We start from the raw sequence: 144,179 nt of genomic DNA, 5'->3' as shown, positions 1-144,179 counted from the left end.
CCCTCGAAGTGGCCGGAATCGAGAGAATAACCCTTGAAAGACGCCAATATTAGACAATTTAATCGTCTATTCTCATGGCTAAGTTTCCACACCGAGAGTGGTACAAACAGAAAAAAGGATGACATGAGCAAGGGCTCATGCGATCATATGTCTGGGTAGTGACTAAGAACCAACTATCGCGAAATTGTAAGAACATTAGCGATTTGATGTGCTCGCGTATTCGTATTTATACTAAGGGTTGTAGACAGGGTGTATAGAGGTACAGAGACCTCCCTGTTAACACGCGAGGTGCGAGACATCACATTCCATATTATATTCCTCTATCTATTACATTGTTTTACACAGAATACATACAATGATCGTGCATATGTGTGTACGATCACCTAGCTCATATAGCAGTTAACACATTACCGTAACTTCCAGTAGGTATGCGGGTGTAAAATATGTGTACTAAGGTACACATAGCTAGTGTACGTATTTCAAGACATCGTCTAAGAAAGAATGATACGAATCACTAGCAGAGTGTGTAGGGCAATCCTTCCCATATCAAACTCTGTTCATTTGAGGCTTTTCCGCTTTTCCCCTCATTTTATTAATTATAATATTTTAAAAGTATTATTTTTTGAATTAAATCCATTTCTGGGTACAATATTACTTATTAAAAATATCTACCTACATAATTTCTCAATGAATATTTTCAAATCTTGGAAAATCTGAAGAGAAAATTCAACGCAATTTCCATCGGTAACAGAACTTTCAATAATTCATTTAAAAGTACCATCTCAACAGCATCTCCAGTTTTTCAACTGTTTTAGAATCAATTGAAAATATATTATATTCAATAAACGGATTCGTACATTAAACCAACCTACTCGAATTCCTTTATAGGTAAGTTGAATTAATTCGTTCGAATGCGAAATTTTTTGATACTTACGTTAATTCTTAAACGTAAATTATTAAGGTAGATACAACTTATCAAAACTACCTTGGTAATTATGTAAATGAATATCATACCTACCCCTTCTTATAACTCGCCTATTTTTTCACAACGTATAACTCAAAACAGGCGGATCAAACGACCCACGGATCCTATTCAAATCCCTCCACAATGTTTCAAATTATTGGAAAATTCACCTTCGCCAGCGTATAGCACTTTTCAACGATAACTTTACAATGAATTTCCATAGGTAGCCTCTATTCCATACATCCACGTGCACTGTGCAGTCACATCGAATATTATAATCTGACAAACGTGAGGTAGGTATTTGTAACTATAAAACAACCACACTGTAAAATAATTTTTTTCACATTTTCTGCAATCTAACCCTACCTTGAAAAAAAAACCACCATCGAAAACGCTGACACGACACGTGAATCGTTACAGAGTATTTTGAATTGTAGCCGAAGGCGAAGGTGAACGCAAAGGCAAAGGGGCATAATATATAGGGTAGTAAAGTCGACGCTTACGTATTTGCTTAATGATGCGAAAAATTTTGGCAATGCATCGAATAAGACGTGTGTGCGTAGGTATATATACCTACAATATCATCTCGCGAACAACACAACGTTCAAACGATGAAAAAAAACGAGGGCGAGAAAAAGCTCGTCTCGTATAAATTGAGATTTTTTTTTCAACCAGCGACTCGCGAATATACGAGTAGGTATCTCGGATATGCGATGAACGAATCATTCAAAGATGAATACCATTTTTCGGCAACGTGTATTGAAAAATTGACCTGTATAACTCGCTCTCCCCCGGGTAAGTAGAGGGGTGGGAGGGGAGGCATTTTGGAAAATTGAACGCAAAGGTAGAGGGAGACAGAGGGGTGAAATTGAATTTTATAAAAATCGAGATTTCAATTACATTGTTTCCGGTTAATAATGATAATAAATTACGAGTCACTCTATCAACTTCGTCTAAAATTGCATTCATAAATTACGCAAGGTAATTTTTTGTAGCAATAACCGTCCGGATAAATGACATTCGCCGAAGCGAACGCGTAACGCTATTCTTCGACGACGATAGCTTGTTAAAGAATTTAATAAGTTAGCATACCTACCTACCTACATAACACGAACGAACGTATAGTAGAAGAAAATTCAAACGAGTTGAACGAGCGGAGAGGAAAATAAAAAAAAAACAAAATTCAAAGGCTTTTTTGAACAATGACGCGTATGGCGCGCATCGCCACGACCGAGTTTTACTAATACGTTTACGTATCACTATTACTCGTACTCGTATAAGTCGTCGTACAATGTACGAGTACTTTGAAATTTATCGCTCAAGTTGGCCTTTTACTTACGAGGGAATATTTCATCGATGTGAAATTTGCATTAAAGGTAGAGTAATTTTGTTGAACGAGTTACCATGAGCTTGGAAGGGGGGGGGGAGATAGTCATGAGTGATGCCCTTTATTACTCGATAGTGGATAATTTCGATGAAATTATACCTACATATTCAATTTGGCAACATTTTGGAAAAATTCAATTTTTCCATAATTGTATTCGCGATTTGAAGCTTTCACGTTAATTTTCTTTGCAAGTTCGCACAAAAACACAAGCATTATGACCGTGAAACCATCATTTTTATAGGTAGGTATTCGCTGATTGCAAGAGGGTTTTTGTTTTCACACTTACTGAGCTTCGAACAAAGAGTACGGCGGGTTAAGACGGGCAAATTGACCTTATAGCTGGGTGGAAATCGATCCCCCCACTAAAACTCCAGTTACCGAATTTACAAATCGCTATATCAACCCTAACCCCTACAAATGGGGTAAAATTAACATTTCTGTCGAATATTTTCATGTATTAGCTGTGCAAGAGAAAACCATCATCATTAGGTAAAGGAGGAGCTGCAATAAGGCCATTTTTGAGCCCGAATAGTTATCAACTGAACCACTCGCTTAAAATGTTGTAATAAATGCCTTAAATACGAATCCATGGTTACTTAAGCCAAAATGACCATTTTTTCGGGTTCCAGGGGTTCCCAAAGTTGTGAATAAAAAAAAACAACTTTTAGGAACCACTGAGTATTTTTTTCAAAAACTTTTTTAGCCTAAAATATCTGTTTGACCCAGGGGCAGAAGTGGGGAGGGGGTTAATTTTTCGAACATTTTGGAACCACCTTTTTGAACCTACCCCTTTGAACCCTGCTAAAAACTTTTTACAGTTTATTAGTATCTGAAAGATCTCCATCTTACCAAATTATGAGCTCAATATTTTCCGCTGATAATTACTCGAAAATCCAATTTTCCAATTATTCGTAATTTCGTTATTTGGGAACCCCTGGAAAACTAGGAACCTGCGATTTGCGCCAAACGTAACGTTTTAAGGTATATATTCGACGTAGATGAAAAAGTTTGATTAAGCTCCCTCTATATTCGTAATTTTTAACCCCTACTTTAGGCACCCCTAAAAAAGGCGTTTATGCATATTTTTTCAAATAAATTAAAGAATTTACATGTGAAACACACCAGCAAGAGCTCGATGATTTTTCATTTAATTTTTCGTTGGGTCAAATTGCGAGATTTTACTGTTCGAAAAAACGTTGAAATCACGTTTGCTCGATTTCAACCAAACAAAATTTAGGCAAATACATATTCGCTGATTGCAAGATGGTTATAGTTGTCACACTTACTAAGCAGATTCGAGCAAAGAAAATGGTGAGTTAAGAAAGACAAGTTGGCTTTGGCTGGGTAGAAATTGATCCTTACCAGAACTCTAATTACCGAATTTCCAAATCCCTGTATCAACCTTAACCCTTCCAAAAGTGGTCAAAATAATGTTTCTGTCGAAAATGGTCGTGTTTGGCAGTTCTCAACCATACTTTTTCAGACTTGGAGTGATTAAACGCGCGTTTTTTGGTTTTCAGTGGTACTTTTAGTAAATTCCTTTTGAGATCAATCACAAAAAAAATATACCTATTTTTTCAGGATTTTTCCTGCACGTGGAAGACCTTCAAAAGTGCCAAAAAAAGCAGGATTAGCAGGACAGAGGACCCTCAAAATGTTACCACCATCTCACAGAATCCTTCTACTCCTGTTTTTTTTTCACTGATTCTGATAATTGAATCCGAGTTCTACATGTTTATTCAATTCCTCAAAAAAAAAAAAAAAAAAAACTATCTGACAAGAAAAAAACTGGAGGTTTCCTGGTTGGGGGGGGGGGGCGTTGTGAATGAAAATTTATCGACCGGTATGAGAAAAAAATACCAATGTTACCGAATAAAATAACGAATTTTCAAGATGAAATACAAATAAAAGAGGAAACGAAAATATTCTGAATTGGTCCCAGCGAAGCAAGGGCAAAAGCTTTCAAAAATTCGGATTTCTAGAGGTAGAAAACAATGCTTTAAAAATTAGTTTATCTCTTTCGATCTAAAATTTCATATTCAGAATATGATCAGTTTTTGAAAATTTTAATTTTGAAGATAAAAAGCAAACAGATCCAACACAATTTTTTCAGGTGAAAATGCGTTTTTTGGCTTGGTTTAAAATTTGAATAATATATTTTTTAAATAGATCAATTTGAAAAAAAACACAGGAGCCCAAACGAAGCGGGGACGAAATCTTTCAAAAATTCGTATTTTGAGAGATGAAAAATAGGTACGTTTTTTATTTATTTTTTCTTCAAGATGAGTGTATTTTTTCGACTCCAAAATTTTAGAATTTGAATATTAAGTAACTAAAAATTAAATTATGAAAAATAAAGAAAATCAAACAGGCTCGAGCGATGTGAGGGCTAAAGCTTGAGAAGATTCATCTTTAGAGAGAGTGAAAATAGTAGGTATATTTTTGGCTTAAACATGGGGCCCTGGGAGGCCTCTTAGTGTCTCGAGGCCTCTAACAATCTACAGCTTCAATATCATATGCCATTCCACCCACTGCCAATGTCAGTCATCTCAGTCTAATGAGAGTCTCCGGGTTTCACATTTTTTTCCCTTTTCAACAGTGCCAGAAGATCGGAGCCTCATGGGACCTACTAGTACTGGGTTTTTCTCCAATACCAATACCAGAATCCCCTCGAAAACTTCGTTATTCTTTGCGAAGTTGAATATCAATATTCGACTTCGATAAAAATATACCAATAATAAAAAATATCATAATATAGGTGAGCAAGTGTTAGGCTACAGTAAGGCGCTATTTTCCTTTCAATTTAACATCAATGAGTCAGGTAGGTACTTAAAATCGTGAAAAAAAATCGGCGAATTTTAATTAAATCCAGTAGAAACTTCACGCTGAATCGAAAATTACTCGGAAAAAATTCTACTAATAGATAAAAAAAGGAGTTGAAAGTTTCCTTTTTGTCGTCCTCTAATAATTTTGACACATTTTCATTGGACAAAAACTAACAAAGAAAAAAAGCAAAAAAATAAGACAGTTCGAGCATATAACGGGGAGATTTTGGAACTTTTCGGCAGGAACGTCGGGAGGGGGCAGTTTGCCCTGGGTCCACGCTTTCCGGAGGGTCCAGCAAAAGAAGGGCATGTGATCAAAGGAACCCTTGTTTTTTTACATATCAAAACACAAATTTTCGAAGACTTTTGCCCTCGATTCGTTCAGATTTATTCTCTTCACTTTTCCAAAATTAGCATACCTAAAAATTATCCTTTTGAAGCCTTTCCAAACAAAATTTTCAAAAACTTTCGCCCTTGCTTCGCTCGAGCAAATTAGTGTCGTTTGTTTTAAAATTTTAAAAAAAATCACATTTGGGCCCCCAAACATTCAAAACAGAAAATGAAAATTTTTACAAGTCATAAGAATATGATATCAATAGGGAAGAAGAATATATGCTCCAAAAAACTGAAAATATGCGCATATTTTATGCGCTAATTTTGTCGAAAATATGCCAAAAAATTCCCTAAAAAGTCAAAATATGCCAAAATATTCCCATCATTTTCTGCACAATATGGGTATCATTTTACAGGGAAAAACAAACCGAATTCAATGGTAACCTCGATAATTTGATTAAGTGAAAATTCAAGGAGGTATTTGCAAGGAAAGGATAAAAAATTCAAAGTTTTATAAGAAAAAAATAAAAATTTGTGTTCAAAAAATTTTGTTTTCAAAAAGTTTTGTTTTCAAAAAATTACAAAAAAAGCAAATTTCGAAGATTTTTGAAAATATTCCCTAAAAATAGGGAAAAACTGAGAAAATTGGCTAAATATGCTGAGATATGCGCTAAAACAGGTGAAAATATGCTAAATTGACCATTTTTAGTCGAAATATGCTAAAATATGCAAAATAACATTGGCTCAATCGACTTGAAATCTCTTGATTCGCAAAGATCTGTTTGATATTCCCTACATAATGGCACAGAAAAAAATATGCTAAAGAATATGTTCTTCTTCCCTAGATATCAATCGGCAAAATTGGTATCTGGGGAAATTTTCAGTCGAGCACCCTCCTCCCCTTCTTAAAAATACTTTGCATCATTGAGATCATATGGGCCTACATGTAACACAATTTTTTCAAATTTTCAGGAAATTTGAGGGACTAAATTGGGGGGGAGGGTGTTTGGAAACGTAAAATAAAATGAAATCGGCTGTTAGGTATAATGCACGAGTACTTTGAAATTTATCGCTCAATTTGGCCTTTTTCTTACGAGGGAATATTTCATCGATGTGAAATTTGCATTAAACGTAGCGTAATTTCGTTGAACGAGTTACCATGAGCATGGAAGCAAGAAGGATGGTGATGAGTGATGTTTTTTATTACTCGATAGTGGATAATTTTGATGAAATTATACCTACTGAATTTGGCAACATTTTAGGAAAAATTCAATTTTTCCATTTAGGCATGCACTCTATTTACAGCGGCACGCGGGCCGGCAGTTCAAAACTTTCATGTTAATTTTCTTTGCTGATTGCAAGAGGGTTTTTGGTTTTACGTTTACTGCAGTTTCGAGTAAAGAACATATAGTGAGTTAAGAAGGGCAAATAGCCGGTCACTGGGAGGAATTTGATCCTTACGAAACTTCTAGTAACTGAATTTTCAAATCTCTATATCGACTCTAACCACTCCAAATTGGCTAAAATACGGACCGCATTGAAAAACCAATCATGTAGGTAATTCGCTGATTGCTAAAGGGTTTTTGTTTTCACTTTTATTAGTTTCGAGCAAAGCACATGGTGAGTTAAGAAAGGCAAATTGGTCTTAGCTGGGTGGAAATTGATCCTTACCAAAACTCAAGTTATCGAATTTTCAAATCACTACATCAACCCTAACCCTTCCAAAAAAAGATGAAATCAACATTTCTGTCGAATATCCCCAAGTACCAAATATGAATACGAACAAGGAAGAAACCATCATCATCATTTAGGTAATTAGCTGATTGCAAAATAGTTTTTGTTTTCACTTTTATTACAAATAGTTTTGAGCAGAGAGCATGATGGTGAGTTAAGGGCAAATCGGCCTTGGTTGGGTGTAAATTGATCCTCACCGAAATTCCAATCATCGAATTTTCAGATCGCCACATCAACCCTAACGCCTTCAAGAGGACAAAAATTAACATTTTTGTCGAATATTTCGTGTTTGGCAGTCTTTAACCCAACTTTCTTAGATTTGTAGCAATGCTGGATACGACCAAGGGTCATACATGAACATTTTTTGAAATTTTTCATACTAATCTTCTTGATGAAACACGCGGTCTTAGTTTTTCAATGGTACGTAATTTTTGTAACACATTCTCCAGAGGTGCAAAGACAAACCTTCAGAAGTGCAAAAAAAACAACAGATTTTTCGCAATTTTTCGAGTCGTCAACCATTAATTTGAATTTCGACCAAATTCTTCAATTTTTTCACGTAGGTACATATATGGAATCACTGACTGACAACCTCATTCTCAGGCGTTCAATAATGTACGTCATATTACAACTGCAGTAATACGTATTGAAAATCTTCATTTTTTTCAAGTTGTAAAGAGAGGGTGGGGTTAATTTTTCCAAATTGGAAAACAATCACGTCTACACAAAAAAAAAAAAAAAAAAAAACGAGAATGTCTTGGTAAAAATCACGATTTCTAATTTTGCTGAAATTCAAAACGTTTAACAAAATTTCAAAATGTAAAATCTGGGTTTTCAAACACTTTTTACGATTTTTCTTTTTTTTTTGAAAGGGGGGCCAAATCTAAACCCTTTTCTTCATGGGTGTAATAATCCAGAAATTATAAACACACCCCCCCCCCCAAAAAAAAAAATTGGCCTTTTTTATGTGTTTGGAGATTTTAACATTTTTTCGGAGGAAAGAAGGGGTCAAAATGGTTGGGTGGAAATTGATCCTTACCAAAAACTCAGTTAGGCACCGAATTTTCAAATCGCTACGTCAACCCTAACTCTCAAACTCTAATGGCGATGCAAAACTTTCACGTAAATTTTCTTTGCTGATTGCAAGAGGGGTTTTGTTTTTACGTTTACTGTAGTTTCTAGTAAAGAACACAGTGAGTTAAGAAGGGCAAATTGACCTTATAGCTGGTCACTGGGAGAAAATTGATCCTTACGAAAACTCTAGTAACCGAATTTTCAAATCGCTATATCAACCCTAACACCTCCAAATGGGCTAAAATATATTGTGTCGTACAAGAAAAAGCCATTATTTAGGTAATTTGCAGAAAATGGTGAGTAATAAGAAAGGCAAATTGGCCTTAACTGGGTGGAAATTGATCCTTACCAAAACTCCAGTTATCGAATTTTCAAATCGCCACATTAACCCTAACCCTTCCAAAAAAGGTGAAATCAACATCCCATTAATGGCGGATCAAGGTCAAGAAGCCATCTCATCAATTAGGTAATTGGCTGATTGCAAGATGGTTTTTGTTTTCACTTTAATTAGTTTTAAGCAGAGAGCATGGTGAGTTAAGTAGGGCAAATCAGCCTTGGTTTGGTGTAAATTGATCTTCACCGAAACTCCAGTCATCGAATTTTCAGATCGCCACATCAACCCTAACGCCTCCAAAAGCAGGCATGAAAATCACTATTAAATTTTTTTAGTGATTTAAATGACTGAAAAATAGCAAAAAAGTGACCAAAATTTTGAGAAATGAGAACAAAGTATATAATTATTATGTTGGTCGGGGAGCCCGAATAAGAATCTATTGCACCCTCCCCCGGTAGATCCTCCAGGACAACTTTTTTCTTGAAGGGGGAGTCCTAAGGAACATTTCTAGCCCTTATTGTCCTAAAAAAAAAAGTGGCCCTATACTTACAAAATGGCGGCCATTTTGATTGGCAGGTCAGCCAAAATCGCATTTTTTAAACCGAACAAAAGTAGATCGAAAGAGCAGACAAAAATTCATCACTTGTCGAAATTTCAAGTGCTAAAGTGCCGTTTTCGATTTTTGGTGAATTTTCAAAAATTAAATTTTGTCCAAAATGTGAGAAAAAAATCAAAATTTTACCAAATGGAGATGGAAAGCCGAACTTTATTCTGTAAACTAATTTCAATACGCTACGAAGTCGACTGCTGGCGGGTTTAAAGTGGTTTTGGAGGCTCCAGCGACTCTTTGAAAGTCCAAAAATTAGCTGGAAGTTTCAAAACCATTTGAAACCGCAATGCAGTTGACTTCATATCGTATTGAAATTAGATTGCGAAGTAAATTTTAGTTTGCTAACTCCATCTGATAAAATCGTTGTAGAAATTTCAAGTTTCAAAAATCTGGTGACTCCAGTAATTTTTAAAAAGTCGCTAGAGGCTCCAAAAACGACTTGAAATTCAATTGAAGTCGACTTCGTAGCGTATTGAAAAAGTTCGCAAAATGAACTTCGGCTTCCATCTCCATTTGATGAAATTTTTGGAAATTTCGAGTTTCAAAAATCTACTGGAGGCTCCAGTAATTTTCAAAAAGGCGCTGGAGGCTCCAAAACCACTTTAAACCCACCAGCAATCGACTTCGTATAGCGTATTGAAATTAGTTTACAGCATAAAGTTCGGCTTTCCATATCAATTTAATGACATTTTGGGAAATTTCGAGTTTCAAAAATCATACCGGAGGCTCCAGTAATTTTCAAAAATTCGCTGGGGGCTCCAAAACGACTTGAAATCCACCTGCAATCGACATCATGGCGTACCGAAATTAGTTTGCGGAATAAATTTCGGCTTTCCATCTCCATAATTTTGACGAAATTTTGGGAAATTTCGATTTTCAAAAATCTACTGGAAGCTCCAGTAATTTTCAAAAAGTCGCTGTTTTTTTTCAAGTTGTAAAGAGGTGGTGGGGTTATTTTTTCCAAATTGGAAAACAATCGCGTCTAAAAAAAAAACAAAAAAAAACGAGTTTGCTTGGCAAAAATCGATGATTTATAATTTTGCTGAAATTCAAAATGTCTTCCAAAACGTAAAATTTGAGTTTTCATCAATTTTTACGATTACAGGGTGGCCAATCTTGAGGCCAATTGTCCTAGTTGGGAGAGAGGTCGTAGAGCTAAAAAGAAGCGTAAAAAGGGCACTGAGTCGTGCTGTAAAGGAGTCGATGCTGCTAGCATTGAGAAAATAGTTACTTCTACTTTGGTTAAGGTAGGAATTATTGATCCAAAAGGACAAGCTAGGTCTTCGCAGTGGTCTCAGCCTACAATGTCACAACAAGTCCCCCCACAGAGTACTGCCCAGAGATCTCAGGTTTCTGGTTACTACAACACTCAAGGACCACGGTCTAATCCTTATGCTGATACTTCCTATGGGTCCATCCAACCCACGTCTTATGCAGGAGCTGCAACCATCATTTAGGCAATTCCCTGATTGCAAGAGGGTTTTTGTTTTCACACTTACTAGTTTGGAGCAAAGAAAAGGTGAGTTAAGAAAAGCAAATTGACTTTGGCTGGGTGGAAATTGATCCTTACCAAAAACTCCAGTTAGGCACCGAATTTTCAAATCGCTACGTCAACCCTAACCCTTCCAAAAGTGGTCAAAATTGTAATTTCAATCTCATCTTCTTGATGAAACTCGCGTATTTTGGTTTTCAGTAGTACATCTGGTAAATTCCTTTTGAGGTCGATCACAAAAAAAAAAATATGCATTGTATGTCATCTATAGACTGATATCATATTATATTTTTTCAGGATTTTTCCTGCATGTAAAAGACCTTCAAAAATACAAAAAAAAAAACTAGATTTTTTCACTATTTTTTAAATCATTAACCATCAACCCGAATTTGGATCAAATTCTTCTATTTTTTTCACCAATCTACTTCTATTACACCTAATTTTCATTTGAAACTTTTTTTTTAGGAATCACTGACTTGAATACATTCTTATAAATTCTTCTAAGGTGTCCGATAATGTAAACGTCATATTATGACTTCAGCAACATTGAAAATTTTCGTGTTTTTTTTTCAACTTGTTAAGAGGAGGTGGGATGAATTTTTCCAAATTGGAAAACAATCACATCTAAAAAAAATGAATAGAGTGGAAAAAATCCGACGATTTGTAACCCAGATTGTGACAGAAAAAACCATCATCATTTTAGTTAGGTAACTCGCTGATTGCAAGAGGGTTTTTGTTTTCACAGTTATTAGTTTCGAGCAAAGAACATGGTCAGTTAAGAAGGGCAAACTGGCCTTGGCTGGGTGGAAATTGATCAAGGGGTGAAATTAATCAACCTGAAGTTGGATCAAATTCTACAATTTTTTTCACGTATTTAATTCTACATATGTACATTGTACGTATTAAACCTGATTTTCAGTTGAAAAATTCAACGTGCAGTTTTTTAAGGAATGACTGAATGAATACCTTCTCCTAAGGTGCCCGACAATGTACTTACGTCCTATTACGACTTTAGCAACATTTAAAATCTTTGGTTTTTTTTTAATCAACTTATTTGTTAAGAGGAGGTGGGGTCAATCACGTATAAAAAATTGTTTATGGACACTTTACGATTCTTTTGTTGGTGGTAGGACTAGGGGGGGGGAGGTTGTACCAAATAAAGTAGCACGAATGAAGCCTTATTTAGGTAAGTATACGTATTCGCTGGTTGCAAGAGGGTTTTTGTTTTCACACTATGCAAATTGATACATCAAAAATTAGGTACAGTATGTACTTTAAAATGTGAAGCGAGGCGTAAGATTTTTGGAAAACTTTCATTTTAGAAAGAGGAGCTTTTCATATTTTTTTACGAGTTTTTTCCGAAAAAAAAAATATAATAACTTCTGTTCTTTATAAATGACTTGTAACGAAATTTTTTTGAAAATTGTTGCATTTTTCTGTCTAGAAAACACTAAATCTATACTATAAAGCTGCAAGAAAAATAAATACCCAAAAAATACCCAAAAAATTCCCAGCCCGATCTATGGCACCTAGAGAGCTAATTTTTTTTTTAATCGACAGCTTAACTTCTCCAGAATATAGGGAAAATACGCGAGGGCAAAATTTTTGGAATTAAAGGGCCCAAATTTTGAGTTGAAATGGGCTGTTTTTGCCATTTTTTCAATTATTCTCAAATTTATCAAGAACGAAAAAAGCTAGAAAGGCGGTTAATATCTCATTTTAAAGAGCATTAAATCCTGAACATTTCCCTCGATTACATTACCCCTCTGGGGTTTTTAGTTTTTGAGCTATTTTGAATCCAAATTTGAATTAAATTTGAATTAAATTATCTCGAAAACTAAATATGCTAGATGGGTACTAGGAACAAGGGAAATGATTGAAATCTCATGCTCTGTAAAATGGTGAAAACAGATTGGCAAAAAGTTGCTCAGATCGTGCGATTTTGATCGTTTTTTATGGCATCTTAAAACAAAAAACCGTTGAGACGATGCGTGTACTTATACACCCACACAAGCATACACACAACCACCAACGTAAATGTACCGGATAACGCGATGCCATGTCGTTGTTATTCCAGACGGGATCACGCGACATGCGCGCGCATAAAAATCTCCCACTCCTTCAACAACGGAATTCATACAATGCGAGGATTATGATTATGATTTTTTCAAATCAAAATCGAATCGATGAAGCGTGAAATTGTCAACAGATATTATTGTTATTGTTAATGTTAATCCGTCTGTCTTCGTGCTTTGTTTTTGCATCTATCATCTATCATTTTTTTATAAGGTAATTCAAATCGTCTGTCTGACTGTCCATTTTAAGTACTTACCTAAAATTTTTAAAAATTGTTGCTTGAAAAATTAAAATTCATTAAAAGTATTGGAGGTTGAAAAAAATTGTTCAGAGTGCTGAAAGTCGTTGAAAGTGGTGTAAAATGAATGAAATGATTCCACAATGGCGTTTCAAACCCCAAGTTCTTGAGGAAAGGTACTTGGGGGCAAACCTCTTCTGAGAGTGAGTGAAGGGGGGTTTGGGGGCGCAGCCCCCAAAAGCGAGTTCCGAGGGCGAAGCCCGAGGAACGAATATGGGGGTTGGGCCGCGAAGCGGCCAGGGGGCGTAGCCCCCTAGTATTTCTATACTTTCACAAAATTTCTCTATCAGTCTGTTGGAAATCACAATTTTTCACCAGTCTGCTATAAAACACAAAGCATTAATAGCAGGACAAATGCAGGTCTAGCAACACATCAGCAAAAAGCAGGATTAGTAGGACATAGGGCTCTCAAAATTTTATCCTCATCTCTCAGAATCCTTCTACTCCTGTTTTTTTTTCCACCGATTCAAATGCTTGAATGAGAGTTTTACATGTTTGTTCAATTCTTCAAAAAATGAATCAATCTGAGAAGGAAAAACTGGAGGTTTTATGGTGGGGGGGGCATTGTGACTGAAAACTTATAGAACTTATAGACTGATATGAGAAAAAAATACCAATGTTATCGAATAAAATAACGAGTTTTCAAGATGAAATACGAGTACAAATAAAAGAGGAAACGAAAATTATTCTGAATTGGTCCAAGCGAAGCAAGGGCAAAAGTTTTCAAAACTTCGGGTTTCGAGAGATAGAAAACAATGCTTTAAAAATTAGTTTATTTCTTTCGATCCCAAATTTCATAATCTGAATGATCATGTTTTTGAAAATTTTGATTTTGAAAATGAAAAGCAAACAGATCCGACAATTTTTTTCAGGGTAACTTAAAAATGCGTTTTTGGCTTGGTTTAAATAATATATTTTTTAAAAAGATCAATTTGAAAAAAAAACACAGGAGCCCAAACGAAGCGAGGACGAAACCTTTCAAAAATTCGTATTTTGAGAGATGAAAAATAGCTGTTTTTTTTTTTTTTAAATATGAGTGTATTTTTTTCGACTCCAAAGTCTTAGAATTTAAGTATTAAGTAGGTACCTAACTAAAAATTTCAATTTAAAAAAAAATCAAAAAATCAAACAGGCTCGAGAGCAATGTGAGGGCCAAAGCTTGAGAAAATTCAAGTTCAGAAGGAATGAAAAATACGTATTAGGTAGGTATATTTTTGGCTTAAACATGAGTCCCTGGGGGCGTCTAAGTGTCTCGAGGCCTGTAACGATCGACATTCAGCATCATAGGCAATTCCACCACTGTCAATGTCAGTCATCTCAGAAGAGAGTCTCCGGGGTTTACATTTTTTTCCTCTTCAACAGGGTCAGAAGATCGGAGCCTCATGGGACCTACTGGTTTTTTCTCCAATACCAATACCAGAATCAACGAAGATAGAAGAGACCTGTAGACCACAAATAGGTGAGCAAGTGTTATCTACTGCAGTAATAAGGCGCTATTTTTCTTATAATTTTTTTTTATTATTTGTTGACACCATCGAGTCAATTAGGTAGGTACTCAGAATCGTGAAAAAAGTAGAAACTTTCACATTGAATCGAAAATTACTCGGAAAAAATTCTGGTAAAAAAAAGAGTTGAAATTTTCCTTTTTGTCGTCCTCTAATAATATTGAAGAAAATACACATTTTCATTGGACAAAAACTAACAAAGAAAAAAAGCAAAAAAATAAGACAGTTCGAGCATATACTGGGAGATTTTGGAACTATTCGGCAGGACCGTCGAGAGGGGGCAGTTTCCCCCGGGTCCACGATTTCCGGAGGGCCCAGCAAAAGAAGGGCTCTGTGATGAAAGAAAACCTTGTTGTTTTTCTACTTATCAAAACACAAATTTTCGAAGACATTTGACCTCGTTCCGTTCGGGTTTATTCTCTTCAATTTTCCAAAATTGGAATTCCCAAAAATCATCTTATTTTAGACCTCTCGTAACAAAATTTTCAAAAACTTTCGCCTTTGCTTCGCTCCAGCCAATTTTTTTCTTGTTTTAAAATGAAAAAAATCACATTTGGGTCTCCATACAAAATTCAAAACAGAAAATGAAAATTTTTACCAGTCATACGAATATGATATCAATTGGCAAAATTGGTATCCTTTCCCCACATCGTTAGGAAAATTTTCAGTCGAGCACCCTCCTTCCCTTCTCAAAAACACTTTGCATCGTTGAGATCATATGGGCTCACATGTAACACAATTTTTTCAAATTTTCAGGAAAGAGGGCCTAAATCGGGGGGAGGGGTTTGGAAACGTAAAATAAAACTAAATAAGCTGATACTCGTAGGTATTTAGGTAGTGGGTACAATGTACGAGTACTTTGAAATTTATCGCTCAAGTTGGCCTTTTTCTTACGAGGGAATATTTCATCGATGTGAAATTTGTATTTAAATAACGTAGAGTTATTTCGTTGAAAGAGTTACTATGAGCATTGAAAGGGGGAAAGATGGTCATGGGTGAAGTCCTTAATTACTCGGTAGGTAGTAGAAAATTTCGATGAAATTATACCTACTCAATTTGGCAACATTTTTGTAAAAATTCAATTTCAACACAATGCTATTATCAACCATATTCAAAACTTTTACGTTAATTTTCTTTACTGATTGCAAGAGGGTTTTTGTTTTTACGTTTACTATAAGAATAGTTTCGAGTAAAGAACATAGTGAGTTAAGAACGGCAAATTGACCTTATAGCTGATCACTGGGAGGAAATTGATCCTTACGAAAACTCTAGTAACCGAATTTTCAAATCACTATACCTACGCATCGTCATAACCGCTCCAAAATCATCATTCAGGTAATTCGCTGATAGCAAGAGGGTCTTTGTTTTCACACTCATTAGTTCCGAGCAAAGAACATGGTGAGTTAAGAAGGACAAATTGACCTTAGCTGGGTGGAAATTAATCCTTACCACAACTCCAGTTACCAAATTTACAAATCCCTCCATCAACCCAGACCCTTCCAGAAGGGCTCAAAATAATATTTCTGTCGAAAATGGTCGTGTTTGGTAGTTTTCAACCGAACTTTTTTAGTCACTTGTAGCAATACTGGATACCACCAAGGGTCATCCGTGAAAATTTTTAAAAATTTTTCAAACTCATCTCGATGAAACGCGCGTTTTTTGGTATTCAATGGTACTTTTGGTAAATTCCATTTGAAGTCGATCACAAAAAAATAGATATGCATTGCTTCTCATCTATAGATTTACACCATATTATAGGTACCTATTTTTTCAGAATTTTTCCTGCATGTAAAAGACCTTCAAAAATGCAAAACAAAAAACAACCAGATGTTTTCACTATTTTTTAAATCATTAACCATCAACCCGAATTTGGATCAAATTCTTCTGTTTTTTCACGTATCTATAGTACATACACTACTACACCTACATTTCATTTGAAAAATTGAACGTACGGTTTTTTTTTAGGAATCACTGACTAGAATACAGTCATTCTTCTCAGGTGCCCGACAATGTAGGCAATATTATACCACTTCAGTAACATTGAAAATCTTTGTTTTTTTCAACTTGTTAAGAGGAGGTGGGGCAAATTTTTTGGTACGAAAAAATGTGATATAAAGCCTCATTTAGGTAAGTATTCGCTGATTGCAAGAGGGTTTTTGCTTTCCCACCTTGTTATAGCTTCGAGCAAAACGCATATACCGGGCTACGAAGGGCAAATTGACCTTATGGCTGGGTGGAAATTGATCCCCTTACTAAAACTCCAGTTACCGAATTTTCAGATTGCTACAGGGTGGCCAGAAATATCGGGTAGGTACCCCTAAAAAAGTTTTCTAACTAAATACTTTGGTTGGTCACAGTGAATGATAATAATGATAACACATCATTGGTTGTTGGACTGGAGAGATAACATTCCACCAATCATATGCATCTATTTCACGTTGCCAACCTATATTTTTAATGAAAAACTTTCTTAGGGGTACCCGATATTTCTGGCCACCCTGTACGTCAGCGCTAAAACCCCTCCAAATGGGGAGAGGGGACGGTGAAATTAATATTTCTGTCAAATATTTTTGCGTTTGTCAGTTCTCAACCGAACTGTTTCGAACTTCCAGCGATGCCAGACACCAGTAAGAGTCACCTTGAAATTTTTTTGAAATAATTTTTCATGCTGGTGCAAGACTTTCAGAAGTGCAAAAGAAATTCACGATTTTTCAAGTGGTCTACCATTAACCTTACTTAAATCGAACTATATTTTTCAATTTTTTTCACACGTACCTAATTAATTTTCATTTGAAAAATTAAACGTGCAGTTTTAGGAATCACTGACTCCATCTTCTGAAGTTCCCGGAAATGTACGTCATATTAAAATTTCATCAACGTTGAAAACCTTGGATTTTTTCAACTTGTTAAGAGGGGAGGGAGAGTGTGATATACTACTATGCCGTACGTGGTATGTTTAGGGCGCGCCCACATGGTAACACTGCATGTGTCTAGGGCAACACTGCGTTGTATTCTCGTCAGCTAGCCGTATGAGCCAAGCGACGAGAATACAGAACGTTAGTAGCTTGTCCGGGTCGACACGGGTAGGTTATTCATCGGCTAATCGGTTAATACAGTCATTTAGTATATAAGTTTTACTCGCGCGTGTTAAGTGATTATGTTAATTTCTTCATTTAGTTATAGTTTAGTGTTTACTTATTATTAAGGTCGATGCACTGAGATTAGGTTCGAGGTGAGTAGGCGAGAAGGATTGGTGATCTACTCGTCGCCATCACGGTTAGAATATGTTATTGGAACGTTATCGGGAATCTCCGTTGAGAGATACCTTATTGCCACCCCCTCACCAATGTGTGAATGAAACCTCATCGATGAGTGAATGATTAGTCTTAAGAAATGCGTCATGTTAACCTATACTAGTACATCGTTGTATGTAATTGTGTAGCTCATGTAAAGTGTTGTTAATATCACGCACATTATAATATTTCATCATGTCTTTCGTGTTGTTATTTGTGGTGTGTGTGAACATCTGTTAAGAGTGTAAATGCAACCTTTCCTACCCACGCCGTAGCCGAGCATATGAGGTATTCTGGTAAGTATTTAGAAGAAATGCTTTAAGGGATATTTCTAGGAAACAACACAATAGCAATTATTGGTACCTTCCGATCATGCTTTAAGTCATTTTACCCTCTTACAAGAGTAATTTTTCCAAATTGGAAAACAATCAAGTCTACGAAAAAAATGAGCAGCTTGGAAAAAAATCGACAATTTCTAATTTTGTTGAAGAAATTCAAAATGTTCAAAATATAAACTCAGGACTTCAACAGGATTTCTAACAAGACGGTTTCAAACACATTTTTGGAACTTTTTTTGGAGGGGGGCGAGCAGGGGGAAATTTCAATATTTTACACGTCAATTCTTCAATTCATCGCTTTTTCAATGTGTTCGGACATTCCAAGATTTTTTCGGAGGAAAGAGGGCGTCGAAATACCCTTTCCATTTCAATTTTTCACTGGCGAGGTATTCGGCCAACACTTCGTGACTTTTTAAAAGGAAAGAGGGGTCAACATTTTACACATGAATTTTTCATTTTCCCATTGTTATGGGGTATTCCAATAATTTTTTTGGTGCGGGGAAGAAGGGTGATAATATTTTTACAATCTCGATTGTCCTAAAAAATAAAAATAATATACCTTACATCAAAAATAAAAAGTGAAGCGTAAATTGAGAATTCAAAGTCTGATTTTAAAAAAGCAGGACATTTCGATAAAAAGCTTTAAAATCAGTACAACTGCAGGTCTATAACAGGGCACATCAGCAAAAAGCAGGATTAGCAGGATATGGAACCCTCAAAATTTTACCCCATCTCTCATTGTCAGATCCATTTACTCCTGTTTGTTTCTCTGGTTCAGATACTACTTGAATGAGAGTTGTACATTTTTATTAAATTTCGCGAAAAATAGGTAGATCAGTCTGACAAGAACAAAACTGGAGGGTTTTTGTGGGTGGGGGGAGGTGGTGGTGACGACTGAAAATTTGCCGACTGATATGAGAAAAAAATACCAATTCTGTCAAATAAAATGGTGAGTTTTCAAGATGAAATACAGGCATATAAAAGATGAAATAACAATTCTGCCAATATATTGATGTACATCTCATTAAGACGTAATGGTTCATAAAAAATTGTCATTTTCCTACTTGAATTTATGGAAATGTATCAAGTTTACGTTTTTGGCTTGATTAAAACTTGAATATATATTTTTTTAAAGTTCAATTGAAGAAAAAAAACACAAAAGCTCAAACGAAACGAGGGCAAAATCGTTCCAAAAATTCGTATTTTGAGAGATGAAGAATATTGTTCTTTTTTCATGGTAAGTCTATTTTTTCGACTCTAAAATTTTAGAATTTAAATATTAAGCAACTAAAAATGTCAATTTTAAAAAATAAAGATAAGCAAACCCATACAAAAAGAAATTAAGAATGAAAAATTCAAACAAACTCTTACCCTACCAACGAAGGACCATGTTTGGAGAGAGCGAAAATAGTATTATTTTCGACTTAAACATGGGGCCCTGAGAGCCTCAAGTATCTCGAGGCCTCTAACGATCGACAGTCAATATCATACGCTATTCCACCACTGCCAATGTCAGTAATCTCAGAAGAGAGTCTCCGGGGTTCACATTTTTTCTTCTTTTCAACAGGGTCGAAAGATCGGAGCCTCATTGAATCTACTGTTTTTTTTTCAATACCAATACCAGAATCCCCTCGAAAACTTCGTTATTCTTTACGAAGTTGATTATCGATACCTGACTTCAATAAAAATACAAGATTATAAAAAAGTAAACAGAGAAAACAATAGGTGAGCAAGTGTTAATTACTGCAGTAAGGCGCTATTTTTCTTCTAATTTTTTTTCCTTCACACTATTGAGTCAAGTAGGTACTTAGAATCGTGAAAAAACCGACAGATTTTGATCAACTCCAGTAGAAACTGGCGCTATTTTTTTTCTATTTTTTTTTTTTTTTTTTTTTTTACACTATTGAGTCAAGTAGGTACTTGGAATCGTGAAAAAACCGACAGATTTTGATCAAATCTAGTAGAAACTTTCACATTGAATCGAAAATTACTCGGAAAAAATTCTAGTAAAAAAAAGAGTTAAAATTTTCCTTTTTTCGTCCTCTAATAATTTTGAACATAAGACACATTTTCATTGGACAAAACCTAACAAAAATAAAAAGCAAAAAAATAAGACTGTTCGAGCATAACGGGAGACTTTGGAACTATTCGGCAGGACCGCGTCGAGAGGGGGCAGTTTTCCCCGAGTCCACAATTTCTGGAGGGCCCAGCCAAAGAAGGCCCTGTGATGAGAGAAAACGTTGTTATTTCACTTCTCTGAACACATTTTCAAAAGATCTTGCTCTCATCTTACTCTGGCTTATTTCCTATAATGTTTTCAAGACTGAAATTTCTAAAATGCACTCTTTCTAGACCTCTCGAAATAAAATTTTCAAAACCTTTCGGCCTTGCTTCGTTCGGGCCAATTAGTTTCTGATTTTGAAATTTAAAAAATCACATTTGGGCCTCCGAAAATTCAAAACAGAAAAAGGAAATTACTACAAGTCATAAGTACAAAATATATCATATCAATCGGAGAAATTGGTATTTTTTCCCACATCAGTCGGCAAATTTTCAGTAGAACACCCTCCCCCTCCCACCCCTTTTCATAAACCTCGACATTATTGAAATCCTACACGTAACACAATTTTTTTTCAATTTTCAGGAAATTTGAGGGACTCATGGGGTGCTTTGGAAACGTAAAATGAAACAAAATGAGCTGATATGTATGAAACGATACCTCACACGATATTTCATCTTTTTTTTTTCACATTTCGACCAAAATTTTGGGTCTCATAAAAATATATTACACTACCAAAATCTTCGTGATTTTTTTCCAAATTTTTAAATTACAGCTTCAAAATTTGCAAGATTTTCAGAACACTGAGGTACCTATCAAAAAAAAACAACATACCATTCGATATATCACTCGACTTATAACGATTTTTCAAAATTTTAACCCCCTTTTTGGAGCACAGAGGGGATTTGAGGAGTTGAATCCAGAAAATAAGTTGGTATTCGTATTCAGCGACCTCGAAAACATACCATTCGATATATTGCATGTCCAGATTCATTTTTCAAAAATATGATTCAGTTGTGTGTTACTTGAAAAACCAAGCATTCCCCACCAACCCCTTGGGAGGGCTGAAGACCAATCAATGGTGGCGTGATTAATAGTTGGGTGAGTAGACTTTGTAAAAAAAATTGGAGCGAAAACGAATGATATTAAGTGGTAACTTTGATCAATTTATTGGACTGACTTTTTTTCAAACACCTACTCTTTCCACCCCTTTTTTCAGACACCCCTCTTGAGGGGTGGGTATCGAGCCTAGTACCAAATTGTCGAGAATTTGAAGGGGAACATTTTTAGTCATGGCAGTTTTTCTTGTAAATCTAATATTTTCGGAGCAAATCGCAAAAAACGTAAATCGGAACCGGTTTTAGCCCTCTAAAAAAATTAGCTCCAGGGTTAGGAGGTTCGGTTTTTTTTTGGTAGTTCACAGGGTTCAACTGAACACATTCCCGAAGAAAAAATTTATGTGCCAATTTTTTCCTTTTTGCCCTCGCTTTTTTACGTTATTTTCCTGCTCTACTACGTTTACTCGATGATTCTCAAAAAGCCAACGTTCCGACAACCCAATGGAACTTAAAAAACAAGCCATCAGCTATTCGCTGATTGCAAGATAGTTTTTGCATTTGCTTTCACCATATTGGTTGATGGTTGCAATGGTTGCTAAGATTGCTTTTACATAAAAATTAGAACGTTCACTGAATGAAATCATTCGTAAACGAATAAAAAAAAATATTTAAAATTAAATTCCAAATCAGTCCCAAATAACGATTTAAAACTAAATTTTGATTTTGATTTTTTTTCCATATCAAAAACTCTCATAAACTCAACAAATACTTCAAATTTTTGAAATTTTTTCGCCCTTGCTTTGCTCGACCCAATTTGTTTTTTGTTTTGAAATAGAATATTCACAATTTGAGCCTCCAAAAATCAAAAACAGGAAATGAAAATTTTTCAAGTCAAATGAATATGATATCAATCGGAAAAATTGGTATCTTTCAGTCGAACATCGTCCCCCTCCCCCTCTCAAAACCCTCTACGTCGATTTGTCCCCAAAAATGAGACCAAATTATTTTTGAACCAAGCCTGCATTGGCTCTTGACATTCCTGACTACTTCTAATAATGTCTGGCGTGAAAACAGTGGGGAAAAAATGCAGATTTGCTATTTAAAAATTTGCTTGGAAATCATCACCAAGAGGTTACTCTCGACAACGCACCGAATCGACGACTGGCTGGCTCATTTATGCCTAAAAATCCTGAAGAAAGCTCGAAAAATCTAGAGCCTACGGTTACTTCTTCAGAAACCCAGCCTATCGTGGCTGGATTCGATTCGAGCGCAGATTCAGACACTGGCGCCAACAATGCTCAGACAAGTGATCGAAAAAAAACCTCTTCATCGTCGGGCAAACAAGACGAGTACGCGGTAGCCGGTACTCCGTTGATCGATCAAAAGACCATGGATCAGTACATCCAAGCTAGACTGGCCAGTGCTTCGGCCAAATTAGACAAAAACGATCCTCACACGAATATCTCATGGATACCGAGCTTCGTTAAGAGCTTAGCCAAGTCACGATCCACCAACGACGACGATGTCGATGACGACACCAGCAATAGCGAGTCGGACGAAGACTCTTCTCGGCCAGATTCGGATTTAAGTGCTGAAAGCTCGAACGCCGCAGAATCTGTAGACGAACCGGTGCTACCTCTTCAACCTCCAATCACACGAGCAGCTATGCAATTCCATCCGATATTCCCTCAAACGATGGATATACCAGCGCCTTTGAACCAATGGCATTTATACAATCAGCAGAAATCGTACAACGCTCCGATGCAAGGAGCTGCTCCACCACCAGCTCTTCGATGTCCAGGAACCGACCAGGGGCCCGATTTGCCCAGCATTCAAGCGGTCAAGAAACCCAAACGGCGTAAATCATCGGGTAAAGGAAAAACGTCGAGGAAGAAACCATCGAAGGAGAAAAAAGAAGAAGAGTTCGAAAGACCTATAGCACCTCCGGCGCTTCGAGAACTGCCAACGACCGCTGCTCCTCGAACTAACTTCAATCAGGCTCCGAAGAATACCGGTACTTGCCAGCCTAATTACTGTCCACCTTGCGCTCAGGCTCCGAATCTGCCCCCTTGCCCACCCACGATGACTGTGCCTTCGTGTTCGCAACCTCTAAGCGCCTGTATACCTCCAGCTTCGGCGATGCCGGCCGGAATGAGCCAGGGTATGGGGGGCGGAGGCAACGGATGCGCCGCAGCCGTCTCCGATCCGTGTAATCCGTGTATCAGCGGCGGCTACAGAATGAATAACTTCCAAGGAGGCAGCTGCCCCGAACTGTATCCGCCCCAGTCTGATATCTGCCGACCTTCGAACGGCTATCCTCAGCAAGGAGGGCAACAGCAGTGTTGCCCTCAACAACAACAACAGCAACCAATGAGCTGCGTCGAGTTATGCGAAAAGAGCGTCTGCTACTGCGAGAAATGCGAAAACCCTGATCCGAACGTACCGCCTCAGTACAACATGCAGCAATGGACTTGCAAATACCTTCGTCCGATTGAAAATGGCGGATATAGAAACGGCGGTGGACAAGGCTTCGACGGAGGCGGTTTTCAAATGCCCCAAGGAGGTCCTTCAGGCGGTATACCGAGCATGCCAGGATGCAATGGAAACTCTACAGCAGGCGCCGGACCAATGGGAATGGCAGGTCCGAGCACTATGGGACCTCCGGGCAGTACAATGGGACCATACGGTAGCACCATGGGTCCGCAAGGCAGCACAATGGGGCCAGGAGGAATGCCTCCAGGCAGCATGGGCCCAGCAACGTCGATGGGGTTCAACCCGATGTGTAATCCGGGCTGTAATTCGAGCTACGGTCAACAACAATACCAGCAGCAGCCAACCGGTGGTCGTGGATGTCCACCCCCTGGAGGATTCGGTTCCGGCTGCCCTCCTCCTGGAAACCCGCCTCATCCGCCTCGATGCCCAGTCCCATGTGCTCCACGCTGCCCTCCTAGAACCTGTTACCAAAAAACGTTCACCGACTGGGGTGAAAATGATCCGAGAGACGCGCTCATGAGTCGAATCACTGTCTACCCTCAGCAGCAGCAGCAGCAGCAGCAGCAGACACAGTCTCATTCCAGAACACCGACTCCGAATCATACACCAATGAGTCAGCTGCGATCAGTGGCAATGAATCCTCATCGTTACAATGGAAACTTTAATCCGAACGCTCATCACTCTAATATGGTCGCCTACCATCCGGAACTGTTCCAGGTGACTGGTGCTATCAGCGCTCCGGCAGCTCCCAGATTCGACGAGAGCATCGTGCCCCAATCTCCTCGATACGCTAATGCCATCCGAACACCGCAAGTTAGGACTAATAATGCCCAGGCGTACAAAAGACCTCGAAGTATCTACAACAACGTCAAAGAACCGGTCGCCAATGCGGATATGGCCGAGCCTGATTTACTCAGCACCAGAGCCAGCCAACTCAGGTATCATTATTCGCAGCAGAGACGTACTGCAGATACGCCTCGAGTAGCGGCATCCAAAAAGACGGAAATTTACAACGGAGATATCGACTGGAAAAGTGAACCGAAACTGCATTCGAGTGAAACGGTCGCCTCTAAATTGCGAAGGCAGCATAATCGTAATAAGTTGAGAGAAATTAACGATGGGTAATTCAATTCTGCGTCACGTTGAGCATCACCTATCTAAAGTGTTACAATTATTATTTTTAATTCGTCTGTATCCTTGATTTTCCTGAACATTGTTTTTCGATTAAATAAAATCTGCATTGTAAACCATTAATCAGAAAGTATTCCAAAGTCGTTAAGTTTTGTAGATTTTTAGTCTCAATAAAGGCATTTATTTACCAGAAAAAAAAAATGTTTTTTTACTTCTCGAAATACAAAATTTCGAGAGCTTTTGCCCTAAATTTGATTGGGTCTTTTTGCTTATGTTTTTTAAAACTGAAATTTCTACAAAAAATCAGTCAAATTTTTAAATTTTCAAGTCAAAAAGTCCAATTCTTCCCATAAAAAAAAAAAACATTGTTCTCTCAATCTCCACCATCAAAATGAAAATTTTCAAAAGCTTTTGCCCTCGCTATTCCTGGCTCAATTTGTTTGATTATTATATTTTTATTTACAAACTGAAAATGAAAATTTTTTATAAGTCATAATAGGCTATGAATGTAACCTAATTACCCACATAGATGTATCAAATTTTTAGTCTTATTAAAGGGATTAAATTGCCGACTTTTTTTGAACTTGAAGCACATTTTTGGGTCAGACCTGTTCGTTTTTTTGTTGTTTTTTTTTTCAAAATCAAACTTTCTAAAAATCTATTATTTATTCAAATTCAAGAAAATAGATGAATAAACTTCTCACATTCAAAGTAACTAAGTGAAAAAAAATTGCAGTTGAAGAGATATGATTGGCCAATGAGTTCACGCATACTTTTCGAGTTTTTTCAGGAATAGTTTCACCTTTGTTCGATCTCCTATTCTCTAAGTATGTTAAAAATTGAAGATTTGATGATTTTTTAAAATGCTTAGCAAATCGGAAATATTTGGTGTCGAAATGAAAGCTCTTGATGACGTCATCGTCGTGACGTCATAAAAACTTTGAAGCTCAATTGTAGCTTTTTGAGGCAAAATTTTGAAAATCGAATGTCCAGTGGCTGATCTACACCATAACGGGAGTCTAGGGTCAAAATTTCAGACGTTTTTATCCAGCCGTTTAGCCGTGATGCTGTGACAAAGAATTTCAAACTTCGCTTTATACTATACTAGAGAAGATAATAAGGGTGTGGAGATTTTAGAATTATGGAGTCGAGTAAGTTATTGAGTTACATCTTATCCAATGGCTTAGGAAAGAACTCGTTGATTTGGTTTCTTATTCTTTCAATATTTTTTCATTTTTTCTGGAGCAAGTACATGCAGATAAACACTGGACAAAATGAATTCCACTTTCTTCATCCCCCTCCCCTTTCGAAGAAGCTGGATGAAAAGTGATATTTCAAAAGGAATACAAATTGGTCTGAGTGAAGCTAGGAAGAATTCTCTCAATATTTTTTCATTTTTTTCCGAGAAAGTACAGATGAAAACTGCACAAAATGGATTCCACTTTCTGCCCCCTCCCATTTCGAAGAAGCTGAATGAAAAGTACCTTTTGATTGAGTTTCCCATTACATATTTCAATATTTCTCCATTTTTTCTGGAGCAAGTAAGTACAGATATTAGAAACTGGACAAAATGAATTCGTGTTATTCCACGTCAGCTCGGTCAAGAAGTAGTGAAGGGAGGGGGGGGGGGGTCGGCGAATTTTTGAAATTTCTCCTGTGGAAAGACCCTCTGAAGGGATGATCAATGGCGCAAATCGTAGCCCTCTGGCCCATTTTTAAAGGCAACCAGGGGGTGTCAAAGTTTTCAGTGAACCTAAAATATCATCCATTTCAGCAGCTGATTACTCGATAACCGTGATACCTACCAAAATAAAAATTGGGATGCCATTATGTCGCGAAGTACATTTAAAAAAATTGGAAATTTTTGAAAAAATACGATTTTTTGATTTGAAACATGAAAAATAGTTTCGATTGGTGAAGTTGACCCATTTGACCCCTATTTTTACGTACCTATCCGTTGAAAAATGTTGAAAAAATTCTTTCACTCGATGAAATAAACTCATCACAAAAAAATCAAAATTCGAAAAAAAATCAATTTTCAATTCCAAACATCAAAAAAAGTTTGGATTTATTCAGTTGTCTTATTATGACCCCTTTCTGGCGTATTTCATGAAAAAATTGATAAAATCACACGCATAGCAAAAAAATTAAAAATTCGTTTATTTTTTGAATTTTATCGAATGTTGATTTTTTTGTGATGAGTTCATTTCATCGAGTAAAAGGGGTTTTTCAACTTCTCCAACAGATATGCAAAAATAAGAGTCAAATGGGTAAACTAACTTTACCTGTCAAAACTTTTTTTCATGTTTTAAATCAAAAAATCGTATTTTTTCGCAAACTTTCAATTTTTTAAAATCGACTTTACGAAAATGTCATCCGAATTTTTAAATATGTTGTTCAGCATGAAATGTTATCCATAATATATTTTTTTCTGAATTTTTGAGAGTCGGAACGATATGAAAACTACGTTTTGAAACTTTTCGAGCTAATTTTTCGTACGAAAAAAAGTGGCAACACTGATTTCTAAGATATCATCAGAAAGCCTTTCAAAACCCCTAACTATTGGAAAAAGTTCCATTTTGGTAGGTATCGTGGTTATCGATTAATCCACTGCTGAAATGGATGATATTTCAAGTTCCATGAAAACTTTGACACCCCCTAGCAGCCTTTAAAAAAGGACTAGAGGGCTGCGATTTGCGCCATAGGGCATCCCTTCAAAAGGTCTTTCCACAGGAAAATTTTCAAAAAAATCGCCGACCCCCCCTTACCTTTTCTTGGTCGAATTGACATGGAATCACCTATTTGCGATTCAAAACTTTGGGAGCCTGTATCTCACACTATGACATCATGGTATATTTGCTGATTGCAAGAGATTTTTTGTTTTCACACTTACTGGTTTCGAGAAAAGAACACGATGAGTTAAGAAGGGCAAATTGGCCTTGGCTGGATGTAAATTGGTCCTTAAGAAAAATCCAGTCACCGAAGTTTCAAATCGCTACGTCAACTTCAATCCTTCCAAATGGGGTGAAACTGACATTTCTGAATATTTCCATACATGCACCGTGAGTGAAAAAACATTATCATTTAAGTAATTCGCTGATTGTAAAAAGGTTTTTGTTTTCACACTTATTAGTTTCGAGCAAAGAACATGGTCAGTTAAGAACCTGGGCAAATTCACCTTACCCGGGTGGAAATTGATCCTTACCAAAACTTCACCTTTCGAAGAAGCTGGATGAAAAGTGGCACTTTGAAAGGAAAGCAAATTGGTACGAGTGAAGCTAGAAAAAAAGTTGGTCATAAATGTCATAATTTTTAGGAGTGCGTTTATTTTTCTGACCTTGATTCGAACTTTAGAACTTTGAACCGTAAGAATCTTCGAATTCAATTAGGTACCAAAAACAAAATAAACAAAAAAACTAAACAACAATCTTTGAAAACTGATTTTGAAATTTTCAAAAATTTTCAAAACCTGATGGTTGAATTTCAAGTATATTTTCATAATCCTATTTCGAATTTTAGAAAACGATTTTCCAATAAAATTTTTGAAAATTTTGAAATTCGTGGTCTATTTTTGTCTTTATTATTTCAAAATCGGATTTCCAAAATGGAAATTTCAAATCTAGTTTTTCAGAATTTGAAAAAAATAGACGATGAAAAAAAATTTTTTGATTTGTTTCAACACTGTCTGTGCCAAATTTGAAATTTTTTAGACCACGATTTTCAAATTTTCACCAATGGAAATAAAAACTACAATATGCAAAATAAATTCCAAATAGAAAAATGAAATATGAATTTCAAAATTTTCATTTTGAAAACCTGAGTGATTAGGAAATGCATTTTTTCAAAGTTGCTTTTAAATATAAAAAACCAATAAACAATATTTACTTTGACCAATTTGAATAAAATAACACAATTTTAACTATTTTTACAGTCGTTGTAAAGATATGCTGATTTTAAAATTTTGGAAAGACATTCAAAATTTCAATACATAATACTTTTAAACAAAATATTGAAATTGTTCATAGAAATTTTCAGAAGTATGTCAAAACTACAGAAAATTAAACTATAAAGCTAATAAAACAATAAAAAAGCCATCAGCTATTCGCTGATTGCAGGATAATTTTTGCATTTGCTTTCACCATATTGGCTGATTGATGGTTGCATTAGTTGCTAAAAATACATATCAATTTGAAGCATGAAGCTGATTTTTCATTTCTTGAACTTTTTTCATAATTTATGAAGTATAATGTAGGTACCTAGACCTACTAGTTATGTATATTTAGTAAAATGAAGTCGAACAAACTCGTAAATTAGAACATTCATGATTCAACTAAATAGAATCATTCGTACAAGTATAAAAAAAAAATTAAAAATTGAACTCCAAAGCAGCCCCAAAGTTGGTTCTGATAAACAGTAATTGCTGATTGCCTCTATGTCGAAATACTGTTTGTTGATTGGCTACATATGAGCAGGCTCACAGAAAGTTCAACTTTGAACTTTTGAAATACTTGGCGAATACTTTAAAAGCCACTCTCAAATTACCTTTAAAAATCTACAAACAATTTTTTTCGAATTGCAGCGGCTCTCTTTCTTTGCAATTCTATCCCAAAATTGGGTATCAAGACGAGCAACTTTGAATGCTCGGAAAAACACAACTTTACTTCATCTGTTTCAAGGGTGGGTGATGAGGGTCAACGATAGCGATGTTCACACTTTCCAAATGTGAAGAAGTGAAGAGCGAATAAGAATTTCTTCAGCAGATTCGGAGGACCTAAATCAAATATTGGGTTCATTTGACATGAACTGACCCCAAAAAATGAACTCACTCCAATTTTTCTCACCAAACCAGAGAAAGCAACTACAATAATTAATATTACCGACGAGTTCAGTGTACAAAATTTGTAGGTATTTTTTCTTCTTCAATGGATATCGAAGCATAAATAATATGTTTTGGAATAAAACGAACCGAAGAATTCCCAAAACTTGGAAATTTTACAGCAAGAGCCACGTGAAAATCAATCAACGATTTTCTGTTTGCTTCATATACATACTTACAATCATGGTGGAATATATGTTTGACAAAATGACGACTGAAAAAAAGAGATCGAACGACGATGGAATCAAATTTTTCTATTCGATTTTGTGTTTGTAAGTAATTTTTCCCTTTTTTGTGTGTTTTATAGAACCTAATTGGAAAGTACCAAATGAAAAAAAACCATAACTACCATTTTGCATTTTTCGGCTTAAAAATGCATTAACTATAAAGGATACATTTCAGGATTTTTGGATGCATATTAATAGCCCACGAAATTAAATTTTGGAATTCCATAGACGACTGAAAATCTGAAAAGACGTAGCGAAATCGCGTTTGCAAGGTGAAAATTAAATTCGGATGAAGTTGAATGTTTTCCAAACTTGCTAAATACCTGATCAAAAAACTGCATCAAAAAAATGTTTCAATTTTAAATCATTGAAATGGAAATTTGGAAGCCAGAGTCTCACGTAACTAAATCAATCGAAAATAAAATCACTGATTTCGGAAAAATCTTCAGGAAAAGTTCTTCTCGCAAGGATTTTGGTTTCGTTTTCCTAAGCAATTTTTTGGAGGAATTCTAATCGTGTTTCATTAATCATTACATGACGAGGCTCGGAATCAATTTTTTTATAGAAAAAGGCAACATCAGTAACCACAAAAGTTAGAAAAAGTGATCAAAAAGTAACTAAAAAAAAGTAATTAGACGTGAGCAAAACAATTCAAGGTTTACAAACAATTCACAACATTCCATTGAAAAATGTAAAAAAGGGATTTTTCGTCAATTATAGGTATATACTTACTGCCAAAAAAATTATACCTTTTTTCAAATTCTTGTAAGAAAAAATCAACTATTTCAAAACTTTTTGGCAATTTGTAATTTTTCTGAATAATGTGAACATTTTTTTGAAATTGACAAAAAATCGAAATTTCTAACCCACTTTCTGAAAAAAAAATGAAATTTTTTAGAATCTTTTTTAAAAAGTAACAATTTGTACCACCAAGTTTAGCTCACGGCTGTCTGAAGAAAAAAAAAAGATCCATCAGCTGTTCGCTGATTGCAAGAGAGTTGTTGCATTAGGTGACGAAAATCGATGATTCTCCTTCAACATCATTAGTTATTTTTTACCGATAAGAATCACTAAAATAAGAGATATACTTATTCAAATGGTAACAAAATTTGTCAAGAGTGGGGAAATTAAATCGAGGGTATGTTTGAAGAGTTATACTAGCCCATGAAATGAAATTTTGAAATTCCACAGACGACTGGCAATCGGAAATGACGAAGTGAAATCGCGTTTGGAAGATGAAAATTAAATTCGGATGAATTTGCCAAAAAGTACTTAGAGTAATCAAAAAAATGCAAAAAAAAGCAAAAAAAAAAACTTCAAAATAAACAAGCCATCAGCTATTTGCTAATTGCAAGATAGTTTTTGCATTTGCTTTCACCATATTGGGCAGCTACCAATCAGGGCGAAGGAGGAATCAAATTTTAAAAAATTAGTTCATATTCATATTCAGCGCTCCCATAAACTCAATATGTACCTACTCTATGTATTATGCAATTTTTCAATTTTCAAAAAATACGAGCAGCCAATGAAGAGGTTGGAGCGAAATTTCGAGGCCTTGAACCCCTCTCCTTACTCTAAGAGAATTGCATGACAAAAAAGGCATAATATAGAGTTTTAAATTATCATGAAAATGTACGCTTCTTAGATTATTTTTCAAATTCTTGAATCGTGACTTCAAAAATGTGGCAAACTTTTAACTACTGAGCAGGCTCACAAAAAGTTCAACATTGAACTTTTGAAATACTTGGCGAAAATTTCAAAACTCACTCTCAATAAATTACCTTTAAAAATCTACAAACAATTTTTTTCGAATTGCAGCAGCTCTCTTTCTTTGCAATTCTATCCCAAAGTTGGGTACTTATCAAGACGAGCAACTTTAAATGCTCGGAAAAACACAACTTTACTTCATCTGTTTCAAGGGAGGGTGATGAGGGTCAACGATAGCGATGTTCACACTTTCCAAATGTGAAGAAGTGAAGAGCGAATAAGAATTTCTTCAGCAGATTCGGAGGACCTAAATCAAATATTGGGTTCATTTGACATGGACTGACCCCAAAATATGAACTCACTCCAATTTTTTCCCCCAAACTAGAGAAAGCAACTATTACGTAATATTACCGACGAGTTCAGTGTACAAAATTTGTAAGTATTCTTTCTTCCTCAAATGGATATCGATGCATAAATAATATGTTTTGGAACAAAACGAACCGCCACGTGTTTGAACTCAAATTTGTTTTATTCGATTATTGTGTTTGTAAGTAATTTTTCCCTTTTTTTTTTGTGTTTTATAGAACCTAATTGGAAAGTACTTAATGGAAAAAAACCATACCATTTTGTATTTTCCGGATTAAAAATGCACTGAAAATGATATACTTGTTTCAGGCTTTTCGGATACATAACATTAGCCCACGAAATTAAATTTTGAAATTCCATAGACGACTGAAAATCTGAAAAGACGTAGCGAAATCGCGTTTGCAAGGTGAAAATTAACTTCGGATGAAGTTGAATGTTTTCCAAACTTGCTAAATACCTGATCAAAAAACTGCATCAAATAAAATTTTCAATTTTAAATCATGGAAATGGAAATTTTGAAGCCAGCGTCTCACGTAACTAAATCAATCAAAAATAAAATCACTGATTTCGGAAAAATCTTCAGGAAAAATTCTTCTCGCAAGGATTTTGACTTCGTTTTCCTAAGCAATTTTTTGGAGGAATTCTAATCGTGTTTCATTATATGACGAGGCTCGGAGTCAAGTTTTTTTATAGAAAAAGGCAACATCAGTAACCGCAAAAGTTAGAAAAAGTGATCAAAAAGTAACTAAAAAAAAGTAATTAGACGTGAGCAAAACAATTCAAGGTTTACAAAAAATTCACAACATTCCATTGAAAAAAATGTAAAAAAGGGATTTTTCGTCAATTACATATACTTACTGCCAAAAAATTATACCTTTTTCAAATTCTTGTAAGAAAAAATCAACTATTTCAAAACTTTTTGGCAATTTGTGATTTTCCTAAATGTGAACATTTTTTTTTTTTGAAATCTTTTTAAAAAAGTAACAATTTGTGCCACCAAATTCAACACGCCACTGTCGGAAGAAAAAAAAGGGTCTATCAGCTATTCGCTGATTGCAAGAGAGTTGTTGCATTAGGTGACGAAAATCGATGATTCTCCTTCAATATCATTAGTTATTTTTTACCGATAAGAATCACTAAAATAAGTGATATACTTATTCAAAATATGTTAACAAAATTTGTCAAGAGTGGGGAAATTAAATCGAGGGTATGTTTGAAGAGCTATACTAGCCCATGAAATTAAATTTTGAAATTCCACAGACGACTGGCAATCGGAAATGACGAAGTGAAATCGCGTTTGGAAGATGAAAATTAAATTCGGATGAATTTGCCAAAAAGTAGGTACCTAGAGTAATGAAAAAAATGCAAAAAAAAAGCAAAAAAAACTTACAAAGTTGCATTGAAAAATAATTAATTTTGAACCATGGGAATTTTTCAAACTAGCGTCTCATTTTGAAGAGTAACTAAATCAACCGAAAATAAAATCACTGATTTTGGAAAAATCCTTCAGGAAGTTCGGAGTCAATTTTTTTCAAAAAAAGAGCAACATAAGTATAACTACAAAAGTTTGAAAACGTGATCAAAAAGTACCTAACTAACAAAAATTATTAGACGTGAGCAAAGCATTTCAATATTCACAAAATTTTCAGAACATTCCAAATTACATACTTACTGCCTGAAAATTTTTTTTTCAAATTCTCATGCGAAAAAATCAACTGCATACATATGTCAAAACTTCTCAGCTATAAAAAATTTTTTATTCGCCTAAAAGTGAACATTTTCTGAAATCTTTGACCTAGAAGCGAAATTTCTAAGCCATTTTCAGAAAATGTTGAGATTTTTTAGAACTTTCTGAAAAAAAGTAACAGCTGTTTATCCGTGGGAGGCTTACCAATAGGCTTACCCATGCAGAAAAAAAAAAATCATTAGATATTTGCTGATTGCAAGAAAGTTTCAGCATCAACTTTGTTGCTTATTGATTGCTTTAATGGTTCACGCTTTAAAATTTTTCATTAAACAACTTTTGATGACATAACCAACATGATCTCGGATTTTTGAAAACAAAGTAAGATGAATGGAAAATCTCAACACTCAAGATCACCTTACTAATATCCAAGTTTATGTGAAACCATTTCTGAAAAACAACCTTAGATAGTAGGAAAAACAATACCTTTAAAGTAGTTTTTTACCACTAAGATCAATATAGCTAATTCATTTTGTGCAGGATTTTCAAAAACAACGTAAACTTGATGAAAAATCATAACTATTGAAGTCATCTTAGCAATACTTCGTTCATTTGAAGCAATAAGAAGTCATCAGCTATTCGCTGATTGCAAGAGGGTTTTTGCATCAACTCGTTGCTTATTATCGATTGCTTTCATAATGGTTCACGCTTTAAAATTTTTCGTTAAACAACTTTTGATGGCATAACCAACATGATCTCGGATTTTCAAAAACAACGTAAGCTAAATGGAAAATTGTAATGCTCAAGGTCATTTTACTAATACTCAAGTTTATCTGAAACAGTTTTTGAAAAACAACCTTAGATAGAACGCGAATCAATACACTTGAGGTGATTTTTTTTTCATTGTTACATTCATTTCGCGCAGGAATTTCAAAAACAACATAAGCAAAATGGAAAATCTCAACTCCTAAGGTCATTTTACTAATATTCGAGTCTACACATATTTGAATGTTTTGGAAAAACAACGTTAGCTAGTGGGAAAATCAATACCCTTAAGGTGGTTTTTCATCATCAATATATTAATTTTCAGCATGATTTTCAAAAACAATGTAATCTAAAAGCAAAATCATAACGCTCAAGGTCATTTTACTAATATTCAAGTTCATCTGAAACTGTTTTTTGAAAAACAACGTTAGATAGTGGGAAAATCAATACCCTTAAGGTGAATTTTCACCATCAATATATTCATTTTGTGCAGTATTTTTGAAAACCAGCTAAGATGAATGCAAAATCTCAACTCTTAAGGTCATTTTACCAATATTCAAGTTTATTTGAAACAGTTTTTCAAAAACAACGTTAGATATTAGAAGAATCAATACCCTCAAGGAAGTTTCAATATCCATATGTTCATTTTGTGCAGGATTTCCAAAAAATGACGTTAGCTAAATGTAAAATAATAATTTTCAACTGTGAAAAATTATTTTCTGGGGCCCAAAAGTCCATTCTAGACAAAAAAAAAAAAGTATTCTCCTGAAGCAAGCACCATACATTCAGTATGAATGTATCTCCCATTAACAACACCATGGGTATTTCAGATGCTTTTCTCTGTAGGTGTAGGAGGCTGATATTTTCAGTATGGGAAGGTCGGCCTTCAGGCTTGTGGTGGGGATGGCGTGGGAGTAGGGGCATGGGTGCGGTGAGAGTTGCTTGTGAGCCTCTCTTGTTTTAGTTTTTATATTTTTTCACTCTTGATGGATCACGTTTATAAATGTTCATCTATAATATATTTTCTATTTGTTTTTTGGTTTTTTTTTCCTCCATTGTATTTTCCCCCTACAGTTTCAGAAATTTGTTTCCCCCCCCCCCCCAGCTATAAGCGGCATTACCTGTAATTGGCTTTCAGCTGTTGGAGAGACATGATCCCTGCATCAGAAGTGTACAAAATTGTAAGTATTTTTTCTTCTTCAAATGGATGTAATGTAGATGTAACATGTAAATAACAATGTTTTATTGGTATAAAACAAACAAGAGAATTCCCAAAACTTATAATACTTCGAAGATGTACTTAATATATAAAAAATTTAGTTGAATGGGAAAACAAAAAAAAAGTCCTTGCGCGAGCGCGGGAGTCAGAATTTTCTCACGAAAACACCGTGGAAAAACCCCGAGCGTCGGCGTAGCGGATTTTGAAAATTTTTATGTGAGAGCAAAACTCAAAACTGGCAGCTAAAAATTTTAATGGTGTGGTACTTGGGCCAAGGGCTACTTTTGAAACCGGTTTTCATCCAAATCCGTGGGGGATACTTCATGAGGTTCCCTGGCAGGCTTATTCAACTTCGAACTTTTGAAACGCATATTTGGCGAGTAGGTACTTTTAAAATCACTATGGATTACCTTTAAAAAGCTACAAACATTTCCAAATTGTAACAGCTAGGTCTCTCTCAGCAATTCTACACCAGAGTTTGCTATTAAGATGAGAAATATTGAATGCCAGGAAAAGCACAACTTCATATCACCTGTCACGGCAGAGGGTTAGGGTCAACGCCAGAGATGTTCCCACTTTCCATTTTCCCGCAAACCGATTAGAACACCTGAAGATGGCAGACTGCATAATAATCCCTAGGCCTATGAATTTAGTGTACGCGAAATGAATTCAGTGTACGCGAGTACAAAATTGCAAGTAGTTTTTCTTCTTCAAATGGATGTCGCTTGTCGACGTACGTATAAATAATTATGTTTAGGAATAAAACGAACAGAAGAAATTCCCAAAACTTGGAAATTTTACAGCAAGGGTTACATGAAAAAAATTATCAATTCTGAACTATGGAAATTTTTTAAACCTGCGCTTCATTTTGAAGAATTTCACAACTAAATCAAACAAAAATATTACTGATTTTGAAAAAATCCTTCTGAAAACTTTTTAGCTATACAAAAGGCTTCCGCAATTTTTTATTTGTCTAAAAGTGAACATTTTCTGAAATTTTTGACCAAGAGGCGAAATTTCAAACAACTTATCGGAAGAAAAAGGTAAAAAGGTCATCAACTATTCGCTGATTGCAAGAGAGTTTTTGCATCAACTTTGTTGCTTATTGACTGCTTTAATGGTTCACGCTTTAAAATTTTTCGTTAAACAACTTTTGATGGCATAACCAACATGATCGTCCCACCTCAACTTAAAAATTCGATTTTTTTTTGATTTTTCAGTTCCACTTCTTGTTGATAGGATAATAAATAAAAAGCATTTCACTCTTGGGCAATTTTTGGAAAAAAGTGAAACCTAAAAATTGACCCATACCAAGTACCAGTGGTTTTGAGATTTCTACCACACAGAATAATAAAAAAGTATTGGACAGAACCATTTTTCAAATACCTCATGATTTCAGTTGGGGGGGGGGGGTCGAGTTGCTACCTTTAAAAAGCTATAAACATTTCCATCTATTATAGGTATTTACTATTTAGGTACAAGACCAGCAATTTGAATAAAATAACTCAGTTTTGATTGTTTTTTACAATTCTTGCAACTGCTGATTTCAAAATATTGAAAATTTGACTTCCAAAATTTCCATACATAAAACTTTTAAACAAAATATTGAAATTTGTTAATAGAAATTTTCAAAAGGATGTTAAAATTATATAATATTACTCAACCGCTAATAAACGAATAGAAAATAAATAAGCCATCATGCTATTCGCTGATTGCAGGATAGTTTTTGCATTTGCTTTCACCACATTGGCTGATTGATGGTTGCATTAGTTGCTAAGTTTGCTTTTAAATACATACGTATCAACTTGAAGTATGAAGCTGATCTTTCATTTCTTGACCTTTTGATATAATTTATGAAGTATAATGAAGGTATCTAGGACCTACTAGTTATGTACAATGTACATTTATTAAAATGAAGTCGAACAAACTCGTAAATTAGAACATTCGCTCATGATTCAACTAAATAGAATCATTCGTACAAGTATAAAAAAAAAATTGAAAATTGAACTCCAAAGCAGCCCCAAAAGTTTGTTCTGATAAACAGTAATTGCTGATTGCCTCTATGTCGAAATACTGTTTGTTGATTGGCCACATATGAGCAGGCTCACAGAAAGTTCAACTTTGAACTTTTGAACTACTTGACGAATAATTCAAAAACCACTCTCAAAATTACTTTTAAAAATCTACAAACAATTTTTTCCAAATCGCAGCAGCTCTCTTTCTTTGCAATTCTATCCAAAAGTTGGGTATCAAGACGAGCAACTTTAAATGCTCGGAAAAACACATCTTTACTTCACCTGTTTCATGGGAGGGTGAGGGTCAACGATAGCGATGTTCACACTTTCCAAATGTGAAGAAATGAAGAGCGTATAACAATTTCTTCAGCAGATTCGGAGGACCTAAATCAAATATTGGGTTCATTTGACATGGAATGACCCCAAAAAATGAACTCACTCCAATTTTTCTCACCAAACCAGAGAAAGCAACTACAATAATTAATATTACCGACGAGTTCAGTGTACAAAATTTGTAGGTATTTTTTCTTCTTCAATGGATATCGAAGCATAAATAATATGTTTTGGAATAAAACGAACCGAAGAATTCCCAAAACATGGAAATTTTACAGCAAGAGCCATGTGAAAATCAATCAACCATTTTCTGTTTGCTTCATATACATACTTACATACTATCATGGTGGAATATATGTTTGACAAAATGACGACTGAAAAAAACGGATGACGGACGGTGGAATCAAATTTTTTTATTCGATTATTGTGTTTGTAAGTAATTTTTCCCTTTTTTGTGTGTTTTATAGAACCTAATTGGAGAGTACCTAATGAAAAAAAAACCATAACTACCATTTTGCATTTTTCGGCTTAAAAATGCATTAAGTATAAAGGATACATTTCAGGATTTTTGGATGCATATTAATAGCCCATGAAATGAAATTTTGAAATTCCATAGACGACAGAAAATCTGAAAAGACGTAGCGAAATCGCGTTTGCAAGGTGAAAATTAAATTCGGATGAAGTTGAATGTTTTCCAAACTTGCTAAATATCTGATCAAAAAACTGCATCAAAAAATTTTTTCAATTTTAAATCATTGAAATGGAAATTTTGAAGCCAGCGTCTCACGTAACTAAATCAATCGAAAATAAAATTACTGATTTTGGAAAAATCTTCAGGAAAAGTTCTCGCAAGGATTTTGGCGTCGTTTTCCAGAAAAAAAAATCATCAGATATTCGCTGATTGCAAGAAAGTTTCAGCATCAACTTTGTTGCTTATTGATTGCTTTAATGGTTCACGCTTTAAAATTTTTTGTTAAACAACTTTTGATGGCATAACCAACATGATCTCGGATTTTTGAAAACAAAGTAAAAGATGAATGGAAAATCTCAACACTTGAGATCACTTTACTAATATTCAAGTTTATCTGAAACCATTTTGAAAAACAACCTTAGATAGTAGGAAAATCAATACCCTTAAAGTAGTTTTTCACCATTAAGATCAATATAATTCATTTTGGGGAGGATTTTTAAAAAAATCGTAAACTTGATGAAAAATCATAACTATATTGAAGTCGTTATAGCAATACTTCGTTCATTTGAAGCAAAAAAAGTCCTGATTGCAAGAGAGTTTTTGCATCAACTTGTTGCTTATTGATTGCTTTAATGGTTCACGCTTTAAAATTTTTTGTTTAACTACTTTTGATGGAATAACCAACATGATCTCGGATTTTCAAAAACAACGTGAGCTAAGCGGAAAATCATAACGCTCGAGGTCATTTTACTAATACTTCAGTTTATCTGAAACAGTTTTTGAAAAACAACCTTACATAGTAGGAAAATCAATACCCTAAAGGTGGTTCTTCATCATTCATTTTGCGCAGGAATTTCAAAAACAACGTAAGCTAAATGGAAAATTATAACTCCTTAACTCATTTTACTAATATTTTAAGTTTATTAGAATGTTTTGAGAAAACAACGTAAGCTAGTAGGAAAATCAATACCCTTAAAGTATTGTTTTTCACCATCAAGATCAATAATATATTCCTTTTTAGCAGGATTTTCAGAAACAACGTAAACTTGATGAAAAATCATAACTATTGAAGTCATTTTACCAATAGTTTATGTATATTTACTTTGACCAATTTCAATAAAATAACTCGATGTCAATTTTGATTGTTTTTACAGTTTCTTGCAAATATGCTGATTTGAAAATTTTGGAAATTTGACATTCAAAATTTCAATACATAATACTTTTAAACAAAATATTGAAATTGTTCATAGAAATTTTCAAAAGTATGTTATAATTATATACTCGTATGTACGATTAATCAAACACTATGCCAATAGAAACAAAATAAACAAGCCATCAGCTATTCGCTGATTGCAAGATAGTTTTTACAGTTGCTTTCACCATATTGGGCAGCTACCCATCAGGGCGAAGGAGGAATCAAATTTTAAAAATTGAGTTCATATTCATATTCAGCACTCCCAAAAACTCAATACCTACCTACTCTATGTATCATGCAATTTTTCAATTTTCCAAAAATACGAGCAGTCAATGAAGAGGTTGGAGCAAAATTTCGAGGCCTTGAACCCCCCTCCTACTCTAAGAGAATTGCATCACAAAAAAGGCATAATACATAGTTTAAAATTTATCATGAAAATGTACGCTTCCTAGATAATTTCTCAAATTCTTGAATCGTGACTCCAAAAATTTGGCAAACTTTCTACTACTGAGCAGGCTCGCAGAAAGTTCAACCTTGAACTTTTGAAATACATGGCGAATATTTTTAAAAACCACTCCCAAATTACCTTTAAAAATCTGCGAACAGTTTTTTCCGAATTGCAGCAGCTCTCTTTCTTTGCAATTCTATCCCAAAGTTGAGTACGAGTATCAAGACGAGCAACTTAAAATGCTTGGAAAAACACAACTTAAGTACTCCAAACGATAGCGATGTTCACACTTTCCAAATTTGAAGATGTGAAAAGCGTATGACAATTTCTACAGCAGATTCGGAGGACCTAAATCAAATATTGGGTTTATTTAACATGGAATGACCCCAAAAAATGAACTCACTCCAATCCCCTCCCCCAAACGAGTAAATCATTACAGAAAGCACCCCCTCAATTACCTACGAATTCAGTGTATAAAATTTGTAAGTATTTTTTCTTCTTCAAATGGATATCGATGTATAAATAATAATGTTTTGGAATAAAACGAACCGAAGAATTTCCAAAACTTGGAAATTTTACAAAAAGGGCCACGTGAAAATCAATCAACGATTTTCTGGTTGCTTCATACACATTATCATGGTAGAAACTATACTTATTTGACATAATGACGACTAAAAAAAAAACATAAGATGGACGAATGATTTCTGACGTCGAATTTTTTTTATTTGATTATTGTGTTTGTAAGTAATTTTTTCCTTTTTTTTTTTTTTTTTTTTTGGTGTTTTATAGAACCTAATTGAAAAGGACCTAATGGAGAAAAAAAACCATACCATTTCGCATTTTTTGGTTTAAGAATGCATTAAAATGATATATTTTAGGCTTTTCGGAAGCATATCAATAGCCCATGAAATGACATACCTATTGAAATTCCACAGACGATTGAAAATCTGAAACGACATAGTGAAATCGCGTTTGGAAGGTGAAAATTAAATTCGGATGAAGTTGAATGTTTTCCACACTTGCTATATACCTAATCAAAAAATTGCATTAAAAATTTTTTTCAATTTTAAATCATGGAATGGAAATTTTTCAAGCCAGCGTCTCACGTAACTAAATCAATCGAAAATAAAATCACTGATTTTGGAAAAATCTTCAGGAAAAGTTCTTCTCGCAAAAATGTTGGCTTCGTTTTCCTAAACAATTTTTTGGAGGAACTCGAATTTGTGTCTCTTTTTATGACGAGGCCCGGAGTTGATTTTTTATTTAGAAAAAAAACAACATCTGTAGCCGAATAAATTTGAAAAAGTGATCAAAAAGTAACTAAAAAAATTTATTAGACGTGAGGAAAAACAATTCAAGTGTCTGGGGAAAAAATGATGTACTTAGGTATTTTTCAAATTCTTATAAGAAAAAAGCAACTATTTCAATATCTACTTTTTGGCAATAAAAAAAATGAAATTGTTTAGAATTTTTTTTTTTTAATAACAATTTGTACTACCAAGATTAAGAAAAATCAAAGTTTTTAAAAAAGAGCTGTTCGCTGATTGCAAGAGAGTTGTTGCATCAACTTATAGCTCATTGACTGCTTTAATGATTCACGCTTTTAAATGTTTCGTGGAACAACATTAAAAGCATAAGTACATACACGCTGATTGGCTATTTGTTGACAACGTACCATCAAAATTTTATCTGCCTGCAGTTTTACTCCGACGCTTAGGTTTTACCGTGGTGTTATCGTGGGAAAATGTTGACCCACGCGCAGGCACAAGGGACTTGTTTCATTATCCCATTCAAGTAAATTTTTTATACAACATTTTTCGAAGATTATTTAGATTTTTATCGAAAATAAGATATCTCTCAGCAATTCTACACTGAAGTTTGCTATAAAGACGAGAAACATTTAATGCTAGGAAAAACACAACTTAACATCACCTGTACCGTGGGAGAGTTAGGGTCAACGATAGAGATGTTTCCACTTTCCAAATGTTAACAGTATAGTATATTTCTTCAGCAGATTCGGAGGACCTAAATCGAAAACTGGAATCACTTGACATGGAATGACCCAAAAACTTCATTCAAAATGAGTTTTTAAAGTGATTTTGAAAATGTCTATAATTTTTTCCTCCCAAATTCATCAAGAAGAGCTGCGAACCGATACTTATATGATTCCAACTAATTCGGTGTACAAAATTGTAAGTATTTTTTCTTCTTCAAATGGACGTCAATTGTCGACATAATATATAGGTAAATATTGATGTTTTGGTGTAAACCGAATCGAAGAATTCCCAAAACTTGAAAATTTTACAGTAAAACCCACATGAAAATCAATCAACCACTTCGAACTCGATTGAGATTATAATCGACATTAGGAGCGTATAAAAATTTCTTCAGCAGATTCAGAGGACCTAAATCAAAAATTGGCTTCATTTGACATGGAATGACCCAAAAAATGAACTCACTCCAATTTTTCGGCACAAACCGAGTAAATCATCAGAGAGAGCAGCTTAATATTACCGACATAATTATACCGACGAATTCAGTGTACGAAATTTGTAAGTATTTTTTCTTCTTCAAATGGATATCGAATGTATAAAGAATACTGTTTCGGAATAAAACGAACCGAAGAATTCCCAAAACTTGGAAATTTTACAGTAAGGGCTGCATGAAAATCAATCAACGATTTTCTGTTTGCTTCATACATATTATCATGGTGGTAAATATGTTTGACAAAATGACGACTGAGAAAAAAACATAAAACGAACGATTCTGTAGATGTCAAATTTTTGTTATTCGATTATTGTGTTTGCAAGTAATTTTTCCTTTTTTTGTGTGTGTTTTATCGAACTAATTGGAAAGTACCCAATGAAAAAAAAAACCATACCATTTTGTATTTTTCGGCTTAAAAATGCATTAAAAATGATATACATATTTCAGGCTTTTTGAATGCATGAAATTTTAAAATTCCAAAGACGACTGAAAATCTGAAATGACATAGGTAGTGAAATCACGTTTGGAAGGTGAAATTTAAATTCGGATGAAGGTGAATGTTTACCAAACTTGCTAAACACCTTATCAAAAAATTGCATTAAAAAAAATTATCAATTTAGAATCATGGAAATTCATCAATAAACCAGCGCCTCGCGTAACTGAATCAATCGAAAATGAAATCGCTGACATTGGAAAAATCTTCACGAAAAGTTCTTCTCACAAAAATTTTGGTTTTGTTTAGGGTGCCATTTAATCGCACGACCAAAAAAACAAGTATCACGACAAGCGTTTCAAAGTTTCACGGCTGAAAAATGCATTCCCGACCAAAAAAGGTTTACCCGACCAAAAATGGTTTCGCACGACGAGATAAGTCATTCAACAACAAATAAATAAATTCACGACATTTTATTACTTTCACCTGTCATTTAAGGGGAACAACGACGACATTTCAAAGTCAGAAAAATACGTATTACCGACGAAATTAAAAATTTAAAAAATGCTAAAATTTGATTGGAAATACAAAAAAAAGGTTAAAAAACCAAGTACGAATAAATATTCATTGAAGTAGAAGGGCTTTTGTAGCCTTTGTGGGTCGGCCCCTCTTCCTTTTCTGCCCCAATGGAACGCCTATTATTTTTTTTCAAATTGGCATTTGAAAGTTTCGATCCAGATTTAAGGTACTTGAAATTATTTTTTCGAAATTTTGAAAATGTGTATTGAAGGTCCACATCAGGGTCTCGGAAAACATTTTTATCATATTTTTAATTTTAAGTCATTCCCTTTTTTATCCATATGCATTTGAAAAAACAAAATTATAAGACCTTTTTGCAGTGACTTTTTTTTTGCGTAATTTTGGTCAAAACAGCTGGAAATAATTATGTGAAAAATCATATTTTTTCCAGTACTCTTTCAAAAATGATGAACAAGTTGAAGAAAAAGACTGAAACTAGTACATTTTCTCGCCAGATGAGTAAAACAAAGACTAAAATTGGAACATTAAAATTTGCGGGAGGGAAAATATTTTAAAAATAGCAGTGAATTGGATTTTCATCTCTTGAAATCATGATAATTTGGGTGAAATTTTATTATTTTTTGTTCGTCGTGAATAATGTTATGCAGTCGTGTTTATTGTTATCTCATACTACATCCTCCGTCGTTCCAACCTACTTTACTGTCGGGCTTTATCCTGGCGTGAAAGTTGATATTTGATTGTCGTTCATTCAGCCTTTTTGGTCGTTACGTATGCTCGTCGTGATACTTGTTTTTTTGGTCGTGCAAAATATTAGTACCCTTTTGTTTACCTAATCAATTTTTGGGAGGAACTCTAATTGTGTTTCTTCTTGTGACGAGGCTTGGAGTGAATTTTTTTTTAGAAAAAAGCAACATCAGTAACCAAAACATTTTGGCACCTTATGATTTTCCGAAATGTGAACATTTTTTTTTAATTGACAAAATTTCTAAGCCATTTTTTAAAAAAAAAAATGAAATTTTTTAGAATCATTTTTAAAAAAGTAACGATTTGTGCCACCATAGGTAGCATTTTTGTATTTTAATTGAATAATAGAATGAATAAATATATAATAAAATTATTTTATTTAATTAATTAAATGAAATTAATATTTTATAGTTAAAAAGCTAAACTAATTTAAAAAGACAAAAAGACCCTAAAATTTTTTTTCGCAGAAAGCATTTAAAAAAAGGTGTATCAGCTATTCGCTGATTGCAAGAGAGTTGTTGCATTAACTTGTTGCTCATTGGTATTTTTTCTTCTTCAAATGAATTTCGATTGTCGACGTACAAACGTATACCTACCTAAATAATAATGTTTTGGTATAAAAGAAACCGAAGAAATTCCCAAAATTAGGAAATTTTACAGTAAGATGGCCTCATGAAAATCAATCAACGATTTTCTGTTTCCTTCAGATCATTATCACGATGGAAAATATGTATTTTTCCATCAAGGCACACTTCGAACTCGATTGATGAAATTTTGAAGACTCATTTTCCTTGAAAAGCGATACGTCAATGATTGCACATTGCGGTAAGATCATTGCAATCACATAATTCTGACGAGATATTTTGGCCGTTTTCAGCATTATGAAAATTTCGAAAAAAATTCCATTTCGCAAGATTCCTTGATTTGACAAAATGACGACTAAAAAAAACTCAGACCACGGAAATTCTACCTTAGTCTAATTTTTTCGATTCGATTATTGTGTTTGTAAGTAATTTCTATTTTTTTTGAGTATGTGTTTTATAGAACCTGATTGGAACGCGAATATAAAAAAAAACCATACCGTGGTAATCTGGTTAAAACATATAAATGTACCTACATCCCAACGATACAATGCTAGCTCAAAAAAAGCTGGAAATATCGAGGTGACGAAAATTGATGATTCTCGTTCAATATTTTTATTTATTTTTTCCCATTAAAATCACTCGAATGAGCGATATACTAATTCAAATGTTCACAAAATTTGTCAAGAGTGGAAAAATTAAATCGAGGGCATGTTTGAAGAACTATACTAGTCCATGAAATGAAATTTTCAGATCCCACAAACGACTGACAATCGGAAACAGCGACGTAAAATCGCGTTTGGAAGGTGAAAATTGAATTCGGATAAATTTGCCAACTACCTGAAGTAATGAATAAAATGCAAAAAAAAAAAAAAATTTAAATTGTATTTAAAAAATCTTCAATTTTGAACCATGGGAATTTTTTAAACCTGCGTCTCATTTTGAAGAATTTCGGAACTGTAACTAAATCAATGGAAAATAAAAACACTGATTTTGGAAAAATCCTTCAGAAAAGATCCTTCTAGTAAAACTTTTTGCATGTTCTTCTTTGGTACAATCCTTCCCAGAGTATTTGCTTTCCTATGCAATTTTTTGGAGGAACTCTATTGGGTTTATTTTTTTGACGCGGTTCGGAGTCAATTTTTTCCAAAAAAAAAAAAAAAAAAGAAGCAACATCATAACCGTAAAGTTCGAAAATGTGATCAAAAAGTGCCTAACTAACAAAAGTTATTAGACTTGAGCAAAACATTCTACTGCCTAAAAAATGATACTTTTTTCAAATTCTTGTAAGAAAAAATCAACTGGATTCATATGTCAAAACTTTTTAGCTATGAAAAAGACTTTCGCAATTTTTTATTTGCCTAAAAGTGAACATTTTCTAAAATTTATTTCTAAGCCATTTTCAGAAAAAGTTGAGATTTTTTAGAATTTTCAGAAAAAAAAAGTAACAATGTAAGTATTTGTACCGACCAATTAAAGATGACGCACTACGATAAAAAAAAAAAGGTTGTCAGCTATTCACTGATTGCAAGAGAGTTTGTGCATCAACTTGTCTTGTTGCTTATTAACTGCTTTAATGGTTCACGCTTTAAAATTTTTCATTAAACAACTTTTGATGACATAACCAACATAATCTCGGATTTTCAAAGACAACGTAAGCTAAATGGAAAATCATAACGCTCAAGGTCATTTTACTAATATTCAAGTTTATCTGAAACCTTTTTTAAAAACAGCCTTATATAGTGGGAAAATCAATACCCATAAGGTCGTTCCTCGTCATTTATATATTCATTTTGCGCAGGAATTTCAAAAACAACGTAAACTAAATGGAAAATTATAACTCCTAAAATCATTTTACTAATACTTATTCAAGTTTATTTGAAACAGTTTTTGAAAAACAACGTTAGCTAGTAAAAAAATCAATAGGTACCTATGAAGTAGTTTTTCACCATCAAGAGTAATAGGTATCTTTCTTTTTTGCAGGATTTTCAAAAACAACGTAAACTAGATGAAAAATCGTAACTATTAAATTCATTTACTTAATACAGAAGTTTACTTTAAGCAAAAAAAATCATCAGCTATTCGCTGATTGCAAGAGAGTTTTGGCATCAACTTGTTGCTTATTGATTGATTTAATGGTTCACGTTTTAACATTTTTTGTTAAACAACTTCTGATGGCATAACCATAACATGATCGCGGATTTTCAAAAACAACGTAAGCTAAACGGAATATCATAACACTTAAGGTAATTTTACTAATATTCAAGTTTATCTGAAACCGTTTTTGAAAACAACCTTAGATAGTAAGAAAATCAATGAATACATTTATTTTGGGCAGGATTTTCAAAAACAACATAAGCCAAATGGGAAATCTCAACTCCTAAGGTAATTTTACTAATATTCGAGTGTATTTGAATGTTTTGGAAAAACAACGTTGGATAGTATGAAAATCAATACCCTTAAGATGGTTTTTCATCATCAATAGCTATATTAATTTTCAGTATGATTTTCAAAAACAATGTAAGCTAAATGGGAAATCATAACGCTTAAGGTCATTTCACCAACAATCAAGTTTATTGACACAGTCTCTGAGAAAGACAACGTTAGATAATGGGAAAATCAATACCCTTAAGGTGGTTTTTCACCATCAATACATTCATGTTGTGCAGGATCTTTGAAGACAACGCAAGATGAATGAAAAATCTCAACTCTTAAGGTCACTTTAGGACTTTACAAATATTTAAGTTTATTTGAAACAAGTTTTTCAAAAACAACGTTTGATAGTATGAAAATCAATACCCTTAAGGTGGTTTTTCATCATCAATATAATTAGTTTTGGGCAGGATTTTTAAGAACAACGTAAGCTAAATGGAAAATTTCAACTCCTCAAGTCATTTTACTAATATTCAAGTTTTTTTGAAACAGTTTTTCAAAAACAACGTTAGATAATATGAAAATGAAACCCCTTTTTTTATAAGTGTATTTGTAAGTAATTTTTCTCTTTTTAGTGTGTGTGTTTGTGTTTTATAGAAAATGAAACATGAATTTCAAAATTTTCATTTTGTAAACTTGATTAGAAATTCAGTTTTTTTCAAGCTCTTGTAAAATGAAAAAACAAACCGTAACAATGTTTTAAAACCGATATTTTTAATAATTCAATTATGCTGTTTGTAACTTTGTAAGTAAGTAATTTTTCTCGTTTATTGTTTTATACAACCTAATTGGAAAATAATGAAAAAAAAAACATTGTGATTAAAACATATGCATTCTAACGACACAATGCCCATTTCACAAACCTATTTCGTGTTATTCATCGGCTTATAAACAATGCATTATAAACGACATTAAGAGCATATAAAAATTTCTTCAGCAGATTCGGAGGACCTGGATCAAAAATTGGGTTCATTTGACATGGAATGACCCAAAAAATGAACTCACTCCAATTTTTTCGGCCCAAACCGAGTAAATCTTCAGAGAAAGCAGCTTAATACACTACCAACGAATTCAGTGTACAGTAAGTATTTTTTCTTCTTCAAATGGATATCGATGTCTAAATAGATAATAATGTTTTGGAATAAAATGAACCGAAGAATTTCCAAAGCTTTGCAATTTTACAGTAAGGATCACATGAAAATCAATCAATGATTTTCTGTTTGCTTCATACCTACATGTAATTATCATGGTGGAAAATATATTTGACAAAATAACGACTTAAAAAAAATACCTAGGTACATAAGACGAAGGAATGTTACGAAATCTATTTTTTTTTTTTATTCGATTATTGTGTTTGTAAGTAATTTTTCCCTTTTTTTGTGTTTTATCGAACTAATTGGAAAGTATCCAATGAAAAAAAAACATACCGTTTTGCATTTTTCGGCTTAAAAATGCATTATAAAGCATAAATTTCAGGATTTTTGGAAGGATATTAATAGCCCATGAAATGAAATTTTGAAATTCCACAGAAGACTGAAAATCTGAAACAAAATAGTGAAATCGCGTTTTTTTTTTTTGGAAGGTGAAAATTAAATTCGGATGAAGTTAAATGTTTTCCAAACTTGCTAATCAGACGTGAGCAAAACAATTCAATGTTTACAAAAAATTCACAACATTCCATTGATAAATGTAAAAAAGGGATTTCTCATCAATTACAAATACTTACCGAATGTGAATTTTTTTTTAAAATTGACAAAAAATCGATGCACGCCTAAAGAAATGTTCTCGAAAAAAAAGGTATATCAGCTATTCGCTGATTGCAAGAGAGTTGTTGCATTAGGTGACGAAAATTGACGATTCTCGTTCAATATCATTACCTACTTAGTTATTTGTTCCTGATAAAAATCACTAAAATGAGCGATATACTTATTCAAATGTTCACAAAATTCGTCAAGAGTGGAAAAATCAAATTGAGGGCGTGTTTGAAGAACTGCATATTATACTAGTCCATGAAATGAACTTTCCAGATTCCACAGACAACTGAAAATCGGAAATAACGAAGTCAAATCGCGTTGGAAAGTGAAAATTGAATTCGGGTGAATTTGCCAAGTACCTAGAGTAATCAAAAAAATGCAAAAAAAAAAAACAAGAAAAACTTACAATGTTGCATTAAAAAAATAATTAATTTTGAACCATGGGAATTTTTAAAACCTGCGTCTCATTTTGAAGAATTTCACAAACGTAACTAAATCAATCGGAAATAAAATCACCGATTTTGGAAAAATCCTTCAGGAGGTTCAGAATGATTTTTTTTCAAAAAAAAAAGCAACATCAGTAGCCATAAAAGTTTGAAAACGTGATCAAAAAGTACCTAACTATAACAAAAGGTATTAGACTTAAGCAAAACACTTCCATGTCCACAAAAATTTCAAAACATTCCAAATTACATCCCTAGGTACTGCCTAGAAAAATGATAATTTTTTCAAATTCTTGTAAGGAAAAATCAACTGGATTCATATGTCATAACTTTTTAGCTATAAAAAAGACTTCCGCAATTTTTTATTTGCCTAAAAGTGAACATTTTCTGTGATTTTTGAACAAGAAGCGAAATTTTTAAGCCATTTTCAGAAAAAGTTGAGATTTTTTAGAACTTTCTGAAAAAAAAGTAACAATGTTCATTGCAGAGTCGCGTGTCGCGTGTCAGGAAAAAAAATCATCAGCCATATTCGCTAATTGCAAGAGACTTTTTGCATCAACTTGTTGCTTATTGACTGCTGTAATGGTTCACACTTTAAAATTTTTCGTTAAAGAACTTTTGATGGCATAACCATTACATGATCTTGGATTTTCAAAAACAACGTAAGCTAAATGGAAAATCATAATGCTCAAGGTCATTTCACTAATATTCAAGTTTATCTGAAACCGTTTTGGAAAAACAACCTTAGATAGTAGGAAAATCAATACCCTTAAGGTGGTTTCTCACCATTTATATGTCCATTTTGCGCAGGAATTTCAAAAACAATGTAAACTAAATGGAAAATATTATAACTCCCAAAATCATTTTACTAATATTCAAGTCTATTTTATACAGTTTTTGAAAAACAACGTTAGCTAGTAGGAAAATTAATACCCTTAAAGTAGTTTTTCACCATCAAGATCAATATATTCATTTTGTTCAGGATTTTCAAAATAACCTCAACTTGATGAAAAATCATAATAATTTCACAGTTCTTTCTTCCAAGCAAAAAAAGTCATCAGCAATTCGCTGATTGCAAGAGAGTTTTTGCATCAACTCATTGCTTATTGATTGCTTTAATGGTTCACGCTTTAAACTTTTTCGTTAAACAACTTTTGATGGCATAACCAACATGATCTCGGATTTTCAAAAACAACGTAAGCTAAATGATAAATCATAATGCTCAAGGCCATTTTACTAATATTCAAAGTTTATCTGGAATCGTTTTTGAAAAACAACCTTAGATAGTAAGAAAATCAATACACTTAAAGTGATTTTTCATCGTCGATACATTCATTTTGGGTAGTTTTCAAAAACAACATGAGCAAAATGAAGAATCTCAACTATTAAGGTCATTTTTGTAATATTGGAGTCTATTTGAATGTTTTGGAAAAACAACGTTAGCTAGTAGGAAAATCAATACCCTTAAGGTGGTTTTTCATCATCAATATAATTATCAATTGTGAGCAGGATTTTCAAAAACAACTTTCACTAAATGGGAAATCATAACGCTTAAGGTCAATACCCTTAAGGTGGTTTTTCATCATCAATATAATTATCAATTGTGAGCAGGATTTTCAAAAACAACGTTCACTAAATGGAAAATCATAACGCTTAAGGTCATTTTAGTATTCAAGTCTATTCAGAACAGTTTTTGAAAAACAACGTTAGATATTAAAACAATCAATACCCTCAAGCAAGTTTCAATATCAATATATGCATTTTGTGCAGGATTTTCAAAAAATGACGTTAGCTAAATGTGAACTCATCATTTTCAAGGTGTTTATACAAACATTTGGTATGAAGAGGAGAAACTTTGAATGCTATGATAAGAACAGACCAACTGCAGAATGATTCCGGCAAAAGTGTACAAAATTCTAAGTATTTTTTCTTCTTCAAATGGATGTAGATGTACATGTAAATAACTATGTCTTATTGGTATAAAACGAACAAGAGAATTCCCAAAACTTGGAAATTTCGCAGTAAGTAGGACCATGTGAAAATCAATGAACGATTTTCTATTTCCTTCATAATATTATAGGCTAGTAGTGGAAAATATTTTTTTGTCATTTTGAACTCGTAATTTGGCCGTTTTCAGCAAATGAAATTTTCGAACATAATTTCCATTTCTCAAGTTTTATTTGACAAAATGACATTCATATGTATGCTAAACTTATTATCTATGAAGAAACTACGAGTAAGACAAATTTTTTAAAATTCGATTATCGGAAAATCAATACTCTTAAGGTGGTTTTTCAACATCAAAATATTATTAATTTTGGGCACGATATTCAAAAACAATGTAGGTAAACTAACTGGAAAATCATAACGCTTAAGGTCATTTTACTAATACTACATAGTATTCAAGTTCATTTGCAAGTTTTTGAGAAACAACGTTAGATATTAGAAGAATCAATATCCTCAAGGGAGTTTCAATTTCATTATATTCATTTTGTGCAGGATTTTCAAAAAATAACGTTAGCTTGATCCAAGGTGGTTATACAAACATTCGGTATGAAGACGAGAAACTTTGAATGCTAGGAAAAACACACATCATCACTTCTTGTATGACCCAAAAAAAGAATTCGAATGCGTTTTCAAGGTGATTTTGAAATCACTCCATTTTTTTAACCATCGATCGATAGCAACACCTGAAGATAGATGCAGAATAATCCCGACAAAAGTGTGTAAGTATTTTTTCTTCTTCAAATGGATGTACATAAGTAGAGGTACATAACATATAAATAACAATGTTTCATTGGTATGAAACGAACAAGAGAATTCTCAAATCTTGGAAACTTTACAGTAAGGGCCTCATGAAAATCAATCAACAATTTTCTGTTTCCTTCATAATATCATTATCACGGTGTAAAATATGTATTTTTCCATCAAGGCACACTTCGAACTCGATTGATGATATTTTGAAGACTCAGTTTCCTTGAAAAGCGATATACGTCAATGATTGCGCATTGCGGTAAGATCATTGCAATCACATAATTCTGACGAGATATTTTGGCCGTTTTCAGCATTATGAAAATTTCGAACAAAATTTCCATTTCTCAAGATTGATTTGACAAAATGACGACTAAAAAAAACACAGACCACGAATATTCTATGTGAATCCAATTTTTTTGATTCGATTATTGTGTTTGTAAGTAAGTAATTTCTCTTTTCTTGTGCGTATGTATCATAACTAAGTAGGTATTATGTAGTCATTTAACTAATATTCAAGTTTATTCAAAGAATTTTTTGAAAAACAACGTTAGATAGTAAGAAAATGAATACACTTAAGGTGATTTTTCATCATTAATACATTCATTTTGAGCAAGATTTTTAAAAACAACATAACCTAAATGGAAAATTTCAACGCCTTTAGTCATTTTAGTAATATTAAAGTTTATTTGAAACAGTTATTCAAAAACAACGTTAGATAGTATGCAAATCAATACACTTAAGGTGGTTTTTCATCATCAATATAATTATCAATTTTGGGCAGGACTTTCAAAAACAACGTTCACTAAACGGGAAACGATAATGCTTATAAGGTCATTTTACTAATACCCGAGTATTCAAGTTTATTCAGAACAGTTTTTGAAAAACAACGTTAGATATTAGAAAAATCAATACTCTCAAGGGAGTTCCAATATCAATATACGTATTTACCTATTTTGTGCAAGATTTTCAAAAAATGACGTTAGCTAAATGTAAAATCATAATTTCCAAGATGGTTATAAAAAACATTTTGGTATGAAGACGAGAAACTTTGAATGCTACGAAAAAAACACATCTTCACTTCTTGTAGGTATGACCCAAAAAAAGAATTCGAATGAGTTTTCAAAGTGATTTTGAAATCACTCTATTTTTTCACCGCAAATAGATCACACATGCACCCGATTATGTAGAATGATCTAATCCCGACAAAATTGTAGGTAAGTATTTTTTCTTCTTCAAATGGATGTAAATGTACACATAAATAACTATGTTTTATTGGTAGATACATATAAAACTAACAAGAGAATTCCCAAAACTTGGAAATTTCACAGTAAGTAGGACCATGTGAAAATCAATGAACAATTTTCTGTTTCCTTCGTAATATTATTGTAGTGGAAAATATTTTTTTGTCACTTTGAACTCGTATTTTGGTCGTTTTCAGTACATATATGAAATTTTCGAACATATAATTTTTTATTTTTCAAATTTTATTTGAGAAAATGACATTCAAAAGAAGATATGCACGAGGCAATTTTTTTTTAATTCGATTATTGTGTCTGTAAGTAATTTTTCTCTTTTTTTGGAGTTTTAGAAAGCCCAATAACTGGAAAGTAATGAAATAAACCCATACCATGGTATTCTGGTTAAAACATGCATTCCAACGATACAACGTCGATTTTGCGTACATTTTGCATTGCTAGGCTTAAAAATGCATTATAAACGACTCATACTTTTTGAATAGGTACATACTCGTATTATTCTATACCTATGTGCTTAATTCGAGATTTTACATGCATAAAAATCGGTGCTCTAGTAACTCTAGTGAAAGGCAGAAAAAAATACATCGGAATAGACGTATCTTAATCTCTCCGCAAGAAAAAAAATCTCGATAATTCATCTGTTTGTCACTGAGATGAACGAAAAAACGTCACAAAATGATTCAATATTTCAAAGGGGAAAACATAAATTATGACGACTGTTGAAAATTTTTTTCTTTCGTAATGTCTGATCAAACAACGTAAAATTCAACTACCCCAAAAAAAGCTGGAAATATCGAGGTGACAAAAATTGATGAACCAACTACTCGTGTTTCAAAACTTTTTTACAAACTGAAAGGTAAGGCTAGTGAACAGAAAAACAAGTCATCAGCATAATCGCTAATTGCAAAAGAGTTGTTGCATTAACTTGTTGCTCATTGACTGCTTTAATGGTTCAAGCTTTTAAATTTTTCGTGGAACAGCATTGAAGGCATAACCAACACGCTGACTGGCTATATGTTGACAATGTTCCATTAAAATTTCAGCTGCCTGCAGTTTTGAGTTTAGCTCCCACAGTAGAATTTTCTAAGTTTTCAAATTTTCAAAAAAAACCGCTACCCCGACGCTCAGGATTTACCACGGCGTTATCGTGGGAAAATGTTGACCCTCGCGCTCGACCAAGGAGTGTGTTTTATTTTCCCTTTAAACTACATTTTTCGTGTTATACTTAATTTTCGAAGATTATTCAAATTTTTATCGAAAATAAAGAATTTGAAGAATCTTTTAAAAATATAATGTGAAAAATTTAGTTGAATGGGAACACAAAAGAAGTCCTTGTGCAAGCGCGTAAGTCAGAATTTTCCCACGAAAAGACCGTGGAAAAAACTTGAGCGTCGTCGGGGTAGCGGATTTTGAAAATTTTAAAATTCGAAATTTCTATATGTGGGAGCAAAACTTAAAACTGGCAGCTAAAAATTGTAATGGTGTGGTACTTGGACCAAGGGCTACTTTTGAAACCAGTTTTTATCCAGATCCGTGGAGGATACTTCATGAGGTTCCCTGGCAGGCTTATAAAAAATTCAACTTCAAACTTTTGAAATGCATATTTGGCGAGTAGGTACTTTTAAAACCACTACCGATTACCTTTAAAAAACTACAAACATTTCCAAATTGTCACAGGTCTCTATCAGCAATTCTACACCAGAGTTTGCTATCAAGACGAGAAATATTGGATGCCAGGAAAAGCACAACTTCATATCACCTGTCACGAGGGAGGGTTAGGGTCAACGACAGTTCCAAATGTCAAGACTTGAGAGCATACATAAAAATTTCTTCAGCAGATTCGGAGGACCTAAATCAAAAACTGGGATCATTTGACATGAAATGACCCAAAGAATGAATTCAAATGAGTTTTCAAAGTGATTTTGAAATCATTATATTTTTTTCCCGCAGACCGATTACAACACCTGAAGATAGCAGGCTCCATTCTAGTCGACAGGGTACGCGAGTACAAAATTGTAAGTAGTTTTTCTTCTTCAAATGGATGTCGATTGTCGACGTACGTATGTAAATAATAATGTTTTGGAATAAAACGAAGAGAAGAAATTCCCAAAACTTGGAAATTTTACAGTAAAGGCCACATGAAAAAAATTACTAAATTGGATTAAAAAATTATTAATTTTGAACTATGGGAATTTTTCAAATCTGCGCCTCATTTAGAAGTTTTCATAACTACATCAAACGAAAATACATATCACTGATTTTGAAAAAATCCTTCTACGTAGTAAAACTTTTTATGTATTCTTCTTGGGTAACAATCTTCCCAGAGTATTCGCTTCCCTATGCGATTATTTGGAGGAATTCTAATTGTGTTTATTTTTTTGACGAGGTTCTTTGTCAACTTTTTTCAAAAAAAAAAAAAAAAAGGCAAGATCAGTAATCATAAAAGTTTGAAAACGTGATCAAAAAGTACTTACTAACAAAAATTATCAGACGTGAGCAAAACATTTCAATGTTCACAAAAATTTCAGAACATTCCAAATTACATACCTACTGCATAAAACAATTATACTTTTTTCAAATTCTTGTAAGAAAAAATCAACTGGATACATAATTATGTCAAAACTTTTTAGCTATAAAAAGAATTTTTCGCAATTTTTTATTTGCCTAAAAGTGAACATTTTCTGAAATTTTTGACGAAGAATAAGGTAAAAAGGTCATCAACTATTTGCTGATTGCAAGAGAGTTTTTTGCATCAACTTGTTGCTTATTTACTGCTTTAATAGTTCTCGCTTTAAAATTTTTCGTTAAACAACTTTTGATGGCATAACCAACATGATCACACCTCAACCGTTTATAGAATCAATTTAAAAATTTAATTTTTCTGATTTTTCAGTTCCACTTCTTGTTGATAGAAAGATAAATATGTAAAAAGCAAATTACTTTTAGGCAATTTTTGGAAAAAAGTGAGACTCGAAAATTAACCCATACGAACATAGTACCAGTGGTTTTGAGATTTCTACCACACAGAATAATGAAAATGTGTCCGACAGAACCATTTTTCAATGACCTCATTTTTTCCAGTGGTTGGGGAAGGAGGGGGGATCTCGAGTTGAATTTTTTATTGCGCGAGAGGTGATTTTAGAATAATTCAGATAATGAATTAAAAAAGGAATGGTAAATTTCGCGGTTTGACAAAGAAGTAAAAAAGCAGCTACTCTGTGAGATTTTATGGGTCAAGGGCTGCTTTTGAGACCACTTCCCATAGAAACCAGAGGGATACTTCATGAGGTTCCCTGACAGGCTCACAAAAAAAGTTCAACTTCGAACTTTTGAAATACTTAGTACATTTTTGGTGAATACTTTTAAAACTACTCTCAACTACCTTTAAAAAGCTACAAACATTTCCATCTATTTTAAAATTGGGTATCGAGACGAGAAACTTTGAATACTAGGAAAAAAACACATCTTCACTTATAGTATGATGCAAAAATTGAACTCACATGAGTTTTCAAAGTGATTCTGAAATCACTCTATTTTTTTATCGCAAACCGATCGCACACCCAGCTGCAGACCTGCAGTACTAGAATGATTCCGACAAAAGTGTACAAAATTGTAATTATTTTTTCTTCTTCAAATAGATGTATGTAGATGAACATACATAAATAACAATATTTTATTGGTTATATAAAACGAACAAGAGAATGCCCAAAAGTTGGAAATTTCACAGTAAGTAAGGGCCATGTGAAAATCAATTAACGATTTTCTGTTTCCTTCATAATATTACCTATTGTAGTGGAAAATATTTTTTCATCACTTTGAACTCGTATTTTGGCTGTTTTCAGCATATGAAATTTTCGAACATAATTTCCATTTTTCAAGTTTTATTGACAAAATGACATCCAAAGGAAGAAACACCACAGTGTCCTCTCATTTCTGGAAATGTTTTCCCCTGACTTTTCCAGGTTGTCCAGACCAATTTCTCCAATTTTCCATACTCTTGAAAACTGAATTACACATGCGATCATGTGGGGGTGGAGGGGGGGGGGGGGTGTCAATTTTTTTTGACTATCATGAGGTCCAAATATCGTTAATTGATCTAGAGTTGTTCCCATTTTTTACAAGCATGACTGTGTGCTCAATAGGGTGGCTCTTATTCAAACTTGGTGGGAAATTTTTTTGGGTTTTTTAATGGGAAAAATCGAGATTTCGACGTTCTGCGCTCAATCGCTGGTATCAAAACTTTTAAAAAGAGATGTGTTCTGTTAAAAGAACAAAAATTGTATTAATAATTCGCATTCAAGCATAGACACAATGGAAGGAACATCATTTTTCAAAAAGTTTATAAAATTTTCATTTGAACCCTCAAAACATCATTCATTGAAACTTGAAACTAATGATGAACAGGACAGAATACTGAACTGAACATGTCTTTCCATCTTTTCATCTGTCCGTCTTTTTGTCTTTTTGTTGTCTTTTCGTCTTTTTTTCTCAGCAATTTCAGACGAAAAAAGACACATTAGAACTAGTATTGGAAAAGAGTGGGAGTTTTCAGATGCAAAAAACAACACAATTCTTAGCATCTTTTTCGCCAAAAAAAAATCTTGACAATTTAGGCTAAAAGCGAGACTTTTTTCTATTTTTACAGAAAACGAGACTTTCACAATAATGATTAGTAAAGACAGATCTTCTTAACCATTTTTATCAAAAAAGCAAAACATTTTAGCGCTAAAGAGTGAGATTTATTAATGATACTCGTAACTCATTAAGTTGATGCAATGCAAGACTTCAACAATTTTTGCAAAAAACAAGACTTTCTGGGAATTTGGCAATGATAAAACCGACCAGCAAAAAAATTTCCTCAGCAAAGCGAAGGTGAATTTTTTTTATTATGAGAAATGGAAAAATCTGTTTGAAGTAACCTTTCACAAAATTCCCTGACTTTTGAGTGAAAAATGTTGTAAATTTCCAAAATTCCTTGACTTCTGCAGACCGACCAAATTCCCTGACTTATCCAGGTTTTCCAGACTTGTGCACACGATGTAAACACGAAAAAAAATTTTTAATTCGACTATTGTGTTTGTAAGTAATTTTTCTCTTTTTTTTGGTATTTTATAGAACCCAATATTGGAAAGCAATGAAATAAACCATACCATGGTATTCTGGTTAAAACATGCATTCCAACGATACAACGTCAATTTTGTGTACGTTTTGCATTGCTCGGCTTAAAAATGCATTATAAACGACGATAGGTACGTATGAGGCTTTTTGAATACATATTATTCTATGTGCTTAATTCGAGATTTTACATGCATAAAAATCGGCGCTCTAGAAACGATAATGAAAAGCAGAAAAAAAATATATCGGAGTAAGCAGAAGTATCTTAATCTCTCTGCAAGAAAAAAAAATCTCGATAATTTATCTGAAGAGTGATATTCCAAAACTCGCTTTGTCCATTTTTATCAAAGTTGGGTTTTCAGTGGTACCTGGTAGATGAAGTATTAACTCACATTCCTACATCATCAACCTACCAAAATGAGGTGTTTATCTCAAATTGTCTAAATTTGAGTAAATTAAAATGATTTTATAATGAATAAAATGCTCGAAATGAAACAAAAACTGCGGTTTTCACCATTTTTTAATAACGAATAAAAAACATCGTTTTCTTAGAAACTAAAGTAAAATTAGATAAATTTATTGGCTTTAATTCACGACGTTCGTGACAGTGTTAAACTCACCTAAATAGCCAATTCACTAAAAATTAAAAAAAAAAAATAATGTTCCAAAAGGCGCTTTGTCCACTTTTATTGAAATTTTTTTCAGCAGTATTTAGTGGATGAAATGTATACCTACACTCCTACATCATAAATCCACCCAAATAAAGTGCTAAACTCGCCTAAAAAGCCAATTTACCCGTTTAAAGGGAAACTGTTTTTCCTCTCTCCTGAAAAGTTGTGAAAATGGACAAAGCGAGTTTTGGAATATCACTCTTCATCTGTTTGTCCCAGAGATGGACAAAACGTCACAAAATGATTCAATATTTCAAATGGGGAAAAAAATAAAATTACGTAGGTTATGGACAACTGTTGATAATTTTTGTCTCTTGTAATGTCTGAAACAACGTAAAATTCAACTACCTCAAAAAAAGCAGGAAATATCGAGGTGACGAAAATTGATGATTGTGGTTCAACATTTTTAGTTTTTTCCCCCATAAAAATCACTAAAATGAGCGATATACTTACTTATTCAAATGTTCAAAAAATTTGTCAAGAGTGGAAAAATTAAATCGAGGGTATGTCTGAAGAACTATACCATAGCCAATTAGCCATGAAATTGCGTTGTTATACCGAAAAGCAAGTCATCAGCTATTCGCTGATTGCAAGTGATTGTTGCATTAACTTGTTACCCATTGACTGGTTTATGGTTCAAGCTTTTAAATTTTTTGTGGAACTGCATTGAAGGCATATCCAACACGCTGATTGGCTACCTATGTGTTGACAATGTACCATTAAAAGTTAAGCTGCCTGCAGTTTTGAGTTTAGCCCCCACAGTAGAATTTTAAATTTTTAAATTTTTAAAAAAACCGCCACCCTGACGCTCAAGTTTTTCCCACAGAGCTTTCGTGGGAAAATTCTGACCCACGCGCTCGACCAAAGAGTATGTTTTATTTTCCCTTTCAACTAAATTTTTCACGTTATATTTTTCGAAAATGATTCAAATTCTCATTTTTCGATGAAAATTTGAATATTACGTGGAGATTTAATATGAAAAATTTAGTTGAATGGAAAAACAACAGAAGTCCTTGTGCGAGCGCGCGAGTCAGAATTTTGTGGGGAAAAAACGAGCGTCGGGGTAGCGGATTTTGAAAATTTTCAAATTCAAAATTTTTCTGTTCGAGCTAAACTCAAAACTGGCAGCTAAAATATTAATGGTGTGGTTCTTGGCTCAAAGCTACTTTTGAAACCTGTTTCCATCCAAATTCGCGAGGGACGACACTTCATGAAGTTCCCCGGCAGGCTCACAAAAAGTTCAACTTCGAACTTTTGAAATACATAGGTATTTGACGAGTGGGTACTTTTAAAACCATTGTCGATTAGGTACCTTAAAAGGCTACAAACACCAAAGTTAGATGTATCGTGGAAAGGTTATAGGGTCAATGATAGAGATGTTCTCACTTTCCAAATGTTGAGAACGTATATAAAAATTTCTTCATCAGATTCGGAGGACCTAAATCAAAAACTGGGATCATTTGACATGGAATGACCCAAAAACTGAATTCAAATGAGTTTTCAAAGTGATTTGAAAATCACTTTGATTCCCCCTCCCTCTTCCCCTCTCAGCCCAAACACATCACCCGCATATCACCGATGTGACCAACAAATTCGGTGTTCAAAATTATAAGTATTTTTTCTTATTCGAATGGACGTCGACTTACAGGCAATATTGTTGTTTTGGTTGTAAAACGAATCGAATTCCCAAAACTTGGTAATTTTCCTTACAGTAAAGGTCACATGAAAATCTGTCAACGATTCTCTGTGCTTCATACATAATTTGACGAGATGTTTTGAAAAAGGAAAATCGTCAACAACGCGATATATTTATAATTCGATTATAAAAGTTGTGTGTTTCAACATTGTCAAGGAAACAAAGTCATCAGCTATTCGCTGATTGCAAGAGAGTTTTTGCATCAACTTGTTGATTATTGATTGCTTTAATGGTTCACACTTTAAAATTCTTTGTTAAACAACTTTTGATGGCATAACCAACAGGATCTCGGATTTTCAAAAACAACTTAAGCTAAATGGAAAATCATAACGCTCAAGATCATTTTACTAATATTCAAGTTTATCTCAAACCGTTTTTGAAAAACAACCTTAGATAGTGGGAAAATCAGTTACACTTAAGGTGGTTTTTCATCATTTATATACTCATTTTGCACAGGAATTTCAAAAACAACATCAGCAAAATGGAAAATCTCAACTCCTTAGGTCATTTTACTAATATTCTTGTCTGTTTGAATGTTTTGGAAAAACAATGTTAGCTAGTAGGAAAATCAATACCCTTAAGGTGGTTTTTCATCATCAATATACAAATTTTTGGAATGATTTTCAAAAACAACGTAAGCTAAATGGAAAATCATAACGCTTAAGGTCATTTGACCAATATACAAGTTTACTGAGACAGTCTTTGAAAAACAACGTTTGATAGTATGAAAATCAATACCCTTGAAGTGATTTTTGTCTTCAATATATTCATTTTGGGCAGGATTTTCAAAAACAACGTAAGCTTAATGGAAAATTTCAACTCCTCAAGTCATTTAACTTGATATTCAAGTTTATTTGAAACAGTTTTTCAAAAACAACGTTAGATAGTATAAGAATCAATACCCTTAAGGTGGTTTTTCATCATTAATATAATTGATTTTGGGCAGGATTTTCAAAAACAACGTAAACTAAATGGAAAACCAAAACGCTTAAGATCATTTTACTCATACGAGTATTCAAGTTCATTTGAAACAGTTTTTGACAAACAACATTAGATATTGGAAAAATTAATACCCTCAATAAGAGAGTTTCAATATCAATATATTCCTTTTGTGCAGGATTTTCAAAAAATAACGTTAGCTAAATGTAAAATCATCATTTCCAACATAAAGTGTGTCCAACAGAAAAACAAGTTGTCAGCTAATCACTGATCTTAAGAGAGTTTTTGCATCAACTTGTTGCTTATTGATTGCTTAAATGGTTCACGCTTTAAAATTTTTCGTGGAACAACATTGAAGGCATAACCAACACGCTGATTGGCTATGTGTTGAGAATGCATGTTACCAATAAAATTTCAGCTGCCTGCAGTTTTGAGTTTAGCTCCCACAGTAGAATTTTAACTTTTGAAATTTTCAAAAAATCCTTCACCCCGACGGTCACGTTTTTCTCACGGTGCTCTCGTGGGAAAATTCTGACCCACGCGCTCGATCAAGGAGTAGGTATGTTTATTTCCCCTTTAAACTAAATTTTTCATGTCATATTATTTTCGAAGATTATTAAAATTTTTATCGAAAATGAGGAATTTGAATAATCTTTTGAAAATATGATGTGAAAAATTTAATTGAATGGGATCACAAAAGAAGTCATTGTGCAAGCGCGTGAGTCAGAATTTTCCCACGAAAACACCGTGGAAAAGACTTGAGCGTCGTCGGGGTAGCGGATTTTGAAAATTTTAAAATTCGAAATTTCTATATGTGGGAGCAAAACTTAAAACTGGCATCTAAAAATTTTAATGCTGTGGTACTTGGGCCTGGGGCTACTTTTGAAACCAGTTTTTATCCAGATCCGTGGGGGATACTTCATGAGGTTCCCTGGCAGGCTTATAAAAAATTCAACTTCGAACTTTTGAAATGCATACAATTGGCGAGTAGGTACTAGGTACTTTTAAAACCACTATCGATTACCTTTGAAAAGCCACAAACATTTCCAAATTGTAACAGGTCTCTCTCAGCAATTCTACACCAGAGTTTGCTATCAAGACGAGAAATATTGAATGCCAGGAAAAGCACAACTTCATATCACCTGTCACGAGGGAGGGTCAGGGTGAACGACAGAGAGGTTCCCACTTTCCAAATGTCATGACTTGAGAGCATACATAAAAATTTCTTCAGCAGATTCGGAGGGCCTAAATCAAAAACTGGGATCATTTGACATGAAATGACCCAAAGAATGAATTCAAATGAGTTTTCTAAGTGATTTTGAAATCACTTTATTTTTTTCCCGCAAATCGATTACAACACCTGAAGATAGCACGCTGCGGAGTAATCCCTGTAAACTTAGTATGACGAGATACGAATGTAGTGTAGGCGAGTACAAAATTGTAAGTAGTTTTCCTTCTTCAAATGGATGTTGGTTGTCGACGTACGTACAACCTTGAATAATTATGTTTTGGATTGGAATAAAATGAACAATAGAAATTCCCAAAACTCTGAAATTTCACAGTAAGGGCCACATGAAAAAAATTACAAAGTTACATTAAAAAAATTATTAATTTTGAACTATGAGAATTTTTTAAACCTGCGCCTCATTTTGAAGAATTTCATAACTAAATCAAACGAAAATATCAATGATTTTGAAAGAATCCTTCAGAAAAGATCCTTCTAGTAAAACTTTTTACGTATTCAATATTCATCTCGGGTACAATCCTTCCCAGGGTTTTCGCTTTCCCTCGCAATTTTTCGGAGGAACTCTAATTGTGTTTAATTTTTTGACGAGGTTCGGAGTCAATTTTTTTCAAAAAAAAACAACATCAGTAACCATATAAGTTTGAAAACGTGATCAAAAAGTACCTAACTAACAGAAGTTATCAGACGTGAGCCAAACATTTCAATGTTCATAGAAATTTCAGAACATTCCAAATTATATACTCACTGCCTAAAAAAATATTTATTTCAAATTCTTGTGAAAAATAAACTTTTGCAATTTTTTATCTGCCTAAAGTGAACATTTTCTGAGATTTTTGACCAAGAAGCGAAATTTCCAAGCGATTTTGAGAATAAAAAAGGTAAAAAGATCATCAACTATTCGCTGATTGCAAGAGAGTTTTTGCATCAACTTGTTGCTTATCGACTGCTTTAATAGTTCTCGCTAAAAAATTTTTCGTTAAACAACTTTTGATGGCATAACCAACATGTTCACACCTCAACCATTTATAGAATCAATTTAAAAAATTAATTTTTCTGATTTTTCAGTTCCACTTCTTGTTGATAGAAAGATAAATAAAAAGCAATATTCACTTTTAGGCAATTTTTGGAAAAAAGTGAGACTCGAAAATTAATCCATACCTAGTACCAGTGGTTTTGAGATTTCTACCACACAGAATAATGAAAAAGTGTCGGACGGAACCATTTTTCAAATACCTCATGATTTCAGTGGGTGTGGAGGGGGGGATGTCGAGTTGAATTTTTTTACTGCGCAAGAAGTGATTTTAGAATAATTCTGATAATGAAAAAAAATGAATGGTAAATTTCGCGGTTTGACAAAGAAGTTAAAAAGTAGCTATTCTGTGAGATTTTATGGGTCAAGGGCTACTTTTGAGACCACGTCCCACACAAACCCTAGGGACACTTCATGAGGTTCCCTGGAAGGCTCACAAAAAAAGTTCAACTTCGAACTTTTGAAATAGTACATTTTTGGCGAATACTTTTAAAACTACTCTCAACTACCTTTAAAAAGCTATCTTTTTATGTTTACATTCGATGCATGGTGAGGTCGATCACGGCAGCACAAACAATGCCTGGTTCACGGACGAAATCCTGTCAAGTCGTTTGGTACAAAATTGTAAGTATTTATTCTTCTTCAAATGGATGTCGATTGTCGACGTACGTATATAATAATGTCTTCGTATAAAACGAACAGAATAAATTCCCAAAACTAGGAAATTTTACAGTAAGGGCCACATGAAAATCAATTAACGATTTTCTGTTACCTTCATACTTATTATTGTGGTGGAAAACAATTTTTTCATCACTTTGAACTCGTATTTTGGACGTTTTCAGCATATGAAATTTTCGAACATAATTTCCATTTCTCAAGTTTTATTAATTTTATAATGACAGAATTTTTTAAAAATTCGATTATGATATTTGTAAGTAATTTTTCAATTTTTTTGTGTTTGTTTTATAGAACCCAATTGGAAAGTAATGGAAAAAAACCATACCATGGTATTCTGGTTAAAACATGCATTCCAACGATACAATGTCGATTTTGCGTACCTACATTTTGCATTTCTCGGCTTAAAAATGCATTATAAACGACACAGTATGAGAATCGGCGCTCTAGTAACGATAATGAAAGACAGAAAAAGATACATCGAAAGAAGACGTATAGGTATCTAATTTCTCTGCCAAAAAAAATCTCGAAAATTTATCTGTTTGTCGCTGAGATGAACGAAACGTTACAAAATGATTCAATATTTCAAAAGGGAAAAAAATAAAATTACGTAAGTTATGACGACTGTTGATAATTTTTTTCTTTCGCATAATGATTGCTGATAAAACAACGTAAAATTCAACTACCACAAAAAAAGCTGGAAATATCGAGGTGACGAAAATTGATGATTGTCGTACAGTACCTATACCCATTTTTAGTTACTTATTTTCCCCATAAAAATTGCTGAAATGAGCGATATTCTTATTCAAATGTTCAAAAAATTTGTCAAGAGGGGAAAAATGAAATTGAGGGTATGTTTGAAGAACAATACCATAGCCCATGAAATGAAATTTTGCAATTCAACACACGATTGAAAATCTTAAATGACGTAGTGAAATCGCGTTTAGAAGGTAAAAATGAAATTTGGATAAAATTGAACGTTTTCCAAACTTGCTAAAAATACCTAATCAAAGAATCGCATGAAAACAATTGTCGTTTGTCGTTTACGCAAATGAGAATGTTTTAAACCAGCTATTCGCTGACTGAAAGAAAATTGTTGCATCAACTTAATTGTTGCTCATTGACTGCTTTAATGGTTCAAGCTATTAAATTTTTCGTGAAACAGCATTGCAGGCATAACAAACACGCTGATTGGCTATGTGGTGACAATGTACCATTGAAATTTCAGCTGCCTGCAGTTTTGAGTTTAACTCCCACAGTGGAATTTTAAATTTTGAAATTTTCAAAAAAACCGCCACCCCGACGCTCGAGTTTTTCCCACGACGCTGTCGTGGGAAAATTCTGATCCACGCGCTCGACCAAGGAGTACGTTTTATTTTCCCTTTCAACTAAATTTTTCACGTTATAATATTTTTCGAAGATTATTCAAATTCTCATCTTTCGATGAAAATTTGAATATTACTTGGAGATTTAATACAAAAAATTTAGTTGAATGGGAAACCGACAGAAGTCCTTGTGCAAGCGCGTAAGTCAGAATTTTCCCACGGAAACACTGTGGAAAAAACTTGAGCGTCGGGGTAGCGGATCTTGAAAATTTTAAGAGTCAAAATTTTTATGTGGGAGCTAAACCCAAAACTGGCAGCAAAAATTTTAATGGCGTGGTACTTGGACCAAGGGCTATTTTTGAAACCGGTTTTCATCCAAATCCGTTGGGGACACTTCGAGAGTTTCCCTGGCAGGTTCACAAATGAAAAAATTCAACTTCGAACTTTTGAAATATGTACATTGTACATATTCGGCGAGTACCTAGGTACTTTTAAAACCACTGTCAATTACTTTCAAAAAGCTACAAACATTTCCAAATTGTAACAGGTTTCTCTCAGCAATTCGACACCATAGTTAGTGATCGAGACGAGAAACTTTAAATACTAGAAAAAACACAACTTCGCATCACCTGTACCGAGGGAGGGTTAGGGTCAACGATAGAGATGTCCCCACTTTCCAAAAGTTAAAACTTAAGAACATGTATATATGAAAATTTCTTCAGCAGATTCGCAGGACCTAAATCAAAAACTGAGATCATTTGACATGGAATGACCCAAAGAATGAACTCAAATGAGTTTTCAAAGTGATTTTGAAATCCCTTTATGTTTTTTCTGCAAACCAAGTGCAGTACCTTACCGAAAAGCAACGGAGTGCACGCGTTAGTAATGTTTTATATATGTAGGTGTTTACCAGAATTTAGATAATAAATCCTGTAAAGTCGTTTGGTACAAAATTGTGAGTATTTATTCTTCATCAAATGGATGTCGATTGTCGATGTACGTATATACCAGATACCTAATAATGTTTTGGTATGAAACGAACAGAAGAAATTCCCAAAACTTGGAAATTTTACAGTAAGGGCCACATGAAAATCACTCAACAAATTTCTGTTTCCTTCATATCATTATCAAGGTGGAAAATATGTATTTTCCCATCAAGGCACACTATGGTATAACCCAAAAAAAGAAATCGAGTGAGTTTTCAATGTGATTTTGAAATCACTCTATTTTTTTACTGCAGACTGATACGATCGCAACACCAAACTGCATCGGTTAATGATCCCGACAAAAACGTACAAAATTGTAAGTATTTTTTCTTCTTCAAATGGATGTATGTAGAATGTACATACACACATATAAATAACAATGTTTGACTGTTTCCTTCATACTTAAGTATTATTGTGGTGGAAATTTTTTTTCTCACTTTGAACTCGTATTTTGGCTGTTTTTAGCATTTATGAAATTTCCGAACATAATTTCCATTCCTCTAGTTTTAGGTATTTCACAACAGAACAGGACAGAAATTTTTAAAAATTCGATTATGGTGTTTGTAAGTAATTTTTCTCTTTTATTGTGTTTGTTTTATAGAACCAATTGGAAAGTAATGGGAAAAACCCATACCATGGTATTCTGGTTAAAATATGCATTCCAACTATACAATGTCAATTTCGCAGACATTTTGCATTTTTCGGCTGAAAAATAAGTACATTATAAACGACACAATAAAAAAGCTACAAACATTTCCAAATTGTAACAGGTTTCTCTCAGCAATTCGACACAAGTTAGCTACCAAGATGAAAAACTTCAAATACTAAAAAAAAAAAAAAAAACAACTTCACATTACCTGTACCGTGGGAGGGTTATGGTCAACGATAGTGACGTTTCCACTTTCCAAATGACAAGACTTGAGAGCATATATAAAAATTTATTCAGCAGATTCGGAAGACCTAAATCAAAAACGGGGATCATTTGACGTGGAATGACCCAAAAGAATGAATTCAAATGAGTTTTCAAAGTGATTTTGAAATCACTTTATTTTTTGCGCAAATCGATTACAACACCTGAAGATAGCAGGCTGCGGAATAAGCCTGAAAATTTAGTAGGTACATGATAAAATTTTAGTGTAAGCGAGTACAAAATTGTAAGTACTTTTTCTTCTTCAAATGGATGTCGATTGTCAACGTACGCATAAATAATGATGTTTTGGATTGGAATAAAACGAACAGAAGAAATTCCCAAAACTTGGAATTTTTACATTAAGGGCCGCATGAAAAAGATTAAAAATTTGCATTAAAAAAATTAAAAAATTATTAATTTTGAACTATGAGAATTTTTCAAACCTGCACATCATTTTGAAGAATTTCATAACTAAATCAAACGAAAATATCACTGATTTTGAAAAAATTCTTTAGAAAAGATCCTTCTAGTAAACTTTTTACTTATTCTTCAGAGTCATTTTTTTTTTTTTTTTTTTTTCAAAAAAAGCAACATCAGTAACCATAAAAGTTTGAAAACTTGATCAAGAAGTACCTAACTAACAAAAGGTAGGTATTACACGTGAGCAAAACATTTCTATGTTCACAAAAATTTCAGAACACTCCAAATCACACACTTACTGCCTAAAAATATATTCATTTCAAATTTTTGTAAAAAATCAACATAAACGAAATGGAAAATCTCAACTCCTAAGGTCATTTCACTAATATTCAAGTTTATTTGAATGTTTTGGAAAAACAACGTCAGCTAGTAGGGAAATCAATACCCTTAAGATGGTTCTTCATCATCAATATATGTATTAATTTTCGGCTTGATTTTCAAAAACAATGTAAGCTAAATGGAAAATCATAACGTTTAAGGTTATTTCACCAATAATCAAGTTTATTGAGATATTCTTTAAAAAACAACGTTAATCAGTGGGAAAATCAATACCCTTAAGTTGGTTTTTCACCACTAATATATTCAGTTTGTGCAGGATTTTTGAAAACAACGTAAGATAAATGGAAAATCTCGACTATTGAGGTCACTTTACTAATATTCAAGTTCATTTGAAACATTTTTTTTCAAAAAACAACGTTAGTTAGCATGAAAATCAATACCCTTGAGGTGGTTTCTATCTTGAATATATTCGTTTTGGGCAGGATTTTCAAAAACAACGTAAGCTAAATGGAAAATCATAACACATGAGGCCATTTCACTAATATGAGTAATTGAGTATTCAAGTTTATTTGAAACAGTTTTTGAAAAACAACGTTAGATGTTAGAAAAATCAATATATCCTCAATGGAATTTCAATATCAATATATTCATTTTGTGCAGCATTTTCGAAAAATGACGTTAGCTAAATGTAAAATTATCATTTTCAATGTGGTTATTACAAACATTTGGTATGAAGACGAGAAACCGTGGTATTTGGGCCAAGGGCTATTTTTGAGACCGGTTTCCATAAAGATCCGTGAGGGACACTTCATGAGGTTCCATGGCAGGCTCATAAAAAGTTCAACTTCAAATCATTCGATGATAGCTGAGCTGACCGACGACATGACAAGCCGACAAATTCGATGTAAGAACAGACAAATTTTTGACGTACAAACCGACAAATTCGATGTATACAAAATTGTAAGTATTTTTTCTTCTTCAAATGGACGTCGATTGTCAACGTACATATAAGTACATATAAATATAAATTAATAATGTGCGAGTGAAAAAAACAAATGATTTTCAATTTCAAAAAATCGCGATACAAAAAATGAATCTGGAAACGAATAAGTACTATGTCAAAAAATGAAAAAAAAATTATTAGGTACGGTTATTTTTCTTCTTACTCTAAAATTCAAGAAGTTTTTCAAGGTCGAAAATCGTAAATTTAATGAAACTTTCAGCAAATCGAAAATCGTCGAGCTTCAAAAACTTTTCAAATTTTAGAGTAAAAAAAAAATGATCGTAACAAAATTTGTTCGTTTTTCGATGCAATATTCATTTTCGCGATTATTTTTTTCATGACGATTTTTTGAGATTAAAAATCATTGGTAACCCCTTCAATTTGCAAGGTAGACAAAAAGTCATTCATAATAGGTAATTTTGTTCATTTTTCAAAGCAGTACCGACTCCCATAGACAAAACTGGATTTTGGCTCTTGGATTTTGAAAACGTATTTTGCCCCTTCAATTTTCAAAATAAGCAACTTGTTTCTCATACATGTTTTTTTCCTCGCTCGTATCCCGTTATATCCAAGTCTGCAGTTTGTACCTTCCCCCTCTCCGAACACCTTGTAGAACCTAATTGGAAAATAATGAGAAAAAAAAAACCATACTGTGGTGTTGTGATTATGTAAAACAGGCATCTGAATTCGAAAATTTACCGGATCCAGAGCACCTCCCTACCTTGGTAAGTAAGTAATTTTTCTCGTTTTATTTTTGTTCTATACAACCTAATTGTAAAATATAAAAAGAAAACAACGTTTACTTCATGGGAAATCTGTACAAAATAGTGATTACCAATTTCAATGAAACGACATAATTTTTATTGTTTTTTTCAAATTCTTGCAAATGCTGATTTCAAAATTATGAAAATTTGACTTACAAAATTTCAATGCACAAAACTTTGAAACAGATGTCACTTATCACACGATAAGGTACATACCACAAGTCAAATTTTTCAAAATCGAATTCATCACGTTTGAGACTGTCCATTTGATTTTTTCAACGGATTCGATGAATTTTACGGTGGAGTAGAGTCCAATAATAATTATGGTGTGTTGGTCATGCGATGATTTGCTCATCTGCTTCGACATAATGGTGTGAATCTCGTCTAATTCTTTAATTAGATTCACGTCTTTAATATAGTCAACGTAAATGACTCAGTCTTCGAAAACAACTTATGTGATCAAGGTATAATGATTCGTTATAAAATTTATATTTGAAATACAGGTAGTTCAAGATGAAATAATCATAAGCTTCAAATAAATTCGAATAGATTGCAAGAAAGTTGTTGCATAAACTCATTACTTATTGATTGCTTTAATGGTTCACGCTTTTAAATTTTTCGTTCCACAACAAACTTTTTATGGCATAACCGAAATGATCTCATTCTGACACTTAGCATCAATTTGAAAATTCTATCGTTCCGATTTTTCAGTTCCACATCTTCTTGTTGGTAGAAAGATGTCTGATTTTTAGAAAATTGAATTCAAAAAACAATTTATTGCACATATGTGAGGACGAATTTTTGATGGAAACTTTCAAAACAGAACTTTGAAAATGTGTATCGGAATCCAGTGTCGAACATGATGAATCCCACCTCAAAATTTCAATTCATCGTTGACGAAAACAACTGCAGGTAACTTATTCGAATTCGGCGGAAAAATATTATCGCTTAGCATTATAAAAATACTACTCGTTAATTGGCTACAAAAAATAAAATTAATCCTGAGAAAGAGGACGAATTTTTGATGGAAACTTTCAAAACAGAACTTTGAAAATGTGTATCGGAATCAAGTGTCGAAGATGGCAATTTGAAATTCATCTTGGTACCCAACTTTGGAGTAAAATTGCACAGAAAGAGAGCAGCTGCAAATCGGAAAATTTGATTATGCTGTTTGTAAGTAATTTTTCTCTTTTTGTGTGTGTGTGTTTTATAGAATCTAGCAATTGGAAGGTAATAAATAATGAAAAAAAAAATATGTGGGTCATTCCATGCCAAATCGGCGGATTTTTGCACGAGGGGTCTTCGATTTTTTTCAAAATCAGATCATTTGTAGAGGTCATCAAACGATGACGAATGACGCAAACCGGACATTTTTTCGTTTTTTTTTTGACGTAGCTGTGGCGCTTCAAAGTTCTCCAAAATGGCCAAAAATGGAAAATTTCAGTTGCAAATTGCTCCGGTTGTACGTGGTATAGAATTTTGAACTTTTTTTCAAATTGTAGTACTTTGAGAGGGTAATCGACGAGTGATGTCAAAATCAGTGTTGCCACTTTCAAAAACCTAAAAAAATTGATTTTAAAACTTATAATTTAAATATAACCACGATGTCACCCAGTAAAAATTCTGAAAAAATTCTCAGTTTTAGTCCTTTTTATGTAGAATAACATATCAAAAAATTGGACTGGCATCTTTTTTTATTTTCGAGAAAAAAAATTACAAGTTTTACAATTGCTGCAAAAGTACCATCAGAAACCTAAAAAATGAAAATTTTTGCATTTTTGAAATATTTTACCAATGTGTAGATGATAATGTGAAAAAAATCCCCCTCCCCCCAATTTGCCGACAAATTGACGAAAAATGCATATATTTCACTCTTGAAATAAAAATTTATAGCACGAAAAATGTCAATTCGTTGACAAATGGGGGGAGGGGGATTTTTTTCACATTATCATCTACACATTGGTAAAATATTTCAAAAATGCAAAAATTTTCATTTTTTAGGTTTCTGATGGTACTTTTGCAGCAATTGTAAAACTTGTAATTTTTTTTCTCGAAAATAAAAAAAGATGCCAGTCCAATTTTTTGATATGTTATTCTACATAAAAAGGACTAAAACTGAGAATTTTTTCAGAATTTTTACTGGGTGACATCGTGGTTATATTTAAATTATAAGTTTTAAAATCAATTTTTTTAGGTTTTTGAAAGTGGCAACACTGATTTTGACATCACTCGTCGATTACCCTCTCAAAGTACTACAATTTGAAAAAAAGTTCAAAATTCTATACCACGTACAACCGGAGCAATTTGCAACTGAAATTTTCCATTTTCGGCCATTTTGGAGAACTTTGAAGCGCCACAGCTCCGTCAAAAAAAATCGAAAAAATGTCCGGTTTGCGTCATTCGTCATCGTTTGATGACCTCTACAAATGATCTGATTTTGAAAAAAATCGAAGACCCCTCGTGCAAAAATCCGCCGATTTGGCATGGAATGACCCATATATATATGGTATTCTGGTTAAACCATACATTTTAACAATACAATGTCGATTTTGCATATTTTGCATTATTCGGCTCTTTAAACTCATTATAAACGACATATTTCAGGCTTTCTCTATGCATACCTACTACTTTATGTGCATAATTCGAGATTTTACATCTATAGTAACGATAATGAAGGTAGAAAAAAATGCATCGGAAGAAGACGCATCTAATTTCTCTGCAAAAAAAAATCTCGAAAATCTATCTGTTTGTTGCTGAGATGGACGAAACGTCTCAAAATGATGAAATATTTCAAAGGAAAAATAAGGAATGAATTTTAACATATTTTTAAAACGATTTTCAAATCAAGTTTTTCAAAATTACGAAATTCCTGTTTACTTTTTTTATTTTAGAATCGGATTTCCAGAATGGAGATTTCAAATCTAATTTTTCAGGATTCTAAAAAATTACCTAAACGTTGAAAAAAAAATTCAACTAGTATATTTGTAGCCTATTCAATGCTCTCGAAAACGTATGAAACGATATTTCACATATACGATATTTAACATTTTTCTACTCATGTGGACCAAAATTTTGAGGCTTTGAACCCCCCCCCCTTCCTCCTCCTCTTCCTCCTCCTACCCCTTTTCCTCCTCTTCACGTTATGAGAACTGCATCACAAAAAATTCACAGTTGTTTCAAGTTACCATGAAAGTTGGGTATCAAGACGAGAAGTTTCAAATGCTAGTAAACTTCACTTCATCCATCCCAACGTCCCAAGGGAAGGTGAAGGTCAAATATAGCGATGATCACACTTTCCAAATGTGAAGAGCATTCATATGTATATAAAAATAGGCTACTCGGGTCAATCGGAGGACCTAAAGCAAAAACTGGGATCACTTGACATGGAATGACCCAAAACCTGAATTCAAATGCGAGTTTTCAAAGAGATTTTGCAAATCACTCTAATTTTTTCCCCAATACCAAAGATGATGGTTGCCAGCCGACGAGTTAATCCCGACAAATTCAGTGTACAAAATGGTAAGTATTTTTTCTCCTTCAAATGGATGTAGATTGTCGATGCATAAATAATAATGTTTCGGTGTAAAACGAACAGAAGAAATTCCCAAAACTTGGAAATTTTACAGTAATGAAGGCCATATATGAAAATCAATCAACGATTCTCTGTTTCCTTCATATACATATAAATTATGACGGTGGAAAATCGGAGGTCCTAAATCAAAAATTGGGTTCTTCTGACATGGAATGGCCCAAAAATGAACTCAAATGAGTTTTCAAAGTGATATTGAAATCACTCAAATTTTTTTCTTGCTAGCTGGTTACAACCCGACAAAAGTGTACAAAATTGTACTTAAGTATTTTTTCTTCTTCAAATGATGTTTCAGCATAAAATGAACGGAAGAATTCCTAAAACTTGAGAATTTTACAGAAAGAGCCACGATGAAAATCAATTAAACAAAATGACTAAAAAGACTAATTGTATACATCCGCCTTGATTTTCCCATGTACGCAAATATTCATTAATTCAATTATACTTTTGTAAGTAATTTTTCTCTTTTTTGTGTGTGTTTTATGGAACCTAATGGGAAGGTAATGGAGGAAAAAACATTAGTGTTGTGGTATTCTGGTTAAATGCATTCTAACCATACAATGTCGATTTTGCATATTATTTCGCATTTTTCGGCTTATAAATGCATTATAAACGATCTATTTCAGGCTTTCTGGATGCATATCTAGGTGCATATCATTTCATGTGCATAATTCGAGATTTTACATCTAGTAATGATAATGAAGGGTAGAAAAAATGCATCGGAAGAAGACACCATTTAATTTGTCTGCAAAAAAAAATCTTGTCATCTGTTTGTCGCTGACAGTGGGACGAAACGTCACAAAATGATGAAATATTGTAAAGGGAAAATAGGGTATAAATTTCAAAACATTTTTATAACGATTTTAAAATCAAATTTTTCAAAATTTTGAAACCCCTGTCTATTTTTCTTCTTTTAGAATCGGATTTCCAAAATGGAAATTCCAAATCTAATTTTTCAGGATTTAAAAAAAAAGACGATGAAATAAAATTTAAAATTCGTTTCAGCGCTACCTGTGCCGAAATTTACCAGGTGTAATTACCTATGCTGTTTACAACATGTGTAAGTAAGTAATTTTTCTCTTTTATTTTTGTTTTATACAACTTACCTAATTGTAAAATATTAAAAGAACAATATTTACTTGATAGGAACAACAGAAATGGACATACAATTTTGGTTGTTTTTTTCAAATTCTTGCAAATGCTGATTATTTCAAAATTTCAAACAATTTATCAAGGGTGGAAAAATTATTGCAAGTATTTTTTCTTCTTCAAGTGGACGTCGATTGTTCACCTATAGGAAATATGTTGTTTTGGTTGTAAAACGAATCGAAGAATTTCCAAAACTTGGAAACTTTACAGTAAAGGTCACAAGAAAAAGAATCTCATATTGTTCTACAGAAAAACAAGTCATCATGCAGCTATTCGGTGATTGCAAGAGAGTTGTTGCATTAACTTACTGCCCATTGACTGCTTTAAATGGTTCACGCTTTTGAATTTTTCGTGAAACAACATTGAAGGCATAACCGACACGCTGATTGGCTATGTGTTGACAGTGTACCATCAAAATTTCAGCTGCCTGCAGCTTAGAGTTTAGCCCCTACATTGGGATTTTATATTTTAAATTTTTCAAAAATCGCTACCCCGGCGCCCAAGTTTTTCCCACGGTGCTGTCGTGGGAAAATTCTGACCCACGCGCTCGACCAATGAGTACGTTTTATTTTCCATTTCAACTAAATTTTTCATGTAATATTTTTTGAAAATGATTCAAAATTCTCATTTTTGATGAAAGTTTGAATAACACTTCGAAGACGTAATAAATGAAAAATTTAGTTGAATGGGAAAACAAAAGAAGTCTTTGTGCAAGCGCGTGAGTCTGGATTTTCCCACGAAAACACCGTGGAAAAAATTTGAGCCACGGGGTAGCAGATTTTGAAAACTTTCATGTTGCATAGCGATTGCCTGACGATGTTTTCTGGCTATTTTGAAATGTGCTGTAGAAGAGCATAATATTCATAATCCGATTATACTGTTTGTAAGTAATTTTTCTCTTTTTTGTGTGTGTGTTTTATAGAACGGAAATGGAAGGTAATGCAAAGAAAACATATTAGGTATGGTATTCTAGTTAAACGCATTCTAATGATACAATGGCAATTTTACATATTTCGCATTTTTCGGCTTATAAATGCATTATAAACGACCTATTTCAGGCTTCCTGAATGCATATCTATTATTTTATGTGCATAATTCGAGATATTACATCTATAGTAATGATAATGAAGGCAGAAAAAAATGCATCGGAAAAGGACACGTCTAGAAATATCTCCAAGGGAAAATAGGGTATACATTTCAAAAATATTTTAATAACGATTTTCAAATCAAATTTTTCAGGGCTACCTGTGACAAATTTGAAATTTTCCAGACTTCGATTTTCAAATTTTCATCGATGAAAACTAATTACATATGAAATAAATTCCAAGTAGAAAAATAAATGAAATTCATTTTTTTTAAAGCTCTTGTAAAATATGAAAAAACAACCCGTACCAAATGTTGAACCGATCGTATTAGAACTTTTAAAATTCGATCATGCTGTTTGTAAGTAATTTTCCTCTTTTTTTTTATGTGTGTTTCATAGAACCTAGGAGGTAAGTAATGAAAAAAAAAACCTACTGTGGTATTCTGGTTAAACCACGCATTCTAACGATACAATGTCGATTTTGCATAATTTGCGTTATTCGGGTCTTCAAATGCATTAAACGACATATTTCAGGCTTTCTGAATGCATACTAAGTTGTATGTGCATAATTCGAGATTTTACATCTATAGTAACGATAATGAAGGTAGAAAAAAATGCATCGGAAGAAGACACATCTGATTTCTCTGCAATAAAAAAAATCTTGAAAATTTATCTGTTTGTCGCTGAGATGGACGAAACGTCTCAAAATGATGAAATAATTCAAAGGAAAATAGGGAATGAATTTCAAAATATTTTTAAAACGATTTTCAAATCAAGTTTTTTAAAATCAAGAAATTCCTGTCTACTTTTCTTTTCAGTATCGGATTTCCAAAATGAAATTTCAAATCTAATTTTTCAGGATTCTAAAAAAATACCTAAAAGTTGAAAAAAAATTCAACTAGTACATATTTGTATTCAATGTTCTCGAAAACGTATGAAACGATATTTCACACGTACGATATTCAACATTTTTCTACTCATGTTGACCAAAATTTTGAGTTTTTGAAGCTCCTCCTCCCTCCTACTCCTACTCCTCCTCCACCTCCCCCTTTTCCTCCACTTCACGTTATGAGAACTGCATCACAAAAAGTTCACAGTTGTTCCAAGGTTACTATGAAAGTTGGGTATCAAGGCGAGAAGTTTCAAATGCTAGTAAACTTCACTTTATCTGTCCTGAATGTCCCAAGGGAGGGTGAAGGTCAAAGATAGCGATGATCACACTTTCCAAATTGATATGTACAAAAATAGGCTACTCGGGTCAATCGGAGGACCTAAGAGTGATTTTGCAAATCACTCTAATTTTTTCCCCCAATATCATCTCGCAGAAAATGATAACTGTTGCCATTTAATGACTTGATCCCGACCAAATTCGGTGTACAAAATGGTAAGTATTTTTTCTCCTTCAAATGGATGTAGATTGTTGACGCATAAATAATAATGTTTCGGTGTAAAACGAACAGAAGAATTATCAAAACTTGGAAATTTTACGGTAAATAAAGACCATTAATTTTATGAAAATCAATCAACGAGTCTCTGTTTCCTTCATATAAGTATAAATTATGACGGCGAAAAATCGGAGGACCTAAATCAAAAATTGGGTTCTTTTGACATGGAATGGCCCAAAAATGAACTCAAATTAGTTTTTAAAGTGATATTGAAATCACTCTTTTTTTCTTGCTAGCTGGTTACAACCCGACAAAAGTGTACAAAATTGTAAGTACCTATTTTTTCTTCTTCAAATGGATGTCGATATATATTATGTAAATTTAGTGAAAAACGAGATCGAAAAAATTATATAATTTTTCGATACTGTTGGTAAGTAATTTTTCTCTTTTTTGTGTGTGTTTTTTATAGAACCTAAATGGAAGGTAATGAAAAGAATAACATGATTTGGTATTCTGGTTAAACCATGCATTCTAACAATACAATGTCGATTTTGCATATTTCGCATTTTTCGGCTTATAAATGCATTATAAACGGCCTATTTCAGGCTTTCTGAATGCATATCTAGGTACATATTATTTCATGTGCATAATTCGAGATTTTACATCTAGTAATGATAATGAAGGCAAAAAAAAAAAAAAAATGCATCGAAAGAAGACACATCTAATTTCTCTGCAAAAGAAAAAAAATCTCATCTGTTTATCGTTGAGATGGACCAAACGTCACAAAATGATGAAATATTTTAATGGGAAAATACGGTATAAATTTCAAAATATTTTAAAAACGATTTTCAAATCAAATTTTTTCAAAATTTTAAAAATCCTGTCTAATATTTTTCTTTTTTTAGAATCGGATTTCCAAAATGGAAACTTCAAATCTAATTTTTCAGGATTTAAAAAAAATAAACGATGAAAAAAATGTTCAAATTCGTTCTAGCGCTACCTACCTGTGCCAAATTTGAAATTTTCCAGATTGCGATTTTCAAATTTTCTTTGATGAAAACTACCTACAAATAAGGAATATGAAATAAATTCCAAGTAGAAAAATGAAACGTGAAATTTAAAATTTTCATTTTGAAGACCTGATTTCAAAACCTGATTAGGAAATTTATTCTTTTTAAAAGCTCTTGTAAAATACCTATAACAAAAAACAAACCGTAACAATAATTCTAAAAACGGATGTTCTTTGTGATAAAGTAATTTTTCTCGTTTATTTTTGTTTCATACCTACAACCTAATTGTAAAATATTTAAAAAAAAACATACAAAAAACAATAATTTACTTGATAGGAAATAGGCCTACTCAAATGACCAATTTCAATGAAACGACGTAATTTTGATTGTTTTTTTCAAATTCTTGCGAATGCAGATTTCAAAATTTTGAAAATTCGACTAACAAAATTTCAATACACAAAATTTTGAAACAAATGTGACCTCTCTCAAGCGAGAAGGTGTCACAAGTCGAATTTATGAAAATCGAGTTCATCAAGTTTTTAAGCACTAGAGACTTGTCCATTTGATTTTTCCGACGGATTCGATGCATTTTACGATGGAGTAGAGTCCAAAAATAATCTGGTGTGCCGATCATGCGATGACTTGCTCATCTGCCTTGAAATAAAATGGTGTGAATCTCATCTAATGCTTTAATTAGATTCAAGTCTTCAATATAATCGAGGTAAATGACTCATGTCTTCGGAAACAATTTATGTGATCAAGATAATGATTCGTTATCAAATATATTAAGTATTCAACTATTCATTTGAAATAGTTCAAGAATGAACCAATTATAATATCCATATGATTGGCATTTAATTGAAATAATCGAGGTATCGATTGATACTGATTGCAAGAAATTTTATGCATACACTTATTGTTTATTGATTGCTTTAATGGTTCACACTTTTAAATTTTTCGTTCAACAACAAACTTTTGGTGGCATAACCAACATGATCTCACCTCACACCTTCAGCATCAATTTGAAAATTCAATTTCTCTGATTTTTCACTTCCACTTCTTCTTGTTGGTAGAAAGATGTCTGATTTTTATAAAATTGAATTCAAAAAATTATTTATTGTACCATTTAGGGCGATTTTTTTTACGAATCCTGCCTCAAAATTTCAATTCATTGTTGACGAAAACAACTACAGGTAACTTTTTCAAATTTGGCTCAAAAATATTATCACTTAGCATTATAAAAATACTAGTCCTTGATTGGCTATAAAAAATAAAATGAATCCTGAGAAAGAGGACGGATTTTCGATAAAAACTTTCAAAACAGGACTTCAAAAACGTGCATCTGAATCAAGTGCCGAAGATGGTGATTTGAAATTCAAGATTGAAGATGCGAATAATAAAATTTCTCTAGATACGACATGATACGTGCATTCAACAGATCGCTGAAATCCTATGTTTTTAGTTTTTCGGTTTAGGATCTGCAAAGTGAAAAGTAAGTAAGTCGCCAATCATTTTATTCCATAGAAAATTCATCCAAACTCATCATTATTGTACTGTTCGGTACTTGTAGGAGAAGAAAAATTGATATTTTCTAATGAGAAATTGAATATTCTGTTTCTTGGGTATCTAGGTACTACCTACCTACCAATTTCGGGTAAAAAAAGACTACGACATTCGACTGTGTAGGTACCTAGGTCTACATGGACCATAGAAGAAAAAAACTGAAGATGATGTAAGTCAGTATGCAATAGAAAATACTAGTCTTGGTATAATATACAAAATAGTTGAGCACGCAGCACAGATGAGTTTTTTTTTTTTTTTTTAAGGATCGCAGAATTCATATTACCGATCATCCAGTAGGAAAAATGACGCGGTTTCGATTCCATAATACAAATAATAGAAAAATATATTTTCCTGATAACGAACAAACAGAAATGCGGAGCTTTCACGATCGTAAAGCTATAGGTTCGTATAAAGTTAGCTTACTCGTGAGCTTACTATATGACTTTACAGTCTCGTGATTATTGCTATATTTTATGATTTCTTTATACACCTTAATAAGTATTGATTTATCGTGCATGAAATGGGGTACAAAGATGAGAAACCTATAATTCTTGATCATTCTCGTTTCGTATAAAATTAGCTCATCAGCTATTTGCTGATTGCAAGAGAGTTTTGGCTGCAGTTTTTCAATGTACATGAGCAAAGTGAGTACAAGTCGCTAATCATTTTATTCCATATAAAATTCATCCGAACTCATCGTCTCTTTTAAATTTTAGAATCGTGACTCTAAAATTTGGCCAACTTTCAATAACTTAGCTGTCTCACAAAAAATTCAACTTCGAACTTTTGAAGTATTTAGCAAATACTTTTAAAACCACTCTCAATTACTTTTTTAAAAAGTTACGAATATTTCTAAATTGCAAAAGCTCTCCTCTCTCTCTCAGAAATTCTACTCCAAATTTGGGTACCAAGACGAGAGGGGTCATACGAAAAATCAATTGACGATTTTCTGTTTCCTTTATTTCATCATATTAGAATTGGAGAATATTTTTCCATCAGGCACACTGAACTCGATTCAGCAAATTTTGATTCCAACGTCTTTATTCTTGATAGATAAGCGTCCCTTTATTTTAGCGACAAAAATGCACAAATCCTTGTCTACAATTTGACGATGAAAGGTACGTTTCAACACTTAGCCGTTTCATGCACCGGAGATCAATTAAGCAGAGAAATTTAATCAGGTGAGTTACTTTTTTTTTCTTTTTGTAAGGATCGCAGAGACCACATTAACGATCTTCCATGCTGGAAAAAAGATAAAATACTGCGAAACCTTTCCAGTCTTATTCCTTGTCCAAGTGCACCCAATTGTGACGCATTTGAGGAAGCTCGAAGTCTTCTCCATTCCTGCCAAAATATTCTTCGTCTTTTCCTTCACCGTGATCAAAATTTCGTTTCGATTCTCCTGCCATTTCTAATGCAAAATTAAGTGATTTGCCAAAACGAAAAAAGAAAAGAAAATTGGATTGAATTGGGAACACTATTTTGACAGGAATGGAAGTGAGGTATCTACAGCTCTCCCAAATTAGTCGTGTATTTTTGCACCTGTAAAGTCTATTCTGACCCAAAAAATTGACTCAAATGAGTTTTCAAAATGATTTTGAAATTCCTCTATAACAATATTTTCACGCAAACCGATTACAGCACCATACGTATTTTAAACAGAATGATCCCGACAAAAGTAGAGGAGAAGGTACAAATATGGACCCCCCTAGCTTTTTGGCTTTAAAGGGTAGAAAAAATTATCAAATTTGTTTTTCGAATATACCATTCGAAAGGCCAAAGACTCTAGTATATTGTGTAAAAAAAATTTTTTTTTTGGTTGAAAACTCACGGAGAAATTTGAATTTTACAAAAGTGACATAAATTGGTACAAATATGGACTCGGGTACAAATATGGACCCCCTAAAAAAATGTCTAAAAATTGCAGAAAATGATGCGAAAATATATTGAAGAGTGATATTCCAAAACTCGCTTTGTCCATTTTTATCAAAGTTGGGTTTTCAGTGGTACCTGGTAGATGAAGTATTAACTCACATTCCTACATCATCAACCTACCAAAATGAGGTGTTAAACTCACCTAAACAGCCAATTCACTAAAAATTAAAAAAAAAATAATGTTCCAAAAGGTGCTTTGTCCATTTTTATTGAAATTTTTTTCAGCAGTATTTAGTGGATGAAATGTATACCTACACTCCTACATCATAAATCCACCCAAATAAAGTGCTAAACTCGCCTAAAAAGCCAATTTACCCGTTTAAAGGGAAACTGTTTTTCCTCTCTCCTGAAAAGTTGTGAAAATGGACAAAGCGAGTTTTGGAATATCACTCTTCAATATATAAAGACGTTTTTTAACTTAAGTATATGAAAAAAACATCGAATGCATGACAATAAACATCAAATACATGAAAAAAATCGAAATCAAAAAAAATCGATTTTCATAAGAAAAAACCGAACTTTCTGGATTTTACTATTTTTACTTCTAAAATGGCCCGTACCATACTTTCTTCGTCCCATTTCCGTCTTTTAGGACTTCTCTTATTTGTTGATTGCTTCTTTCTCAGTATTCTAGGAAAAATTTTATGAAAAAATTTAGGGGTCCATATTTATACCAACATAAAAAAACTTGTCAGTTTATGAAAAATGGAAAAAAATACGAAAATCGAGTAAAGTAATGACAAGTATGAAAGCATATTCTGAAAGTATACACTGAGAGCTACTTATTTCGCTAATAATTTTTTTTTTGAACGTTATTGGAAGTACATCAATTATTAAAAGAAAACAGAGTAAAATTTTCCAATGGCAACAAAAAATCACGAAAAAAAAATCAAATGCTGATTGCAGACACAGAATTTTGCATCGATCCAAAATATGTAACTAGATCGTCAGTACTACACTACTAGAACAATTTTTAGTGCGGACCGTGACCGCAGCGCTAGTAGTATTCTCTAAACAGAGGGGGGTCCATATTTGTACCTGGGTCCATAATTGTACCTTCTCCTCTACAATACAAAATTGTAAGTATTTTTTTTCTTCTTCAAATAGATATCTATAAAACCACTGTGGATTACCTTTAAAATGCTACAAACATTTCCAAATTGTAACAGGTCTCTCTCAGCAAGTGTACCCCAACGTTAGATATCTCGAGGAAGGGTTAGGGTCAACGATAGAGATGTTCTCACTTTCCAAAATGTTAAGAACATACCATAATAATTCCTTCCGCAGATTCGGAGGACCTAAATCAAAAACTGGGATCATTTGACATGGAATGACCCGAAAACTGAATTCAAATGAGTTTTCAAAGTGATTTTCAAAATCACTCTAATCCCCTCCCCTCCATACTCCAAACCAATCATCGAGCAGCATAGTGCGACCACTGATGTGACTGACAAATTCGGTATACAAAATTGTAAGTATTTTTTCTTCTTCAAATGGACGTCGATTGTCCACCTATAGGAAATATTGATGTTTTGGTTCTAAAACGAATCAAAGAATTCCCAAAACTTGGAAATTTTATAGTGAAGGTCACATGAAAATCTGTCAACGATTTTCTGTTTGCTCCATCCCTACATAATTTGACAAGATGTTTTGAAAAACGAAAATCGATCGTTAACAACGCGATATTCATAATTCGATTATAAAAGTTGAGATTTTTTAGAACTTTCTGAAAAAAGGCAACAATGTTTCCCCGAAAGTTGAAACCTTTTTAGGAAAACAAAGTCATCGGCTATTCGCTGATTGCAAGAGAGTTTTTGCATCAACTTGTTGCTTATTGATTGCTTTAATGGTTCACGCTTTAAAATTTTTCGTTAAACAACTTTTGATGGCATAACCAACATGATCTCGGATTTTCAAAAACAACGTAAGCTAAACGGTAAGTCATAATGCTCAAGGTCATTTTACTAATATTCAAGTTTATCTAAAAACATTTTTGAAAAACAACTTTAGATAGTAAGAAAATCAATACACTTAAGGTGATTTTTCATCATCAGTACGTTCATTTTGGGTAGGATTTTTAAAAACAACATAAGCAAAATGGAAAATCTCACCTCTTAAGGTCACTTTACAAATACTCGAGTTTATTTGAAACAGTTTTTCAAAAACAACGTTAGATAGTATGAAAATCAATACCATTGAGGTGGTTTTTATCTTAAATATATTCATTTTAGGCAGGATTTTCAAAAACAACGTTCTTAATCTAAATGTAAAATTTCAACTCCATTTGCTTGATACATAATTCGACAAAATGACACCTCGTAAACGATCGTAAACGAGCAATATTCATAATACGATTATACTGTTTGTAAGTAATTTTTCTGTTTTTTTGTGTGTGCGTTTTATAGAACCTAATTGAAAAGTAATGGGGGGAAAAACATATTAGTATATTATATTAAGTAAGTATGGCATTCTAACAATACATACAATGTCGATTTTGCATATTTTGCATTTTCGGAGTATAAATGCGGTATAAACGATCTATTTCACGCTTTCTGAGTGCACATCTAGGTACATTTACATCTAGTGATAATGAAGGCAAAAAAAAAATTGAATCGAAAGACGACACATCTAATTTCTCTGCAAAAGAAAAAAGATCTTGTTATCTGTTTTTATCGTTGAGATGGACGAAACGTCACAAAAAGATGAAATATTTTAAAGGGAAAATACAGAATAAATTCCAAAATATTTCAATAACAATTTTAAAATCAAATTTTTCAAAACTTAGAAAATCCTGTCTATTTCTCTTCTTTTAGAATCGGATTTATAAATGGAAATTAGGCTACAAATGTAGTTTTTCAAGATTTAAAAAAAAACGATGAAATAAAATTTAGAATTTGTTTTAGGCCACCTGTGCCAAATTTGAAATTTTCCTGACTACGATTTTCACATTTTCACCGATGAAAACTAGAATTTCTATAAATTTTCATTTTGAAAATCTGATTTGGAAATTTATTTTTTTGAAGCTGTTGTAAAATATAAAATAACAAACAGTAACAGTCCAAAATCTACTTTTTTTATAATATCTCATAATTACCTATGCTGTTTGTGTAACATTTGTAAGTAAGTAATTTTTCTCGTTTATTTTTGTTTTATACAACCTACTTGTAAAATATTAAAAAAACAACATTTACTTGATAGGAAATACAGAAATAGCCAATTTTAGTGAAACGACATAATTTTGATTATTTTTTTCAAATTCTTGCAAATTCTGATTATTTCAAAATTTCAAAAAAATTGTCAAGGGTGGAAAAACTGAAAGAACTAAGTACATATATCATCGCACAAAGAATCACGCGTTCTTAAGAAAAACAAGTCATCAGCTATTCGCTGATTGCAAGAGAGTTGTTGCATTAACTTGTTGCCCATTGACTGCTTTATGGTTCACGCTTTCAAATTTTTCGTGGAATAACATTGAAGGCATAACAAACACTCTGATTGGCGATGTGTTGACAATGTACCATTTAAATTTTAGCTACCTGCAGTTTCGAGTTTAGCTCCCACAGTGGAATTTCAAATTTAAACGGTACCCCGACCTTCAAGTTTTTCCCACGGTGCTGTCGTGGGAAAATTCTGAACCACGCGCTCGACAAAGGAGTACGTTTTATTTTCCCTTTTAACTAAATTTTTCATGTAATATTTTTCGAAAATGATTCAAATTTTTATCTTCTGATGAAAATTTGAATAATACTTGAAAGATGTAATATGAAAAATATGGTTGAATGGGAAAACAAAAGAAGTATTTGTTCAAGCGCGTGAATGAGAATTTTCCCACGAAAACACCGTGGAAAAAACTTGAGCTTCGAGGTAGCGGATTTTGAAAATTTTAAAGTTGCTATAGCGATTTTCTATATTCTGCCCAAGAGCGGAATATTCATAATCCGATTATACTGTTTGTAAGTAATTTTTCTCTGTTTTTGTGTGTGTTTTATAGAACGGAATTGGAAGGTAACGAGAAAAAAAAAACATAATATGGTATTCTGGTTATAAACCATACATTCTAACGATAAAATATCAATTTTGTATATTTTGCATTTTTCGGCTTATAAATGCATTATAAACGACCTATTTCAGGCTTTCTGAATGCATATCTAATACTTTATGTGCATAATTCGAGATATTACATCTAGAGTAATGATAATGAAGGCAGAAAAAAAATGTTTCGGAAAAAGACACATCAAATTTCGCTGCAAAAGAAAAAATCTCGTTATCTGTTTATCGTTGAGATGGACGAAACGTCACAGAATGATGAAATATTTTAAAGGGGAAAATAGGGTACCCTATTTTCCCCACGGATTTTCAATGAAAACTTTCAAGACAGGACTTCAAAAACGTGTATCGGAATCAAGTGCCGAAGATGGTGATTTGAAATTCAAGATTGCATCAGATGCGAATAATAAAATTTCTTCAGATACATTCAACAGATTGCTGAAATCCTATGGTTTTAGTTTTTCGGTTTAGGATCAGCAAAGTGAAAAGTAAGTAAGTCGCCGATCATTTTATTTTATAGAAAATTCATCCAAACTCATCATTATTGTACTGTTAGGTACCTGTAGGAGAAGGAAAATTGATATTTTCTAATGAGAAATTGAATATTCTGTTTCCTGGGTACCTAGGTACTACCTACCTACCAATTTCGGGTGAAAAAAAGACTACGACATTCGACTGTGTAAGTACCTAGGTCTAAATGGACCATAGAAGAAAAAAACTAACGATGATGTAAGTCAGTATGCAATATAAAATAATAGTCATTTCATATAATACACAAAATAGTTGAGACCATCATTGATGAGGAGTTTTTTTTTTTTTTAACGATCGCAGAATGCATATTACCGATCATCCAGTAGGAAAAAAGACGCGGTTTCGATTCCATAATACAAATACTAGAAAAATCGATTGTAAAGCTACGACGTCTATGAAAGAGTTTTTTGAGAAAAACGGAAAAACTATGCATTTTTGAGAAAAATAAACCGCTTTCAGGTTTTTGGAAATTTAATTCTCTACAACTTTGCTCGATGTATTTTTCTCGTAGAACGCTTTGTTTCGCCTCCAGATCGATTTAAAAGTTAAAATAATGAAAAAATTTTAAAAAAATCAAAAAAATCCAAAAAATGAGCTCACTTCTGACTGGATTACCCTGTATATGGAGCTATGCAAATCATAGGAACTTCTGGGTGGTTTTAAATGATTTTTGAATGTCCGAGTACCAAAAATCCGTCAAAAAGTGAAAAATAATTTTTTAGGTCCGAAGGTCGATTTTGTCCCGTCACGTCACATTATGTTGATCTCGGTAAGAAAAAAACTCATCAGCTAGTTGCTGACTGCAAGCGAGTTTTGGCTTCAGTTTTTCAATGTATATGAGCAAAGTGAGTACATAAGTAAGTCGCTAATCATTTTATTCCATAGAAAATTCATCCAAACTCATCATCTCTTTTAAATTTTAGAATCGTGACTCTAAAATTTGGCCAACTTCCAATAACTGAGCTGGCTCACAAAAAGTTCAACTTCGAACTTTTGAAGTATTTGGCAAATACTTTTAAAACCACTCTCAATTACATACCTTTTTAAAAAGTTACAAATATATATTTCTAAATTACAAAAGCTCTCTCTCTCTCTAAGCAATTCTACTCCAAAGTTGGGTACCAAGACGAGAAACTTTATCGTGGAGATAACTGATATTAAGTTCCCTATCCCTGATGCATATAAAAAATACGCTCCAGCATTAAATTCCGAGCATCGTTAAAATTGATGATCCCGACAAAATTAGTGTACAAAATTGTAAGTAGGTACGTATTTTTTCTTCATCAAATTAGATGTTGATGTAAAAAATAATGTTTTATTGGTATGAAACGAACAGAAGGATTCCCAAAACTTAGAAATTTTACACTAAGGGCCATATGAAAAATCAATTGACGATTTTCCGTTTCCTTTATTTTATCATATTGGAATTGGAGAATATTATTCCATCAGGCACACTTTGAACTCGATTGAGCAAATTTTGATCCCAACGTCTTTATTCTTGATAGAAAACCGTCACATTACTTTTCCGACAAAAATACACAAATGCTTGTCTACAATTCGACGATGAAAAGTATGTTTAAACACATTGACCTGCGATTCGATACCATTATTAAGTAGTATAGGCTTGAAAAAAGCTCTACACCATTGGTCCTTGTGGCTTATCCAAGTGTTCTTAAAACATTTTTGAGCACTTTCATTATTCAACATTCAGCTACTTCTACTCCTGTGATTCACAAAGTATAGCAAAACGATCTTTGAATTCTTAGTCATTTTTTGAAGATGCCAAATTTCATCAGAAACGAAGCAAAACTTTTATAACAGAGTTTGAAAGCTCGTCCTTTTCTAATGCCAATTGTTTCTTCAAACGTTTGTTCACATACCATAAATCGATTAAGCAGAGAAATTTAATCAGGTGAGTAGTTTTTTTTTATTTTTGTAAGGATCGCAGAGACCACATTACCGATCGTCCAGCTGGAAAAAAGACGCGGTTTCGATTCCAAAATAATAGAAAAAAATTGATATTATTATCAATATTTTAGAACACAACTTCACTTCACTTCACCTGTCCCAAGGGAAGACGAGGGTTGACGATAGCGATGTACACACTTCCCAAATGTAGAGAATTTATAAGAAATTCTTGAGCAGATTCGTAGGACCTATATCAAAAACTGGGATTATTTTACATGAAATGACCCAAAAATAAACTCAAATGAGTTTTCAAAGTGATCTTGAAATTACTCTATTATTTCCCCTAAAACCGATTACAGCACAATTATACAGTCATACAGAATGATCCCGACAAAAGTATACAAAATTGTAAGTATTTTTTTTTTCTTCAAATGGATATAGATGTATAAATAATACATATATTTTGGCATAAAACGAACAGAAGAATTCCCAAAACATGGCAATTCTACAGTAAAGGCCACATGAAAATCAGCTAACAAAAGGGACATCATTTTGGCCGTTTTCAGCATAGGTATTTAGAAAATGTCGACCAGAATATCCATTTTTCGAGTTTTAAATCGACAAAATGACTAAAAGCACAAATTCCACCAGCTACAAAAAATATTAAAATATTTGATTATGCTGTTTGTAAGTAATTTTTCTCTTTTTTTTGTGTGTGTTTTTATAGAACCTAATTGGAAGGTAGTGGAAAAAAAAGATATTGTGGCATGTCGATTTTGCATATTTTGCATTATTCGGCTAATAAATACATTATAAAGGACATATTTCAAGCTTTCCGAATACGTACTACTTTATGTGCATAATTCGAGATGTTAGATCTTAATGAAGGCAGATAAAAATGCATCGGAAGAGGACATACTTACATATAATTTCTCTGCAAAAAAATAAAATATCGAAAATTTATCTATTTGTCGCTGAGATGGACGAGACGTCTCAAAATGATGAAATATTTCAAAGGAAAAATGGGGAATGAATTTCAAAATATTTTTAAAACGAATTTCAAATCAAGTTTTTCAAAAATTTTGAAATTCCTGCATATTTTTCTCCTATTTTTCAGGATTTAAAAAAAAAATAAACGATTAAAAAAAAATGCAGTTAAGTAACTTAGTATTATTTCTCTGCAAGAAAAAAATCTCGACAATTTATCTCTTTAATTGTCGCTGAGATGACAAAACGTACCACCAAATAATGATTCAGTACTTTATAAATATGTAAGCAGAGAATTTGATGAATTGTTTTTTTAATGAATCGCAGAGATCACATCAACGATCATCCAGCTGGAAAAAAGACCCGGTTTCGATTCCAAAATTCTAGAAACATCTATTGTAAAGCTACAATGTCTATGAAAGAAGTAGAATATACTTTACACTATTGAAATAATCGGCGACTATTACTTCAAATGTGAAGATCATTAAAGTGTACAAAATTGTAAGTACTTTTTCTTCTTCAAATGGAAGGTTTTGCCATAAAACGAACAGAAGAATCCCCAAAACTTGAGAATTTTGCAGTAAGGGCCACGATGAAAATCAATTAAACAAAAATGACTAAAAAAAACCAATTGTACAATGTGTACACATCCACATCGATTTTTTCAATACATGTACTTAATTAATTCATAATTCGATTATACTGTTTGTAAGTAAGTAATTTTTCTCTTTTTTTGTGGGTGCTTTATAGAACCTAACTGAAAGGTAGGCAATGATTGAAGAAAAAACCATAATTATTATGGCATTCTGGTTAAATGTCTAACGATACAATGTCGATTTAGCATACGTATTTTGCATTTTTAAACTTACGAATACATTATAAACGACATAGGCTATTTCAGGCTTTCTAAAATGCATGTGTCTATTATTTTATGGGCATAATTCGAAATTTTACACTATGTAATAACAATGAAGGCAGAAGAAGACGCATCTAATTTCTCTGCAAAAAAAGAAAATCTCGAAAATTTATTTGTTTTCGCTGAGATGGGTGAAACGTCACAAAATGATTCAATATTTTCAAATGGGGAAAAATGAAATTATTTAAATTAAGACGACTGTTGAAAATTTTTCTTTCGTAATGTTTGATAAAACAACATAAAATTCAACTACCGCAAAAAAAAAATGACGATTCAATTTTTTTCAGAAAAAAAACAACATCATTCAGTAACCAAGAAAGTTTGAAAAAAGTCATCTTAAGCAACCAAAAAAAGTTATCAGACGTGATCAAAACATTTCAATGTTCACTAAAAATACAGAACATTTCATTGAAAAATTTAAAAAAGAGATTCTTCGGCAACAAATTACATACTTGATACTTTTTTTTTCAAATTTTTGTAAAAAAAGCACCTATTTCAAAAATTTTTAGCCATCAAAAAGAATTATTTGCAATTTCTGATTTTCCTAAAAGTGAAAATTTTTTTGAAATTGACAAAAAAGTAAAATTTTCAAGTCATTTTGGAAAAAAGTTGAGACTTTTTAGAATTTTTTGAAAAAATGTAACAATTTTTGCCGATTTGCGCGGTCTTGTAAGAAAAAAAGTCATTAGCTATTCGATGATTGCTAGAGAGTTTTGGCTTCAGTTTTTAGGTGTAAGTACCTACGTCCTATCAGCAAAGTGAAAATTGAGTAAAACGTCAATCATTTTATTCCATGGAAAATGCATCCAAATTTACTATTATTGTACTGTTAGGTACCTGCAGGAGCAGGAAAATTTATATTTTCTCATGAGAAATTGAATATTTCGGTTCTTGGGTACCTACGATTCGGAGAACTTGAATCAAAAACTGGGTTCATTTGATATGGAATCGCCCAAAAAATAAATTCAAATGAGTTTTCAAAGTGATTTTGAAATCACTTTATTTTTTCCCGCAAACCGAGTGCGAAAAATTTAGTATGCAAAATTGTAAGTATACTTTTTCGCAATTTTTGATTTGCCTGAAAGTAAACATTTTCAATTGTTGACACAAAAGCGAGATTTCAAATTTGAAATCGTTCACACGAATGAACTATAATTATATATTTAGAACTTTGAATTGAAATAACCGATGTATCGATGGATAGTCATAGGTTTATCATTTCATGGTCATTTTAATTACCAGGCTTTTTGTAATTGAAAAGTTCTTTTCGCTGATTGCAAGAGAGTTTTAGCATAAACTTATCGCTTATTGACTGCTGTAATGGTTCAAGCTTTTAAATTCATCGTTCAACAACAAACTTATGTTGACATCAATTTGAAAATTTTATTTTACTGATTTTTCAGCTCCGCGTCTTCTTGTTTATAGAAAGATGTCTGAAAAGTGAGATGTAAGTATAAGTCGCTAACCATTTCATTCCACAGAAAATTCATCCAAACTCATCATTTTTGTACTGTTAGGTACCTAGGAGACTAGAAAAATTGATATTTTCTAATGAGAAATTGAATATTCTGTTTCTTTGGTACTTACGTATACCCATTTCGGGCAAAAAAGAGAATATGACATTCGACAGTGTAGGTACTATAGGTACCTGGGTATAAATGGACCATAGAAGAAAAAAACTGAAGATGATGTAAGTCAGTATGCAATATGAAATAATAGTCATAAATGTTGGTAATTTACTTTATAAATAAACAGGTGAGCAGGCTGCAGCACAGAAATTAGATGAGATTTTTTTTCTCAAGTAAGTATCGCAGAAATCAATCTAATTTTTCAGGATTTAAAAAAAGTACCTACCTATACGATGAAAAAAAATCCAACTAGTATTTGTATTCAATGCCCCCTCCCCTTCACTCCGACACATCACAAAACGTTCGTAGTTGTAAATACATATAATCGAACAGTGCACGTTTATTTCCGGGTGTCTAACTGTCTAATAAAAAATTTGATTCGTGTTTGTAAGTAATTTTTCTCTTTTTTTGTGCGTGTTTTAAAGAACCTAATTGATTGGGAAATAACTGGGGGGGGGGATGGGAGTGGGAAACCATACGATAGTATTCCGGGTTAAAATGTTCACACTTTCCAAATGTGAGAAGCATATAAAAAATTCTTCAGTGTATTCGGAAGGCCTAAATCAAAAACTGGGATCATTCGACATGGAATAACCCATGAAATGAATTCAACTGAGTTTCCAAAAGTTATTTTGAAATCACTCTCATTTGTACGCGCAAACCGAGTAAATCACGCGACAAAGCTACTACCCATAAAAATTATAATCACGACAAGCTTATAGTGTATAAAACTGTAAGTATTTTTTCTTCTTCAAATGGATGTCGATGTATAAGATAACAACGTTTTATTGGTATACAAACGAACAGAGGAATTCCTAAAACTTCGGAAATTTTACAATAAGGGCTGAAATCTGAGCAGCCAATGAATAGGTGAGAGAAGAAGATGAAGAAGTCAAATTTTAAAAAATCAGCTGAGATTCGTATTCCAATGCTATTGAAAACGTATGAAACAACATTTCACACGATATTCAACTTTTTTTTTCAAATATGTTGACCGAACTTTTGAAGCTTTGAACCCCCCCCCCTCCCCCTGCTGCTACTACTGCTGCTGATGCTGCTGCTCCTCCTCCTCCTACTCTTCCTCCTTTTCCTCCTCTTCACGTAATAAGAATTGCATCAAAAACAGCTTACAGTTTTAAGTTACCATGATAGTGTACGCTTCCTAGATTCTTCTTCAAATTATCGAATCATGCCTCCAAGAGAAACTCGTCATGATCCCGGCAAATTCAGTGTACAAAATAGTAAGCAGTTTTTCTTCTTCAAAAGGATATCAGAAGGTATAAATTAATAATGTACGAGTAAAAAAAAACGTAAGATGAACAAATTGCCTATTTTGAAAATTGAAAGGGGCAAAATACGTTTTCAAAATCTAAGAGCTGAAATCCAATTTTGACCGTGAGGGTCAGTAGTACTCTGAAAAATCAACAAAATCACCTATACGACGTATTGCCCAACCTGCAAATTGAAGGGGCTACAGATGATTTTCAATTTCAAAAAATCTCGGTAAAAAAAATAAATGCGGAACCAATACTACGTCAAAAAATGAAAAAAAATTGTTACGATCATTTTTCTTCTTGCTCTAAAATTCAGGAAGTTTTTCAAGCTCGAAAATTGTAAATATAATGAAACTTTTAGCAAATCGAAAATTGTCGAGCTTCAAAAACTTTTTAAATTTTACAGTAAGAAAAAAAATAAGAATGGTAACGAAATTTGTTCATTTTTCGACGTAATATTCATTTCCCAGATTATTTTTTTCATGGCGATTTTTTGAGATTAAAAATCATTGGTAACCCCTTCAATTTGCAAGTTAGGCAAAGAAATTCATAATAAGTAATTTTCTCCATTTTTCAAAATACTACCGACCCCCCCCCCCCCTTCCCCCAATAGTCAAAAATTGGATTTTGGCTCTCAGATTTTAAAAACGTATTTTGCCCCTTCAATTTTCAAAATAGGCAACTTGTTCATCTTACGTGTGTTTTTTTTTCGCTCGCATCCGGTCATATCCAAGTCTGAAGTTTGTACCATCACTCCCCGAACACCCTGTAGAACCTAATTGGAAAAAACCATACTGTGGTGTTCTGATTATGTAAAACATGCATTCCAACGATACAACGTTGATTGTGCCCAATTTGCATTTTCAGGCTTACAAAATAAATACCTCCATTATAAACGACATGTATTTCAGGCTTTTTGAATACCAATGCAGCCCATTTAGTTAATTGCGCATCTTTTGCATTGAAAATATCGCCCAAAATTTCAATTTTACAAGTTTTAGATACTCGATAAATGAATAAAAAAACAAATCCTGGTATCACTTGTTTAAAGAATAAAAATATTCGATCAACCTATGCTGTTTGTAAGTGATTTTTTTTCTTTTTAGATAATGAAAACAAAAGCATAAGTACTAAAATTCGATTATGCTGTTTGTAAGACGTAATTTTTCTCTTTTTTTTGTGTGTTTTATATACAACCTGATGGGGGAAAAATCAGGAAAAAACATACTAGGTACGTAGTACGTACTAACTATGGTATTCTGGTTAAAAAATACATTTCAACGACATATTTTAGGCTTCTTGAATGAATACTATTTTACGTGCATAATTCGAGATTTTACATCTAGTAATGATAATGAAGGCAGAAAAAAATGCATCGGTAGAAGACACATCTAATTTCTCTGCAAAAATAAAAAATCTCGTCATCTGTTTATCGCCGAGATGGGCAAAACGTCACAAAATGATGAAATATTTCAAAGTGACAATAGTTCCAAAGAACAAATAATGCTGTTTGTAACTTTGTATGCTAACTAAGTAAGTAATTTTTCTCGTCTAATTTTGTTTCATACAACCAAATTGTAAAATATTAAAAAAAAACAAAAACAAAAAAAATATTTACTTGATAAGAAATACAGAAATGACCGATTTGAATGAGACGACGTAATTTTGATTGTTTTTTCAAATTCTTGCGAATGCTGATTTGAAAAATTTTGAAAATTCGACTACCAAAATTTCAATGCACAAAACTTAGAAACAAATGTGAACTCTCTTAAGCGAGAAGGTCCCACAAATCGAATTTTTGAAAATCGAGTTCATCACGTTTTTAAGCACTAGATACTGTCCATTTGATTTTTTCAACGGAATCGATGATTTTTACGATGGAATAGAGTCCAAAAATAATCTGGTGTGCCGATCAGGCGATGACTTGCTCATCTGCTTTGATATATAATGGTGTGAATCTCGTCTAATGCTTTAATTAGATTCAAGTCTTCAATATAGTCGAGGTAAAGGACTCAGTCTTCAAAAACAATTCATGTGATAAAGGTAATGATTCGTTATAAAATATATTATTCATTTGAAATAGTTCAAGAATGAACCAATTATAATATCTATGATCACTCGTAGCATACTGAATTGAAATAATCGAGGTATCGTTTGATACTGATTGCAAGAAACTTTATGCATACACTTATTGTTTATTGATTGCTTTAATGGTTCACACTTTTAAATTTTTCGTTCAACAACAAACTTTTGGTGGCATAATCAACATGATCTTACTTCACACCTTCAGCATCAATTTGAAAATTCAATTTCTCGATCTGATTTTTTCACTTCCACGTCTTCTTGTTGATAGAAAGATGTCTGATTTTTATAAAATTGAATTCAAAAAATAATTTATTGTATCATTTAAGGCAATTTTTATTTACGAATCCTACCACAAAATTTCAATTTATCGTTGACGAAAACAACTACAGGTAACTTTTTAAAATTTGGCTCAAAAATATTATCGCTTAGCATTATAAAAATACTAGTCGTTGATTGGCTATAAAAAATAAAATGAATCCGGAGAAAGAGGACGGATTTTCGATGAAAACTTTCAAAACAGGACTTCAAAAACGTGTATCGGAATCAAGTGCCGAAGATGGTGATTTGAAATTCAAGATAGAAGATGCGAATAATACAATTTCTTTACATACATTCAATAGATTGCTGAAATCCTATGGTTTTAGTTTTTCGGTTTAGGATCAGCAAAGTGAAAAGTAAGTAAGCCGCCGATCATTTTATTTTATAGAAAATTCATCCAAACTCATCATTATTGTACTGTTAGGTACCTGTAGGAGAAGGAAAATTGATATTCTCTAATGAAAAATTGAATATTCTGTTTCTTGGGTACCTAGGTACTACATACCTACCTACCAATTTCGGGTGAAAAAAAGACTACGACATTCGACTGTGTAGGTACCTAGGTCTAAATGGACCATAGAAGAAAAGACTAACGATGATGTAAGTCAGTATGCAATATAAAATAATAGTCATGTCATTTATAATACACAAAATAGTTGAGCACATCGTTGGTGAGAAGTTTTTTTTTTTTTTTTAAGGATCGTAGAATTCATATTACCGATCATTCAATAGGAAAACAGACGCGGTTTCGATTCCATTATACAAATACTAGAAAAATCGATTGTAAAGCTACGATGTCTATGAAAGAAATAGAATATTTTCCTAATAACGAACAAACAGAAATGAGGAGCTTTCACGATTGTAAAGCTAGGTTCGGATAAAATTAGCTTATTCGTGAGCTGACTATGACTTTACAGTCTCGTGATTATTGCTATATTTTTATGATTTCTTTATATGTACACCTTAATAAGTATTGATTTATAGTGCATGAAATGGGGTACGAAGATGAGAAACCTGTAATTTTTTCATCTCTGTAAGAAAAAAACTCATCAGCTATTTGCTGATTGCAAGAGAGTTTTGGCTTCAGTTTTTCAATATATATGAGCAAAGTGAGTACAAGTCGCCGATCATTTCATTCCATAGAAAATTCATCCAAACTGATCATCTCTTTCAAATTTTAGAATCGCGGCTCTAAAATTTGGCAAACTTTCAATCAGAACATTTCATTGAAAAATTTTTCGTTACCTAGTAAATTTACGTACTTGATACTTTTTTTAAAATTAATTCTTGTAAGAAAAAAATAACTTTTTCGAAACTTTTTAGCCATAAAAAAGAACTTTTTGCAATTTCTGATTTTCCTAATAGTGAAAATATTTGTTAGAAATTGACAAAAAAGTAAAATTTCTAAGCCATTTTGAGAGAGTTTAGATTTCTTAGAATTTTTTGAAAAACGTGACAATTTTTTACCATTCTAATTTTGTTGTTATAAAAAAAAGTCATCAGCTATTCGCTGATTGCAAGAGAGTTTTTGCATCAACTCGTTGCTTTATTGACTGCTTTAATGATTCACGCTTCTACATTTTTCGTCAAACAACTTTTGAAGGCATAACCGCAACAACATGATCTCACCTCAGACATTTAGCATCAATCTAAAAATTTTATTTGTCTGATTTTTCAGTTCCACGACTTCTTGTTGATGGAAAGATATTGTCTGATTTTTATAACATTCGTCTTTTTCCAATGCCAAGTCACTGTCCAAATACAAATGCACTACATATAAATTACTACAAATTAAATTAAGCAGAGAAATTTTTAATCAGGTGGGTTGTTTTTTTTTCTTTTTGTAAGGATCGCGGAGACCACACATTAACGATCGTCCAGCTGGAAAAAAGACGTGGTTTCGATTGCAAAATATTAGAAAAAAATTGATATTATTATCAATACTTCAAAACACAATTTCACTATACCTGTCCCAAGGGAAGAAAAGGGTTAACGATAGCGATGTGCACACTTCCCAAATGCGAAGAGCATTTATAAGAAGTTCTCGAGCAGATTCGAAGACGAGCGTCTGGAGTCTGACATTACACAAAACCTATCCGCCAATCATATTGCAAGTAGCACTTTATTTATTTTTGTGCTTTTCATCATCCTTTCAATTTGAACTATTTTGAATGTATAAATGATCGATAAAGTAAAAAAATAAACGTAGATGACTGTTTAATTCAGCACAAAATGAAAATAATGAAGTAATCACAAAATCCTTATCATACTACGTTGAAAAAGTAGTTTGTTACCAAAATAGATAACAGTCAATCTCACTTTGAAACATCATTCATTTCATTTCAGATTTCAGAAAAAGCGAACTGGTAAAGTATACTTAAGTAAGAGAGAAGATGATGATTAAGTATAATAATGATTTAAATAATTAAATTGAAGGACTTTGAGAAGTGTGAGCAATTGAATTTGAAAACGCCTTCTTCCCAAGAACGAGGTCTTGAATGGATGATGTTTCAAGAGATATACTCTTGAAACATATATGAATTTATTTTCTTCAAATGCGTTCGAAGTGTTGTATATTTCGCAAAATCTTTCTGCACAAATGACACAGGTACTATTGAAATTATGTAGATAAATAAAAAAACTAAATCATTTTCATTACGTATTTTTTTAATAATCAGTAACATCACAACACACACACACGAAAATCAACGATCTTACCAAGTCAATTTGGACATGTTTTCGCTTTTTTGTGACATTTGAATTGATGGAAGTATATTAATTTTATTTATTCATTTATTTCATCATAGAAATTTTACATTTTTGATGTTTTTTTTTTTTTTTTTAAATTGAGTTCCTTTGCACCTGATTATATGATTCAAACGTGATAACGAGAAACTCCTCCCTAACAGATTCTGATTGGCGGATAGGTTTTGTGTAATGTCAGACTCCAGACGCTCGTGATTCGAAGGATCTAAATCAAAAACTAGTACCATTTGACATGGAATGGTCCAAAAAATGAACTCAAATGAGTTTTCAAAGTGATTTTGAAAATCACTCTAATTTTTCCCCCCAAAACCCATCACCCAAAAATGACAAATTCTTTCTTCTTCAAATGGATGTCGATTGTCGACGTATGAATAAATAATGTTTCGGTGTGAAACGAATCGAAGAATTCCCAAAACTTGGAAATTCTCAGTGGAAAATATTCATATATCGTGTCACACTTCGAACTTGATTTAGGAGATTTAGAAGACTCATTTCCCTTGAATTGCGATACGTCAATGATTGCGCATTTTGGTTGGATCTTCGCGATTTATAGGAACATTTCGGGTAAAATGAGCCCAGTTTGATTGCGCATATTTTACGTATGTATTTGTATTTTTGGAATGAATGCTTATGAAAATACATTTGACCGTTTCCAGAATAACACTAATGATAATTCGATGATGGTATGTATTTGTAAGTAATTTTTCTCTTTTTTTGTGTGTGTGTTTTAAGGAACCCAATTATTTGGAAAAGTTGGGGAGGGTGGGAGACCATACCATGGTATTTCGGGATAAAATGTTCACACTTTCCAAATGTGATAAGCATATAAAAAATTATTCAAGCAGATTCGGAGGGCCTAAATTGAAAACTGGGTTCATTTGACATGGGTTCCAAGAAATGAATTCCAATGAGTTTTCAAAGTAATTTTGAAATCGCTCTCATTTATACGCCCAAACACAAAAAAGCTACTTTTATGATCACGACAAGTTTAGTGTATAAAACTGTAAGTATTTTTTTTTCTTCAAATGAATGTCGATGTATAAAATAACAATGTTTTATTGGTATAAAACGAACAGCGGAATTCCCAAAACTTCGAAATTTCACAATAAGGGCTAAAATCTGAGCAGCCAATGGATAGGTGAAAGAGGAAGATGAAGAAGTCAAATTTTAAAAAATCAGCTGAGATTCGTATCCAATGCTCTTGAAAACGTATGAAACGACATTTCGGGCATATACAATTTGGGCACAAGATAAGCAAGCACACCAGGGGGTCAGTAATGACACATACAAACTGGGCACATAAGAAAAAAAGAACGAAAGGAACACATACAAATTGGGCACATTAGAATGAGCGAACGAAATCGAAAGGAACACATACAAATTGGGCACATTAGAAAAAATGAACGAAATCGAAAAGAAGCCATACTATTTCGACACACTAGAAAATAATCAAATAGGTAAAATAGATAGGACATGTATCCACACATATGTTCTCAATAGATTTAATCTAAGATGTACAATTGTACATATGTAGGTACTCGTCAACAAAGTAGGTACCTAGTACCTACTCTGCTAATTAATGTACTTACAATACTTACAAGGAAGGTGCCACTGGTGACATTCACCGATTTCAACGATTTTTGCAACATTGAATAGAGGACATCGGACATAGCCTGACCCCAAATTTTCAGCTGCTGAAGTAGATATTTCAGTAATCCAAGGAGATTTTTCGATTTTCACATGGCAATTTTGAAAAATTGCCCAGAAATCGTCGGCCCAGGTCGCATACCAAATCCTCTCGTAATATTTGGGCATTATTTTAATACATATCATGAGACTAGCCCGTGGTGAAATTTTCAGTTGATATTTTTTGACCAATTTTTATTTCAAAATATGCAATGTGAAAATCGAAAAATCGCCCTGCACGGCCAAAATATCAACTTCAGCAGCAACAAATTTCACTGTGGGTCAGTTTCATCATATGTATTAAAATTCCCAAATAATATGGAAGTTTTCAATATGCGACCTGCGCCGGCTATTTTTGATCAATTTTTCAAAATTGCTACTTGGATTTATACTTACGAGATGTGAAAAATCGAAAAATCGCTCTCAAAAATCGTAATATCAACTTCAGCACCTGAAAATTAATTGTGGTTAGGCTAAATTTGATGTCCTCTATCTAATGGTGCAAGAATCTTTGAAATCGGTGGATGTCACCTGGGGCACCTCCCTTGTTAGGTACATAAAATTAAACTTACATCCATCCCTATTATCCGTATTAGAGTACTGTACCTAAACTAGGTACCTACTTGCGTATTTATGCGCAGGTTAGGTGTGACAAATTTTTTACATTCAAGTTTTTAAATAAAAGTTTTAAATGCGAGGTTCATTCTTTCCTGTGTGCCCAGTTTGTATGTGCTCTTTTCGTTCTTTTTTTTCTAGTGTGCCCAGTTTGTATGTGCCCAATTTGTATGTGTCATTAGAGGGCGATTTCTAGCAGTGTGCCCAGTTTGTATGCCAGGAGTGAGGATGTGCCCAAATTGTATATGCCCGACATTTCGCACGATATTCAACTTTTTTTTCAAATATTTTGACCGAAATTTTGAAGCGTTGAACCCCCCTCCCCTGCTGCTACTGCTGCTGCTGCTGCTCTCCTCCTCCTACTCTTCCTCCTTTTCCTCCTCTTCACGTAATGAGAATTGCATCAAAAACAGCTTACAGTTTTAAGTTACCATGATAATGTACGCTTCCTAGATTCTTCTTCAAATTATCGAATCATGCCTTCAAGAGAAACTCGACATCATCCCGGCAAATTCAGTGTACAAAATTGTAAGTAGTTTTTCTTCTTCAAATGGATATCGAAGAAGGTATAAATTAATAATGTACGAGTGAAAAAAAACGTAAGATGAACAAATTGCCTATTTTGAAAATTGAAAGGGGCAAAATACGTTTTCAAAATCAAAGAGCTGAAATCCAATTTTGACCATGAGAGTCGGTAGTACTCTGAAAAATCAACAAAATCACCTATACGACGTATTGCTCAACCTGCAAATTGAAGTGGCTACAAATGATTTTAAATTTCAAAAAATCGCGATAAAAAAAATAAATGCGGAACCAATACTACGTCAAAAAATGAAAAAAATTCATCGCGATCATTTTTCTTCTTACTCTAAAATTCAAGAAGTTTGTCAAGCTCGAAAATTGTAAATTTTAATGGAACTTTTAGCAAATCGAAAATTGTCGAGCTTCAAAAACTTTTTATTGTTCATTTTTCGACGTAATATTCATTTCACAGATTATTTTTTTCATGGCGATTTTTTGAGATTAAAAATCATTGGTAACCCCTTCAATTTGCAAGTTAGGCAAAAAGAAATTCATAATAGGTAATTTTCTCCATTTTTCAAAGTACTACCGAGCCCCCCCTCCCCCAATAGTCAAAAATTGGATTTTGGCTCTCAGATTTTAAAAACGTATTTTGCCCCTTCAATTTTCAAAATAGGCAACTTGTTCATCTTATGTGTGTTTTTTTTTCGCTCGTATCCGGTTATATCCAAGTCTGAAGTTTGTACCATCACTCCCCGAACACCCTGTAGAACCTAATTGGAAAAAACCATATTGTGGTGTTCTGATTATGTAAAACATGCATTCCATCGATACAACGTTGATTGTGCTCAATTTGCATTTTCAGGCTTACAAATACCTCCATTATAAACTACATATTTCAGGCTTTTTGAATACCAATGCAGCCCATTTAATTGCGCATCTTTTGCATTGAAAATATCGTCCAAAATTTCAATTTTACAAGTTTTTAGGTACTCGATAAATGAATAAAAAAACAAATCCTACCATCTCTTTTCAATCGCATAAAAATATTCGATCAGCCTATGCTGTTTGTAAGTAATTTTTTTTTCTTTTTAGATAATGAAAACAAAAGCATAGGTATGTACTAAAATTCGATTATGCTGTTTGTAAGACGTAATTTTTCTCGTTTATATTTGTTTTATACAACCTAATTGTAAAATATTTAATAAAAAAACAAAAAAAAATATTTACTTGATAAGAAATACAAAAATGACCGATTTGAATGAAACGACGTACCCAATTTTTATTGTTTTTTCAAATTCTTGCAAATGCTGATTTCAAAATTTTGAAAATTCGACTATCAAAATTTCAATGCACAAAACTTTGAAACAAATGTGAACTCTCTCAAGCGAGAAGGTCCCACAAATCGAATTTTTGAAAATCGAGTTCATCGCGTTTTTAAGCACTCCATTTGATTTTTTCAACGGAATCGATGATTTTTACGATGGAATAGAGTCCAAAAACAATCTGGTGTGCCGATCAGGCGATGACTTGCTCATCTGCCTTGATATGTCGAGGTAAATGACTCTGTCTTCAAAAACAATTCATGTGATCAAAGTAATGATTCGTTATAAAATTCATATTTGAAATGTACTTAATTCAAGAATGAACTTATCAAACGAGTATATGTTACGAAAAACAAAGAATGGAAATACTTATCGAGGTATCGACTGATACTGATTGCAAGAGAGTTTCTGTTTATGCATAAACGTATGGATTATTGGCTGTTTTAATGGTTCACGCTTTTAAATTTTTCGTTCAACAACTTTTGGTGCCATAACGGAAATGATCCCATTCGGACATTCAGCATCAATTTGTTTCAGTTCCAGTTCTTCTTGTTAATGGAAAGATGTCTGATTTTTAGAAAATTGAATTCAAAAAACAATTTATTGCACATATGTACCATTCAAGGCAATTTTTTTTTGAATCTCACCCCAAAATTTCAATTCATCGTTGACAAGTAACTTTTTCGAATTAGGCGCAAAAATATTATCGCTTAGTATTATAAAAATACTACCTACTCGTTAATTGGCTATAAAAATTAAAATAAATCCTGAGAAAGAGGACGGATTTTCGATGAAAACTTTCAAAACAGAACTTCGAAAATGTGTATCAGAATTAAGTACCGAAGATAGCGATTTGAAATTTTTATGATTGAAGATGCGAATAATAAAATTTCTCTAGATACGTACATTCAACAGATATAGCTGAAATCCTACAGCTCCAGTTTTTCGATGTAAGATCAGCAAAGTGAAAAGTAAGTAAGTCGCCAATAATTTTATTCCATAGAAAATTCATCCGAACTCATCATTATTGTACTGTTAGGTGTACCTACCTGTAAAAGAAAAAAAAATGACATTTTCTCATGAGAAATTGAATAGTCATGAGTAAGTGTAAATAAAAATAGGTACTATATAAATAGGTAAGCAGAGAAATTTGATGAGGTGTTTTTTTAAGGATCGCAGAGATCATATCAACGATCATCTAGCTGGAAAAAAGACCCGGTTTCGATTCCAAAATTCTAGAAACATCGATTGTAAAGCTACCATGTCTATGAAAGAAGTAGAGTATTATCCTGATATCGAACTAACAGAAATGCTAAAAGCTTTCAGGTAGTGGTAAATGTAATGGAAATGTACACTTCGCAGCTTCTCCTTCAATTTCTTGAATCATGACTTTAAAACTTGGCAAACTTTCTACAACAGAGCAGGCTGACAAAAAGTTCAACTTCACACTATTGAAATAATCGGCGAATACTTTTTTAAAACCACTCTCAATCACCTTCTTGAAACGCTACAAACATTTCCAAATTTCAACACCTATCTCTCAGCAATTCTACCCCAAAATTAGGTATCGAGACATGAAACATCCATCGTTAGGAACATAAATAACTTCACTTCAACCGAGCTGTCGATTCACGCGCGTACATCAAATGTGAAGAGCATTAAATTGTAAGTATTTTTTCTTCTTCAAATGGAATGTTTTGGCATAAAACGAACAGAAGTATTCCCAAAACTTGGGAATTTTACGGTAAGGGCCACGATGAAAATCAATTAAAGAAAATGATTAAAAAAACCAATTGTAAACAGCCACAATGACTTTTTTCTATATTCATAATTCGATTACACTGTTAGTAAATTCCTGCAGAGGGGGCAGGGCCTAAGCCTCGCCCCCTCACTGCAGGAATAGGCAATTATAAGATGTAAATAATATTCAATAATGAACCCCTTTTTTTTTTTTAATAAATAAAAAATATCAAGAAAGTGAAAAGTAAGACGTAATTCGTCAATCATTTTATTCCATAGAAAATGCATCCAAATTCATCATTATTGTACATTTAGGTACTTGCAGGAGCAGGAAAATCATGAGAAATTGAATATTTCGGTTCTTTCTTGGATACCTATGATTCGGAGAACTTGAATCAAAAACTGGCTTCATTTGTCATGGAATCACTCACAAAATGAATTCAAATGAGTTTTTCAAAGTGATTCTGAAATCACTTCATTTTTTTCCGCAAACCGAGTTATATGAAAATATCACGTCTGGAAAACGAAAAATTCAGTATACAAAATTGTAAGAATTTTCTTTTCTTCAAATGGATATCGATGTAGGTATAAATAATAATGTTTCCGCTTATTGTACAAAACGAACAGAATAATTCCCAAAACTTGGAAATTTTACAATAAGGGCCATATGAAAATCAATTGACGATTTTCTGTTTCCTTTATACCTACTTATTAGGTATCATGGAGGAAAATATTTTTCTATGAGCCCCATTTGATAGTGCATATATTTCGCATATTTTGGGAATAAATAATGTGAAAAAGGGATTTTTCTATTACCTACTATACCAACAACTCATACTTTTTTCAAATTCTTGTAAGCAAAAAACACCTATTTCACACGAAATTTGGCATCTTCAAAAAATAACGAAGAATTCGACGATTGTTTTGCCAACCTTTGTGAATCACAGGAGTGGTTAAATAATGAAAATGCTCAAAAATATGTATTTCAAGAACACTTGGATAAGCCACAAGGACCAATTATTGTGTAAAGCTTTTTTCAAGCCTGATTTTTCATCTACATATCATTACTAGGCCTACTAATACCTATAACGGTATTGAATGGCATCAAGACGAGAAACTTAATTTTTCCCAAGGGAGTATGAGGGTCAATGATAGCGACTTCTTCAAATGGATGTTGAAGTATAAATAACAATGTTTTATTGGTAGATATAAAACGAGCAGAAGAATTCCCAAAACTTGAAAAATTTACAGGCAGGGCCATATGAAAAATCAACCGACGATTTTCTGTTTCCTTTATATGTACTTAGTATCATGATGGAAAATGTTTTTCTATCAGGCACACTTTGAATTAGATTGAGGAAATTTTGAAGACTAATTTTTCGTTTAAAAGCGATAGGGCTACGTAAGTAATGATAAAGAAGGCAGAAAAAATTCATCAGAAAAAGACGCATTCAATTTTTTAAATAAGGGGGGGGGTCATCTACTTATTTGTTGCTGAGATGGACGAAACTTCACAAAATGATTCAATATTATACAAAGGGGAAAAAATCCAATTACATAAAATGTGACGACTGTTGAATTGTTTCTCTCGTGAATCATTTTCTTCCCCCTCCTTTTTCGAAGAAGCTGGATGAAAAGTGACACATTTTGAAAGGAAAGAAAATTGATAAAATTGATGGTTGTGTATGTAATTAAATCATGCTGTTTATAACTTTGTAAGTAAGTGATTTTTCTCGTTTATTTTTGTTTTATACAACCTAATTGTAAAATATGAAAAAATATATATACGTAATACGTATAGTTATTTATTACTTTGATAGGGAATACAAAAATGACAAACTTGAATGAAACAACTTAATTTTGATTGTTTTTTTCATTTTCAATTTTTGCAATGCTGATTTCAAAATTTTGAAAATTCAACTTTCAAAATTTCAATAGACAAAACTTTGGAACAGATGTGAACTCTCTTAAGCGAGAAGGTACCACAAGTCGAATTTTTTAAAATCGAGTTCGTCACGTTTTTAAGCACTAGATACTGTCCATTTGATTTTTTCAACGGATTCGATGAATTTTACGATGGAGTAGAGTCCAAAAATAATCTGGTATGTCCGTCAGACAATGACTTGCTCATATGCCTCGATATGTAATAGTGTGAATCTCGTCTAATGCTTCAATTAGATTCAGGTCTTCAAAATAGTCAAAGTAAATGACTCAGTTTTCGAAAACAATTTATGTGGTCACGGTTTAGGGATGACTCCTGATCCAATGGCTGAATGGCAATTAAGTGTCTTATTCGCTGATTGCGAGAGAGTTTTAGCATAAAATTATTGCTTATTGACTGCTTTAATGGTTCAAGCTTTTGAATTTTTCGTTCAACAACTTTTGATGACATAACCAAAATGATCTCATCTCACACATATAGCATTAATTTGAAAATTTTATTTTACTGATTTTTCAGCTCCGCGTCTTCTTGTTGATAGAAAGATGTGTGATTTTAATAAAATTGAATTCAAAAAACAATGTATTGCAGCCTACCATTAAGGCAATTTTTTTTACGTCTACCGCCCCAAAATTTCAAATCATCGTTGACGAAAACAACTGCAGGTAACTTTTTCGAATTTTGCGCAAAAATATGTATTATCGCTTAGCATTATGAAAATACTAGGTAGGTACTCGTTAATTGGCTATGAAAAATAAAATTAATCCTGAGAAAGAGGACGGATTTTCGATGGAAATTTTCAAAACAGGACTTCAAAAATGTGTATCGGAATCAAGCGTCGAAGATTTTTTAAATTAATTATATTCATAATTCGATTATACTGTTTGTAAGTAATTTTTCTCTTTTTTAGTTTTGTTCTGTGTGTTTTATAGAACCTAATTGAAAGGTAATGAAGAAAAAAACCATATTATGGTATTCATGGTTAAATGCATTCTAACGTTACAACGTCCATTTTACATATTTTGCAGTTTTTGGCTTATAAGTACATTATAAACGACATAATTATTTCAGACATTCTGAATGCGTATCTAGTATTTCTATATTCATAATTCGAGATTTTACATCTATTAACGATAATGAAGGCAAACCTTTTAGCCATAAAAAAGAATTATTCGCAATTGATTTTCTCAAAAGTGATTTTTTTTTAATTCACAAAAAAGCGAAATTTTCATTCAATTTTGGGAAAAAATTGAGATTTTTTAGAATTTGGTGAAAAATAATAAAAATAAAAAGTTGATGGAAAAAAAAGGTCATCAGCTATTCGCTGATTGCAAGAAAGTTTTGGTTTCAGTTTTTCGGTGTATATGAGCCAAGTGAAAAGTAAGTAAGTCGCCAATCATTTTATTCCACAGAAAATTCATCCAAACTCATTATTATTATACTGTTAGGTACCTGTAGGAGAAGGAAAATTGATATTTTCTTGTGAGAAATCGAATTAATTCCGTTTCTTAGGTACCTGTACCAACCGACCCCCATTTTGGGTAAAGAAGACCATATAATATGACAACCGTCGATGCAGGTATGAATGGACCATAAAAGAAAATCGGTGAGGGTGAAAAGTTTTTTTTTTTTTTTTTTTTTTGAAAGGATTGCAGAAATCATATTAACGATCACTTCAGCTGGAAAAAAGACGCGGTTTCGATTTCAAAATACCAGGAAACTCCATTGTATGTATCTACTCGAAAAGCTACAAATACAATGCCTACGAAAGAAGTAGAATATTTTCCTGATAACGAACTAACAGAAATGATAAGGAGCTTTCACGATCGTAAAAGCTTGGTTCGTTAAATTAGCTTACCTGAGCTGACTAATGACTTTAACAGCCTCATGATTACATATTGCTATTTGTATTTTATGATTTATTTATTCACCTTAGGGTCATTCCATGTCAACTCAACCAACGTTTTTGGGTCATGCCCTTCGATTTCGCTCAATTTTTTTTTGCAATATCTAGATCTACCCACCCAGTAAGTAAGAAATCCACAATCAGTTTGGTCGCAGCCCCCTCAGGGGGGTGGGGTGGGGGGGGCTTCCATTATTTTCACATTGTCCCGAGATACTCAACTTCAGCAACCCATTCCTCCAAAACTATGATACTTTGATCAAAACTGGTTTCACAGTTCGAAAGGGCATTGAATTTTGAACTTTTCAAGTATTTTGAAATTTTCAAAAGTTGAAAGTTGAACTTTTAATTTGAAAGTTCAAATTTCAAAATGGCACTGTGAGTGGGAGCTACCATTTAAAATTTTGAAAAAATTTCCATAGATGTACATTCTGATACTTTTTTGAAATATTTAGGTTTCGAGTTGGGACTCGTAGACGGAGGGGGAGCACCCCCACCCCCAATTTTGGGTGAAACTTTCGAAAGAAAATCTGGGGCATGTGATATATCGAATTGAATGTTTTTGGCAACGCTGAACACGAATATGACGTTAGATTTTTGATAGGACCCCATCCACGGCCCCCAGCACCTCCCCAAAGGGGATGAATGTTCAAAAAAGTGTTTTGTTCGTGCGACACATGGAATAATATGTTTTTGGTGACGCTGAACACGAATATGACGTCAGATTTTTGATTGGACCTCATCCACGGCCCCCAACAATTTTTTTGGAATTTTACCTATTGGGGGAGGTTCTGGGGGCCATGGGTGAGGTCGATTTAAAAAAAGTATGGCTATATTCGTGTTCTGCGATATCGAAAACATACTATTTCATGTGTCACACGAATGTTACTATTTTTTTGGGTTACCCCCTTTGGGAAGGTGCAGGTGGCCGTGGATGAGGTTCAATCAAAAATCTGACGTCATATTCGTGTTCAGCGTCACCGAAAACATATTATTCCATGTGTCGCACGAACAAAAACACTTTTTTGAACTTTTACCCCCTTTGGGGAGGTGCTGGGGACCGTGGATGGGGTCCTATCAAAAATCTAACGTCATATTCGTGTTCAGCGTTACCAAAAACATACAATTCGATATATCACATGCCCCAGATTTTCTTTCGAAAGTTTCACCCAAAACTGGGGGTGGGGGTGCTCCCCCTCCGTCTACGAGTCCCAACTCGAAACCTAAATATTTCAAAAAAGTATCAAAATGTACATCTATGGAAATTTTTTCAAAATTTTAAATGGTAGCTCCCACTTACAGTGCCATTTTGAAATTTGAACTTTCAAATTGTAAGTTCAACTTTCAACTTTTGAAAATTTCAAAATGCTTAAAAAGTTCAAAATTCAATGCCCTTTCGAACTGTGAAATCAGTTTTGATCAAAGTATCATAGTTTTGGAGAAATGGGCTGCTGAAGTTGAGTACCTCGAGACAATGTGAAAATAATGGAAGCCCCCCCCACCCGCCCCCTGAGGGGGCTGGGACCAAACTGATTGCGGCTTTCTTACTTACTGGGTGGGTAGGTATTGTGAAAAAAATTTGAGCGAAATCGAAGGACATGACCCAAAAACGTTGGTTGAGTTGACATGGAATGACCCTACTCGTATTTTTTAAAATAAATTTGAAATGGAAAAAAAATTGAATTTTTTTTCTAAAATCAGCTGTTTTCTCGGGCGCATTTATCGGTTACTATCAGCAAATATTTAGGCACAGATTAATGCAAGTAAAAGAACTTGGATGGACTTATACCCCATTTTTCACTGAACGACGTTGTCAATAAACCATGTTCTCGACCTGATAGCGAAAATCTGACAACACCAGTTGATCCGCCGTACTTCAATTGCCCCCCAATCACCATAATTATCTCAAAAATTACAAAAATGGACTTATACCCCCGTTTAACTCTTGTTGAAATTTCCCCTCCTTTGACAAAACCATCCCTGTAAGTAAGTATTTTTTTCTTCTTCAAAATGAACGTCGATGTAAGTGTAAATAATATAATGTTTCGTTGGTACATACAGTATAAAACGAACAGAAGACTTGAATCAAAAACTGGGTTCATTTGATATGGAATGACCCAAAAAATAAACTCAAATGAGTTTTCAAAGTGATATAGAAATCACTCTATTTTTTGCCTGCAAGCTGATTGCAAACTCCTGATGATAGCTGCAGAATGATCCCGACAGAAGTATACAAAATTGTGAGTATTTTTTCTTCTTCAAATGGATGTACGTAGATGTACAAAATAATACGTACCTAATGTTTTGGCATAAAACGAACAGAAGAATTCCCAAAACTTGAGAATTTTACAGTAAAGGCTACAATGAAAATCAATTAAGTAAACAAAATGACTAAAAAGACTAATTGTAAACATCCAACCTAATTATTTTAATAACGTTCATATATAATTTGATTAAGTATACTGTTTGTAAGTAATTTTTCTCTTTTTTTTGTGTGTGTTTCATAGAGCATAATTGAAAAGTAATACGAAAAAAACAATATTATGGTAGGTATTCATATTTCAGGCTTTCTGAATGCATAGTAGGTAGATGTTCATAATTCGAAATTTTACATCTAAAGACGTAATGATAATGAAGGCAGATAAAAATGCATCGGAAGAGGACATTATTATAATTTTTCTGCGAAAAAAAATCTCAAAAATTCATCTATTTGTTGCTGAGATGTACGAGACGTATCAAAATGATGAAATATTTCAACGCAAAAATAGGGAATGAATTTCAAAGTATTTTTAAAACAATTTTCAAATCAAGTTTTTCAAAATTTGAAAATTCCTGCATTTTTTCTTCTTTTAGAATCGGACATCCAAAATGGAAATTTCAAATATAATTTTTCAGGATTTAAAAGAAATAAACGATGGAAAAAAAATTCAACTGGTATTATTTCTCTGCATAGGAAAAAATCTCGACAATTTATCTCTTTGTCGCTGAGATGACGAAACGTACGACAAAATGATTCAATTACATTATGAATAGGTAAGCACTAAGCAGAGAAACTGGACGAGGTTTTTTTTTTTTTTTAAGGATCCCGGAGATCACATTAACGATTATCCAGCTGGAAAAAAGACCCGGTTTCGATTTCAAAATTCTAGAAACATCGATTGTAAAGCTACGATGTCTATGAAATAACTAGAATATTTTCCTGATAACGAACTAACAGAAATGATGAAAGCTTTCACACGTAGTGGTAAATGTAACTTAATAGAAATGTACACTTTGCAGCTTCTCCTTCAAATTCTTGAATCATGACTTTAAAACATGGCAAACTTTCAACAACAGAGCAGGTTCACAAAAAGTTCAACTTTACGCTATTGAAATAATTGGCGAATACTTTTAAAACCACTCTCAATCGCCTTCTTAAAAAGCTACAAACATTTCCAAAATGCAGCAGCTTTCTTTCAGCAATTCTACCCCAAAGTTGGGTATCAAGACGTGAAACTTCAATCGCTAAGAACATACACAACTTCACTTCAACCTGTCCCAAGGGTGGCGAGAGTCAACAAAAGCGATTACACACCTCAAATGTGAAGAGCATTAAAGTGTACAAAATTGTAAGTATTTTTTCTTCTTCAACTGGAACGTTTTGGCATAAAACGAACAGAAGAATTTCCAAAACTTGAGAATTTTACAGTAAAGGCCACGTAACGATGAAAATCAATTAAACAAACGACAAGACAACCTAATTGATATTCATAATTCGATTATACTGTTTGTAAGTAATTTTTCTCTTTTTTAGTAGTTTGTGCTTTTTATAGAACCTGATTGAAAGGTAATGAAGAAAAAAACCATTAGGTATGGTGAAATGAATTCTAACGATACAATGTCGATTTTACATAGGTATTTTGCAGTTTTTGGCTTATAAATACGTACATTATAAACGACATATTTCAGACTTTCTGAATGCATACTACTTTACGTGCATAATTCGAGATTTCACATCTATAGTAATGATATAATGAAGGCAGATAAAAAGGCATCGGAAAAAGACACGGTATCTAATTTCTGTGTCAAAAAAAGAAAATCTCAAAATGACATACTTGATACTTACTTTTTCCCAATGTAAAAAAAAAGCAGCTTCTTCAAAACTTTTTAGCCGGAAAAAGAATCTTTCGCAATTTCTGATTTTCCTCAAAGTGAAAATATTTTTTTGAAATTGACAAAAAAGCACAATTTGGAAGCCATTTTGGAAAAAGATGAGATTCTTTAGAATTTTTTGAAGAAAGCAACAATTTTTGCCCATTTTCGAGATTAGTAAGAAAAAAAGTCATCAGTTATTTGCTGATTGCAAGAGAGTTCTAGCTTCAGTTTTTCGGCCTAAATCAGCAAAGTGAAAAGTAGGTACATAAGCAAGTCGCCAATCATTTTATTCCATAGATTCATCCAAACTCATCATCTCTTTTAAATTTCAGAATCGTGACTCTAAAATTTGGCAAACTTTCAATCAGAACATTTCATTGAAAAATTTAAAACAGGAATTTTTCATTTGTGAATTTACATACTTGATACTTTTTTTCAAATTCTTGTAAGAAAAAAACACCTTCTTCAAAACTTTTTAGCCATAAAAAAGTGATTTTCGACGATTTTTAATTACTTCATCCCTCGCTCTGCTCGGGAAATAAACCTCAAAAATCAACAAAAATCGCTTTAATTTACTAGTAGGACAAAATACCATTACCAATCTCAGTTTATTTTTAAAAAAAAAGTCATCAGCTATTCGCTGATTGCAGGAGAGTTTTTGCGTCAATTCGTTGCTTTATTGACTGCTTTAATGATTCACGCTCTAACATTTTTCGTCAAACAACTTTTGAAGGCATTCCTAACCACAACAACGGGATCTCACCTCAGACATTCAGCATAAATATAAAAATTTTATTTGTCTGATTTTTCAGTTCCACGTCTTCTTGTTGATAGAAAGATATTGTCAGATTTTAATAACTATTCGTTTTTTTTTTTTTTTTTTTTTTTTTTTTTTGGGGGTGTTTATAATTACAAGATTATTACACCCGTAAGCTTTTTCCAATGCCAAGTCATTGTCCAAATGCCTCGTCATGCACTATAAAATCAATTAAGCAGGGAAATTTAATCAGGTGAGTTGTTTTTTTTTTTTTTGTAAGGATCGCGGAGACCACATTACCGATCGTCCAGCTGGAAAAAAGACGCGGTTTAGATTCCAAAATACTAGAAAAAAATTGATATTATTACCAATACTTTAAAACACAACAGCTTCACTTCACCTGTCCCAAGGGAAGACGAGGGTTAACGATAGCGATGTACACATTTTCCAAATGTGAAGAGCATTTAAGTATAAGAAGTTCTCGAGCAGATTCGAAGGATCTAAATCAAAAACTGGAATCATTTGACATGGAATGATCTAAAAAATAAACTCTAATGAGTTTTCAAAGTGATTTTGAAATCACTCTTATTATTTTCCCGCAAACCAATAATTATGTACAGCATGCACCTGAAGGTACTGTGAAAAATGATCCCGACAAAAGTGTACAAAATTGTAAGTATTTTTTTTTCTTCAAATGGATATCGATGAATAAATAATAATATTTTGGCATAAAACGAACAGAAGAATTCACAAAAATTTGGCAATTCTACAGTAAAGACCATATGAAAATCAACTAGCAAAAGGGACAATTATTTAGGCTGTTTTAAGCATATTTAAAAAAAGTCGACCAGAATTTCCATTATCGAGTTTTTACTTAATCGACCAATTTGATTATACTGTTTGTAAGTAATTTTTCTCCTTTTTTGTGTGTGTTTTATATAACCTAATTGAAAAGTAATGAAAAGTATAAACGACATATTTCAGCCTTTCTGAATGCATAGGTACTACTTTATGTGCATATTTCAATATTTTACATCTATACTTAGTAACAATTATGAAGGCAGATAAAAGGGCATCCAAAAAAGACAAATCTAATTTCTCTGTAAAAAAAAAATCTGGAAAATATATAAGTTATTTGTCGCTGAGATGGAAGAAACGTCACAAGATGATGAAACATTTCAAAGGAAAAATAGCGGATGAACTTCGAAATATTTTCAAATTTTGAAGACTCATTTTCCTTGAAAAGAGAATATGTCATATGATTGCTCATTTCGCGTTAGATCTTCGCGATTTAGGAACATTTTGAGTAAAATGGGCCCAATTCGATGGTGCATATTTTGGGTATAGATGCCTAAAATCGCATACTTTCACATTTAAAACGCTCAGAATGACACATACTTTGGCCGTTTTCAACATCGAAAATGCTAACCAAAATTTCCATTTTTCAAATTTTATTCGACAAAATGGCGACAAAAAAAACGAAAGAAAAGGTTTTTTATGGTCCGATTATTTTTTTTATTTGATAATGGTTTCTGTAAGTAATTTTCCTCTTTTGTTTGTGTTTCATAGAACCTGTGCAGGTAATTTGATATTGTAAATGGGGAGAAACCATACCACATGATATTCCGGGTTAAGACATGCATTCCAACGATACAATGTGGATTTTACATAAATTTTGCATTTTTTGGCTAATTAAAATGTACACATTATAGTTAAACAACAAACTTATTCCAGGAGTTCAAATTCGAACTTTTGAAATACATACATACGAGTATTTGACGAATACTGTTGAAACTACTCTGAATTATACCGTTGAAAAGCTACAAACATTTCCATCTAACCTAAGGTTGAGTATCAAGGCGAGAAACTTCTAATGTTTGGGAAAAAACTCAACATCACTACACCTGTCCCAAGGGAGAGTGATGTTCACACTTTCCAAATGTGAACAGCATATATAAGAAATTCTTCAGCATATTCGGAGTACTTAAATCAAAAACTGGGTTCATTTGAAATGGAATGACCCAAAAAATGAATTCAAATGAGTTTTCAAAGTGATTTTGAAACCACTCGTATCGAAATACACCATGTATCACGCAATTATTCAATTTTCTAAAAATCTGAGCAGCCAAAGAAGGGTGGGAGAGGAGGATGGAGAAGCCAAATTTAAAAAATTAACTGGTATTCGTATTCAATGCTCTCGAAAACTTGTAAAACGACATTTCACGCGATATTCAACATTTTTTCATTCAAGGACCAAAATTTTGGGGTGTGAACCCCCACTCCACACTCCTACTCCTCCTCCACCCCCACACGTTATGAGAATTGCATCACAAAAAGTTCACAGTTTCAAGTTACTATGAAAATGTACGCTTCCTACGAATAGGTTCTTCTTCGAATTCTCGAATCATGACTCCAAAATTTGTCAAACTACCAACAACTCAGCATGCTCGCAAGGAGTTGAACTTTGAACTTTTGAAATATGCGAATGCTTATATAAAACCACTTTCAATCACCTTTAAAAAGCTACAGAAATTTTCAAATTGCAACAGCTAGCTCTCTCTCAGCAATTCTACCCCAATGTTGGGTACAAAGACGAGAAACTTCAACTGCTAGGAAAAAAAACACAACTTCACTTATTCTGTCGCAAGGGAGAGTGAGGGTCGACTATAGTGATGTTCACACATTTGAATGTTAGAGTAGGAAGTATATGCCTTAAAGCCACTACCAATACATATTTGCCAATACCTATATTCGTCAATATATAAGCATACTCGTATGTCAACCCTTTACCAATCTGGTAACAATATCTAGGCGTGGTCAAGGTGCTAATTTGGCTGGCTAGCCAAATTAGCTACCTAACCTCGTCGCAGTTCTACAACGACAAGAGTCGCGAATTGACAAGTTAATATTACCCTAAAATACAGGAGAGCTCAGGCCCTCGGTTAAAGGTTTTTTATGTTCATTCAAGTTCATTATTAACCCATTTTTTATGTATAATACAAGTTCGAGGAATAATTGCGTATTTATTTCTATGAACTTTTTCTATGATAAATAATCGTGGTAAAATCTCTATTCGCGCACCTAGCCGGGGTAAGTAGTATTTAATTAGCAGTGGCTGATTAGCATTACGTGAATAGGGAACACATTAAGTATATAACTCTCTGTGTCAATCCCAATTGTTGTGTACTTAGTGTGGCTAGCTAGCATCACACCAATCAGAGAAGACTATTCATGACCTTATGATAAACCTCTCTGTTTGCACTTTATTTATCATGATTAACCCTAATGATAAAACCCGGCCAAAGTGTGCAAAATTGTAAGTAGTTTTTCTTCTTCAAATGGATATCGATGTAGGTATAAAAAATAATAATGTACGAGTAATAAAAACGTAAGATAAACAAGTTACCTATTTTGAAAATTGAAGGGGCAAAATACGTTTTAAAAATCCAAGAGCAAAAACCTAATTCTGACCATGTGACGGTGGGTAGTAATTTGAAAAATCAACAAAATTACCTGATACGACTTTTTGCCCAACTTGCAAATTAATGAAGTGGCTACGAATGATTTCTAGGTAATTTCAAAAAATTGCCATGAAAAAAATTATCGCGAAAATTAACACAACGTCGAAAAATGAACAAATTTTGTTTAGTTCATTTTTTTTTCTTACCGTAAAATTTAAAACGTTTTTCGAGCTCGAAAATTGTAAATTTAATGAAAATTTTATTAACAAATCGAAAATTGTTGAACTTCAAAAACTCTTTAAATTTTACAATGGTAAAAAAAAACTGATAGTGTAACAAAATTAGTTCATTTTTCGACGCAGTATTCATTTTACACGATTATTTTTTTCGTGGCGATTTTTTGAAATTAAAAATCATTTGTAGCCTCTTCAATTTGCAAGTTAGGCAAAAAGTCATTCATAATAGGTAATTTTGTACTCTCATTTTTACGCTCAAACCAACTACAAAGGCTGATAGCTGCAAAATGATCTCGACAAAGTGCACAAAATGTAAGTATTTTTTCTTCTTCAAATAGATGTCGATGTATAAATAACAATGTTTTGACATAAAACGAACAGAAGCGAATTCCCAATAAAACTTGGCAATTTCACATGCAAGGGCCACATGAAAATCAATTACCCAAAGGGACATTATTTTAGCCGCTTTCAGCATATTATTTTGAAAATGTCGACCAGAATTCCCATTTATTGAGTTTTATTCGACACTATGACTAGAAAAACAGAACATCACCGACCATATATTATATTTATTTTAAAATAAATTTTGAATTTTGAATCAGCTGTTTTTTCGGGCGCATTCATCGGTCATTATCAGCAACTATTCAGGCACAGATTAATGAGTAAAGGAACTTGGATGGACTTATACCCAATTTTGCACTGAACGACGTTGCCAAAAACTATGTTCTCGACCTGATAGCGAAAATCTGACAACACCAGTCAATCCGTCGTACTTCAATGCCCCCCAATCACCATAATTATCTCAAAAGTGACAAAAATGGACTTATGTTCAGCTCTTGGTACCTACTTCGATTTTTTCTATCATTTGAAATTTCTCCTCTTTTGATAAAACAACCCCTGTAGGTAAAGTATTTTTTGTTCTTCAAAATTGAACGTCGATGTAAATGTAAATAATCATGTTACATTGGTGCATATAAAACGAACAGAAGACTAGAATCAAAAACTGGGTTCATATTTGATATGGAATGGCCCAAAAAATGAACTCAAATGAGTTTTCAAAGTGGTATTGAAATCACTTTATTTTTTCCCTGCAAGCCGAATACAAACCCCTGATGATAGCGCAGAATGACAATGATCCTGACAAAAGTGTACAAAATTGTACCTAAGTATTTTTTTTTTCTTCAAATGGATGTGGATGTATAAATAATGATGTTAAAAATAAAAAAACAACTACAAGTACTTCAAAACTTTTTAGCCATAAAAAAGTATTATTCGCAATTTCTGATTTTCTCAAAAGTGAAATTTTTTTATTAATGACCAAAAAAGCGAAATTTCCAAGCAATTTTGTAAAAAAATTGAAATTTTTTAGAATTTTGTAAAAAAAAATTACAATTTTCACACACATCACATCACTTTAGATCGTTGCAAGACAGAAAAAAGCCATCAGCTATTCGCTGATTGCAAGAGAGTTTTTGCTCCAGTTTTTCGGTGTAAGTATATCAGCGAAGTGAAAAGTAAGTAAGTCGTCAGTCATTTTATATCACAGAAAATCCATCCAAACACATCATTATTATACTGTTAGGTACCTGTAGGAGAAGGAAAATTGATATTTTCTCGTGAGAAATTGAATATTCCGTTTCTTGAGTACCTACTATCTACCTAAGTACCTACATATCTACCGATTTCGGGTACAAAAGACGTAACATTCGACGGTGTAGACAAAATAAACAGACGTGAATTGCTTTTTTTTTTTTTTTTTTTTTTATAAGGATTGCAGAAATCATATTGATTATTCAGCTGGAAAAAAGACGCGACGCGGTTTCGATTTCAAAATACCAAAAAAATCGATTGTACTCGTAAAGCTACAATGTCTACGAATGAAGTAGAATATTTTCCTGATAACGAACAAACAGAAATGATAAGGAGCTTTCATGATCGTTAAGCTTGGTTCGTTAAATCAGCTTACCTGAGCTGACTATAACTTTTACAGCCTCATGATTACATATTGCTATTTTATGATTTATTTGTACACCTTACTGAATCATTTTGACATGGAATGACCCAAAAAATGAACTCAAATGAGTTTTCAAAGTGATTTTCAAATCACTGTATTATTTTCCTGCAAACCGATTACAGCAGTGTAAGATATCTGTCTTATGATCCCGACAAAAGTGTACAAAATTGTATGTATTTTTTCTTCTTCAACTGGTTATCGATGTATGAATTGAATAAAAATATTTTGGCATAAAACGAACAGAAGAATTCCCAAAATTTGGAAATTTCACAGTAAGGGCCACATGAAAATCAATTAACGAAAGGGAGACACCATTTTTGACCGTACACACGAGAAAAAAAAGTCATCAGCTATTCGCTGATTGCAAGAGAGTTTTGGCTTCAGTTTTTCAGTGTATATGAGCAAAGTGAAAAGCACATATAAGTAAGTCGCCAGTCATTTTATTCCATGGAAAATTCATCCAAACTCATCATCTCTTTTAAATTTTAGAATCGTGACTCTAAAATTTGGCAAACTTTCAATAACTGAGCAGGCTCACAAAAAGTTCAACTCCGAACTTTTGAAACATTTGGCAAATAGGTACTTTTAAAACCACTCTCAATTACCTTTTTAAAAAGCTACAAATATTTCCAAATTGCAACGAAAGTTTGGTACCAAGACGAGAAACTTCATCGTGGAGATGATTGAAAAATTACCTAGTCATTCATTCAGATGAGTTGTTTTTTTCTTATTGTAAGGATCGCAGAGACTGGAAAAAAGACGCGATTTCGATTCCAAAATACTAGAAAAAATCGATTGTAAAGCTATGATGTAAGAATGTAGAATATTTTCCTGATAACGAACTAACAGAAAATGATTGGAGCTTTCACGATCGTAAACCTTGGCTCGTACGAGTATAATTAATTAGCTTAGGTACTTGAGCTGCAGACTACGACTTTACAGTCTCATGATTACATATTTATCGCTATTTTATGATTTCTTTCAACTGTGTTCTTAAAATATATTTTTGAGCTATTTCATTATTCAGCCACTCCCGTGATTCACAAAGTTTGGCAGAATGATCTTTGAAATCTTCGTCATTTTTTGAAGATGCCAAATTTCGCCAGAAACGAAGCAAAACTTTTCTAACAGAGTTTGAAAGCTAGTCTTTTTCCAATGCCAATTCTTTGTTCAAAACGTTTTTGCATGTACTATAAATCAATTAAGCAGAGAAATTTAATCAGGTGAGTAGTTTTTTTTCTTTTTGTAAGGATCGCGGAGACCACATTACCGATCGTCCAGCTGGAAAAAAGACGCGGTTTCGATTCCAAAATACTAGAGAAAAATTGATATTATTATCAATACTTTATAACACAACTTCACTTCACTTCACCTGTCTCAAGGGAAGACGAGGGTTAACTTAACGATAGCGATGTACACATTTTCCAAATGTGAAGAACATTTATAAGAAATTCTTGAGCAGATTTGGAGAACCTAAATCAAAAACTGGGATCATTTGACATGAAATGACGCAAAAAGTGAACTCAAAAATGAGTTTTCAAAGTGATTTTGAAATCACTCTATTTTTTCCCCCGCAAACCGATTACAGCACCTGGACATAGCTGCAAGAGTGATATCAACAAAAATGTACGTACAAAATTGTAAGTATTTTTTCTTCTTGAAATGGATATCGATGCACATAAATAAATAAAATGTTTTGGCATAAAACAAACAGAAGAATTACCAAAACTTCACCATTATACAGTAAGGGCCCACATGAAAATCAATTAACAAAAGGGACATTATTTTGGCCATTTCCAGCACATTTTGAAAATGTCGTCCGGAATACTTTTGTGTAACAAACCATATACATTTTTTAATTTGATTATGCTGTTTGTAAGTAATTTTTCTCTTTTTATGTGTGTGTTAACTGTTAACATATTTTGGTATTCTGGTTAAACCATGCATTCTAACGATTCAATGTCGATTTTGCATATTTTGCATTATTCGGCTCATAAATGCATTATAAACGACATATTTCAGGCTTTCTGCATACATACTACTTTATGTGCAGAGTTCGAGATTTTACACCTATAGTAATGATTATGAAGGCAGATAAAAAGGCATTGGAAAAAGACTTATCTAATTTCTCTGCAAAAAAAAAAAAAAAAAAAAAACTCGAAAATTCATCTATGTATTTGTCGCTGAGATGGACTAGAAGTCACAAAATGGTCTCGTATTTCTAAGGAAAAATAGGGAATGAATTAAAAAATATTTTTAAAACGATTTTTAAATCAAGTTTTTCAAAATTTTGAAAGTCTACTTTTCTTCTTTTAGAATCGGATTTCAAAAATAGAAACAAATCTAATTTTTCAGGATTTGAAAAAAATAAGATTATGAAAAAAAAATCGACTCACATTTTTCTACTCATGTTGGCCAACATTTTGAGGCTCCTCTCTTCCCTCCCACACATTTTTGAAAAATCAACAAAATTACCTGATATGACTTTTTGCCCAACTTGAAAATTGAAGGGGTTACGAATGATTTTTAATTTCAAAAAATCGCCTTGAAAAAAATAATCGGGGAAATGAATACTACCTATGTCGAAAAATCAAAAAATTTCGAAACGTTTATTTTTTTTCTCACTGTAAAATTTAAAAACTTTTTCAAGCTCGAAAATTGTAAAAATGAAACTTTATTAGTAGATAGCAAATCGAAAATTGCCCAGCTTCAAAAACTTATTAAATTTTACCGTAAGAAAAAAAAATGATTGTAACAAAATTAGTTCATCATTTTTCGACGTAATACTTATTCATTTTTACGATTATTTTTTTCGTGGAGATTTTTTGAAATTAAAAATCATTTGTAGCTCCTTCAATTTGCAAGTTATGCAAAAAGTCAATAATTGGTAGTCATTTTTTGAAGATGTCAAATTTCGCCGAAAACGAAGCAAAACTTTTCTATGTATCAGAGTTTGAATGCTCGTCTTTTTCCAATGCCAAATCATTGTTCAAATGTTTTGTGTAATACAAATCAATTAAGCAGAGAAATTAAATCAGGAGTCACTTTTTTTTTATTTTTGTAAGGATCGCAGAGACCTCATTAGCGATCGTCCAGCAGGAAAAAAAACGCGGTATCCACTCAAATATTGGAAAACAATTGATATTATAAACGATTATGGTATTTGTAAGTAATTTTTCTCTTTTTTTGTCTGTGTTTTAAAGAGCTTAGGTAATTGGAAAATATTGGCGATAAAAACCTTACCATGCTATTTCGGGTTAAAACATACATTCTAACGATACAACGTAAATTTTGCATAAATTTTGCATTCTTTGGCTAATAAATGCATTATAAAAACGACAAACTTATTCCAGGAGTTCAAATTCGAACTTTTGAAATACATATTTGGCGAATACTTTTAAAACCACTCTCAATTACCTTTAAAAAGCTACAAAGATTTCCAAATTGCAGCAGCTCGTCTCTTTCTTTGCAATTCTACTCCAAAGTTGGGTATCAAGATGAGAAACTTTATAATTGCTAGGAAAAAATAGAACTGCATGTATATCCTGTCCCAGGCGAGAGTGAGGAAAAAGCATATAGTGGTACAAACTTTAGACTCGGATATAACCGAGTACGAGTGAAAAAAAAACCGTAAGATAAACAAAAATATATTCGAACAGTGCACGTTCCAGGGTGTCTACCAAAATTTGATATTTAAAAATCGCGACTTTTCGCGACCTTTTTTTAACGAAAAAAACTGGGTTTCCAATAAAGTTCACATTTTTTGTGGGGGGGGGGGAGGGAGCTGCCCTTTTTGACGCCCTTTCGACAACCCTGCTCCTTCAGCAATCTAACAATAATTTCCATAAAATTCCAATATAGGTAGGTATTTCTGGAAATACGCATAAATGGCCCGAACGAAGCGAGGGCAAAAGCACTCGAAAGACCAAAATTCACAATTCCTCAGAAGTGAAAAAACATAATTTTTGATGCGAGAGGTGAATTTTTCTACCCTCAAGACTCAACCATTGGTGAGAAAAAAGAAAAATAATATGCCCGAGCGAAGCGGGGGCGAAAGCTTTTGAAATTTTGAAATTTCATTATTCGGTGATGGTAATATGTATGTATTTGTAAGTACATAATTGTTCTCTTTTTTTGTGTGTGTTTTAAAGAACCCAATTAATTGGACAATAATTGGGGAGGGGATGGGAAACCTATACCATGGTATTCCGGGTCAAACTGTTTACACTTTCCAAATGTGAAAATCATATAAGAAATTCTTCAGCGGATTCGGAGGGCCTAAATCAAAACCTGGGTTCATTCGACATGGAATAACCCAAAAAATGAATTCAAACCAGTTTTCAACGTGATTTTGAAATCACTGTCATCTGTACACGAAGCTACCATTGGTAAATATGATCACGACTAGTTTAATGTATAAAAGTGTAAGTATTTTTTCTTTTTCAAATGGATATCGATGTATAAAATAACAACGTTTTATTGGTATAAAACGAACAGAGGTATTCCCGAAACTTCGGAAATTTTACAATAAGGGCTAAAATCTGAACATCCAATGAATAGGTGGGAGAGGAGGATAGAGAAGTCGGATTTTAAAAAATGAGCTGATATTCGTATTCGATGCTTTTGAAAACGTATGCAACGACATTTCGCATCATGATCCCCGCAAATTCAATGTACAAAATTGTAAGCAGTTTTTCTTCTTCAAATAGTTATCGAAGTAGGCATAAATTAATAATGTACGAGTGAAAAAAACGTAAGATAAACAAGTTGCCTATTTTGAAAATTGAAAGGGGCAAAATACGTTTTCAAAATCCAAGAGCTGAAATCCAATTTTGACCATGAGGGTCGAAAGTACTCTGAAAAATCAACAAAATCACATATTACGACGTTTTGCCCCACCTGCAATTTGAAGGGGCTACAAGTGATTTTTTCAATTTCAAAAAATCGCGATAAAAAAATGAATGCGGAAACGAATGCTATGTCAATAAATGAAAAAAAAAATCATTCCGATCATTTCATTTTTCTTCTTACTCTAAAATTCAAGAAGTTTTTCAAGCATGAAAATTGTAATTTTAATGAAACATTTGGCAAATCGAAAACTGTCGAGCTTCAAAAACTTTTCAAATTTCAGAGTACGAAAAAAAAAAAAAATGATCCTAACAAAATTCGTTCATTTTTCAACGTAATATTCATTTCCTCGATTATTTTTTTCATGGCGATTTTTGAAATTAAAAATCGTTGGCAACCCCTTCAATTTGCAAGTTGGGCAAAAAGTCATAAAAAAAATTCAAAATTCATTCCAGTGCTATAGCTGTGCCAAATTTGAGATTTTTCAGGCTACAATTTTCAAATTTTCACCGATGAAACCTACTCAAGAACTTACAAGTCACATTATGGTACAAATGAATTTTTAATTACCCATTCTGAGTAGTCCAGTCATTTTAAGTTTTTTATTCGGACTAATTCCTACAAAAAGTTTTTTTGCGGGATACTGTAGTGGAAGGGGTCCTATTCAACATACTAAAAGTCTCACCCCGTACCCCGCGTGCGTCACGTGCTAGAGCGTGAAAAGTGTCCCGCCGCGGCGTTTTTTGCGATTTTCTCGCGAGGAGTTGATTTTACGTCGAAAATAACTTCATTTTTGTGTTCTACGTCAAATTTCTGATCTAGTGATATATCAACTGTCTTTCTATCCCCAAGGGGGGTGGAGCTAGAACCATTCAAAAAAGGGGGTTTTCCTGAAAAATACATAAAGGCTATAGGCGCCTAAGAGGGGTGAAATGGTCCCCGAAAGCGTTCGAGTTGATATTATCATGAAAGATGGGTACCATTGAGAAACTTCCGCGTGAAAAATTTCAGATCCACATCCTCTCCCCTTTTTGAGGAACCCCCCTTTTCTGAAATTTCAAAAACACTTTTCTCGGCCCCATTTCAACCAATTTTGAAAATTTTTCAGTATGCTATGTATAACCTTAGTAGGTATCCCCACAAAAATTTTCAACCCCCTCCCCTCATATTTACCTCTCAAAATAGCGTTTTTCAACTTATTCTATGCTTTTCAACAATAGTAAAAATTGAGGGGGTCAAGTGCTCTGGAGAGGGCTATATGAGTGTAAAAAAAAATCTGACGTCATATTCGTGCTCAGCGGTATCGAATCATAAGAAAACGACACCCTGTTCATTAATATTTAGTTATTTTCCCCAAAATTCCCATTTTACCCCAACCCTCCCTGAGACACACTTTTACGCCATTTTGAGGGGTAAATATGAGGGGAGGGGGTTGAAAATTTTTGTGGGGATACCTACTAAGGTTATACATAGCATACTGAAAAATTTTCAAAATTGGTTAAAATGGAGCCGAGAAAAGTGTTATTGAAATTTCAGGAAAAGGGGGTTCCTCAAAAAGGGAAGAGGATATGGATCTGAAATTTTTCACGCGGAAGTTTCTCAATGGTACCCATCTTTCATGATAATATCAACTCGAACGCTTTCGGGGACCATTTCACCCCTCTTAGGCGCCTATAGCCTTTATGTATTTTTCAGGAAAACCCCCTTTTTTGAATGGTTCTAGCTCCACCCCCCTTGGGGGTAGAAAGTAGAGTTGCTCAAACAACCGGTTTCTCAGACACCCGGTTGTTTTAATAACACGATCCGGGTACCCGGATCCCAACCGGTTCCAACCTCAAAAATTGATGAAAAATGAAAAAATGAAGAAAAATTGCGATTTTTCATTTTTAAGCTAAATTTAGCGAAATGTCGATGTTTTAATTTGAAGACCACGTGAATCTACAATTATTACTGCTGAAATGTCGAATAAATAATTTTCTTAGCGAATATTGAATTTTGATAAAAAATCGCGGACATATCTATTTTCACAACATTCATTTACTTTTTCAATGAAATTTGAAACCGGTTGCGAATCCGGGTACCCGGTTGCTCCCCAACCGGGTGCAAATTTTATGGTGCAACCGGGTGACCCGGTTGTTTGAGCAACACTAGTAGAAAGACAGTTGATATATCACTAGATCGGAAATTTGACGTAGAACACAAAAATGAAGTTATTTTCGACGTAAAATCAACTCCTCGCAAGAAAATCGCAAAAAACGCCGCGGCGGGACACTTTTCACGCTCTAGCACGCGACGCACGCGGGGTACGGGGTGAGACTTTTAGTATGTTTAATAGGACCCCTTCCACTACAGTATCCCGCAAAAAAACTTTTTGTAGGAATTAGTCCGAATAAATCCTCTCATTTCATCTAAAATGACTGGGTTAGAGGTAAAATCTCACGCTGAACAATTTTAGTTCTCTTCGAATTTAGTCATTTCTCATTTGTCCATAATTTTGGAGAAAAACGTAAAAAAATAAATTGTAAGTATTTTTTCTCCTTCAAATAGATGTCGATGCATAAAAATAACAATGCTTCATTGGTATAAAAACGGACAGGAGAATTCCCAAAACTAGGAAATTTTACAATAAGGTCAATATAAAAATTAATTGGCGATTTTCTGTTTCCTTTATATCATCATATAGAGGAAAATACTTTTTTTCCATTACTTGGAACTCAATTGAGGAAATTATTGACTTGGATTCTCAAACTTCAAACAGCAGGTAATGTTCTTGAAATTTTAATTTGAAAAAAAAAAACAAAACCAAACAACAACAAATTTAAAAAACAAACTTTGAAAAATGATCTTTAAATTTCGAAAATTTCGAAAATCAGTTTACTTTTTCACAATTCGATTTTAATACCGCCGCGCCTATAGAATAATATGGTGACATAAATTTCAAAATACGTATGGAAAACGATTTAAAAATCAAATTTTTTAAATCGGAAACGCAACCAGAAATATCCCGACAAATTCGGTGTACAAAATTGTAAGTATTTTTTCTTCTTCAAACGGATATCGACGTATAAAAATAATAATGTTTTATTGGTATAAAACGAGCATGACAATTCCCAAGAAGACTTGAATCAAAAACTGGGTTCATTTGATGTGGAATGACCCAAAAAATGATTTCAAATGAGTTTTCAAAGTGATATTGAAATCACTATTTTTTCCCGCAAGCTGACTACAAAGCGCTGATCAAAGCCGCAGAATGATCCCGACAAAAGTGTACAAAATTGTAAGTTGTTTTTCTTTTTCAAGTGGATGTCTCTTGTCTATGTAGAAATAATAATGTTATGGCTAGGGCAACCCAAAATATGCTCTCATTCAAGGTAAAATATTCAATATATATTCGATTTTTTGGGGTAAAATATTCGACAAAAATATTCGATTACCCCCAAAATATTCGAAAATATTCGAAATCAAATTTGGTATCGTTTCACTCGCCTTTACAAGCATATTACAAAAATGGCTACATCGTTGGGTTTCGTTTCCTAAATCACATGCACTATTCGCAATTTCGCAAAATGGAACAAAATTGTTGAATTAAAATTCTATTTTGATCCTGGAAAAAAGAAAAAAAAATCGAAGCTTAATTTAAAATTCAATCTTCATCATCATTTCATCAATCATCAATATCATCATCATTGAAAAGCGCCATTTTTTTCATCTTCAACATTCTGTGAAAATGATGTTTCCTATGTTGCGATTCTCAAAATGCAAAAATTTCAAAAATATTCAAAAATATTCGAAAAATTGCGAAATATGTGGTAATTTTAGACACAAACATTCAAATAGCAATCAAATATGTGAAAATATTCATTTTAAGGCAAAATATTCGAAAATATTCGAAATGAAGTAGGTCTTTAATGAAAGGCAATTTTCTGAAACGTAAAATGATTTTGTTACATTTGTAATCGGAGTGCAACAAAAAAACATTCAAAAAAATATATTGGGTTGCCCTAGTTATGGCATATAATGAACAGAAGAATCCCCAAAACTTGAGAATTTTATGGTAAGGGCCACGATGAAAATCAATTAAACAAAGTGACTAAAAAAACCAATTCTTAAGTCACGATTGTTTCTAAACTACGTAATATTCGATCATAAACTGCTTGTAAGTAATTTTTCTCTTTTTTTGTGTGTGCTTTATATAGAACCCAGTTGAAAAGTAATGAAGAAAAAAACCATATTATGGTATTCATGGTTAAATGCATTCTAACGATACGAGCGATGTCGATTTTGCACAATTTGAATAATTCAGCTCAAAAGCATTATACACCACATTGACATATTTCGGGCTTTCTGAATGCGTATCTATTATTGGAAGACAATCTGGAAAAAACTGTCAAAATCCAGGCAAATTCAGTGTACAAGATTGTAAGCGGGCTTTCTTCTTCAAATGGATATCTAAGTAGGTACCTATATAAATAATACTGTACGAGTAAAAAAAAGGTAAGATAAACAAGTTGCCTACTTCGAATATTAAAAGGGGAAAATACGTCTTCAGAATCGAACAGCCAAAATCCAATTTTGGCCATGGGGGTCGGTAGTACTTTGAAAAATCAACAAAATAACCTAATATGACTTTTTGCCCAACTTGAAAATTGAAAGGGCTACAAATGATTTTCGATTTCAAAATTCGCGATGAAAAAAATACCAATATGATGAGGAAATGAATACAAACGTAAAAAAAATAAACAAATTGTACATATTAAGATCGATTTTCTTCCTTACTGTAAAATTTAAAAAGTTTTTCAAGCTCGAAAATTGTAAATTTAATGAAACTTTTAGCAAATCGAAAATTGTTGAACTTCAAAAGCTTTTTAAATTTTAGAGTGAGAAAATATCAAAAGTTGTTTGTTTTTTACCGTAGTAATAATTTCCGCATTCATCTTTTTCAAGGGGGGTGTTCAACCGACTTAATTTCTTTTATTCTATACTTATAATGGTATTTGTAAGTAATTTTTCTCTCTTTTTTTTGCGTTTTAAAGAACCTAGGTAATTGGAAAATAATGGGGGGGGGGTGTTGGAAAACCATACCATGGCATTCCGGCTTAAAACATGCATTCGAACGATTCACGGTCATTTTCCCGAATCCGAAATCCCGAATGGACATTTCCCGAATGGGATATTTCCCGAATACCATTATCCCGAAGTCGTTTTCCCGAATTTGCATTTTTTTCTGCTAATAAATGCATTATAAACGACATTTTTAGGAGTTCAACTTCGAAATTTTGAAATACATATTTGGCGAATACTTTTCAAACTACACTTTTAAAAAGCTACCAACATTTTCATCTGCCCTAAAGTTGGGTATCAAGATGAGAAACTTGAATGCTAGGAAAAAACTCTACTTCACCTGTCCCAAGGAAGAGTGAGGGTCAACGATAGCGATGTTCACACATTCCAAATGTGAAATACATATAAAAAATTCTTCAGCAGATTCGGAGGACTTGAATCAAAAACTGGGTTCATTTGATATGGAATGACCCAAAAAAAAGATCTCAAATGAGTTTTCAAAGTGATGTCGAAATCACTCTTATTGTTTCCTCCAGATGAGGAAATCTAATTAATGATCTCGACAATGGAATGGAGGAGACTTGACGCTTCCTCAGATGTGTAAGTTATACACGTGTGAGTACGGCAATAATTCAGCGTGCAAAATTGTAAGTATTTTTTCTACTTCAAATGTATGTCGACGTACGAGTATAAAAATAACAATGTTTCATTGGTATCAACGAACAGTAGATTTCCTAAAATTAGGAAATTTTACAATATGTAAGTGCAATATGCAAATCAATTGGCGATTTTCTGTTCTCTTTAAATAATTATTATCATAGACGAAAATATTTTTTCCCATCACTCTGAACTCAGCTGAGAAAACTATAGAGGCTAATTTTCCTTGAAAAGCAATACGTATAGGTAAGTAATCGTAATGTAAGCAGAAAAAAAAATCATAGAAAAAAACATATTTTTTTTTAATTTAAAAAAAAAAGCTCAAAAAAAATTTTATAATCAAAAACTGGGTTTATTTGATATCGAATCACCCAAAAAATGATATTTTTTCCAGGAAACCGAGTATACAACTGAGGAGTCGGCCTGCAAAGTGACCTAACTGCAAAAAATTGATTTCGAGATAAATGAGAAAAACGTGTCCTAGGAAAATGAAGTCACATTTTCGAAATCTGTTTTCGGGAATCGAAAGGGTCAATCCTCACTCACTTAATCACCTTTTCGTTTCTGAAAAATATGAACACGGGTTCGTTACAGGGTGCAACAAAAATGAAAAATGCTGCAGTTAGGTCACTTTGCAGGCCGCACATACGTTTTTTTTTTTGTTTTTTAGTGATATGTACGCAATTTTCTCCGGTTTTTCATTGCATATGTTATTTTTTATGAAAGCAAAGATTTATTCATTCATTCAAGATTTTTTTATGCACAGGAAGCTGGGTAGTTAAAATTGGAGTTGTGGCTTATTCTCAACTTACGATTTTACCATTTCGAATCACTCTGGAGCCTCCAGTGCGATTTTCGATGTCTCCAAAATTTTTGAATTTCTTCAGAAGGGGTTAAAATTAATTTTGATTTCAACAAATAGTACCCTATGAAACACATTTTTGGAAAATCGTAAAAATAAGGTCACTTTGCAGGCCATGCTTTTAACTTTATCATTTTCAAGGGGGGGAGGGGTTTTACGAGTGAAACTGGATGAAGGTGATATATTCCTTTTGTAGGGCATGTCCTAAACTATCAGATAGCGTTGCTATCTCAAAAATCATTTTTTTGCAGTTAGGTCACTTTGCAGGCCGACTCCTCAACTGATAGAAGAGACAGAAGAGTTAAAACAACCATCCCGACAAAATTAGTGCACAAATTGTAAGTATTTTTTTTTCTTCAAATTGATGTGGATGTATAAATAATGATGTTTTGGCATAAAACGAACAGAAGAATTTCCAAGACTTGAGAATTTTACAGTAAGGGCCACGATGAAAATAATTTAAACACAATGACTAAAAAACCCAATTGTACACATCCACACCGATTTTTTGAAGAGGTACTTTGCATATTCATAATTCGACTATACTGTTGTTAAGTAATTTTTCTCTTTGTTTGTGTGTGCTTTATGTAGAACCTAATTGAAAGGTAATGAAGAAAAAAACCATACTATGGTATTCCAGTTAAATGCATTATGCATTTTTCAGCTTACAAATTACATTATAAACGACATATTTCAGGGTTTCGGAATGTCTATCTATTATTTTTATAAGCATAAATTCGAGATTTTACATCTACCTATTAACGATAAATTAAGACAGAAAAAAATGCATCGAAAGAAGACGCATCTAATTTCTCTGCAGAAAAAAAAAATCTCGAAAATTCATCTGTTTGTCGCTGAGATGAACGAACCGTCACAAGTAAGTTGCCAATCATTTTATTTCACAGAAAATTCATCTAAACTCGTCATTATTATACTGTTAGGTACAACCTGTAGGAGAAGGAAAATTGGTATTTTCTCATGAGAAATTGAATATTTCGTTTCTTGGGTACCTGTACTTACCTACTTACCTACCCCCAATTTGGGTAAATAAGACCATGACAACTAACTGTGTGTGTGACGCAAAAATGGACCATGAAAAAAATGGATCTGGTGAAATGTTTTTTTTTTTTTTTTTTTTTTTTAAGGATTGCAGAAATCATATTGACGATCATTCAGCTGGAAAAAAGACGCGGTTTCGATTTTCAAATACCAGAAAAATCGATTGTACTTGTAAAGCTATACCTAATGTCTACAAAAGAAGTAGAATATTTTCCTGATAACGAACTAACAGAAATGATAAGGAGCTTTCACGATCGTAAAGCTTGGTTCGTTAAATTAGCTTACCCGAGCTAACTATAACTTCAACAGCCTCATGATTACATATTGCTATTTTATGATTTATTTATACACCTCTTACTGAATCATTTGACATGGAATGACCCAAAAAATGAACTCAAATGAGTTTTCAAAGTGACTTTCAAATCACTGTATTATTTTCCCGCAAACCGATTAGGAGCACCTTGAGATAACTGTACAGAATGATCCCGACATTATTTTTTGACCGTTGTCAGGAGAAAAAAAGTCATCTGCTATTCGCTGATTGCAAGAGAGTTTTGGCTTCAGTTTTTCAGTGTATATGAGCAAAGTGAAAAGTATATAAGTAAGTCGCCAATCATTTTATTCCATAGAAAATTCATCCAAACTCGTCATCTCTTTTAAATTTTAGAATCGCGACTCTAAAATTTGGCCAACTTTCAATAACTGAGCAGGCTCACAAAGAGTTTAACTTCGAACTTTTGAAATATTTGGCAAATACTTTTGAAACCACTAAGAATTACCTTTTTAAAAAGCTATTACAAATATTTCCAAGATAACTGAAAAATAATTATCTACCTCCAATGCGTATAAAAAATATGCTCGAGCATTCCGAACAAAACTTTAATCAATGATCCTGACAAAATTAGTGTACGAATATCATTTTGCGCTAATTACAGGATACAAAAAACCAGATGCAATCTTGCGTAATTGTAAGTATTTGTTCTTCTTCAAATAGATGTTAATGTAAAAAATAATGTTTTATCGGTATAAAACGAACAGAAAAATTCCCAAAACTTGGAAATTTTACAGTTTAGGGTCATATAAAAAATCAATTGACGATTTTTTGTTTCCTTTATACGCGTATTATCATACTGGAAAATATTTTTCGATCAGGTACATATACAAGTACTTTGAACTCTTACTTTCCTTGAAAAGCGATTCACGTAAGTAGAAAAAAAAATCATCAGGAAAAGACTAGGAAAAAAAACCTCAAAAATTCATCTACCTACTTATTTGTTGCTGGGATGGACGAAACGTCACAAAATGATTCAATATTTCAAAGGGAAAAAACCCAGTTAGATAAGTCGGAACGACTGTTGAAAATTATTCTTCAAAAGTCTGATTAGAGAATTCATTTTTTTCAAGCTATTTTAAAATCTAAAAAAATAAAAAGCAATATTCACTTGAGAGGAAATACAAAATGACCAATTCGAATGAAACAACTTAATTTTGATTGTTTTCTTTTTTCAATTTTGGCAACGCTGATTTCAACATTTTGAAAATTTGTCTTTCAAAATTTCAAAACACAAAACTTTGAAACAATAATATTAAAATTTTCACGGAAATTTCTAAGCCATTTTGGGAAAAAGTTGAGATTTTTTAGAATTTTTTGAAAAAAAGTAAGTAACAATTTTTATAAAATTGGTATACCAATCTGAATTGACGTTCTGCTCAAAGAAAAAGTCATCGTCAGCTATTCATCGCTGATTGCAAGAGAGTTCTTGCATTAACTCGTTGCTTATTGACTGCTTTAATGGTTCACGCTTTAAAATTTTTTGTCAACAACGTTATTTAGCATGAATCTAAAAATTTTATTTGTCTGATTTTTCAATTCCCCATTTTCTTGTTGATGGAAAGATTTAAGATAGTGTCCGATTTTTATAACATTGAATTCAATGAAATACTTAATTTATTGTACCTACAATTTAAAAAATTGCTCGGCAATTCTTTAAGCATCCCGCCACAAAATTTCGAATCATCGTTGACGAAAACAATAATTAGGTACCAACCCATTTCGGGTAAAAAAGATAACGATATTGAACCGTGTAGGTAAATTGACCATAGAAGAAAAAAACCCGGAAGATGAAGTAAGAAAATGAAGTATGCAACATAGTCAATTCATTCAGGTGAGTTGTTTTTTTTTCTTATTGTAAGGTTCGCAGAGACCAAATTAACGATCATCCAGCTGGAAAAAAGACGCGGTTTCGATTCCAAAATACTAGAAAAAATCGATTGTAAAGCTATACGATGTCTATGATAGAATATAGAATATTTTCCTGATAACGAACTAACAGAAAATGATTGGAGCTTTCACGATCGTATACCTTGGCTCGTAGGAGTATAATTAATTAGCTTACTTGAGCTGCAGACTACGAATTTACAGTCTCATGATTACATACCTATCGCTATTATTTATGATTTCTTTCTACTGTGTTCTTAAAATATTTTTGAGTTCAGTATTTCATTATTCAACCACTCCCGTGAATCACGAGCCGTGATTCACAAAGTTTGGCAAAACGATCTTTGAATTATTCTTAGTCATTTTTTGAAGAAGACAACGGGCCTATCTACAACTGCGGACACAAAAACCCACGTACTCTGAATTTTTGAACATTTGATTATACTATTTGTAAGAAATTTTTCTCCTTTTTTGGGTGTGTTTTATAAAACCATAGCGATGATCACGCTTTCCAAATGTGAAGAGCATAAACAATATAAATACTCGAGTGGATTCGGACGATCTCTAAATCAAAAAACTGGAATCGTTTGATATGGAATAACCCAAAACCTGAATTCAAATGAGTTTTCAAAGTGATTTTGAAAATCACTCTAATCCCCCCCCCCCACACATCATGGTAAGGTAGCCGAGACCGACATGAAACAGATGAGAATTCGGTGTACAAAATTGTAAGTATTTTTTCCTCTTCAAATGGATGTCGATTGTTGACGTAGGTATGAATGAACAATGCTTCGGAGTAAAACGAATCGAAGAATTCTCAAAACTTGGAAATTTTACAGTACCTACCTAATAAGAGGCACATAAAAATCAATTGACGATTTTCTGAGGGAAATTCATGTATTTTTCCATCATGACACACTTCGAACTCGAATGAGGAACTTTTGAAGACTCATTTTCCAAGAAAAGCGATACGTCATGTGATTGCTCATTTCGGTTAGATCTTTGCGATTTAGGAACATTTTGAGTAAAATGGGCACAATTTGATGGTGCATATCTTGGATATTTTGGGTATAAATGCTTATTAAAATCGCATAATTTGAACATTTAAAACGCACAGAATGACATACATATTTTTGCCGTTTTCAGCATAATATGTTGAAAATGCTGACAGAAATTTCCATTTTTCAATGACGACAAAAAAAAAAGGAAAGAAACAGGAGGTTTTACTTTTATAAGATCAAATATTTTTTTTATTTGATAATGGTTTTTGTAAGTAAATTTTCTCTTTTGTTTGTGTTTTATAGAACCTGCGTAGGTAACTGGATGATATAATGGGGAGAACGATACCATGAGATATTCCGGGTTAAAACATGCATTCCAACGATACAACGTCGATTTTGTATAAATTCTGCATTTTTTGGCTAATAAATGCATTATAAACGACCGACGTATTTCAGGAGTTCAACTTCGAACTTTTGAAATACGTACCTACTTGGCGAATACTTTTAAAAATACTCTCAATATTACTTTTAAAAAGCTACCAACATTTTCATCTACTCTAGAGTTGGGTATCAAGACGAGAAACTTCTAATGCTAGGGGAAAAAACTCAATTTCACTACAACTGTCCCAAGAGAGAGTGAGGGTCAACGATAGCGATGTTCACACTTTCCAAATGTGAACAGCATTTAAGAAATTCTTCAGCATATTCGGAGTACTTAAATCATAAACTGGGTTAATTTGATATGGAATCACCCAAAAAATGAATTCAAATGAGTTTTCATAGTGATTTTGAATCCACTCGTATTTTTTTCCGCAAACAGAATACAAAACTTCGAAAATTAATGGAATGATCCCGACAAATTTTTGTAAGCATTTTTTTTTCTTCAAATGGATGTTGATGTACATAAATAAGAATGTTTTATAGGTACAAAACAAACAGGGGAATTCCCAAAACATGGAAATTTTACAATAAGTAGGGCTACGAGAAAATCAATTGACGGTTTTCTGTTTCCCAAAAAACGCAATACACCATGTATCGCGCAATTTTTCAATTTTTCAAAAATCTAAGCAGCCAATTAAAAGGTGGAAGAGGAGGATGAAGAAGCTAAAATTGAAAAAATTAAGTGGTATTCGTATTCAATGCTTTTGAAAACTTGTAAAACGACATTTTACACGATATTCAACATTTTTTCATTCAAGGATCAAAATTTTGAGGCTTTGAACCCTTCCCACTCCTCCTCCTCCTCCTCCTCGCGTTGTGAGAATTGCACTACAAAAAGTTCACAGTTTCAAGTTACCATGAAAATGTACGCTTCCTACGAGTAGGGTTTTCTTCGAATTCTCGAATCATGACTCCAAAATTCAACAAATTTTCAACAAGTGATCAGGCTCACAAAAAGTTTATCATTGAACTTTTGAAATATGTACTAGGCGAATACTTTTAAAACCACTTTCAATCACCTTTAAAAAATAATTGGGGTGATGAACACTATGTCGAAAAATGAACAAATTTCGTTACGTTCATTTTTTTTCTTACTGTAAAATTCAAAAAGTTTTTCAACCTCGAAAATTGTAAATTTAATGAAACTTTTATCAGCAAATCGAAAATTGTCAAGCTTCAAAAAGTTTTCAAATTTTACAGTAAGGAAAAAAAATTGATCGTAACAAAATTTGTTCACTTTTGAAATCAGCTGCTTTTTCCAGTGCATTCATGGGTTATTATCAGCAACACATATTGATGTAAAGGAACTTGGAAGGACTTATACCCAATTTTGCACTGAACGACGTCGCTTAAAACCATGTTCTCGACCTGATAGCGAAAATCTGACAAAACCAGTCGATCCGCTGTACTTCAATGCCCTTCCCCCCCCCCAAAATCACCATCATTATCTCAAAAGTGACAAAAATGGACTTATAGTTACCCCGTTTAGCTCTTGGTACCTACTTCGATTTTTCCTATTGTGGAATTTCTCCTCTTTTGACAAAACCACCCCTGTAGGTAAGTATTTTTTGTTCTTCAAAATGGACGTCGATGTAAATGTAAATAATAATGTTTCATCGATACCTACATACATATAAAACGAACCGAAGACTAGAATCAAAAACTGGGTTCATTTGATATGGAATGGCCCAAAAAAATGAACTCAAGTGAGTTCTCAAAGTGATATTGGAATCACTTCTATTTTTTTTTCTGCAAGCCGATTACAAACTCTGGATGGTACAGCAGAATGATCCCAACAAAAGTGTGCCAAATTGTAAGTATTTTTTCTTCTTCAAATGGATGTTGATGTATAATAATAATGTTTTGGCATAAAACGCAACAGAAGGATTCCCAAAACTTGAGAATGTTACAGTAAGGGACACAATGAACATCAATTAAACAAAATGACTAAAAAACCAATTGTAAACAATCACAAAATGATTTCCTACACTCATTCATAATTCGATTATACACTGCTTGTAAGTAATTTTTTTTTTTGTGCGTGTTTTATAGAACCTAATTGAAAAGGTAATGAAGAAAAAAACCATATTATGGTATTCATGGTTAAATGCACTACACCGATACAATGTCGATTTTGCATATTTTGCATTTTCTGGCTCACAAATACATTATAAACGACATATTTCAGGCTTTCTGAATGCGTATCTATCATTTTTACGTACCTATATGCATAATTCAAGATTTTACATTTATTAACGATAATGAAGGCAGAAAAAAATGCATCGGAATAAAACGCATCTAATTTCTCCGCAGAAAAAAAATCTCGAAAATGCATCTGTTTGTCGCTGAGATGAACGAAACGTCACAAAATGTTTCAATATTTCAAAAGTGGAAAAAAAATGAAATTACGTAAGTTATGACGACTGTTGAAAATTTTTCTTTCGTAATGTCTGATAAAACAACGTAAAATTCAACTACCGCAAAAAAAGCTGGAAACATTAAGATGACAAGTCAATTTTTTTTCAAAAAAAAAAAAAAAAAAGGCAACATCAGTAACTAATTAAGTTTGAAAAATGTGATCTTAAAGCAACCAAAACAAGTTATTAGATGTGAGCAAAACATTCCATCTTCAAATTGTTGTGAGAAAAAAGCAACTACTTCAAAACTTTTTAACCATAAAAAAAATGATTCGCAATTTCTGATTTTCTCAGAATTGGAATTTTTTTAATTGACAAAAAAGCGAAATTTCTAAGCAATTTTGAGATTTTTGAGATTTTTTTGAAAACAAAATGACAATTTTCAGGAAAAAAAGGTCATTAGCTATTCGCTGATTGCAAGAAAGTTTTGGCTTCAGTTTTTCGGTGTATATCAGCCAAGTGAAAAGTAACTAAGTCATCAATCATTTTATTCCACAGAAAATTCATCCAAACTCATCATTATTATACTGTTTGGGTACCTGTAGGAGAAGGAAAATTGATATTTTCTCATGATAAATTGAATGTTCCGTTTCTTGGGAGAAGATACCATAGAAGAAAATCGATCAAGTGAATTGTTTTTTTTTTTTTTAAGGATTGCAGAGATCATATTAACGATTATTCAGCTGGAAAAAAGACGCCGTTTCGATTTCAAAATACTAGAAAAATCGATTGTACTCGTAAAGCTACAATATGTCTATGAAAAAAGTAGAATATTTTCCTGATAACGAACTAACATAAATGATAGGAGCTTTCTCGATCGTATGAAGCTTGGTTCGTTAAATTAGCTTATCTGAGCTGACTATGACTTTAACAGCCACATGATTAGGTACATATTGTTATTTTATGATTTATTCATACACCTTAATGAGTATTGATTTACTCGCTTCACGGCCCAACCCCTACTCGTTCGTCGTTTCAAAGCCAGTAGAAAAGTTTTACTTTATTTCTGGTGAAATTTGGCATCTTCAAAAAATAATGAAGATTTCTACGATTAATTTGCCAACCGTTGTGAATCACAGGAGTGGTTGAATAATGAATTAAAATGCTCAAAAATATTTCAAGAACACTTACATAAGCCACCTAATAACTTTGCACCACTACCAATATCAAAAAAATGAGTTCATGTTCATAATATTCAACGCTCCCAAAAACGCAATACACCATATAAGTACCTACGTATCACGCAATAATATTACAATTTTCCAAAAATCTGAGCAGCCACTGAAGAGGTGGGAGAGGTGGCTGGAGGAGTCTCAAGTTTAAAAAATGAGCTGGTATTCAATGCTCTTGAAAACGTATAAACCCACATTTCGCACAGATTCTTCTTCAAATTCTAGAATCATGACTCCAAAATTCAACAAACTTTCAACAAGCGAGCAGGCTCACAAAAAGTTCAACTTTGAACTTTTTAACCTAAATACTAGGCGAATACTTTTAAAATCACCCTCAATCGCCTTTAAAAAGCTACAAACAAACATTTCCAAATTTCAGCAGCTCTCTTTCTTTGCAATTCTACTCCAAAGTTGGGCATCAAGACGAGAACCTTCAATCACTAGGAAAAAATAGAACTACATTTATCCTGTCCCAAGGGAGAGTGAGCAGAATACATACTCGAATTACGTACGCCCTATTTCGGCAAATTCAGCGTATAAAATTGTAAGTGGTTTTTCTTCTTCAAATGGATATCAAAGTAGGTGTAAATAATACTGTAAGAGTAAAAAAAGAACGTAAGATAAACAAATTGCCTATTTTGAAAATTGAAGGGGCAAAATACGTTTTCAAAATCCATGAGCCAAAATCCAATTTTGATCATGGGGTGGGTAGCACTTTGAAAAATCAACAAAATTACCTGATATGTATGACTTTTTGCCCAACTTGCAATATGAAGGGGCTACAAATGATTTTCCATTTCAAAAAATCGATAATCAAAGAAATGAACACTACGTCGAAAAGTGAACAAATTTTGTTACGTTTATTTTTTTTCTTACAGTAAAATTTGAAAAGTTTTTCAAGCTCAAAAATTTTAAATTTAATGAAAGTAATATTAGCAAATCGAAAATTGTCGAGCTTCAAAAACTTTTTAAATTTTACTGTAAGAAAAAAAATTGATCGTAACAAAATTAGTTCATTTTTCGACGTAGTTACTTATTCATTTTCACAATTATTTTTTTCGTGGCGATTTTTTGAAATTAAAAACCATTACTTTGTAGCCCATTCAATTTGCAGGTTAGGCAAAAAGTCAATCACAATTGGTAATTTTGTACTCTCATTTTTACGCTCAAACCGATTACCTACAACGCCTGAAAATATCTGTAGAATGATCCCGACAAAAGTGTACAAAATGTAAGTATTTTTTCTTCTTCAATTATAAGCAGATGTCGGTGTATAAATAGATTAATAATGTTTTGGCATAAAACGAACAGAAGAATTCCCAAAACTTGAGAATTTTACAGTAAGGGCCACGATGAAAATCAATTCAACAAAATGACTAAAAGACTACATAATTGTAAACACCCAAACTTGAAAAGTTTTTTAAATAATGTTCATAATTCGATTTTACTGTTTGTAAGTAATTTTTCTCTTTTTTAGTTTTTTTGTGTGTGTTTTATAGAACCTCATTGAAAGGTAATGAAGAAAAAAACCATATGGTACTCTTGTTAAATGCATTCTAACGATACAACGTCGATTTTAAATATTTTGCAGTTTTTGGCTTATAAATAAATACATTATAAACGACATATTTCAGTCTTTCTGAATGCCTATCTATTATTTTTAAAATACACATAAATTCGAGATTTTACATCACTATTAACGATAATGAAGGCAGAAAAAAATGCATCGGAAGAAGACGCATCTAATTTCTCAGCAGAAAAAAAATCTCGAAAATTCATTTGTTTGTCGCTGAGATGGACGAAACGTCACAAAATGTTTCAAGAGTTTGTTCAAAAGTGTAAAAAACATACTTAACTTGATAAGTACTAACTTTTCTTCAAATTCTTGTAAGAAAAAATCAACTACTTCAAAACTTTTTAGCCATATAAATGAATTATTCGCAATTTCTGATTTTCTCAAAAGTGAATCTTTTTCTTAATTCACAAAAAAGCGAAATTTTCCAATCAATTTTGGAAAAAAATTGAAATTTTTTAGAATTTTTTGAAAAAAATGACAATTTTTACAGATATGTACCGGGTATTGTGAAAAAAAAAGTCATCAGCTATTCGCTGATTGCAAGAAAGTTTTGGCTTCAGTTTTTCGGTGTATATGAGACCAAGTGAAAAGTACTTAAGGAAGTCATCACTCGTCAATCTTTTATTCCACAGAAAATTCATTCAACTCAGCAATATTATACTGTTAGGTACCTGTAGGAGAAGGAAAATTGATATTTTCTCATGAGAAATTGAATATTCCATTTCTTGGGTACCTACCCAAGTACCTATCTACCGATTTCGGGTAAAAAATACGTACCATTTGAGCTTATAATAGACCATAAAAGAAAATCGATCAGGTGAATTGTTTTTTTTTTTTTTTTTTTTTTTTTTAAGATTGCAGAGATTACATTACCGATCATTCAGCTGGTAAAAAGACGCAGTTTCGATTTCAAAATATCATAAAAATTGATTGTACTTGTAAAGCTGCAATGTGTATGAAAGAAGTAGAATATTTTTCTGATAACTAACGAACAGAAATGATAGGAGCTTTCACGATCGTAAAGCTTGGTTCGTTAAATTAGCTTACCTGAGCTGACTATGACTTTAACAGCCACATGATTACATATTGCTATTTTATGATTTATTTATACACCTTACTGAGTATCGATTTAAAAGAAATGAGTTCATGTTCATAATATTCAACGCTCCCAAAAAACGCAATACACCATGTAAGTACCTACGTATCGCGCAATTTTACACTTTTCCAAAAATTTGAGCAGCCACTGAAGAGGTGGGAGAGGTGGCTGGAGGAGTCTCAAGTTGAAAAAAAATCAGCTGAAATTCAATGCTCTTGAAAACATATAAAACCACATTTCGCACAGATTCTTCTTCAAATTCTCGAATCATGACTCCGAAATTCAACTAACTTTCAACAAGCGAGCAGGCTCACAAAAAGTTCAACTTTGAACTTTTTAGCCCAAATACTATAGGCGAATACTTTTAAAACCACTCTCAATTACCTTTAAAAAACTACAAACATTTCCAAATTGCAGCTGCTCTCTTTCTTTACAATTCTACTCCAAAGTTGGGTATCAAGACAAGAAACTTTAATATGTATAGGCAGCTAGAATTAAAGAATGTAAAACTATCTACACTCAATCTATCTCAAGGGTAAGTAGTTTTTCTTCTTCAAATGGATATCGATGTAGGTATAAAAAATAATAATGTACGAATAATAAAAAACGAAAGACAAAAAACTTGCCTATTTCGAATATTAAAGGGGCAAAATCCACTTTTGGTCATGGGGGTCGGTAGTACTTTGAAAATAAAAAAAAATACCTAATATGAATTTTTGCCCAACTTGAAAATTTAAAGGGCTGCGAATGATTTTCAATTTCAAAATTTGCGATGAAAAAAAATACCTATAATATGGGGAAATGAATACAACGTAAAAAAAAACAAATTCTATTACGATCATTTTTCATTCCTTACTCCAAAATTTAAAAAGTTTTTGAAGCTCGAAAATTGTAAATCAAAATTTGTAGAGCTTCAATAACTTTTTAAATTTTAGAGTTAGAAAAAAAAACTGATTTCAATTTTCTTTATTCGATAATGGTATTTAGTTGTTATAGTCGGGATTATGGCCACACTGCTAGTGTAACTAGCTGTTTTCTCTCTTTTCCCCCCTCGGGTAATGGATGATGTACAGAGTCCATATGTTTTACAATCATTACTTTTTCGTCACGTAACGCGAATGCTCGTGATTCGCGACTATCCTGAGTTTGGGAATAACATAACTTGGTGAATTATTACTGCCTGGTCCTTAGGTAAATATGAACAATTGGTAAAGTTATGGTCTTTTGATCTAACCGAATACAGTACAACTTATACTTTTCAACACCAGAATTTACTATACTTCCCTCCTCTCACATAGTAAGTAATTTTTCTCTTTTTTTTGCGTTTTAGTGAACCTATAGGTAATTGGAAACTATTGGGGGGGGGGGTCATACCATGGTATTCCGTGGTAAAACATGCATTCCAACGATACAATGTCGATTTTGCATAAATTTTGCATTTTTTGACTATTCAGCAGATTCGGAGGACTTGAATCAAAAACTGAATTCATTTGATATGGAATGGCCCAAAAAATGATCTCAAATGAGAGTTTTCGAAGTGATCTCGAAATCACTCTTATTTTTTCCCCCAAGTTCAGGAAATCTAATTAATGATCTCGACAATGGAATGGAGGAGACTTGACGCTTCCTCAAATTCGTCACAAGTTACACGTGTTATAAATGACAATACATAAATCAGCGTGAAAAATTGTAAGTATTTTTTCTACTTCAAATGGATGTCGGATTGTCGGTGTATGAAAATGACATACTATTTCATTGGTATAAACGAACAGAAGAATTCCCAAAACTAGGAAATTTTACAATAAGGGCAATATGAAAATCAATTGGCGATTTTCTGTTCCCTTTACAATTATTATCATAGAGTAAAATATTTTTTTCCGTCACTTTGAACTCAATTGAGGAAATTATAAAGGCTAATTTTCCTAGAAAAGCAATACCTACGTACCTAATAAAGCAGAATAAAATCATAAAAATTTTCAATTTAAAAAAACAACTCAAAAAGTGTTATTTATTTATTTGTTGCTGAGATGAACGAAACGCCACAAAGTGATTCAATATTTCAAGAGGGAAAAAATTCAATTACATAAAATGTGACGACTGTTAAAAATTTTCTTTCGTGAATTACTTTCTTACCCCTACCTTTCATTTCTGATGAAGTTGGATGAAAAATGACAGATTGTGCAGTGAAAG

The sequence above is a fragment of the Planococcus citri genome, chromosome 1 (assembly GCF_950023065.1).
Source record: "Planococcus citri chromosome 1, ihPlaCitr1.1, whole genome shotgun sequence".
Classification (NCBI taxonomy): domain Eukaryota; kingdom Metazoa; phylum Arthropoda; class Insecta; order Hemiptera; family Pseudococcidae; genus Planococcus; species Planococcus citri.
Note: the sequence above shows the minus strand (reverse complement) of the source record.